General features: G+C 41.4%; 1 protein-coding gene across 2 annotated transcripts; it reads left to right on the top strand.

Moving 5' to 3' along the window:
- Positions 1–66,471: 66,471 nt before the first annotated feature.
- smarca2 (SWI/SNF related, matrix associated, actin dependent regulator of chromatin, subfamily a, member 2) lies at positions 66,472–141,321 on the top strand (the record flags this gene model as incomplete). Of its 2 annotated transcripts, none has more annotated exon segments than XM_042345447.1 (31): positions 66,472–66,564; positions 76,082–76,338; positions 79,691–79,820; positions 80,927–81,256; positions 89,860–89,943; positions 90,696–90,942; positions 97,027–97,153; positions 98,266–98,439; positions 99,716–99,889; positions 100,148–100,318; positions 101,559–101,612; positions 102,580–102,710; positions 104,336–104,393; positions 107,596–107,696; positions 108,951–109,098; positions 109,569–109,732; positions 112,943–113,009; positions 114,027–114,137; positions 115,001–115,243; positions 117,048–117,161; positions 117,562–117,669; positions 118,478–118,564; positions 122,355–122,401; positions 123,582–123,748; positions 125,020–125,183; positions 126,088–126,315; positions 129,262–129,297; positions 132,787–132,864; positions 133,703–133,921; positions 138,924–139,141; positions 141,216–141,321. In XM_042345447.1, coding segments are annotated over 30 exon segments (4,308 nt in total), but the record flags the coding sequence as incomplete, so codon positions are not given.
- Between the last annotated feature and the right edge of the window lie 2,858 nt (positions 141,322–144,179).

Here is a 144,179-nt window from a genome sequence, read left to right as displayed (position 1 = left end):
CCTAGGAATTCCTATGCTTAGCATTCTAGAAAGAAGGGCACAATGTGGGGAGAAACTGGTATTAGCAGGAAGGAAACACTATAACAGAGTCAGCAACAAAATACCATGATGAAAACTGACATACACAAACAAGGAGAAGATACCATGGTTACAGAGCAGGGAACTAGTTACTAAAATTCCATTGTTGGAGGCAGCATCAACTGTTGCAAACTCCACCTCACCAAGTCAGTTAGGAACCTGGGCATCTTGTTCAACCCTCAACTGTCCTTTCTCCCCTATGTCCATGCCATGACTGGTTCTGCCTTTCCCCATCTCCGCAACATTGCCCGACTCTGCAACTGCCTCACCCCTCAGGCTGCTGAAACCCTCATACACGCATTTGTCACCTCAAGGCTTGACTACAGAAAATCCCTCCTTGTCGGCTTCCTCAACTCTTCCCTCCACAAGCTGCAGATCATCCAGAACTCTGCAGCTCGTGTCCTCTCCCGCACAGGACTCCGTGACCCCATTACCCCCACCCTCGTCCGGCTCCACTGGCTTCCCATTCCCCTTGAGTATAGAATTCAAAATCCTCGTCCTCACTTTCAAGGCCCTCCATGGCCTTGCCCCCACCTACATCTCTGACCTGCTGACCCCCTATCAACCGCTCCGCTCCGTCCGCTCAGCAGGCTCTGGCCTGCTCCAGGTCTCCCACCCGACCTGCCCTACCATCAGCAGCCGGGCTTTCAGCCTCTCTGCTCCCACTCTTTGGAACTCCATCCCACAATCCCTTTGCCTTGCTCCCTCTCTTGCCTCCTTCAAGGCACGACTCAAGACCCTCCTTTTTGATCGTGATTTCAGCCGCCCTCCTACCCCCTCTGCCCTCCCTTATCCCAACCCTGCCCCCCACGCTCGGGTCCTGATCCCTGACTGTTCAGCTCCTTGGGACAACCTCCCAGCATGAAAGGCGCTTTACAAATGTAATTTTGTTGTTGTTGTTGTGCCTCCTTTCAGTTGAGTTATTAAACTGAGGTCCAACCTGCCTGTTCAGGTTCAATGGCACTATTCAAAAACAGAAGAGAGTTTCTTGCCTTGTCCAGGCAACAATTCCTCAAATAAAAGGAAAAAATTGCTCTTTCACGGTTGTTTGTGGGACATTTCTGTGTGCAAATTGGCTGCCGTGTTCATTTACAAATGCACAGTCGCTGCACTTGATTGTAAATCCTGTGAAGTGCTTCCTCCCGATGTGAAAGATGTTATATCAAATGTAAGGATTATTATTATATATCCGATTCAGAAAATACTGTTGGATCAGTATTTAGAAAAAAAGGTTCATCACATTATTAAACACACCGAGCAGTTGACCCTCTCTGCACTCCTATAACAGAAGCATGCCTCACCTTGTAATGTCATAAACATGTCCGTTCTTGCATTGACCGTATGCAGGAAAATACATAAAAAGTAAGCTGAATACACAAATGTAGGTGTGATAGAGGTTATAAGCAATGAACTCATGAGCGAGTTATGCAGGTTTCCTTCACAAGTGGGTACACATCACATTCAAGAACTTTAAATGCAGTATTCTGTTTTAATGTCCAAACATGACTTCCATGTTCTATAAATTAAAAATTAAAAGAACATTTCTGTGATGTAAGCAAAGTTGCGGTTACTGCTTTTTTCATTGTTTTGTGATGTGTACGAGTAACTGAAAATACTCAGGGCTTCATAATAGTGTTGGCACGTCTCCAGTTACCACTTGGAGTTAGAAGAAGAGTCTGTGGAGGAGTATGCATCCACATATGCATGTATGCCAGCAAATACATACATGTGTGTATGTGCACGTGTGTGCCCTGGCCAATAATCTCCAGATAAAAATCAGGCATTCACCTCATGGCACCTTACCATGCACAACATTGGTGCTACCCTCACATTAAAGACAGTCACCACGCATGACGATGATCACTATAAGGTTCTATGCGATGTTTTTAAGCGATAAAGCACTTCGCCTGCGAGTGGCTGTATCCACACGAGTGCTCATGTGCAGTTGCATGGTCACAAGGATGTGACCTTTACAGGATGGTGTGAAGCTCCCTGATGCCTCAATGAGTAAATGTACTAAATGATCCACAAATTCCATGAAGGTCCGATTTTAATTCCTTGTCTGAGCCAAATGAACAAATTTCAGCCATGAGCAGTTTCATGATTACTACAACAACAATTTGCATTTATAAAGCGCCCCTCACACAGGGTAGCATCCCAGAGCGCTTATATCTAAACATGAGAGCAGGCTGCTGGTCTGAACATTTGGACTGTAGCTATGGGTAAAGATTTGTTTCAACATACATTAGGACATTGCATCTGAACCTAATAGATGCATTGGCTTTGAACGTTAGAATGGATCTGACACATGACTCCACTGATGGACCACAACCTTGGATAGTCTCAGTGGAGATGGAAAAGATGAATCAGAGTAACATTTATCAGCTCCATACTGCAATTTCAAACCCAAATCATTTTATTTAGGTATACACTTTCCTTAATTTTTTTATTTTATATCATAAAAATAATCCATGCATTGCGTATTGTGCCTTTCACACTGCGATGACATCTCAAATCGCTTCACAGGAATTACTATAGTGTAGTGACTGTATTTTGTAGGCTAACATGTGGGACAATTTGCACAGAGCAATGTTCCACAAACAGCCATGACATGAATGACCCATATTATTTGAGGAATTGTTGACCACGATACTAGAGAAACTTCCTTCTCTTTTCGAATAGTACCACAGGAATTTTAACAAACACTTGAACAAGCAGATGGGAACTTGGTTTAATGTCTTAACTGAAAACCTTCAACAATGCAGCACTCCTCAGCATTGCATTGGACTGTCAGCCTTTAGTACAAAGTCCCGAAGGGGGTCTTGAACACATAATGTTCTGAGTCGAGAGTGCTACAAGCTGAGGTAGGCAATTACTTCAACACATGAATAGCAAAATGTAATCAATGATAAAAATTGCTCAAAGGTTTATCCTGACTGTTTTAGCATAATATTCTCTCTACTTTAACCTGCAAAATTGCTATACTTTTTCCACCGTGTTTAGGCTAGATTCATTCATTTTAAAAATAGTAACTGGAAAAAATTGCTGAGAAGTGCTTTCATAAAGTATAAAGTGAAAACGCAGAAGCCTTTGGTTAATAATCACTGCTTCTTTCCTGTCTACAATTGATGTGACAGTTTAAAACAAAAATCCAGTAAGTTTGTCAGGCATGACTTAATGTCCCTAAATCTGAACTGCCTCTCATTACAGTGTTCCAATTACATCAATGCCCTTGAATCACATGTCATATGATAGTTTCCAATGCAGCACTTTATCTACTCTGATTTACCTGAAGCTTCCAGAAACTCTCTGCTATTTTCATTCATTATCAGCCTGGCTAAGTTGGTAGTACTCTCACCTCTGAGTCAGAAGATTTGCGGTCCAAGCCCCAAGTTGGTACTTTGAACTTACAATCTAGGCTGACACTATAATCCAGTGCTTAGGGATGTTCTCCAAAGTCGAGTATCCTGTTTAGGTGACGTTAACAACAACAACAACAAGATTCCATTTATAGAGCGCCTTTCACGTCGGGAGGACATCCCAAGGCGCTGTACAGTTGGGTCAGGACCCGAGCAAGGGGGAAATGGTCAGGGTGAGGGAAGGGAGGGAGCGAGGAGGGGGTAGAGAGTCGAAAGATCCATAGCTTTGAGCTTTATCTTGTGCTTTTAATGTGGAAGGGAGCGGGGGGTGTAGTAAGAATACTGCATGTGATATTATCACCGTGAACACCAATATTCTTTAAATCGGTCCCTCAATATTTAATAATAATAATCCTTGCATTTGATGTAGTGCCTTATCACGTCGACGACATGATTTCTATTTACAAAGAACTAAAATTTTGCAGATATTGCAGATTTCGATTCAGCACCTTGGTGGTAATCTTACCCCGGTAATAAAGGTTTACTGTCAATGGAGTCCAGCATGTAGCAGTTTCTGACAGGATCCTTTATTAAGGAAATCTGAAATAAGTTCTTGCTGACACATTCTACTTTTGGAATGACATTGCCACGAATTTGGATGCTGTGCATGATATAAGGAATCACCACTTGAATTCTTTATAAAGAAGTCCCATTGGGAAATTAGAATATGCAATTCAATACAATTTATGTATATATATATATATAGGGCCTTTCACCTCGAGAGTACGTCTCAAAGAATTTGATACTCTTGGATGGGCACTTGGCGGGATCCAAGGGGATGGAGAGGGGAAAGATAACTAAAATTGTGGTAAACAGGTACATCTTGAGGTGGACCTTAAACTACGGGCGGAAGGAAGTGAGTCAGAGGGATGGAGATCCAGGGGACTGGGAAAGATCTGAAAGCCCACCCGCTGATGGTGGGGCAGGTAGGGCGGGGGCATGAAGCCGGCCAATGCTTCCTGAGCGAAGAAAGCGGTCAGGTCGGTAGGGTTGAAGGAGGTCACACAGGTAGGGTGGGGAGAGATCGTGGAAGGATTCAAAGGTGATATTCACAGCTATTGGCAGGATATATTTACAGCTTCATAATATGGACAAATCTGCATGGCGCATTCCTGATCTAACCTCTAGACAGTCGATTGGACTGAGTCATTGCTTTGGTCACTAAGCGATTTCCTTACAGTTAAATCTCAAAATCTGGTTAGCTCTTAGCATTGAGCGATTTGCAAATAAAACATCAAGGGTCTGTGTGTCGGATTGTAAATGTTTAATTCAAAGGTATAATGGACTTTATTTTCACAGAAATACAATCTTTTTCGTGTCGCCTTTCAACCCTTCAAACTTATTCAACATGCCAGTATCGAGGAAATGAAGCAATGCCCGGAACAAAGAGTCAGCTACCATAAATTTTATTTTACAGTGACAATAAGCGCCTATTATTTAGCCTAACCTTACTTGTCCTGAGGAAAAAGGAGGGCAGAGCTATCATTCGCATTCAGTTTAGATATTTATCACCAACTGGGTCTTTGCCTTCAAGTATTTTCTGGCATTCTGCTTTGTAACTGACCTGGATCAAGCTAATATACAGCCCTGTAACTCATTGAAAAGTGCCTGCTCCCATTAGACCACTCTGAGTGACTAAACCCTAGACGGTGCTGTGTTGAAAAACTGAAGAATCTAGGCCTGAAAGTTGGTGCGAAGGTTATTCTTACCTATCACAACAATAATATATGCCTTGCCCTTAGAGAGCAAACTTTAACAAGTACTCATAGCCTAAACGTGGCAGAGAGTGCAAATCCAGGTCACAAATGTGAGCTAAGATGACGGGTGTGATTAGTTTGACCAAGTTTGGACTCAATCCAAGTTTTGCTTAAATTCAAGTTGATCAAACAGATTTTTTTTAAATGGAGGTTTGTTTTTGACATAAGGACTTTTTCTTAATCTGAAAGATGTCAAAACAATCACTTGAAGGGTATGCTTTAATCAAGGCCATGAGTTAGAGTCTGCAAAATTAGAATTCCCAAGTGCAAAATTCATTCTTTATTATCAATTATTTCAGAAGAAACAACTTCTCCACTTTTCTTTCGTAATCCATTAAATTATTTTCCTCCTCGCAGAAATAATGTTTTGTCCAGCGGTGCTTCAGACTAATCATTTCTATTTGGAATCTGCACTTGAAGTTCCGGGGTGGGGTGCGGGGTTGTGGTCATCTTATTAAAAGAGTCAGCACAAACACGATGAGCCGAATGGCCTCCTGCTGTGCTGTATAATTCTATGATTCACTTTTATACTTGGTTTGCAGTTCTCCAGTCCACAAAGCAACAACAGCTGTACGGTTATTTAACAAACCTCACATTTTATATGGCCCCTCATCACATTGTTGAGACGTCTCAAAGTGCTTCACAAGATGTAAAATATAGTGACTACGTATTTTATAAGTGAACACAGCAGCGAAAGTTGGGCATAGCCATATCCTACAAACAGCCATGGAGTGAATGAACAATTTATGTCTGGAGGATTGTTGGCCAGGACACGGTAAGGTGAGTTGTCGGTTTAGCATCTCATCTGAAAGGCAGCATCTCTGACTATTATTATAAGTATTCAATCAAAAAAAAAAGTGAAAAAACACTGCTAATCGAACATGGACTTGCTCGATACAGACGAATGTTTGGAGGGTAGGGTAACACTTCTTGAATGCCCCGCAGGCCACTTCCGGCTCATGGGTCACAGGTTGGCAACCATTGTTCTGGAGTATGTGCTCAAAGTCCCGATGTGGGGCTTGGACCCACAGCCTTCTGTTTCAGAGGTGAGAGTGCTCCAAAGTGAGCTAGACTGACATGTGATGATGATTTACAAGCATTGTCAGTAGAGGCACTGCAGAGGGGCCTGGTACCAATTTTACCAATGAGAATAATAGAGCTGGAATGAGTGCTAATCTTCACTTCACGTGTTGTTTGCATTGTATAGAAATAATTTCATTATAGATTGCACTAATCCATAGAATAACAGAGAAAATGAAAAGAGAAAAAGAAAATGTAGTTGTCCCTAAAATAGCAGCAAGTTTGCCCCTCTCTTTCATTTTTCTCTTTCAATACTGAGTACAACAGGTCTGCTATGTGAGAATGTGTTAACCGTATGTAATTTCATATGTACAGAAGAAATTAGAAGTATCCTAAATTAAGGTCACCTGCAATTCTATCTCCACACATGCATTTGTACACTGGTACACGTGCACACTAGTAACAGACATTAATATTGGCTACAATACCACATGAAGGACCTACTGAATGGATAGATCCTAATAACATAAGATCACAAGAGAGGTTCAGGTGAAGTCCCTTTAGCCCATTTAATCAAAATGTTCCAGTATACCTGCCTGACTGTCTTCCCATCGCCGCAATCAAGCTGTTTTTTTTAATGAATCCAGTGACCTGGGATCAACAGCCCTTCCTGATAATATATTTCAGTCATGAATTTATAGCATGTCCTGTGAAGCATTTTGAGACATCTTCCTGAAGTGAAAGTATGTCAAGTGTAAGCATTATTATTATTATTACATGTGCTTCCTATTCTTATTTCCTATTCTCACATTTCCTTGTCTCAATCCCTTTGTCTCGACCCCTCTTTGTCCATCTTCAAATCACAGCTGAAGACTTTCCTCTTTCCCCTTGCCTTCGGTCACCTTCCTCCCTTTCCATCTCGGAGTCAAACCACATTGTTGTTAAGCACTCAGATATGAAAGACACTGTATAAATACCTATTCTCGTTACTTCCTTTATGCAGTACCTAGCATTTATCTGTTTTGAATTACATTTGCCAGTCATCAGCCCATGTGCAAACTCTATCAAGCTCTCTTTTTCTTTCATTGTTGGACAGTTCTCATTGTAAAACAACTCTTTCAGGCCTTTCTGTACTTTCTGTATTCCTGCTCTGCAACTAGCTGCAAGGAGCTGCTCTCAGGTTGGCTTATTTTGTTTCTCTCCCTCTCCTCTTCTGACGAACATTTCACGTACAATCTGCTACCAAACATTCCTGCCTGGCTCCGAGTAATCAACCATCTGGAAGTCCCTATACAAATGTAATCTTGTTGTTGTTGTTTACTTGTTTTCTTCACAATGGGAACTTGACCACAATTGAAAATCGAAATGTGCTGCGGTTTTCTCTCTGGCTATAAATCATTGCAGACATTGAAAATGCCCTTTAAGACAATCAAATATGCTTGCGGTACGAGTAATTTATATTAGATTTACATAGAGGCCTGAGGATATCAAGAGGAATTATCAGCCAGGTCTTCAAGGCTTACCAATTTTCTCTTACAAGGAGATAAGTTCAGCATACATGACAGATTTGATTAACATTCACATTGACAACCCATATGTAACTTCACAAGCCAGTCTCCACAAATCTGATTACTATTCAACATATTTGCCAGGACAAAATGAGAGAAAATGTAGGAATTCTGACATAATCCTCAGAAATTGGACTAAATTATTTGTGAGAACGGGATCTAATTTGTGACGAATTTGCAATGCGAGTAATTATTGCAGACTCCAGGTCTGAAATACCATCTAGCTTTAGTCTGTCAGACCATTCTTTCCTTTAAATTTAAGATTGAACAGAATTATGGGGCATGTTTTTAATTCGGCCACAAAATATACAATTAATTCACTTTACAGTATATTTTGTGAAGCACTTTGAGATGTTTGAGAACTCCATTATCTACTCCAAGTCATGTAGAAGTGGGATCCTGAGAGCCAAGGTAAAGCACTTCTAGTTTCTTGCCCTATTTAGGGCTCAGCAGGTATAACGTTTCGAATGATTTTTGCTCACATGACCATTTTGGTCTTAAATTTTAAAGATCAGGCAAAACTGAGCATTTTTCAATTCAGTCATAATTTGGGAAGCGGTTTTCTGTAGTCTTTAAAACGAAACGGCTCTCGAATTAAGACTGAATTAATAATAATAATCCTTGCATTTGATATAGCGCCTTATCACATTGTTGAGACGTCTCAAAACGCTTCACAAAATATACTGTAAATTGAATTGTGTATTTTGTGGATGAATTAAAAAAATCTTCTGCAATTCTGTTCAATCTTAAATTTAAAAGAAAGAATGGTCTGACAGGCTAAGGCTAGATGATAGTTCGGACCTGGAGTCTATAATAATGATATGAAAGGTGCTGTTGTTGTAAAGTATTGAGTAGGAATTATCCAGACGTGCAGGAGGTAGATTGCTACCCCCATGTCAATGTCCATCAAGCTGGGTTCCCTCATTCCACCTCCAGTTCAGCATTGTGCCTTTCGGCCACTGTTAACGAGGTTGTAATTTTTCCTTAACCAAAAATCTCAGAGCAAGACGCATTCCTGCAACTGGCATTGAATGTGGGACTCGCCTTGAGATTCTATACATTGGTATTGAGAACTCTGCCTGGGAAGGGAGGACCTGCCATCCTATTCCAATACAGTAATTCATATTTGATTCTTTAGAAATTTTTATGGCCTCATGTGGTGTTGACGATTAAAAATGAGGCCATTCTCTTCTGGGTTGTGGAGCTGCCACTTCCCTCCCCCAGGAAAAGGAGATTGCTGTGAAGGTAACGGAACACCAAGGAGATATCGGGGGTGAGTAATCTGAAATTTTAATGTTTTCAAAATTACATGTTAAATTTTAATGATTTGCAATAAAATAGTATCGAGCAAGATTGGTGCCCTTTCTGAAATAGCATTCAGTGCTGATAATGGTACCTCAGGCCTTGAATTATGACTGGCTTCCCCCCCCACTCCCGCATGACTATACATCAGCGTTATCTCATCGCTTAATCGAGGTGCATCATTTGCACGTGGGGAATTGAGTTTTCTCTGCGCAATGTGATTCAGACCCAATTTCACACTGCCCCAAGGGTTGGATACAGCATATTACTTTTGATAATAAAAAATAAGCTAACGTATGAATTCTAGGAACAAAATTTAGTCTTTGATTTCCAGCACTTCAAGAGAAAAAAATCTTACCATCCTTATGTCAATGTCATCATCAGATCAATAATGAATGGCCAGCGACCAAAGCAGAAGTGAAGAGAAATGATAATGATCCAGTTCAGGGTTCACTGAAGATAAAGACTTTTAAATAATTTAGTCAATCTATTCTTCTCCTCAAAATGGCAGGAGAGCTCCATCCATTAGACACTTAATGCAAAGAATTTGAGTCGTAAGATGGTACTATATGCTTCTTTTACCTGAAAGGTGGTATTTAAATACAAATTGTTATTGTACTGGGCAGAAATTTTGTGTTCCCTGCCTCAGCTAAACAACTAAAGAACATAGGAAAGCATGCAATCAGAAAAGGCCTTCAAGTCCATTCACTTTCCATGACTGCTCTATAATATCCGTTCCCCCCACACACACATACTATATTGCTGCAAGTAAAGTTGCTTTACTTTCAGTAGACCACAGTGGCGGACTGGCTCCCCGAAAGGGCTCGGGATTGTCGAGTAAAATGGGGTCGCCAATTCATGAATGGGGTGCTATGGGGTGGTAAGCATTGGGAGCTATTCATGGGGCCACACAGGAAATGTCCTGAATTTTCATATACTCAATCCAGCCCTAGTAGAGGAGCCATATTTTGAACATGATCCTCTTCACAGATACAACACCGTATTATTACGGTGTAAAAACTATTATAAAAACTAGTATAATTAAACTAGTATAATAGTATAACTATTATAAAAACTAGTATAAAAACTATTACGCCATTGGGGTCGAAAGATCGCTTGAGTCGAATAAATGCTACAAAATTCACTTCACAAAGTAAACTATGGAATGCAGGAAGAAGAGGAACAGGAAGATGCCATTCAGACCATTCAGCCTGTTTCACCAGTTTTTAAATCTTGGCAGATCTTTTAATCTTAATGCCCTGCCCTTTTGCCATATGCTTTAACACCTCCATAACCCAAGTATCAGTCAATTTCTGTTTTGAAGTTCGTGATTGATGCCACCTATACAGCATTCTGGGGCAGAACATTTTACATCATCACAACCCTCCGTTCCTGACTTCAGTTCTAACGATCTTAGTTCTTATTTTAATGTACTTGTAATAGATCTCTTTATCAGAGGGAAGAGTCACTCACTATCTAGCCTATCAATTCATTTCATTTGAAATACTTAAATCAAATTGCCCTTTAACCTCTTCCACTCGAATGAGTATAACCCAAGACCTGCCAGGCTCTCATCATAGCTAAACATCTTCAGCCCAGGTATTAATCAGGTGAGCTGTCACTGGACACGCTGCAGAGCTAGTATATTCTTCCTAAGATTGAATGCCCAGAACTGAATATAATCCAAATAAGCTCTGACCAGTGCTCTTCATAACTGGAGGAGCACCTTCTTACTTTATTCCTTTGCTAACTATCTCAACTTGATGCCCTCCAGTGGCTGACTCAATAACCAGTGGAAATGATTTCTCCCTATCAACTCTATAAAAGAACACTCATCATTCTGAAGACATGTATCTGGTCTCCCCTTAAACTCTCTGTTCTAGTGAAAAGAAGCTCAGTTCCTCGAGTTTCTGCTCATAGGTGAAATCAATCAGTTCTTCTGAAAATGCATATTGCACCACGTCCACAGCATTACCTCTATCTATTCTCTTGGTAATTTCATTAAAGAACTCTATTAGATTTGTCAAGCAAGACCTGCCTTTAACAAACCTATGTGGGCTTTCTTTAAGCAACCATATCTTTCTAAGTGGGTATTAATATTATTGCATACTATGGCCTCTAAACATTTGCCTACTGTGGATGTTAGGTTGTTGGATCTGCAGTTAATGACTTATCATATTGTACCTTTTTGAACAAAGTGATATCTGGGCCCAAAAAAGCATGGCTGTGATGTTTAATCCCACCACAGAAATGTCACATTAATTTCCGAGAGAATGGCAGTATGTTGAGGTGTAGCTGAAATGAAGGTGCAATTGTACTCTTGGTAATCCATAAAACATTAAGCCTACTTCAATTCTTTTCCCTCCACTTCAAATCCCAAGTGAGTACTATTAAGCTAGTCTTTTCCACATGGCCTTTGTGTTACTGTTACTTTGTGTGCTGGGAACACACCAAGGAGCAATGTAAAAACTGTCTTGGGCAGTGTCCAACTGGAGCCATTTCCCTGCTGCATCTGCAGTAATAGTTGGAGTGATACAGGGACCGAGTGTTTCAGCTGCAGTGACAAGCAAAGACAATTTGCAGTTTAAATCCATTTTTTGGTTTAGCAAAGTGATTTTAACTCTGGATACAGCCAAGTAAGCCCAGTCATACTTCTTCCAAGAAATACCAATTCCCTAGCTAGTGAAGGCCAAGCATGCTGTTGAGAATCTCTAATGCTCCTGGTAAGCCATTGCATAGTTTGCATTCATAGCACTCAGAGATTTCACTGCTGTCTCCTTATTTACTGTAATAACCTGCCTGCTCACTGTGCAGGAATGAAAAAGCCCCATCTCAATATTGCTGCTCAGGACCAATAAACCTTCATCCAAAAAATATAATATTCACCTTTTTGCTTTCAAACTAATTGAATCCCAGCGGAGCCCTGCATTGTCGGTAGTGCTGACTTTTACATCAGGCGTTATACCAATATCCTACCTGCCTGGTTAGGTGGAAAGTTAAAGGTCCCAGGACAATATTTAAAAAAGAGAAGGGAGTTTTTCCTGGTGCCTTAGACAAAAGTCCTCCTGGTAAATTGTTCATTCCCCTTAGGACTGTTCGCAAATTGGATGTGCAGTTTGCCTACAAAATACACAATCAATACATTTCACTACCTGTGACGTGCTCTAACCAATATGCTGCAAAGCCCTCCATGGTCTCGTCCCACTCTACCTCTGCGACCTCTTAACCCCCTACCAACCCGCCTGATCCCTCTGCTCAGCCGGCTCTGGCTTGCTCCACGTCCCTCGACCCACCCGCCCCACCATTGGCGGGAGAGCCTTCAGCCACTCTGCCCCCAACCTCTGGAATTCCAACCCCCAATCACTCTGCCTCGCCCCCTCCTTAGACTCCTTCAAGTCCCGCCTCAAGACCCTCCTCTTCGACTATGCCATCGGCCACCCCCCTTCCTCTCCTCTCCCTTCTCCCCCCCTGACCCCAGCTCGGGTCTGAAATGCTGTACACTGTCCAGCACCTTGGGACATCCTCCCAACGTGAAAGGTGCTATACAAATATAATCTTGTTGTTGTTGCTGCAGGTTAAATAGCAGCTTTACTCTGTGTTTCTTTAATAAAGCCGCGAACTAGCAGTCGAATGCCTGGATCCCGGCTTCATGGATCTCTCTATTTCATACTCAGGGAATAGTGAATATAAAAAAAAATTGATCCTAATAGCACTGACTCATTCTGTAGGGACGCTTAAATAATAATAATAATAATCCTTGCATTTGATATAGCGCTTTTCACGTCGGGAGGACGTCCCAAAGTGCTTCACAGAACACACTGTAAAGTGAATTGATTGTATATTTATGGGCGAACGCAGCAGCCAATTGCGCACAGCAATGTCCCACAAACAGTCGTAGATTGAAGATAACCAATTTATTATTGTTTTTGGTTTTGGAGGGATTATTATTAGGCGTGTGGAGTAAGGAAACTTGCCCAAGGTTTCGTCCTCTGCCTGGAATTGAACTCAGGTCTCTCGCTTGCAAAGCGAGTGCTCCAACCATTTAGCTACAGGACTCCACAGAAGTCATATGGCAGAACCTGCATCTAATTCGGAACCTCCAGTACCTAAAAACAATTCCAACCTGGTAATTCCTCACACTGCTTACGGTCTGTTGACAACTTTCATTGGCTTTTACATTGACTCTATGCATCAGCCATTTTTGGAGCAATGAGTTCCTATCACTGGTCTCAGAATCACACTGTACATAAGAAAGAAAGTTAAAAGATGTCAATGTGATATTGTCGTAATGCAAAATGGTTATGAACCTAAAATGGTCTCTCTCTCTCTCCCTCTCTCTCCATTTCTTTCGAGGCAAAATGTAATCTCGCTCGCCAATTAAAAGTATGAATTGAATGCGACCATACATTCAGAGGGACACCTATATCAGCAATTATGTTCAATATTAGACATTGCTTAAGTATATTAATGCATCATTAGACAGTTATTAAAGCACTATTGTATAAAAAGCATCTCACTAAAAGCAGGTTGAAAGGTTGGCTTATGTTGAACATAATCTAATAAGATTTCTTGCATAACCATTGATCATTTGCAAACGTCCCTCAACAAGCAACAAACAGGACTTAATTTTAGAGCAATAATAATGAAAAGCTTTGAGCTCTGTGGGTTTTAGTGCTGCCTTTCAGGTGATGAATGAGTGATATTGTATCGGGTGGGGGGGTGTGAGTTCTATTCAGATTCATGGGGAAGGAAAGCTCCAATTGGCCTTTGGGTCTTGTCTATTTTTTGGTGGTTTAAATCTTTGTTCTGTAATCATTTACAACAACTTGCATTTATATAGCACGTAGGGTAGAGTCTTGGAGTACTTAACAGTGGCAGAGCCTGATGATGATCCAGGAAGAGAAGGGAGGTGACTGTGAAGACAGTTGAAGAGGAAGAATCAGGCATGATCTGAAAAAGAGGAAGGATGGGGCAAGACAGAAGGATTGAGGGAGACTGCTCTAGACATTTGGTGAGAAAACTGCTGAAAGCATGGCCACTAGTGGTGACACAGAGAGGGCGAGGAACAAGCACTGCAGATGCTGGAATCTGAAACAAAAACAGAGAGAGCTGGGAACACTCAGCAGGTCAGGCAGCACCTATGGAGAAAGGAAAGTGAGTCAAAGTTTCAGGTCCATGACCCTTTGTCAGAATACTAATCCTTGCATTTGATATAGCGCCTCATCATATCTTTGAGATGTCTCAAAGCGATTCACAGAATATACCATAAAATGAATTGACTGTGGAGTAAGGAACCTTGCCCAACATTTCGCCAGTAAGTGGGTGCTCTAACCACTGAGCTACAGGACTCCACATTGTACACCAAGAAGACTAAAAGTTGCTCAGTGGCACAACTCAGGACAGTAAAGACGAAAGGAGTGTGGCAGATGGAGCAGGGTTGGTCAGCCCTTCTGGTTCCACATGAGCCAAGACCAGAGCTGGTTTCATCTTTATCTGTGGGAATTTTCCTACACTTGCAAAGTGGGTAAGAGCATCACAGAGTGTTTGTGATGTTATCCTCACTGTGGGGTAACATTCCACCTCTGCACACAGGCAGTAGCCCCTAAAGCATGGTGCTCAATAAGGAGACAAAGTCTCAGAGTAAGCAAATTTGTTTTTTTTAAAAAAAAGAGGAAAACAAATGTTGTTACTCTTGTATCAAGCAACGTATCCCTGTTCTTGCTCCAACCCAAATTGTGTGGGCAGAAGGAAAATAATGTGATCAGGCCCAAATGTCAGCTAATATCATGTGAAAAATGACAGTGAAATTCAGGGCATCTGAGGCAGTGATTCATCCACAGCACAGAAACATGTCAGAAAACTCCTCCAATCTGCAGAGGCTCCAGCTTTTAACTCTGCTTCATCTGTAATTAATACCCGGAAGAGCCATCCATACCACAATCAATTCTAAATGTCTGTGGAGAGCTTCAGAGGAACACCGGCGAAATAAATAAATACTGCAGAATGGAAATAAACAAGACACTTATTTACATCATAAATCTTTACACACTAATGTGGCCTCCATCACCCAATGGACGACGAATATTTTACATATTTTCTGACAGCGCTGAGGTGTCTCAGAGAACCTAGCTGCACACTAGAGATTGAGGAGTGGGTTTAGGAATGATGTGGCTGAAATCTCTTATATTGTAGTCTGAGCTTCATTTTCTTAATATTCAAGACATTACAGAATATTGAAATTCAGTCCTAATTTGGAATCCAGTTCATTTTAAAAACTGTAGAAGCCTGTTTTCAAATTAAGGCAGAATTTAAGAACTGTGCAAAAATTGTGTATAATCTTAAATGTTAAGGTTATGATTTGAAGGCTTAGATCATGAGACATTTCAGACCTGGGCTAATAAAAGGATCAGGCTGGACTATTAATTCTTCCCCCTCATCCCATGCTCAACTTGCCCAACCACATTGTCTTATAGATCAGGAGTGATCTTTCCCTTTTGTATTGGGATCCAAGTTAGAGATATGATCTGAAAGTTACAGCTGAAATGGTTAGGAGATGGTTGTGTGAATGCGTACACACTGACTCAGAAAGCCCAGAAAGCTATCTGTTCCCTAATGCAAACTCTCTGGATTGTGGTGTCCTGTAGCTCAGTGGTTAGAGCACTCGCCTTACAAACTAGAGACCCGGGTTCAATTCCCGGTAGGCTGAAACTTTGGCCAAATTTCCTTACTCCACATACCTGATAATAATCCCTCAAAAAAAACAAAATAAAATTGGCTACTTCAATCCACAGCTGTTTGTGGGACACTGCTGTGAGCAATCGGCAGCCGCGTTTCACCCACAAATATACAGTCAATATATGCACTTTACAGTATATTCTGTGAAGCGCTTTGAGACGTCTAGAAGACGTGAAAAGCGCAATATCAAATGCAAGGATTATTATTATTATTACTGTGAAAGAGAGATCATGAGTGTTCACGTGGAGGATGGACAGATGAAGCTAGCTGACACTGTTAATTGAACAACCATATGGGTTTTGTTGTGTGCTTAAGTAAGTGGTTCACATCCTGAAGGATGATTGATTGCGCCCGGAATCTGTAATAGGACCAGGGCAGAAGCACATCTGAGAATGTTTTATGACTTTTAAGGTATTGTACTAGAGTGATGGCCTATTGATTTTACCTCTTAACCCCACTCATTATCATAAAAGAAACAAGTATTAGCATACTTTGTTGTCAAAACACGACTGACACAGGTGACGTGTGAGTTCTCTGATAATAATAATCATTATTAGTTAGTGCAGTCCTCTGAAACCTGGTTACTACCATTATTGTGTCTAGGTTAGTAGTTTACTACTCTGTACAACTATTGACTGCTGAACTGTAATAAAGGAAACAATTGTTTAACATCTAAATTATGTGCACACTACTTCATCATTAAATAAAATTAAAGTTTCCTTACACCCAGCACTGCCTTGGAGTGCCCATCTGGATTATATGGATTCTGGAATTCCTTGTGACTTTTATTTAGAAGCTAGTACCTTTTAGAGAAGGCTAATGAACGAGGAGTCCCATAGAGAGCCCCATTCTAAGTCAGAGATTATCTTTCAGTGCAGTACGCTTAGGGGATGGGAAATTTTAAAGAAAGGAAGAATGTACCAAAGATAATGATAAAAATAAAAGACAAATATATAGTTCCAAACTTACCAATTGTTGTGTACAGACAGGGCATAGACAAATCTGCAGGTGTGATGCATTTGAAGTAGAATAAGGAATGTGTGGTTTATCTGAAGAAGGTACTAAGCAGGAAAATATTAAATGTCCAGTCGAGTTAACAACAGGAAAGGGAATCATATTTGAATTGCATACAAAGGAAATGGACGATATTGTGTCAATATCACAGAAAAACATTATATCTATCAAGAGTTGACATGTTCCATCAGTGATCCAATCTTTTGCAAACCCCAAAACATATGATACAGGTGGGCAGGTATCAAATGGCACCAGTAACATTCTTTATGGAAATACAAAATTTGCAAGCTAAAATGCCAGATATCAAAATCAATAAATATTTACCAAATTTTACAATTCCAATCAGACCCCTGACTTTGAATTTGATTAACTTAATGAAACCCAAAGATGTGCATTTGATGAAAAATTCCAATAATATAGATCAGATTCAAAGCAGAATTAAAGAATTGCTCTCTGCTAATGGCTATCAACTGTTTATGGAGGGGTCATTTGGGGAATTAATCTTTAAAATCCTTATAATAGCACAACTTATGCTAGTTATGATTTTGTTTATGATGATTTGTTGTGAATGTCGGATCCTGATGATTTGTTGCAGATGTTGGATTATAAGTCGCATAAAAAGGAGATTTAAGATGATGTAAAACATGAACACTTTTATGAACAATTAGGAATGATAAAAATGTTAAAGTAAGCTAGAGATCGAATGTGAGGCTAGAGATGGAGGAGAATTATACTGATTTTAATTAATTACAGAAATGATAGTGGGCCTACGTTTGTGACCTCGTTCCACTAGAAGAGGGACTGTAAGGATTAATTAATGTGTTAACTATTATCTGATATTATCAAGGCTGAAAAACACACAGGATGTAGAACAACTCCCTAAAAGGGTCTATCAGTTATTTTCCCCTGGGAAAATAGTCTGCTCAAGACCACTGACTGCTTAATGCTACAGTCCATTTTCTCAGAGGGAAAACTAGAGATGAAGGAACCATCTTGCAAAAGGTGAATTAGATGAAACTGGGTAAAGAGAGATTGATTCAGGAAGAAAATCGGAAAAGACAAGGAGTTGTCGGTGCATTGTTGGAGTTGTCGTCCTTCAGATGAGATGTTAAACTGATGTCCCGTTTGCTTTTATAGGTGGACGTTAAAGATTCCATGGCACTATTCGAAAATAGAGTTTATCTCGGTGTCCTGGCCAACAATCCTCCAAATAAAATTGGTCGCTCACTCCATGCTGTTTGCTGTGTGCAATTGGCCATGTTTCACCCACAAAATACAAACATTATTTATTCTTATTAGTCCTCTTTGGCAGAAATGCCATTGAGTTCAATGTTATGGAAGAATTAGAAACACAAAATAACTTATAGGATTTAGTTTGAGGACAGTTACATTGCTATAAGTAGTTATTAAATACATATTTAAATTTTGTCATAGCTGATTAGTTGGCAATAGATTCATATGCATGAAAGAAAAAAGGATATGTGTATGCTTAAACAGCAACTGTGCTAATGGACAAAATAGGAGAACCCCAACGTTTATAGACCTGCTTATTTGTATCAATCCACCAATATTAGAATCTAGTGGAATCAAAGCTCTTCAGTTAATGAAAAAATAGCCATTATTTAACTGGGTCTCAGACATTTGCTTCTAATAAGTCACACTACACATCAAAACACTCAGGGAAACAAATACAACAACAACTTGCATTTATATAGCGGCCTTCGGAGTCCTGTAGCTCAGTGGTTAGAGCACTCGCTTTGCAAGTGAGAGACCTGAGTTCAATTCCAGGCAGAGGGCGAAACCTTGGGCAAGTTTCCTTACTCCATACGCCTAATAATAATCCCTCCAAAACCCAAAACAATAATAAATTGGTCATTTTCAATCTACGACTGTTTGTGGGACATTGCTGTGCGCAATTGGCTGCCGCGTTCGCCCACAAATATATAGTCAATTCACTTTACAGTGTGTTCTGTGAAGCACTTTGGGACGTCCTCCCGACGTGAAAAGCGCTATATCAAATGCAAGGATTATTATTTATTATTATTTACATGGGCTCGCATCTCGGAGCACTTGGTAATAAAGCACTTAATACATGGAGAGTTCATTGAATAACATGAATCTTTCATTGTTTAAGTGACATAACTGCAGCGAATGTCATCTTATCTTATTTGAACACAAAAACTACTTATACAAAGCCTACTTTCAGACAAGTATTAGAGCAACATTGTATTTATGTATTCAGTTTTGAGAACCAGATACCACTCCATTGATTAGGAATTACATATTGTTATCTGGAGGACATGGTTGCCTATTACTTTGAAGTACATGATCAGACCTACAACAACAACAACTTGCACTTGTATAGCACCTTCCACGCAGGGTAACATACCAAAGCGCTTAACAGTGGCAGAGCCTGACTCCGAGCCAGATATGGGAGTGGGGAGGGGGAGGTGGCCATAAGTATGGTTGAAGAGGAAGGTTGTCAGGCGGGACTTGAAAAAAGGGGAGAGGGGGCAAGGCGGAGGGATTGAGGGAGAGCGTTCCAGAATTTCAGGGGGTAATGGCTGATAGCACGAGCTCCGATGGTGGGGTGGACGGTGCGAGGAATGAACAGGAGGCCGGTACCAGTCAACCGGAGGCCCCGGGTGGTGGACTGGGGATTGAGGAGGTCGGAGAGGTAGGGAGATGCCAGGGAATGAAGGGATTTGACAACAAGTGTGAGGATCTTGAAGTTGATCCGTTCGATGATGGGAAGCCAGTGGAGCCTGGCCAGAACTGATGAGACGTGGGTACAGAGTTTGGTCTGGGTAAGTATGCGGGCGGCAGAGTTCTGAATGAATTGGATCTTTTGAATAGTGGAGCTGGGGAGACGGGTGAGGAGTGCGTTTGAGTAATCCAAGGTGACAAATGCATGCACGTGGGTTTTGGCTGCATTTGGACCTAACTGATAGTCTCCAATCTCAAATTCATCTTTGCATTATAGAATCTTCTTAAGCCATTTCTCATTTCACACAAATATGCTTTAACTTCATAACCAGTACCATCTTAGCTAGAAAATCAAAAATGCTATCTTCAAAACATGGTACTTGACCAGCTTGGGATTCAGTACCCCATCAGAGCTTTGACTCACAGTGTTGAGGATCTGTATTTATCTTGAATTCTCAATGATGAGCCAGACATGTTGGTCACCCATTGATAGTACATTGGATTACCACAGACCTACCTGGATTTTCCAAGTGTCTCTCCTCTGAACTAGTTCATTCCTAGAGAAATATTTCTTATCATCTTCCCGCGTACACAGAATAGAGTCAAGGAGGAAAAAGCTCTTCAGTGCGTTGATCTTTTCCACCACCAAAGCACCTACCCTTTAGTTTTCCCAATCCAAAGTCAAGTGGTTTCTTAAAGAACTCAAGTATTAAAATCATCTGGAGTCTTATGGCTGTCTGTAGGAGGGCGTGGGTCACCCCCAAAAAACAAAACTTGCACAATAGTTTTAACACACAAAGGTTTATTTTAACAAAGGAGCTCTACCTCTGTACATCCATCTTCTCAAGACTTTTCTTTCACACGCCAAAGCCCCAAGTTTTATATTGGTGCTCAATTATCACAAACTCCAATCAAAGCTGATTGTAGTGCAGCCCCTTTGTTGCTCCCTTTAACAGCATCCATGCCATGACCTGCTTTACCTTCCCCCACCTACGCAACATTGCCCGTCTCTGCCAATGCCTCACCCCTCAGGCCGCCACAACCCTCATACACGCATTCGTCAACACAAGGCTCAACTACGGAAACTCCTTGTTGGCCTCCCCAACTCTTCCCTCCACAAGCTGCAGATCATCCAGAACTCTGCAGCTCGTGTCCTCTCCCGCACCAGGCTCTGTGACCCCATCACTCCCACCCTCACCCGGCTCCACTGGCTCCCTCAGAGGATAGAATTCAAAATCCTCATCCTCACTTTCAAGGCCCTCCATGGCCTTGCCCCTCCTACATCTCTGACCTGCTGACCCCGCTCCCTCCGCTCAGCAGGCTCTGGCCTGCTCCAGGTCTTCCGCCCAACCCGCCCTACCATCGGCAACCGGGCTTTCAGCCTCTCTGTCCCCACTCTTTGGAACTCCATCCCACAATCCCTTTGCCTTGCTCCCTCTCTTGCCTCCTTCAAGGCATGACTCAAGACTCTCCCTGCTTTTTGACTGTGCCTTCAGCCTCCCTCCTACCCCCTCTGCCTTCCCTCATCCCTACGCTGCCCCCCTCCCATGCTGTCACTCCAATGCAGTGCTGGGGGTATGCCACATTGTCAGAGGTGCCGCTCTTCGGATGAGACATTAAATTGAGATCGTGTCTGCCTATCCAGTTGGACGTTAAATATCCCATGGCACTATTCAAAAAGAGAAGGGAGTTTCTCAAAGTGTCCTGGCCAACAATCCTCAAAAATAAAATTAATTATTCACTCAACAGCTGTTTGTAGGATATTGCTGTGTGCAAAATTAGCTGCTAGGCTTGCCCACAAAATAAATTAGTCCCATAATTTTACAGTATATCCTGTGAAGCATTTTGAGATATCTCACCAACAAAATTAGGTGCTGTATCAAATGCAAGGATTATCATTATTAATATTATTATTGATGGAATGCAGACAACTAAAACCATGCAGTAAAGATTATAACGCTTCCACTGTTTTTCCAAACTACCCTACCCATGAGAGCATTGCTTGCATGGTCAACAACAACAAAAAGATTACAATAACAACAACAACAAGATTACATTTATAGAGCGCCTTTCACGTCGGGAGGACGTCCCAAGGCGCTGTACAGTTGGGTCAGGACCCGAGCAGGGGGGAAATGGTCAGGGTGAAGGGAGGGAAGGGAGGGAGCGAAGAGGGGGTAGAGAGTCGAGAGGGGAACTGAAGAGAAAGGTCTTGAGATCGGCCTTGAAGGAGGAAAGGGAGGAGGCGGCGAAGGCACTGGGGGATAGAGTTCCAGAGCCTCGGGGCTGAGAGGCTGAAGGCCCGGCCATCGATGATAGGGCGGTTGGGGCGGGGGATGTGGAGCAGACCGGAGCCAGAGGAACGGAGGGTACGGGCAGGTAGGTAGGGGGACAGTAGGTCGGAGAGGTAGGAGGGAGCAAGGCCATGAATGGCCTTGTAGGTGAGGATGAGGATCTTGAATTCGATCCTCTGGGGGATGGGGAGCCAGTGGAGGCGAGCGAGGGTGGGAGTGATGTGGTCCCGAAGCCTGGTGCGGGACAGTACACGAGCTGCAGAGTTCTGAATGACCTGCAGCTTGTGGAGGGAGGTGCCGGGAAGGCCGGCGAGGAGAGAGTTCCCATAGTCCAGCCTTGAGGTGATAAAGGCGTGGACCAGAGTTTCAGCAGCGTGAGGAGTGAGGTAGTGCCGTAGTCTGGCGATGTTCCAGAGGTGATGGAAGGCAGTGCCAGTTGTGGTGCGGATATGAGGGAGAAAGGACAGCTCAGGGTCGAACAAAACGCCGAGGTTCCTGACCGGCTTTGAGAGGTGGAGAGTGCAGCCTTGGATGCTGATGCTGTCAGTGCCTGAGGTGCGGAGGCGCTGACGCGAGCCAATCAGGAGGGCCTCAGTTTTACGCACGTTGAGCTGAAGAAAGTTGTCTCTCGTCCAGGACTCGATGTCGGACAGGCAGCAGTCAGGACATCGGTAGTCATGAAGTTGAGGGTAGAGGAGGAAAGGTAGAGTTGGGTGTCATCCGCATACATGTGGAAGTTAACCCCATGTCTGCGGATGATGTCACCGAGGGGGAGCATATAGAGGGTGAAGAGGAGGGGACCGAGGACAGAGCCCTGAGGGACACCGCACGAGACAGTGCGGGGACTGGAGGAAAAGCCGTTTGTGGAAACAAAATGAAGGCGGTGGGAGAGGTACGGCCTGAACCACTCAAGGACAGGGCCTTGAAGGTTGAGGTGGGAGGACAAGCGGTGGAGGAGGATAGCATGGTCGACCGTATCGAATGCTGCCGATAGGTCGTGGAGGACGAGGAGGCAGAGGGAGCCCTGGTCACAGATGGTCAGGATGTCATTGGTGACCTTGACCAGGGCAGTTTCTGTACTATGGGCAGCACGGAAATCCGACTGAAGGGGTTCGAATAATGAATGGGTGGAGAGGAAAGAGCGCTGCTGGGAGGCGACAACTCTTTCAAGGACCTTGGACAGGAAGGGTAGGTTGTAGATGGACCAGTAGCTTGATAGCTGCAACGCATCAAGGGAGGGTTTTTTCAAAGTGGGAGTGATGGTGGCAGTTTTTAGGGGAATGGGAACAGAGCCAGAGGAGAGGGACAGGTTGATGATGTCTGTGATATGTGGGGCGAGGAGGTGGAGCTGAGAGATAAGGAGTGGAGTGGGGATGGGGTCAAGGGAGCAGGTGGTGGGTTTCAGGGATAGGATGAGTTTGGTGACAGAGGGTGGGGAAACGGGTACGAAGATGTGTAGGGGAGGATGGGTAGGAGTCGGAGAGTGGGACGGAGGGGGTGCGGGGTGGGTGGATGTTGGAGGGGAAGTGACCGCGGAGTGAATTCCCTTGCTTTTGGATTCAAGGAAATCCAGCATCTCCTCGTAGTGAAGGTTGGAGGAGATGACCTGTGCGGAGTGGTGGGGGGGACGGAGGAGTCGGGATGTGGTAGAAAACAGAAGCCTGGTGTTGTTCTTCGCCTCCAGGATTATCCTGGAGTAGAAGGATGACTTGGCCGAGGCTAGAGTGGAGCGGTAGGTTTTGAGGAGGTCCAGCCAGATTTGTCGGTGGACCGTTAGGCCAGATTTGAGGCAGATGCGTTCAGCGGCCCGCACCCGCACCTGGCTCTTCGGTGAGCGGAGGTGGGTGGTGAACCAGGGGGAGGAGCGAGAGTAGGAGACAGTACCGGAGGTGATGGGGGCAAGAGTGTCGAGTGTGGAGGAGAGGGTGTTGTGGAGGAGGGTGAGAGGAGAAGAGGGTCAGTGAGGGTTGAAGGCCAGAGGGAGAGGAGTTCAGAGGACTCCAAGGCAGCGGTTAGGGATTGTGGGGGTAACTTCTTCCAGGGGCGGTAGAAGATGGTGATGGGTCTGGTGGAGGTGGGGAGGGGGGTGGAGGTGGTGAAGAAGATGAAGTGGTGATCGGAGACGGCCTTGTCGATGATAGTGACATCTGAGACACTGAGGCCCCGGGTGATCACCAAGTCGAGTGGGTGGCTGTGACTGTGAGTGGGGGAGTTGATGTGGAGGGAGAGGTTGAGCGAGGAGAGCAGGGAAGAGAAGTCCGAGGAGATGGAGCTGGAGGGGGTGAAGTGCAGGTTGAAGTCGCCCAGGATGATGAGGCGATCACAGCAGAGGCAGAGAGATGTAAGTAGTGTCGAAATATCGGAGATGAAGGTGGGAGAGGTTTTAGGGGGCCGGTAGAGGAGGAGGATTTTGAGTGAGAGGAAGGAGGGTGGGAGAGGGTGAGGTGCTCAAAAGAAGGGAAAGAGCCAGAGGAGTAGGGGCATAGGGCATGTGGTGTCCTTGAGATAAGGGCTACACCACCGCCACGGCGGTTGGGGCGAGGGATGTGGTGGGAGGTGTAGCCGGGTGGTGTGGCCTCTGTGAGGGGAAGGTGTCGCCTGGAGTGAGCCAGGTTTCTGTTAAGGCCATGATGTCAACGCTCTCATCAAGGATGAGATCGTTGATGACCAGGGTCTTGTTACAGAGGGAGCGGACGTTTTGTAGTCCGATGTGGATGGAGTGGTTGACAGAAGGGTGTGTGGGAGGGGAGGGGGGGTCCAGGTTGTGAGGCAGGGGTGGGGGGAATGGGGATGAGGGAGGAGAAATTGGCTCCCCAGGTCTGTGTCCGGGGTGGCTCCGAGTGTGGTGGGGAATGGGGCAGTCGGTGTGGCTGCTGCTGGACGGCCAACGCCGAGTGCCACGGTGAGCCTGGCGGAGGATTCCCAGGCTGGAACAGAGGGAGGTTGTGGGAGGGTTAAGTGGGAATAGAAGGCGAGAGGGACAGAGAGAGAGGAGGACAGAGCGGGAGAGATGCAGAGGGTGAAGGGTCTGGGGGAGAGAGGAGGGGGGAGGGAGGGAGGGAGGGGCTGAGGGGGCTCGGGTCAAAGCGGCAGCCATAGTGTGCACGCTATTACATTTGTACTGCGCCTTTCACGTCAGGAGGACGTCCCAAGGACATTTATTTAACAGGAGTTGAAAGGGGAGAATCCCTGCTGCCAGTGGCTATTCTGCTCCTCAGGTTCTGTTAACAAGACAGGCTGGGCTCTCTGTCATCAACAGTGCCTTGGTGTTCTTTGACTCAGAAACCTAACCACTGAGACCCACCACAGAGGATTGATTTGATTCTTATATTCCATTGCCAGGTACATCTCCTTGGAACCAACCCAGTGCCAAATAATAATCTTTATGTTTTGCATTTGCTATAGCACCTTTCATGTGGAGAGGACCTCTCAAAGGCACTTAACAAGATATTCTATAAAGTGTCGTGATTATGTATTTTGTATACCTTATCTTCTCCTACCTTATGAAGGTTCAGCGGAAGATTACATAACTTGCCATACCAGAGCTGAACCCAGAAGCTTTGCCTTTGCAATGCTGGCTTGGCTATAGCTGGATTTCATTTCTAAATTGTGAACTCACATATCTGCCATTAGTTGGGGGTGCCTGCATTTCTTTTAAGATTTAGCACCATACAAAGGCGCTGGTTTTATTCAGCTGAAGCAATTTTAAAACATATACAAGTGCTGTATGTTTAGGCCCTCTATTGTTTGTTATCTGCTTCCCTTATCGATATTGTTAGAGCTATCCCTGATTGTGAGGTTATTTGTTTAATATTTTAAAGGTAATATTATTTTAATGATAATAACCCTTGCTTTGAATTTAATATAGTGCCTTTCATGTCAAGAGAATGTTTCATAGTACTTCATAGTGAGGTGACCGTGCAGTGGTAGACAAACCTGGCAGACAATTTGTGCACAGCGATGTTCTACAGTAATGTACAGCAATGTGTTGGTGTACCAGCAGAATAAACTGGTTATTGGCTGCAACTTTGCAGCCCCATTCACGGTTCATTTTCAATCATCACCAGACCTCAGAAAATTAGGAGGGAGGGAGATTGGAGAGCGAGTGATATGAACCTCCTAGTTTCTCTTTGCAAAACTGCAAAGTTTATCTGCTCCCAAGCTTAGGACTGGGCTTCCCCACCTCCGCAATATTGCTAAACCCGTGGACTGCCTGACGAACCCAAGAAAGAGTAGAACAAGAAAAGGCCATTCAGTCCATCAAGCCCATTTCTTTCACAGATAATGGAGAACCAATCTTTGAGTGGAATGTACATCAGGGTGGGGGAATGTTCTGCACACATATGCTCTGATTCCAAAGACAAATAAGCAAAAACTAAAGAATATTCATGGTATCCCCACATCACAATATTAAACTCTGACCTCCTTTCCTCCACAAAACCCTAACTTTCCCCCATTGTGTTTCTTGAATTTGTAAAGTAAGTGATAGAATGGGTAGATTAAATAACAACAACAATAAATTGCATTTATATGGCTCCTTTCATGTCGGGAGGACATCCCAAGATGCTGGATAATTGAGGGTTTGCACCCAAACTGAGAGTTGGATGCAAGAGGAGTGGGGACCAAGAGGAAAGGGGTGGGGGTGAGAAGATGACCAAAGGCGTGGTCAAACAGGAAGGTCTTGAAATGGACCACAAAGGAGATGAGGGAAGGGGCAATCTGAAGGAATTCAAGGATGGAATTCCAGAGGAAGAAAAAGGAAATATTGCAAAGGTGGGGATCAGCTGAACATGACAAGGCATAATAGAGGAAAAAAGTTAAAAGCAAAAGATTTCTTGAAAACATCTTATTTTATAATAGTGTAGTTATCTTCTGATTAACCTGTCCCTAATTTGATTGATCTGAAGGCACAATATAAATATAATATATTGCAATGTATTCCTCAATTACAGTACATTTATTTTCACTGTTCAGGACATTCTACACTATACTTTCCACAAAAAGGTCAGGTCCTTAAATAACTGCAATCTCCAAGAAATAAAAACTGTGGTTACTACCCAATGGAGATGGTGTGTGATTTGTTTCTGATTAATAATGCTATCTCAACTCCTGTATAGTACAACAGCACTACACATACTGGAGTAAGAATGTAGACTTACCAGAAGGCTGTGGATTTCAGGCCCAAAAGGCTGTGAAGGCCTGAAAACGTTCCTGTTCGACGGTGCTTGTGGCCACTTCCCTTCTCCCCTCAGGCTCTGCCACTGTTAGGCGCTCTGAGACGCTACACTGCATGGGGAGAGCTATATAAGAGCAAGTTGTTGTTGTTGTTGGATCTGATCTTCCTATTTTCATAAAACGTAAAGCAAATTTACAAAAAAGGAACAAAGTATTAATAAAATCTGAAGAGTTCCAGCATTCCAGGAAGACGACTCTCAGCCTAAGTATCAGCCAATAATGCAGCAATGAGCATTTACGGCTCCTTGGGATGTCCTCCCGACGTGATAGGTGCTATACGAATGTAATTTGTTATTGTATTCATATATTAAAACAACCAGGTCACTGGGCTTCTTTACAATTCACAGCCTCTGCAAGTTAATCTGTGGAGTGTAAAATTCCGAATGGAAATGCCCTGAAGACAACATGAAACATGTTTTCTAGATGAGACAATGTAAGTTTTGTGGACAAGTACTGTGGAATCACAATGCTACAACACAGAAATAGGCCATTTGGTCAGTGCGGATGTTTATCTCCACATGAAGTATTTCGCCCCGCAATATATACAGCCAATTCACTGTCAATTTTAGAATTGCTGTTGTAAGCTGACTTATTTGGCTGTTTTGCAGTTTTGCACTGGATACATTTTGCAGGGGCCGCTATCGTCTGAGAATAGAGGTCTGGCTGCTGTGGTTTAACGCAAGGATTCTCAGTTTACAATCAACTTTATGGTGCATTCATTCTAATCCCTCCTGAAGTATGGAACCCAGAAGTGTAACTACAGTAGTCACAATTCTTCGTGGTCAACTGAATTGCAATCCTGGCCTCTTCTCCCCTCTCTCTCTTCTGCACACTTCCGCACCCACACCCCCCCACACACACACCCACCTCTTCTCAACTAGCAGACAGGCAATGTGGAGAGAATAGGTTGGGTGGGTAAGCAAGCGCTTTGGGTGGCATTCATTCCTCATACATTATGTTTACTCTATTTTAGTAGCTATTTGAGGGTATTTCGTGGTAGGAAAAAAAAGAAAATTTTAATTCTCAGAATACCTCTGCAGTATTATTATCGCATTGGCAAAGTATATTACTACAGATTGTTACATACCAAGATATACACTTTTACAGGGGGTGTTTTTTCAGTATTCAGTTGTGCACAATATCTGAAAGCAAATCCCTTTTGAGGTAGAATTCCTGTGTTGACTTTGAACTTTGTCAGGAGCGAATAATAATAATAACCATTGCATTTAATATAGTGCCTTATCACGTCATCGAGATTTCTCAAAGCGCTTCACAGGATATGCTCTAAAGTGTAGTGACTGAGTATTTTGTCTAAAAGTACCTCTCATAACAGAGGCACAATTTTTATTGCAATTAGTTACTGCTTATGAGTTTGAAATTCTTGTTGACATGCACCAGCAATTGTAGAGTTGCAGCAGGACACCTGGGTTCAATTCCAGGCAGGGCGAAACCTTGAGCAAGTTTCCTTATTCCACACGCCTAATAATAATCCCTCCAAAACAAAACAATAATAAATTGGTCATTTTCAATCTACGACTGTTTATGGGACACTGCTGTGCGCAATTGGCTGTCATGTTTTGCCCACAAATATACAGTCAATTCACTTTACAGCATATTCTGTGAAGCGCTTTGAGACGTCGAGAAGACGTGAAAAGCGCTATATCAAATGCAAGGATTATTATTATAGAGTTAGGATTGTAAAACTACCCAGCCAAATGCTTGTCAGTGTTGGTCAATATATAGAAGCTGAAATGACAAGCGGTTGACAATCTAATGCATGCATGCATCAGTGTGCCTTATTAAAATGATGGCAAACTGGAATTGATAACACGTCTTACCATCCTTTCAAAGTACTTTTGGAGTGATTCTCTGATCAAAGGTAGATTTACTAGGAGTGCACCTTGCTCTCTGCCGGTCAGTAAATCACTCACTCTGCAAGGTCGGTAAATTAACTAAACATGGAAAAGCCTAGCCTCTTATACCCAATGAATTATCTTAGAATATTATATGTTTTTAGCTCACAAGAGGCCATTTGGCCCATTGTGTCTGTGCTAGCTCTCTGTAGGAACTATCCATTATGAGGCACTATATCAAATGTAAGGATTATTATTATTATTCTTGATTAGGCCCACATCCCTGCCATCTCCCCATGTTTTTTAAATATGTTTTCTTTCCCGAAATGTATCCCATTTCCCTTCTAAGCAGTTATAGATTCTGATTCAAGCACTAGTTTTGATAGAGCATTCCTGAGATGAGGTAAAATCCCACCTCAGTGTAGATTCACTCCATTAATACAACATTTCAGAGCATCTGCCACATGCCAAATTCTTAAATCCAGTCTTTAATTCTGAACCCTTTTTTCTGTCAGTTTATTTCAAGAACCAGGAAAATTGAGCATCAAAGTTAAACCTGAATTCAACAATTTGTCAAATTCTGCACATTCTGAAACATTACGTTAAATAGAGCAAATCTAGATCCAAGTTGAATTTTACCACTTTAATGTCCTAATTACTGCTCTGTGTAATTTCTTTCCCTAATCTCCCCCTTTGTGGTTTGTTAATGACCTTAAATTTATGGCTTCCTCTTTGCTGACTCACCAGTCCATGGGAATAGTTTCTCCCTATTTACCTTGTCAAAATCCCATCAGAATTCTGAACACCACTATCAGGTCTCCTGTCAACCTTCTCTGTCGAGGTGAAGAAAGCCTGTTTCCCTAGTCTCTCCTCACAAGTAAAGCCTCTTATCCCTAGTATCATCCGAGTAAATCTCTTCTGTAACCTCTCTGTGGCCTTCATATCTCCCTCACAATAAGCTGTGATTTCCCTTTCTTTTTCTCAGTTCTCCTGTACCACAGATGTTAGTCCTTATTAATGCTGATCCAGGGCTGGCTGCATTCAAGTGATTTAGTCAGAAATTGGCACCGAACATAAAATCAAAATACATAAATAAGAAAATGGCAGTAGCTGCCTCTATGTTCAGTACAATATCATGTCCTTCAATCAAACTTCCATTTCCACCGAACATCTGGTGCATCTACATTGCACAATATTTTTACTGATACATTTTGCATTATTGGTCGTTCACAATAGAACATATCTTGGCGCAGTACAAAAGGCTGCTCAGCTCCCAAGGGCAGAGCTCTATTAAGAATGCAGCTTATTTGTATTTTCCTGCAGACAAAATAATTATTGCCTCGTGATGATTTTCTGTGACTGGTTACCATGGTTACATTTTTCTCCCTCCCCCCCCAATAGATCCACTCTCTTAGATCATTTTGTACATTGTATTGCTGTCGAGCAACAAGTCGATTAGCATTAAGGCTGAAATCTACAGAAATTAATCAGAATGTGCTGAAGGAACTGAAAGACAAGTTGTGGACATAAAGTCCTAAATCTATATTCTTTTAATGAAAAAGTATAATAATGTCAAAGTTCATACACAGAAAATTTGAAACCATGGAATATGTCTTTTTAGAGTAGATTTATATTTCTACTTTTCCCATTATTTAACATGACTCATTTTAGAGGACAAGCTATTTTCCACTGAAATATGTTTCTTATTACAAGATGACACAAACAGCGTGGACATAAAGATACAGAGCAACTGTAGATGTGGATTGCCATTGGTTCATGGACTGGTGCAATGATTGAAATGTTAATCGTGCAGGCAGAAACTCATTCCATGCACTATTACCAAACCTGCATCAGCTACACAACAGGGATATAAGCATTCAGGTGAAACTGGAGTTCAGGCTTTCGACAATCCAGAATCTAAATCATCTAAATCTACCAATCCAAATTTTCTACCTTTTAGTGAATAGTAATAATAATAATGCTTGCATTTGATACAGCGCTTTTCACATCTTCTAGACATCTCAAAGCGCTTCACAGAATATACTGTAAAGTGAATTGACTGTATATTTGTGGGTGAAACGCGGCAGCCAATTGCACACAGCAGTGTCCCACAAACAGTCGTGGATTGAAGTGACCAATTTATTATGGTTTTTTTTCTTGAGGGATTATTATCAGGTATGTGGAGTAAGGAAATTTGCCCAAGGTTTTTCCCTGCTGGGAATCAAATGCAGGTTTCTCGCTTGCGAGGTGGGTGCTCGAACCACTGAGCTACAGGACTCCATAGTCCATGTTCCATCTGTTCTTTCTGAATAATACTAACGATGATTCTCAATGATGATGTAGAGACATTGTAACTGGCACTAAGCCTCCGTTTGTTACCATAGATTGTGTTAATTGTCCCATCTTTCATAAATGTGGCCAGCTTGGTCGTCTGATAACTAAAATTGGTCAGCCCTCCAGCCTGAGTCCATCCTAGTGGCTGGGCCATATGCTCAAACATTAAACATCCACCCCATGGGTCAATAGTTGGTGGGTTACTAGCTTAAAAGTTGAGTTAGTGTGTTGAACAGGTATCTTGCAAACCAGCTACTGGATTCAGTTGTTGACTGGCCTCCTTGGGTGCATTTATCAGAAATGTGATAATTATCACCAATGAAATTAAGACATCACAGGTCACAATTTTCACCCAATAGCTGGAGAGAGTAAAAATACTCTGGATATGGTGGCTGGCACAAAGCCTCCATTCAAACCCCAACGATTACCAAAGTACATTTCCACCATTGCGCAAAACACTTCATCCAAATATCGGTTGTTGCTTGTGAACCCCTTTCCCTGAAATGCTCTGGCTCCCCCTAGTGAAGCTGAGCTCTATGGCAGTAGGTGTGTAAAGACTCCACATAAATTCTGAACATGGAAATAGTGCTTTCAGTATATTTATTGAGCACTGTAATTTCAAAAGTAGAGTGGAAAAGCAATAACATTTGATTTGCAAATAAGACCAGGTGCAAAATACAGTAACAGATGGGACCGAGTTAGATCACGCATTGTGAGTTTTATATTCGTAAACTGTGATTTGAATTGAAAATTTTCATAATTATGAAAAGCATTTGTAACAGCGCCACTTTTCCATACAGATGATGGATTGCAGTCAGCTAAACAAAGGGTTCTTTCATTAAATCCATTTATGGGAGCAAAGTTCAGTCTTTTAAACTGCTGTGTTTGCTTATTCCACAAACGAGTACCAAATCATTTATTTTATCCTGACTCTCAAAACAATATCCCAACGGCAATTTATTATTCTTGTAATTGAAACTATGTTTTTTTGCTGTTGGTAAGCCTTGTACTGTGGACCTCATTTAGTCGCAAGCTACAATGCTAGCAGGGAGAAATTTCACCTGGATCTAAATTTACTCTATTTATTTCACTGTGTCTGGGATTTGGAAAATTCTTAAAGACATTCTTAGTTTTTAAGCTTTTTCTCTGTAAATTCTTGAAGAATTAGAGGAAAATGACTTTAAAGTTCAACAATTTGCCAAATTCTGGACACTCTAAAATGATAGATTAACAGAGCAAATTTAGAGCCAGGTGGACTTTCTCCTCTATTCATGTTTCACTGACAGTGAAGTCGGAACCATCAAATCTCTGGGGGAAGATTGTGCTACATTTAAGCTATTTTCAAGGAACGGCCAAGTAATGATGAATCTGACTTGAGTCAGTGTCGAGGAAACATAAATGTATTACATTAATATTATTATGGTAATATTAATTCCTTAATATTAACAAATTTTAAATCTGGCAGCAAGGGTAAAAAGTGCCATTCAAAATGGATTATCTTTACGAGTGCAATGACAAATGTAATATCTCATAATAGATATGATCCTTCTAAATCTCTTATCGAATTTACCAAGAAACATTGCTTTTTCCACTCCAATGTACCTTGAGTGCAACAGCTCAGACATTTATTTATTTCTTATGTGACCTTTTTGACTAGCTAAAGGCAAGCGAGAAGCAGAAAGGAATTTCACGACTTTGATTTTAACACAAACAATTAGAAGACTGAATCAGAAATTAATATTTGGAGCCCATATAATAGAACTTAAGAAAGCATAAATAAATGAACCGGTAACCACTCAGCTTAGAACAATATGAAATGACCTATAAAATTGAATCAATTAAAGACTCCGCCGCCCGGATACTAACCGGCACAAAACTCTGACACCAGCCCTTGCCAGGCTCCTCTGGCTCCCAATTACCAAACTAATCAATTTCAAGATCCTCTCACTCATTTTCAAATCCCTTCATGCCCTCGCACCTCCCTACCTATCCGACCTGCTTACCTCCCACTCTACCACCCGCTTCCCCACTTGGCTGGCTTCAGCCTCCTTTTCGTCCCTCATCCCCTCCACTCCATCATCAGTGGCCGTACCTTCAGCCACTACGCCCCAAAACTCGGGACCTCTCTCCCTCAAACCCTCCACCTTGCTCACTCCCTCCCCACTTTCAAATTCAGCCTAAGCCCCTTTCTTTTTGATCAAGCTTACTGTCACCTCCCCCTTCCCTTTCCCCCTGGCTCTGGGTCAGACTCCACCACTGTCAAGCGCTCCGGGATGCTACCCCTGGTGAAGGACACTATATAAATGCAAGTTGTTGTTGTTGTCTTTCTGCTTTTCTCCTGAAGGCACTGATTCATGCTGGAGTTTGTTTCTAAAGGCCCCTTCCAGCTTCATACTTAGAATCATGGAATCATAGAATCATAGAATCGTACAGCACAAAAAGAGGGCATTTGGCCCTCGAGTCTGTGCCAGCTCTTTCAAAAGAGCAGTGTAATGTCAATCCCACTCCCCAGCCCTTTCCCCATAACCCTGCAAACCCGTCCTCCTCAAATACCCGTCCACCGCATTTTTAAAAGTAGTTATCAAATCGGCCTCCACCCCCCTTTCATTACATTACAGATTCGAACAACTTGCTGCGTAAAAACATTTCTTCTCACCTCCCCTCTGCTTCTTTTAGAGACTATTTTGAATCTGTGACCTTGAGTCCACCAGTGGAAACAGTTTTTCCCTTTCTAACCTATCAAATCCCCTCATGGTTTTGAAGACCTCTATTAGGTCTCCTCGTAACCTTCTCTGCTCCAATGAGAATAATTCCATCCTCTCTAACCTTTCCCCATAATCAAGGTCCCTCATTCCTGGTACCATTCTTGTAAATCTCCTCTGCACCCTTTCCAATGCCTTAACATCCTTCCTATAGTGTGGTGCCCAGAACTGGGCGCAGTATTCTAACTGAGGCATAACCAGTGCTTTATATAAGTTAATCATAACCTCCTGACTCTTGTACTCTATGCCCCTAATTATAAAGCCTTACTTGCATGGCTATTCTCCATGTGTGAGTGTGGATGGTAAACACAGAAGATATTTGACTATGAAAGTTAACAGAACCAATCTTTACACATTAGGGACAAATTCGCCCACAAAATATATGGTCAATTCACTTTACAGTATGTCCTGTGAAACGCTTTGAGATGTCTCAGCGACGTGAAAAGGCGCTGTATCAAATGCAAGGATTATTATTATTATTATTATTCCACCTGAGTGAATTCTATTGATGCAGCATTTTTACAGCATCCAGATTTTGTCAAATTGTTGTCAAATTTTTCAATGCTGGGTTTCTTTATTATAAATAATGATGATAAATCCTTGTACTTGATATAGCACCTTATCACATTGAGAACGTTTGAAGCTCTTCAGAGTTCAAAGTGTATTTTGTAGACAAATATGACAGTCAATTTTGCACACAGCAATGATTTCTCTATTTAAGTAGTGCCATGGCATCTGACGTCCACCTGAACATCCCTGTATCTCTTTCAGCTTCCCCCTTGGCATGTTCAATCGCATCCTTGGAGTACTGTGTTTCCTATTCTTGGATCCTATGTATTTATCAGTATTAAACTTAATTTCCCAGTTATCAGCCCATGTGTATACCCCATCAAGTTCTCTTTGTGGGACCTTTGCTGCCTCCTCTGATTCCACTAATTTGCAAATTTTAATATCTTAAACTGGGTCTGCAAATCCAGGTTATTAATATATGCAAGGGACAGAAGGGTCCCAGTACAGATCCCTGAGGCACGCCACTTAATACCTCTCTCCATGTTGACCTCATTCCCCTAACAAAGATCCTCTACTTCCTTCCCTTCAGCCAATTGTGAATCCACGTCCATGTCTTGTTCTTGATACCAAAGACCATGGATGAATCTTGGTCTTCTTTTGTCTAGCAATTCGTATGTTTTTATGTTCTCATGATTACAGTTTCTGAAGGAGTCTTTCATAAGGTATTTTGCCTTTTGGAGGCCAACAAGTCCAAAAAGACTTTTGGAAGTCTAGATACACTGCACCAAATGGTTTCCCACAATCAATTGTTGCTGTCACCTTCTTGAAAGAAAAGTCTACGAGATTGATCAGACAGGACCTACCCTTTCTGAACAGGTGTTGACTGTCAATTATTAGATTATTTTTATATTGGCAATCTTCCACTTCCTTTCTGGTGAATAACTCCATACATTTTCCTATTACAGGCTAATGGGTATGTAGTTGCTAGGTTTAGTATAATTGCCCTTCTTGAAAATGGGAACACGGTTTGCTTGCTTCCAATACGTTGGAACCTCCCCAGCTCTGATCGACTTCCTCATAATGTCTATCAATCTCCTGCCTTGCGCCAGCGCCCCCCCCCCCCCCCCCACCACCCACCTCCCCACCTCTCCCAGATACCCCAGGGTACAGTCCATCCACTCGGGGCTTTGTTAGTTTTAAGACTCTTGAGCCTATCCAGAATATCAGCCTCACTTATATTAAAGTCCTGGAGCTCAGTGTTTGCTTGCTGTTGGGTCCATGTATTTAGTATCTTTAAAATGTGGGAACATCTTAAATTGAATTGTAATCTGGAAGCTTGGTGTCTTTAATAACTGTGAGAAAACCAGCTTTCAGAATTAGACATAATTTAACAATTTTCCACAATTCTGTGCAATGTTAAACTTTAAAACAAAACAGTCTTGCAGGCTAAGGCTAGGTGGAATGTATGACCCTCTAAATCATTAACTTGCTTCTGCCATGCAAATGATAATTTATATTCATATCACGTATTCCCCAGAGAAAGGTCTAAGGTTCAGTCCACAACATATTTAAAATCTCCCTCCCAAATAATTGATGACTTCAATGCATTAATTTCTCCAAAAATATTGGTCTTGGTTTGAATCATTCAGATTTGCTCAAATTATTTCTTGTCATCCCAACAATCTTTTCACAATAATGTATCTAACTTCAGCATCAATAATTGCTCCTGAGGGGAAAGAAAATTATAGATTTTTGGGGGAAGTAAGGTTTTGCCTTTTATTTTTAATGAACATGAACCATTAAAAAAAAACTACTTATCCTAATTTAATACTTTTTGACATTTATTTCTGTAAATTCTGCAATTTTTTTCTCAAACAGATGCCTGAAATGTTCATCCATTTTAATTAAAGTTTTTATTCCTTGGAATTTCCTCAAGGACCACTTTTATTCTTTAAACGTCGGAATTAGATCATCTATTTTATCTAGTCAGCACTCTTGCCTCTGAGTCAGAAGGTTGTGGGTTTAAGTCCCATGTCAGGGGTGCTGGGAGTGCATTGTCAGAGGGGCTGTCCTTCAGATGAGATGTTAAACTGAGGTCCCATCTGTCTGTTCAGGTGGATGTTAAAGATCCCATGGCAATATTCGAAAATAGAAAGAGCTTTTCCCGGTGTCCTTCCCAACAATCCCTCAAATAAAATTGGTCATTTACTTCACAGTTATGTGTGGGACATTGTTATGTACAAACTGGCTGACACATTTCGCCTACAAAATACATAGCCGAATCGCTTTACAGTGTATCCTGCAAAGTACTTTTATATGTCTTGATGACGTGAGAATTCACTATATCAAATGCAAGGATTATTATCTTCCTGGGTATTGCATTCACCTTTACAAAGGACCTGAAATTCCAACTAGTCTTAGCTTGTGAAAGTTATTTTAGCTTAAATTTTAAGATTGCACAAAATTGTTGGAAAATCAGTGTGTTAATTTGAAAGATCATTCTATTTAAGAAACTGTAGAAAACATGTTTACCCATTAATACTGAATTTAAGAATTTTCCACAGTTCTGCATGATCTTAAAAATTCAATTAAATTATATACATATATCAACAGTTTTGCTTAAAATTACTTTTTACAAATTGGTTAAAAAAAGCGAACAATTATTACAATTACAATTATTAATTTATTGAGTGAAATATTACTAAAATATTAGTAATCCTTGCATTTGATACAGTGTCCATAATATCAAAACATTTTAAAGTGCTTCACAGATAATTTGGTAAAGTGTAGTGACTGTGTATTTGAAGTCAAACGCAGCTGCGAATTTGCACACAGCAATATCCCACAAACAGCCATGAAGTCAATATATCATCAGCAGTATAAATATTTAGTTGTGTTTTATGTTTCTCTCATTGAGATCTCTTGTGTTTCTCTCATTCTCCTCTCCTGTCTCATACTCATTTTGCCCACAAATATACAGTCAATTCACTTTACAGTCTATTCTTTGAGATGTCTAGAAGATGTGAAAAGCACTATATCAAATGCAAGGATTGTTGTTATTATTATTTTACAGCATACCTCTTGGTCCCTATCTGTTGCCTTGCACTTTAGCAATGCACTCTTGTTCAAGTACCATACAACAACAACAACAAAATTCCATTTGTAGAGCACCTTTCACGTCGGGAGGACGTCCAAAAGTGCTAAACAGTCAGGTGTCGGGGCCTGAACATGGGGGAGGGGTGGTTTAGGGGTGAGGGCTTCGGCAGCCTGAGGGGTGAGGCAGTGGCGGAGTCTGGCAATGTTGCGGAGAAAGGACAGTTCAGGGTCAAACAAGACACCCAGGATCCTGACTGGCTTAGCGAGGTTGAATGTGCAGGCGTGGAGGCTGATTCTGCCAGCGCCCGAGGTGTGGAGGCGCTTGGGCGAGCCAATCAGGAGGGCCTCGTCTTGCTGACGTTCAGTTGGAGAGAGTTGTCCCTCATCCAGGACTTGATGTCGGACAGGCAGTCGGTCAGGACGTCAGTAGTCCTGGAGTTGCGGGTGGAGGCAGAGAGGTAGAGTTGGGTGTCACCCGCATAAATGTGGAAATTTACCTCATATCTGCGGATGATGTCACCAAGGGGGAACATGTAGAGGGTGAAGAGGAGGGGACCGAGAACAGAGCCCTGAAGGACACCGTACGAGACGGTGCGGGGGCTGGAGGAGAAGCTGTTTACCTTTGGAGGTTGTGCATTTACATCAGAATAATGGGGCGAAATTGCATCACATGATTATCAATGCCAAAAACTGGGGGTTGAACCAGTTAATAACTAAAGATTCCGCCCCCCCCCCCCCCCCCCACAACATTGGCGCAGCGTTTGTGCCTGTTTGAAATAATGACTGCAGAGATTAGCCTTTGATTGATGCTTTACGGGATATCAGTGCAGCTCGTTCACGTGATTTGAACACAGTTTATTCCTATTCTCTACTTTCTGTCTCTCAGCTAGCCCTCCATCCATGCTGCCACTTTGCCTTCACTATGATGTGCTTTAATCTTCACAACATGTCTCTTGTGTGGCACATTATCAAGAGCCTTTACAAAATCCATTTACTGTGCATCCATTGTGTTCCGCCATTGATATGCGTAGTCAAGCACCGTATGTCCTTTATAAATCCGTGTTAACTGCCTGTACCTTCTAAGTGTGAATAATGTTATACTCATTGTGGTCTCTAATGATTTGCCTGCTACCGAGGTGAGACTGACAAAACTATAGTTATTTAAGATAAAGCAACAATCGTACGTAAAACCTCAACGAACATAGAATGTAACAGCATAGAAGCACGTCATTTACATGATGAAATCTGCGCTAGTGGTTTTATCCTTATGAGACAACTAATTTAATTCCACTCTCCTGCACTCTCCCCACACCTTTTAACATTTCTCGTAAAATCAGATTCTGTAAAATATTCTTTTCCCCTCCAAAGAATAATTGAGCAAAATCTCCAGGACATTAATCCAACATTGCAATCTACATTATTGAACCACTGCCAATTCTATTCCACAGATGGCTCATAACATAGCACTGAGGGTATGATTGAAGAATAGATAATGAGGCATTTAGGATTATTTTCTCTGTGGATAATGGAAAAGGAAATACATAGTGGAATGTGAAATTGCAGGTGAAAAAATTGCAATGGCTGCAAATTACATGACGGATTTGGGATTTTGATTTTGATTCGGCAAGTCCTGTGGCAAGGTCAGAGATTTATGGTGTGTCAGCCTGGCTCAGTTGTTAGCACACATGCCTCTGAGTCCGGCGGTTGTGGGTTCAAGCTTCACATAGTCTATTCTAGCTGGGAATACACTGTATTGCTGTAGTTTCTGTCTCTCGGATGAAACCTTAAACCAAGGTCCCATCTGCCTGTTCAGGTGGATGTTAAAGATCCCTTGGCACTATTAAAAAAATGAAGGGAATCTTTCATAGCATCCTGGCCAACAATCCTAATAAAAATAGTCATTCACTTCATCTGTGTGTGTGAGACATTGCCTTGTGCAAATTGGCTGTTGAGTTAGCCTACAAATTACAGATGCTAGTAGTATATTCTATGAAACACTTTGAGACATTGTCCTGATGTGAAAGATGCAATATATAATAACATAATAATAATCCTTGCATTTGATATAGTGCCTTATCGCATCTTTGATATGTCTCAAAGTGCTTCACAGAATATATTGTAAAGTGAATTGACTGTATATTTTGGGGGCAAAACGCGGCAGTCAATCACCCACAGCAGCGTCCCACAAATAGTCGTGGATTGAAGTGACCAATTTATTATTATTATTTTTGAAGGAATTATTACCTCTTAAAAAGCGATCCACCAATCAACTAACAACTAGGTTGTTACTTACTTCTAGGTAAACAGAATTCGTCCTGCCAGGAATCAAGCCCAGATCCCTCGCTTGCGAGGTGAGTGCTCTAACCACTGAGCTGCAGGACTCTATATTTAAGGATTATTATTATTGATTGGAGGAGTAGGAAGCAGATCAATGAGTATCAGACATTGTGAATACTCTCTCTGATGTTCAGAGTCCCAGTTAGGACATCCAGAAGAAGGAGCATGACTTGAAGAAAAACATTTAACATTCGTAAAAATTAAAAATGAGTGAAAAGTGATATTAACACATTAATACATATACTGATGTAGGTGAACAAACTCATTAAGATACTTGATCAAGAGCATTAGGATGGCACAAGCAACAGTCAGAGACAAAAAGGAATGCTGTGAAAACAGGGCCACAGGATACATATAGGCAAGTGTTACTTCCCTGTACAAAAAGGGGCAGAAGGATAAACCTGGGAACTACAAGCCAGGGAGCCTAACATCAGTAGTCGGGAACTATAATTCGGGACAAAATAAATTTTCACTTAGAAAAATATGGGTTAATAAAGAACAGCCAACACAGATTTGTTAAAGGCAAATCATGTCTAACAAACCTGATGGAGTTTTTTGATGTAGCAATGGAGAGGGTGGATTTAGGTAGTGCCGTTGATGTACTTTTTATGGATTTTCAAAAGGCATTTGATAAAGTGCCACGTAAGAAACTTGTAAGCAAAATAGAAGCACACGGTATTAAAGGGTAGTGGCAGCATGGATAGAGAACTTGCTGGGAGACAGAATAACTTTTGTTCTCTGTTTTTGATCTATATAAATTCTCTGTTTTTGATTTATATAAATGACCTGGACTTGGGTATAGGGAGTACAATTTCCAAGTTTGCAGATAATACTAAGCTAGGAAAAGTAGAAAACAGTGAGGAGGATAGTAGCAGACTGCAAATGGTTATAGACAGACTGGTAAAATGGGCAGACACGTGGTAAATGAAGTTTAATTTCAAGATCCTCACCCTTGTATTGAAGTCCCTGCAGTCCTCTGCAACCCCCTACCTCTCTGACCTCCTCTCTCCTCAAAACAATACCCATTACCTTCGTTCCTCCGGGTCTGGCCTCCTCCTCGTCCCCCGAGTTCTCCACTCCACCCTCGGCGGCCGTGCCTTCAGCCACTATGCCCGAGGCATGGAACTGCCTTGCTCACTCCCTTCGCCTCGCTCCCTCCCTTCCTATTTTCAGGTCTCTGCTGAAGACCTTTCTTTTCGACCGCGCCTTTGGTCACCTTCCTCCCCCTCCCCCTGGCTCGGTCCCGGGATCCGTTACTGTGAAGCGCTCTGAGACGCCGTCCGGCGTGAAGGGCGCTATATAAATCCAAGTTGTTGTTGTTGTTGTAATGTGGAGAAATGTAAAGTGATGCATTTTGGGAGGAAGAATGAGGAGAGGAACATAAGCTGATGGTAGAATCTTAAAGGGAGTGAAGGAACAGAGAGACCTGGGGTTCATATAAGTAAATCTTTGAAGGTGTCAGGACAGGAAGATAAAGCTGTTAAAAAAGCATACGGGATACTAGGCTTTATAAATATGGGTATAGAATACAAAAGTCAGGAAGTTATGATGAGCCTTTATAAAATACTGGTTAGGCCTCAGGTAGAGACTGTGTTCAGTTCTGGGCACCGCATTTTAGGAAGGATGCCAAGGCATTGGAGAGGCTGCAAAGGAGATTTACCAGGATGGCACCAGGAATGGGGGACTTCAGTTATCAGGAGAGGCTAGAGAAACCAGGATTATTCTCCTTGGAGCAGAGAAGGTTAAGTGGAGTCTTAATAGAAGTTTTCAAAATTATGAGGGGATTCAATAGGGTGAACAAAGAGAAACTATTTCCACTGGCGGGTGGGTCAGTAACCTGAAGACACTGATTTAAAATAGTTGTTAAAAGAAACAGAGGGGAGGTGAGGAGAAGAAGGAGAACAGCTCATAGTGAGCTGTTCGGATCTGGAATTCATTGCCCGAAAGGGAGGTGGAAGCTAATTTGATAACAACTTTTAAGAGAAGTAAATAATTATTTGGGGAGAACAAGTTTGCAGGGCTATGGGGAGAGAGTGGAGAAGTGGGATTGAATTGGATAGTTCTCTTCACAGAGCTGGTACAGACACAATAGGCCAAGTGGCCTCATTCTGTGCTGTATAATTCTATGATTTTATGATAAGACCATACGATGCATATCAAAAGTAAAATCAGAAGATTTAGAAAGTAGAACAACAGGATATATATATAGAAACCAAGTTTGTAAAATATGTATAGAAAGTAGAATCACAAGTTACATATAGAAAGTAGGATAACAAGATACTTATAGAAAGTAGGACCACAAGACATGACTGTGACACAAGTTCAGTTCATGGCAACTCAGGCTTCTTTCTTTACCAAATGAGTGCAACCTGGCAAGATGTTTCCAGCTCCCCATTAATAATAATAATCATTTATATGCATTTGATATAGTGCCTTATCACATCGTTAAGATGTCTCAAAGCGCTTCACAGGATATACTGTAAAGTGTAGTCACTGTGTATTTTGCGGACGAAACCTTAGTCACACTGCCAGAGAACTAATGTCTATGCTGTACAAATAGGCAAGCTGTTCAGGAGCAGAGCACATTGGCATTTCTTTTGCTGGGCTCCATAATTTTCTTTGACACAATGAACAAACATGCCAGTTGTGCCAGTACCACTTGAGGATCTGTATCAGTGTAGCACAAGGACAGAAAAATTAAAACAAAATCAATATGTGTATTCTTGCATAAAACGGGAGTTCTGCATGCCATCACTTTTGCTGTCCTTTAGAGGGAAAACAACATGGACGGACATTCCTAAATATAGAAAATGCTGGAGATATGCAGCAGGTTCCTCAGCATAGGAAAGAGACATGTCAAATAGTTTGAGTGTGTTCTCTGTGTAAGAATCACCTTTTGTTCCATTAATGTCTTTGACTTGGGATGTGTGCTCTATTTCTCTGCAGATCCTATTTTACAACATTACGCTGCATGGCCTTTACATTAACATATGTTAAAAAGTGTCATCAAGTGCTGCAGGGGGAACTGCAGTGTTTACACCTCAGTGCAAGCACAGTGCATTTGCATTCTGTTTGGATCACGTTTGCCGTTCATTTCTTGGAAGGGAAATATTCACTAACAGGGTCAGAGAAAGAATTTGTTTTCACAAGATTCTCTCGAGGGGAGTCTTTTAAGAGTCCTTGATAGACAGATAAGCTTAAAGCACTCTAATTCAAATGATCACTTTATCTTGTGTTCTCTGAGCAACCCTTGAACATAAGCTTTGTACAGATCACTTATTATAATAATTCTTGCATTTGGTATCATGCCTTCGGGTGGATGTATGAAGTGCTTCACAGGATATACTGTATAAAGTGTAGTGACTTTACTATATTAGATTGCAATTGTGTTGCAGTTTTGTGAGCTCAGTTGCATCTGTCCAAACGTCGATTTGTCTGGTGTGTTGCTTGGATCTGCTTTGTATCATCTATTTACATGTGCAGATGGCAAATCTCTGTTCAAATTTTAAATGCTTGAGAAAGTATTGTGTTTTGGCACATGAACACGATTCTGTACTGTTGGCAAGACTGGTTTTGGGGGTGCATTGTCAGAGGTGCCATCCTTCGGATGAATTATTAAACTAAATTCCTTTTCAGGTGGACATTAAAGATCCCATGGCACCATTCAAAAACAAAAGAGAATTTCTCCTGGTGTCCTGTCCTGTCCAACAACAACAAATTGCATTTATATAGTACCTTTCACATCAGAAGGACATCACAAGACACTGGACAATGAAAGGTTTGCACTGGAGATTGGAGTCAAGAGGGCTGGAGGGCAGGGAGGATGGAAGTGGGAAGACAACTGAACACACAGTCAAACTCGATCTTACACTCGATCCTCTGAGGATGGGGAACCAGTCAAGCTGGGCGAGGTTGGAGTTGATTAGCTCATGGAGTTTAGTGCAGGAGAGGGCACAAACTGCAGAGTTCTAATCCCCCAAATAAAAATGAATATTCACTTCATCGAGGCAATCATACAGCGGATTGGGTTGTACAGCGGATTCCGAATGTAATTTGTTGTTGTTGCTGTTTTGGGGACATTGTTGCATGTAAATTTGCTACTGCGTTTGCCTACAAAATACACAGTGATTACATTTTACAGTATATCCCGTGGAGCACTTTGAGACGTCCTCCTGAAGAGAAAGTGTTTCAAGACATTACCCTATGTGAAGAACGCTATATAAACAAAGTTTTTGTTGTTTATCAAAATTCAGGCTTATTATTACTAAAAATATGGCCATCACATGGCCTGAAAACAAGGCAATAGCTATTTAGTGGCTTAAGGTAAAGATTGGATCTTGGATTGTGGCTTTTCAAGGTTAGTTTACAGCTTAACTAAAATAGTGACTTAATTATAAAGTGCGACGAGATTGTCTGCTTCAGCTACGAAAGCAGTGGCCTCACTGAGCAGTAATCCAAGGCACTGGCTACAAACTTTTACAGTCAGGTTTTAGAACTACCGTTAAACAGAAGGTGATGGGGGAGGGGAGAGGGTGTAATTCAAAACCCATTTGAACCTTGCGAGGATTGGAATGTGTTTAGGAATACCACAATTTTGGCTCCTATAGTATCAATGTCAGACAAGGGCTCACCATCAGTCAATCTATCCTACCCATGTAATGTAGAATGTATGGAAGAGCCTTTTGCTTACCCCAGAGATGTTTCTCTTTTCTCTCTCTGTTTTGAACATATGCTGTACTGACTGGTGAAAGGCATACAAAATAAATTGTATGGAAATACTGGGAAAGCAACCCAAATGTAATTTCTAGTGAAACACTGGCAATGCATCCAACGGACTTCATGTAAAAATAGTGGCAAGGCATCTGAAGGAGATTTCGCATAACAAAAAAAAACTGGCAAAACATCTAAAGGCATCTAAAGGCGTTTTTACTGAAATGCTGGCAAAGCCTTCAAATTTCTGCAGATTTATAAGTACGCCTTTTGATTTACTTTTGACCGGCTTAGCAATCTTTCATTTGTGAATACAATGGTTACCCATCTGCAGAGTAGCTAAAATATCTGAGCTATTTTGTTAGCTTCACACACAGACTTTGTTTCTGTGTTGCTCTTCTAGAGCTTGTTGGCATTTATATTTCATACAAAGAAACTGGAATTTTTTATCATAAATGATATACGATGCGAGAAGCTCTTTTCATCATTTCCGTATCACTTGGAGGAGAATAGAGAAATATTATTTGAAAAATTGCAGAGATTTCCATTTGATGTATGGTGCTCAAATCTGACTGCTGATGAAGGTTGTAAGAATAAACTAGTGCTCCAAGGCGAACATAGAATTACACAGCGTGTACAGCACTGAAACAGGTCATTCAGCCCAACTCATCCATGCCACTGTTTAGCCTCCCCCCTTTAGCCCTCTATTGCCTTCTTCCAAACATATTAACAAATATGTTAATGCTTTCTGCTTCAACCACGGTTCAGACAGTGAGTTATACATTCTCACTGCCCTCTGTATAAACAAGTTCCTCCTGAACTCTCTTCTAATTCTGTTGGTGACTATTTTATATTTATGACCCATTGTTATGGACTCAGTAACAAGTAGAAAATGTCGATTTATTTTTAGCTTATCAAACCCCTTCATAATACAGTCACTAACCAACCTTTACAACTTTGGCATGTCCTCCCGAAGTGAAAGGTGCTGTACCAATTATAATAATAAAAATCCTTGCATTTGATATAGCGCCTTGTTATTAATATAATGCTAAACAAAATTAACATTAACATGCCACATAGAGACCAATGGATACCAGGGAATAAGGCCTATGAAGAGATTCAGATGGGATCATATTGTATTCTTGATTTTCAGAAGATTATTTAATAAAGTCCACATGTGATTTTTTTACAAGAAACCGTAGAATTAATGGGAAATTTCACGAGCGGCTTTGGAAATTACCTTGTTACCACATTGCACAAGGTGGGAAAATAAATAGGAAATTACTTTGTCTGGGAGAGCAGGTACAATTCATGTGGATCTATTCTGATTTCCCTCCTGTCCACATTTAGTCATGGGTGCTAAATAAAAGCCAAGCAACATCAGGGGGCTTATCATGGAGAGAACTAATGGCACACAAAGAAATCTGCACAGGTTAGATGGAGGCACAGAGGAACGGCAGATGGATCTTAAAGTGGATAGATACAAGATGCAAACCACGTAAGAAATGAAGAGGTCATGTTTTATAGTTTCTTATCAAATTGGAAAGCACTTTACAATAATAGCTGTTTGTAGGCAATTATTTTGGCACAGCAAGATTCCACAAACAGCCACAAAGTGAATGCCGAATTCATCCGGAGGACTGTTGCAGGACATCAGAAAAACTTTCTTCTCTAACAGAACATCACTATAGGATCTTCACAACCACATGTCAAATAGAACCTTGGTTTTAATATCGCATCTGAAGGAAAACACCTCAGACAATGCAGAACTCCCTCTACCTTCCATACGCACTGGAGAGTCAACCCAGAATCTGAACTAAAGTCGAGATGCAGCCCTTCCCAGAGGATATTTTGTGCCATTGTTTTATAAACCTTGAAAATAGGGAAACCAGGAATACATTATCACTGGTGACTTGTGGTGCAATCTACTTTCAGAGCAGAGTTTCCGTGAGGTGGCATGATGCATGTAATGTCCACTCAGTGCCTTTTATTAAGAAATCCCACTAAAAGTGACCAGATATGAAACCACACACTCACGAAAATGTCTCTTTAAACTCCACAAGGAAGTTTGCAAATATGTTTGTCAAACCTCCGAGATCATTTCCATGTAAATCTGAGGCTATTTTCAAAAAGAAATTTCACAGAGACAGCACAGAGCAAGGTACACCCACCATCCTGTCAGTTTCATACCTTCTGACATGTAAATATGTGAATGGTGCTTCAGAAGATTTGAAATACTGTAATCCCAGCTCACGACATCCAATATCTGTTCTGAAATCTCCTTAATGCTGTTATTGTTATCTTATTAACATTGTTCCAATTTTATTCACCGTTACCTGGAGCTGGCATATGTTACATATGTGACAGCAGCAGGATTAACAGTGAGCTATCAATGATAATTGTGAGCCTGGAAGACACCACTAATAGCCTTTAAGCAAGATGTGAAACAATCTGACCATAAGACATTTCACCTGAAATCTTGCTTGATGAGACCTGTTTGTTTTATGTCTGCAGGAAAGAGAGCTTGCATTAACATAAGATGATCCCGCGATGCTTATTTCAAGATAACATCACTTAACAGGCAGCGCTCAAAATATAATCTCCTGGTAAAGTTGCAGTATCTAACAACAATTATTAATCCGTCAGCGTGAATGTCATTTTGTATCAAGGACGCATAGCCATCTGGCAATCAGCAACCACACTGACAGCTGCTGTCAAGGTAAAGCTGGATCCAAGATAGGGGGTGGTGGGAGGTGGGGGAAACACAGCCCATAAAATCTGCAACACGTATTATGGAAAGGAGATTCAAGCATTCTGGTATAAAAATACCTGCAATACTTCCTCTCCCACATCCCTTGTCACAACCCACCTATAGAGCAGCACTTTGGCCAACCTTCACTCACTGCCTCTTCCTGAAGCATTGCTGTGATGAAAACTCACCATATGGGGGTTTGAGTTGAAGCCCAACTCCACTCTGCTGCTCACACCTTTCCTTAAGGAGGAAGATATCACTCAATCCAAACCACTCAAACTGGGTAACAGTTGTGATTTTTTGTTTAAGATCGATATCAATCCATTTCAATTCCTTCGCTGTCCCTCATCAGGCCAGATACTCATGGTCACTTAACCCTTTCAGTGCCATGGGTGAATTTGTTTGATCAGGTGCTGCCAAGTTAGTAGAGCCATCACTGAGTCCACTCATCAGTGTCATTCGCTTCCTGGGATTTGATGTGATTTTTTGTTGACCAAATATTGACCTTGCTTTTGTGCCTATGAATTGACACAGTTTTGTGAAAACTAAGTGTTTTTTTCATTCGAGTTCTTTGTCGGACACTGAAATAACAGTTTGGAAATATATCTGCAAGTTTCTTTAAAGACAAACCTAGGTGGAATTTTGCTTTCCTTATCAGTATGGAAAAGAAAGAGGGAACTTGCATTTTTATAACACTTCGTCAGGTGGAAATGTTTCAAAATGCTTCCTAAGTAATTGTTGTCTAGTGACTGTTTTCACAGCTTAAATGAGGCAACCATATGCATTACCAATATCCCACAACATCCATGAGATGAACACCAAGAGGAAAACGTTAGCAAAACGAGCTGGAGTATGTAGAATACGTTGAAAAGAGCCAACATAAAACAAGATTTATAGTTTGAATTTTTGTTTAGAGTTTTGTTCTTTATATATTATTCATTCCATGGTTAATACTACTGTAGAAGGGAGTTTCTCCCTGTGTCCCCCAAATAAAATTAATCATTCACTTTCTGACTGCATGTGAAGCATTGAGGTGAGCACATCGGTTGATGCATTCACCTACAAATACATAGTCACTACACTTTAAAGAAAAAAACTGTGTGAAATGAATGTGATGTTGTAGGCAAATGAAAGTATTATTGAAATAAGTAGCGTTTCCTTCAGTGTGTGTATGAGCTCAAAACTCAGAGAACTGGTTAGCCCCAGATTGCCTGCAAATTTGCCAGGAGTCTGAGGGTTAATGATTCCCATGGCAAAATCGTTATTTTTGCACACACACAAAGTACATCCCAGTTTAGAAAATGTCATTATGCAATGATGTTCCTGCTGAGAAGCAGTCAGTGGTGCAATATCTGAGATGGTGGTAGACAGATTGAGTCCGCTGTGATTTTTATATTAAACATAGTTTCAGACAATTTCAATAGTGAGATCTTCATATAAATGTGCTTTTATGAAAATCTTGCTCTTGACGCAGCCTCGAACCAATATAAAAAATATAAAAACTGCAGGTGATTCGATTTTTTTCTAGTGCCATTGTTGATATTACGCTCTGCCTGCTTTAGCTGATAAAATGAAATTTGATGATAAGATGCCTTTGAAATATCGCCCAAAAGTAGAAAAGGGTATTCTGAGGATGCAGCCATTCTAGCACAACACAATGGCATTGCAGCCACTTCTGTTTCTGGGCTCCATTCAAGGCATCCCAGTCTCCTCACTCCTTTTTTTAGCCGCATTTCTACAGAAGAAAGGAAACACGAGTCACCCAACATTCAGTGTACCTTAATTGCACTAAAAAAAAGCTTAGTGAAAAATTGAGGTTTGGGAATTTACCTGAGACTTAAATTCAACTTGAAAAGGTCTAAAGTTCAGGTATTCATGAAAAATAATTGGAATCCGATACTCAAATGTTAAAACCACTGAAAGCAACTTAGAACTCATTAATATTTCCCTGTAAATGCTCTGCAGTAAAGCTGAAAACAACTTGCATTTATATAGAGCCCTTCTTACGGGTAGCATACTAAGAGCACTGTATACAATATATTCTTTGAAGGATTTCAACTACTGTATTGGTTAGAAACCATCATGATGTTAAAAGTTGTCTTGTGCCCAAGAAGGCATTTAATCTCCTTCAGTCCTCTCTCTCTCTGACACCTTTTAAGGGAAAGAGACAATGCCAAACTTGATATGCTCCAAATAGGACAAAATTCAAACCTTAACGAAGAAACCTGAAACTCCTGCTCTAGATTTTCATTTCATACCAGGGTGCAAATCTTACCATTTCCCTGGTGTTCTCATTTTCATTGTTTAAAACTCATGTTTGGTATAATCACCTCTCCATGTGAATTTCCTGTCAATTCAATCCTCAGTAAACCACCTTGAGCTACACTATATCAAGCGTGCTGAAAAGTACAATTATATTTTTACCTTTGTATGAGTTTTTTTTATCCCAAATCTGTCTCCCACATTCTCTCCTACACTCTGCTGCACATGTAAGCTCATCACCTTATCCTGGACTGGCTCCCTATACCCCAAAGGATTGACTTTAAGATCCTTGTCCTTGCTTTTCTTACCTTATCTCCATTGCTTTGTCTATCACTGAGATCTCCTGTGCTTCTATTCCCTCACCCACCCCCTCCACTAACCTTGGCCTGCTTCATGTCTTCTCCTCTCTCCAACCCAACATCAGTGGTTGCACTTTCAGACACTTTAGCCCCTATTCTGTGGAACTCTCTGCTGAAATCCCTCCACCTGGCTTTCTCCTTCTCTGCCTTCAATATTCATCCAGAAACCTATTTCTAATTACACCTTTGGCCATCTCCCCTTATCTCCCTCCCAGCTTCATTTGTCCCTTCATCTTTGTAAAGTACTTATAAACATTCTCTAAAAAGTACCGTATATGTACAAATTGTTCTTACTGTTGAAATACAGTAGAGTTTACAATATTTATTACATTATCAATTCATTTTCTGCATCTACATTTTATTTCTCATTTATTAATTACAATGCATATTGTTTGATATGAAAAACTGTTTCCCACAAAGTGACTTGTGGTTGTGGGAGGGGCTGCCAATTGGCCTTATTGTCCCTAAACTGTGCATTTGCCCACAAAACACCCAGTCACAACACCACACACTAAATCCTGTGAAGCACTTTGGGATGTACTGATTGTTACTATTATTAAAGGGGAAAACCAAGTCAGGGTTTCCACTGGTGTGTTCATTAACCAATGAATCTAGTTGGACAGTGTATGCACCCGAACACAGGCGAGCAGGATCACTTCTGACATCCTACAGTTGAACAGTCTTTCAATGCTGTCCCTGTTAGCATGTCAAGGTAGGTGACAACAGATGGCTGCTGTCAACTGTGGATCCATTGAAATATATCAGTTTCAGGAAAGGAGGAGTTATAATTAGAAAAGATAGGTTCTGCTTTGGTTATTTTTATGAATGGCTGCCAAAATCAAATTAAAAGTCCTGAAACTCTCTTCTCCATATTTATTTCTGTCCACCTAGCGAGGGCTCAACCCATGCTTTTCTGATGTCGAATGACCAAACAGTGGCTATTGGGGCTAAGCTGGCTCCAAAATGAATTGCTTGTTAAGAGGATATCAAAATCAAGTCAACCCTCTGTGGTCTCTAATCCAGTTCCTGAGATAGGATGGTCTGCCATAATACAATGCACAGCTGATGATGGAGCATCCAGTCTTGCTCATTGGCAGGACTTGGAGAAACAAACTAATCACTCTGGACAGGGATCCTTCCCACTCAGCTCATGATACCCTGCAAGTTAAAGCCTTAATTAGATAGGGTGATCGTAGCTGGAAAAGCAGTATGAAGCTTGCCAGACAGTGTTCACAATGACAAGCAATGTGGTTTTAGTTGGTTAAAGTCCAGTAATACCCCCAAAACACACAATTTGGAATCTCCAAACCATGCCTAACATATTCTGAAATTAGGGTAAGCAGGATGCGTCATTCCAGAGAGAGTGTACATTCCATTCCAGACACAAGGTATCTTAGATATATCTATCAATAAAGATGGGGCAGATTAGAGCTTTTCACTCTGGAGAAGAGACAATGGAGAGGGGACCTGATGAGAGATGTTTAAAATTCTGAAAGGGTTTGATAAGGTAGACATAAATATATTGTTTCTACATGTTGGTGAGTCCAAACCGAGAGGGCATAAATATACGATAGCCACTAGCAAATCTAAAAGAGAGATTAGGAGGACCTTCTTCAGGCAGAGGTTGGCGAGACTGTGGAATTCATTGCTGAAAGCTGTGTTCGGGGCATAAAGCATCAATGTATTTAAGGAGAAACTTGATGCCCACATGAGGGAGAAGAGAATAGAGGAGTATTGAGAGTGGAATAGAAGGGTTGAAGGCTCATGTGGAGTATAAACAGTGGCATGAAGCAGTTGGGCTGAATAGCATGTTTTGGTGCTGTAATTCTGTGAAATTTGTTATCAGCATGCATGTGCAGAACTTTCAGTCTAGTTTGGATATTCTTAAGCATGATAATAGGTTTCCATGTGTGTCAGACATCTGGCTGGCGAAAAAAGTGACTTATTTCTAGGTCATCTGCCATTTTCCAAGTTCAAATCCCGATAAGTAATACAACTAGATAGAAGTAGGACAGACTGAGATCCTGGCTTAAGTAATAAGGTCTGATACTATTCATAGTCTTTGCCATAGGAGAAATTGCAACAAAACAACACACTCTTAGCTTCCAAATTACGGCTGAATTCAAGATTTTTCCAACAATCTTAAATGTTAATACAATGGTTTTAGGACTAAGACTAATCGTGAATCGTTGGGCTTCCAGGGGATTTTCTTTGTTGCTGATGAAATGCAAATATGAGCCAACTTCACTGAAAAACTCCCCAATATTATTAAGTATAAGGGCCCCCAGATCATAAGCAACAGAAAGAGAGAAAAAAAAATTTACTTGAATTTTAAAAAAGCAGACTTTTGGTGTCTGGTTTCATGTAAAGGTTCCCGGGCAGCCCTCTCATAAATCAAACAGTGGAGTTCAAACCCAGGCAGCTGCCAGTGCTGTTCATTTCCTAAAGCTCTTTAGACATACATCAGCTCGGAATCCCTATCCATCATTCACTTACGCAGTCAATTCCTGCCTGTTTCACATTTTAGGAAATGTTATTCCAAAATTTATACTTTCAAAGCGTGACCTGAACAAGTCCAATAATAAACACATCTAAATTAGCAGCTCTTTGAAGCCCTGTAAAAAGTCATAGAAATCTCACTTAAGATTCCTTGGATTTTGATTCTATTTCAAACAGAAATGTCAACCAATTTTTTTTGCTTTGGGTGGGAGCTCTGTAATTTTGTGCTTATGAAGATAATAATAATAATAAACGTTGCATTTGATATAACGCCTTATCATGTCTTCTAAATGACTCAAAGCGCTTCACAGAATATACTGTAAAGTGAATTGGCTGTATATTTTATGGGCGAAATGATGCAAAACAAGATGATGAGTGACAATACCCTATGGGGGTTATCTGTATCAAATACCATAGCAAATGTATTCAGCTCTTAAAATGGGAAATTAAAATGTGTTCCTGCTGGTGAAGAGTGCACGATAACCCCTTATAAATGTGAAGAGTATAAAAAAGGTAATATTATAAACTGCTGTAGAAACGAAGCAAAGCATTTCAAAATGACAGCAAAGTAAATCAAGTTTAATCTCTGGAAAGGGGAACTAAATAGGCCATTTACCAAGGAAGGAAGATCCAGGAAATAAAGTATAAATTAACTCATTTAATGTAACTTTGAGCACAGCGTGTGGTCCACTACATTGATTGTGGATACCTGCTTTACATATCTCAGCTAACTGGTTTAGTTTTATCCAACTGTGTCCACTGCTATCTCTGGAACGATTAACGAATAAAGATGGGAATAGTCTCAGGGTCTGTGATTAATGTCTATTGAAAGAATCGCTTCAGCTTAATGTGGGTCTGCAATATCCTGAGTTGGCAGTCCAGTCAAAGCATGTTAAACTACAGAGGTAACAAGGTCAATGACAAACCTAGGTGAATCACCTTTGTTTGGTATTCTGTTGGTTCCATTTATATTTGGTGTCAGCCTGGCTGAGGTGTTAGCACTCTAATCGTTGAGTCAGAAAGGTTGTGGGTTAAACCTCCACACCAGGACTTTGAACTCATATCTAGGTTGAAAGTCTAGTAGAGTGCTGGAGGGTTCAGCATTATTGGAGGTGCTATCCTTTGGATAAGATTTTACACTGAGTCTGGTCAGGTGAACATTAAAGATCTTGTGCCACTATTCGAAAAGAGAAGGGAGTTTTTCCTGGTGTCCTGGCCAACAATTCCCCAAATAAAATTATTCATTCATTTTATGGCTGTTTGTGAGACATGACTCTGGGCAAATCAGATGCCATATTCACCTACATGGGTGGACATTGCTCTTAACATTAACAGCATATATTGTGAAGCACTTTGAGACTTCTTGATGACGTGACAACTTGAATTTGGTGGTGGACAGAGCTTGGTACTGCCACTGATTGCAAGGGTATAACTCACGACAACCATGGTGGCAAAGTGCCTTAGCAGCAGCAAAAGGTGGATAACATGCTCCCTCTTGGCAATGTCATCCGGAGACACTTCCACGTGGATGCGGATGACACACAAATCTAATTTACCTCCTCCAGTATCGACTCCAGGTCCGCCAATGTTCTATCAGTTTGTTTAACAACATCAGGGCCTGAATGAGTGCAAACTTCCTGCAGCTGAATGTGGAGAAGACGGAATCCTTGACTCTCATCAACGTTTTCACTCCTGCAAATCTTAACTTCTTAAATAATGCACTTCTCAACCTTCCTGGGCTCTCCTCAGACTCACCGAACCAGTGCACAATCTAGACATCCAGTTCAACCCCCAGATGTTCTTCCTCCCCCACATCCGGTCCCTGACCTAGACCACCTTCCTCCACCTCCGCCATATTGCCCGCCTCAGACCGTACCTTGCCCCAAATGCAGCCGAAACCTTCTTGCGTGTGTTTGTCACCTCTTGCCTGAATTACTCTAACACACTCCTCACTGATCTCCCCAACTCCACTATTCAAAAGATCCGGCTCATTCGGAACTCTGCTGCCCGCATACTTACCCAGATCAAATTCCGTACCCACATCTCACCAGCTCTGGCCAGGCTCTACTGGGTCCCCATCACCGAAAGGATCGACTTCATGATCCTCACAATCCTGTTCAAATTGCTTCAGTCCCTGGCAAGTCCCTACCTCTCCAACCTCCTCACTCCCCTCGTCACCTGATATCTCCGCTTGAATGGCACTTGCCTCCTGCTTGTCCCTTGCTCCCTCCGCTGCATCATTGGAGGTCGCGTTTTTAGCCACTACACAACAAGAAAATTACATTTGTTTAGTGGCTTTCACATTGGGAGGACATCCCAAGGCTCTGGACAATCAATGTTTCGGACCCAAGCTGGAGGTCGGGATTCAGGAGGGTAGAGGGCAGGTGGAGAAGGAGGGTGATCGAAAGCACGGTCAAAGAGGAGGGTTTTGAGATGGGTCTTGAAGGAGGGGCAAGGTGGAGGGACTGCGGGATGGAATCCCAGAGGGTGGGGGCAGTGTGGCAGAAGGCCCGCCCACCAATGGTGGGATGTGTGAGGCGGGGGATGTGTAGCAGGCTGGAACCTGCTGAGTGGAGGTAGCGGGCAGGATGGTAAGGAGTTAGGAGGTCGCAGATGTAGAGGGAACGAGGCCATGGAAGACTTTGAAGGTGAAGACCAGGATCTTGAACTATATGATGGGAAGCCAGTGGAGTCAGACAAGGATGGGGGTGATAGGGTCACAGAGCCTGGTGTGGCAGAGAATACGGGCTGCAGAGTTCCACCTATGGAGGGGGGAGTTGGGGAGGCTGACAAGCAAGCAGTTTGCGTAGTCAAGCCTGGATTTTATGAATGCGTGTATGAGGATTTCGGCAGCCGGAGGTGTGAGACAGTGGCAGAGCCAGATGATTATGCGGAGGTGGGGGAAGACAGAATAGTTCATGGCATGGATGTGGGGTAGAAAGGATAGTTGAGAGTCAAACAAGACACCAAGGTTCCGGACTGGCTCAGTGAGGTGGAGTGTGCATACATCGATGGTGATGCTCTCAGCGCTTGAGGGGTGGAAGCGCTGACCGGAGCCAATCAGGAGAGTCTCAGACTTGTTGACATTCAACTGACGAAAGTTAGCTCTCATCCAGGACTTGATGTCTGACAGACATTCAGTCAGTACAGTAGTGGTCCTGGAGTCGAGGGTGAAGGCAGAGAGGTAGAGTTGGGTGTCATCCGCATACATGTGGAAGTTGATCCCATGTCTGCAGATGATGTCACCACTACGCCCCAAAACTCTGGAACATTCTCCCTCAATCCCTCCTCCTTGCCCTCTCTCTCTCCCTTTTCAAGTCCCACCTGAAAACCTTCCTTTTCGACGGTGCTTATGGTCACCTAACCCCCTCCCCACCACTGGCTCTGAGTCAGGCCCTGCCACTGTTAAGCGCTCTGAGATGCTACCCTGCGTTAAGGGCACTATATAAGTGCAAGTTGTTGTTGTTATTGGCTGCCTCATTTACTTTATAAAGTATGGCTTGAGCCCTACTTGACTAACGGCCAATAATACATCTCGGCAAACGATTTCTCCCCCAGCCACCAGGTGGTCATCTGTAGAGGACTCCAAGTCTCCATTCTTGGTCATCTTCTTTTCCTTTTCTACACACTCGGCCTCAGCGAAGTCATCCACAAACATGGGGTCAACTTCCACATGTATGCGGATGACATCCAACTGTATCTCTCTGCCTCCAGCCTTGACTCCAGGACCACTGCTGTCCTGACTGAATGTCTGTCAGACATCAAGTCCTGGATGAGAGCTAACTTTCGTCAGTTGAACGTCAACAAGTCCGAATCCACTGATGGCCTGTCAGCTTGTTTGATGGACATTAAGGCCTGGATGAGTGCAAATTTCCTGCAGCTGAATGCCGGCAAAACGAAAGCCATATTCATTGGCTCCTATCAACTTTTTCTCTCCTGTGGGTCTGACTCATCAACCTCCCTGGGCTCTCCCTCAGACTCTGCGAACCCATGCACAACTTAGGCGTCAGGTTCGATCCGTAGCATTCCTTTCTACCTCAAATCTATTCCCTGACAAGAACTGCCTTTTTCCACCTCCATCACATTGCCCGCCTCCGTCCGAACCTCACAACAAAAGCAGCCAAAACCCTCGTCTAGGCCTTTGTCACTTCCAGGCTGGACTATTCCAATGCCCTCCTCGCTGGTCTCTCCAGCTCCACAATGCACAAAATACAACCAATTCAGAACTCCGCCGCCCAGATTCTCATCCGCACAAAACTCCGTACCCCATCACAGCAGTCCTTGCCAGGCTCCTCTGGCTTCCACTTACTGAATGAATCGATTTCAAGATCCTCTCACTCATTTTCAAATCCATTTATGCCCTCACATCTCCATACCTATCCGATTTTCTTGCCCCCCACTCGCTACCTCCGTTCGGCTGGTTTCAGTCTCCTGTTTGTTCCTCGTCCCCTTCGCTCCATCATCAGTGGCCGAGCCTCAGCCACTAAGTCCCGAAATTCTGGAACTCTCTCCCTCAATCCCTCCACCTTGCCCCCTCCCTCTCCAGCTTCAAATCCCGCCTAAAACACCTTCCCGACGTGAAAGGCGCTACACAAATGTAATCTTGTTGTTGTAATAATAATAATAATCCTTGCATTTGATATAGCGCTTTTCACGTCGGGAGGACGTCCCAAAGCGTTTCACAGAACACACTGTAAAGTGAACTGACTGTATATTTGTGGGCGAACGCGGCAGCCAATTGCGCACAGCAATGTCCCACAAACAGTCGTAGATTGAAAATGACCAATTTATTATTGTTTTTGGTTTTTGGAGGGATTATTATTAGGCGTGTGGGGAAGGAAGGAGGTGACCATAAGCATGGTCGAAGAGGAAGATCTTCAGTAGTAATCTAAAAGAGGGAAGGAGGGGGGGCAAGGTGGAGGGATTGGGGGAGAAAATTCCAAAGCTTTGGGGCGTAGTGTCTGAAAATCTACTATTGGCAGAGTGAGGTTTAAAGAACTGGTGACAATTAATTTGATTTTAAAGCTGTATTGTCATTCTGGACTCTTGGAAATGTTACGTAAATCTAGACTCAGGTGGAATTTCTCCCCTTTGTTACAATGAAATACATCTTAATCTGCTCCATTCAGTTCTTTTGATGCATCCCTTACTGTGCCTTTATAAATAAATACATGTAATGAAATTTTAAATGTATGCTAGTGATTTTATATTTATAATTGTAATACCTTTTTATATGTTATTCTGGCACATTCTGTGTAGCAAAATTGTTGCAGATTTGTTAATTCTTATCTTGCGCCATTCAACAAATGTCATGAATTTGTCTCTTTATACTTTAAATGAACTGTTGAGAAGTTTGAAAAGTACGTTTAATTTTAAAAATGTAGTGTTATTTCAGTAATTTATAAGTGTACAGAGCAAAAAAAATCATAGATGACATGCATGGATACTAATCCCCAGAGTGAAAGTGATCCGACTGTTCAGAAGTTGATCATGCCATGCTAACTTACTTTGTCACCCTGAGTGCCTTTTTCCACTAATGCATTAATGAGTCTGTCCTTGGTCCAAAGAGCTTCGACGTCTCTGGTGCTCAACTTTGTTTCAGGGTAAAAATACACTACCAGAGACATCAGGGTAATACTGAATCAATTTTTGCAACTTATTCAGTAAGACATTGGTAGCATCAGGATAAATTTTCACTGCAATATGTAAAGGTCACTGAAGCATGTATTTACATATTTAAACATTTTTTGCAATCACAAGAGGAATCTTTATTTAAAGCTTTGCAATACCATAGTGATTTGGGGCAGGACGGCAGGTGGTAAATCTGATACCATTAAACCTGAGGTTAAATTGTACGTCTTAAATGCAACCCCAGAGGAGCACTCCTGGTTGTGAAATCATGTCACTCCAATTTCCTACACCGCCCAACCTTTTGACCTTTCTAAGTGAGAAGAAAGCCAGTTCTGTCGTGGCAAATTTGGCCAATTTTGTGCTCTGGGCTTCAATCCACAGGGAACTGTGTTTATACCACACTCCTTTCAGCTAAGACCCTGAAAGGCCTTTGTGTCATCTCTTTGTGCCCTTTGCCTGCCCTGTTAGTCACATTAATGTCTGTTCTGGACTCCTGCTACGTCAACACGATTAGTACGCAACATCAAAAATAATGGTGGGTGGATTGAGTCTATGCTGAGTTTATGATGAACTGTTTGGAATTAGATATTGAGAAAATTTGCACCAGATGATCAGTCTTGTTAAGATCCTGCTATCGGTCCCTTCACAATTTATTTATTGTGAAAATGCAATGGGCTCAATCTGGCTGCTGCCATCTTCAATATTACTAAACAAGTTACTATAACAGGAGCTGGAAGCTGACAGGCTGCTGGTTTACTGACATCTATTTTCTTACTGGCAAATGGGGGCAGGGGAATTAAACAGTCAGTGGAGAGATGAGATGTTTAGCCCATCTGTCTAGTCTTAATTCAAAGCTCAGTGGCAGAGATGAAAGGAGTAAGGGTAGTATTTCATCTTGTTCTGCATCTCAGACTTTTACAATTAATTTTTTGAAATGAACAATAACTGGATTGACTGCAGGATCGCTGTTGTTTCATGTGTATGAGTATTAAAAATGATTATTTGCATGTGTGAAATTTTATTCAGCAGCAGAAGGTTTCCCAGAAGGTTCTACAAGATCCACAAACCTTTGTGATAAATTGAAATTAGCAATGGATTTATGAGGGATTTTATTTCCCCACAAGTAAATTCAAGAGCAAATCACCATTACGTAATATTTCATCCATTGTGAAGTAGAGCAAATTAAGTAAACACAATGTCGCATCATTAAAGCTTTAACAGCCCATTAAAAAAGTGAAGATGGGTAGAAAATATTTAAGTAAATAGTATTCTACCTGAGCCATGAAGTGTACTGAGTAGCTAAATATACTTTATTAATGACCTGAATAAACAGATCAAATGACAATGTGTATCTAGCCCAGTGAGACAATTAAGAGTAATAATAATCCTTGCAGTTGATATAGCGCCTTATCACGTCTTTGATATGTCTCAAAGCACTTCACAGAATATACTGTAAAGTGAATTGACTGTATATTTTGTGGCAAAACGAGTATAAGAGAAGATCTGAGAAACAAGGGGTAGCAGCACAAATCAAGATCCATAAACCTGCCTGGAGACAACACCACCATCAGCAATAGAAATGGTCAAGTTCCAAGATCTGTTCCCAGGTCCCAGGAACAGCAATCAAAGCATGCGTGGGAGAGAGGTAGAGGTGCTGGTGGAAAAAGAAGAATTGATGAGCCTTGGCACAGTGGATGTGCCTGAGGATTTCTACGTGCTGAGGCTGTCTAGCAACTGGAATGGGTTCATGGGAAGGGTGATTGAGGCCAGGTTGCTGGATATATTAATAAAAAAAGAAATTAATGCTGTGATGGGAGTAATCTGCCATACTTTAAAAATGGTTTGAAATCTGAGGCATTTCATAATGTGTTCCATGTGATCATATCATATGCATTATAACATGCTTCAAATTTCACCTCAATAATAAATAAATCGGTCAACGCAGACACTGAAAGTTTTATCAGTCCTCCCCAGAATTCTAAATGAATGAGATCTCTGTACAATCAGAAATGCTTGAGATCACAACAATCATTTAACATTTATGTGGTGCCTTCCACATTGGGAGGACGTGTCAAAGTGCTTTGCAGAGCTGGTTAGGAGCCTGAGCTGGCATGCCGGGAGCTGAGAAAGAAGGGGGGAGAATTTGAAAAGAAAGGTCATAAGATGGGCTTTAAAGGTTGGGAAGGAGGGGACTCTGGGGTGGAATTCCAGAGAGCGGGTGCAGTACGGCTGAAAGCTTGGCCACCGATGGTGGGAAGGGTCAGGCGGGGAACATGACCAGTCAGGCAGCAGCAGACCACTGTTTGCTGAACGGCTGGGTCTGTGGATTGATAGAGAGTTGCAAGAGGATGGTACAAGAAAAGTTTTTTCCAAGGCAGATTGGAAACAGCAACAGTGCTTGTAACAGTCGTGTCATTTGATTTCATTATTTTCTCTGAGCAGCAAACCATACCCTCCCTCACCGACCCCCTCCACACATACACACACATACATACAAACCCCCTCCAGATATCTACTCAGTAGATTTTACAGATGGAGGTGGTTATCCTCTTAAAAAACAGGTATATAGATGAGTCTCTCCACTTGAAGTAAGCAGTTTCTTTTATTAAGTCATCTGGTTTGTTTTCAACCAACAGGAGAATGAAAATTCCATCTAGTGTTAGGCTTCCTTCAAGACTATTTTACTTTAAAATCTAAGATTGTTCAGAATTATGGAATACTCTTAAAGTGAGCCTAAAATTGGAGCTGGTTTCTTTTTAAGAAATGTGAAATAGCAGCATCCAAATGAAGGCTGAATTTAAGAATTTTCCAGTTTTAGGTGATCTTAAATTTTAGGACAAAATGGTCTTATAGGCTGAGACTAGTTGGAATATCTGGCTTTAGCTGGAATATCTGGTATTAAATAGTCAATTATCTTCATCCACTCTCACTAAGGATATGCCTTGATCATTGTGTGGGCATAGAGACATCCAGAGTAATGCTCAAGTGATTCTCAAGTGGAAATGCATGTTCATTATGTATGATTGTTTTAGATTGGACCATCTCTAGGACAATATAAAAAAAATACATAACGAACATACATTTCCATTTGAATATCACTATTATAAGCACGCAATACAACACAAGTTTATATTTAGATAGTACCTTTCACTTTGGGAGGACGTCTCAAAGTGCTTAACAGTACTGGGTGGGAGTCAAGGGAGGTGGGGAGGGGAAAGGTGATCGTAAACTTGGTAAAAGAGGTTGGTCTTGAGATGGGCCTATAATGAAGTGATTGAGGGAATGAGTCAGAATGACTCTTGGAATGGAGCTCCAGAGAATGGGATCAAAAAAGCTGAAAACGCATCCACCAAAGGTCCGGTAGATGGGATGGGGAACATGAAGCAAGTCAGTGCCCACTGAGTGAAGGTAATGGCCAGGTCGATAGGGTTTGAGGAGGTCACAGAGGTAGTATTGGGTAAGACCGTGGAGGATTTAAAGGTGAAAACAAAGATCTTGAACTCGAACACGTGGTAACAAAGTCAATAACATTGCCAACCAACAAAATTTCATATTTCATTAGTAGTATAAAAACAATCCGTAGCTCAGGCAACAAAAGCAAGGATAGATATCTCAAGAATTTCACCCTGAATGTCCTGGATAGACAGGAAACGTTGGAGAATTTGCACTAAATACCAAAAGATATTTAGTCATAGATTTACCTGGTTCAGCTAGTGATGTTTGTCTGCATCTGAATTTTTGCACATAAGGGGTAGTGGGACAAAAAGTGCAATATATCATCACAAATTCAATGGGATACTAATTTCCTGCTCTTTGGAGCTCGCTCCCAAAATGTATCTTTCTGTCTCCCTCTTTTTAAAACTTTTCTAAAAGAAAATGAACTCTTCCATGTTCCTCCTACCCATCCCTTTTGTTCCACTTGGCTTGGTTGTTCCACATTGTCCTGTAAAGTACTTTGAGTCAATCTCCTATGTGAAAGGCACCAGATAGGTGTGAGTTGTTGTTTATGATACATTAAATATACAGTAAACTCACGATAACTCATCACTCCAAGGGAAAAAGGCTCAGCAACTAGGTATCCAGAATGGTTAGCTAGGTATTGGTCCTCCTGGGCCACACAAGGGGATGCTTTGACTGGTGTAAGCACTTGACAGAGATCGAGTGTGCACAGGATGTGGGGTGGCCCTCCAATAGAACAGAGGCCTCTGCAATATATCCGAGCATGTGTGCCCAACCTTTGCTGAGCACCCGCACTAGTCACAGGATAGGGCAGGAGGTCTTTGCAATGCAAAACACATCTTACAGAACTAGTTATCCAATCAAGTTTACAATTTAAGTACTTGCAAGAATTTCTAGAATGCTAAGCAGAGTGACAAGTAAAGCAGTTACTTATTTACATTTTGCATCAGAATGCAGCCTGGATATTAACAGCCTGGCAACTTAAATGATCATGACTAGTTAAACCAGTATCTTGTTATCAGGAGTTCATTGTGTTTGAAACACCACATTTTGTGTCATTTTGTTCCAGGCAACAAAATTGTATGGGAGAAAAATGCACAAGTAAAGGAAATGTATGGAGTGTCACTCCTGGCAATGTGTATGGATATTTCCAGCCTCAGCAGCTCTGTGTTACAACTATAAACATGGAGATCTGGCACACACAGACTGGTAATTGTTGTGTGGTGCTGTACTGAACTGAAGGCTTACCATATCTCATCAATGTTGTAAACGAAAACTTTAGCAGTGGAATAAGACAACCTTGTCAAGTCCAATGGATTGCAAGGCCTTAGACTGAAATGATGCCAAGAGCAAAATATATCTATTCTTTGCAGTTTGTTAAATAAAGTTTAAAATATTCATACTCTGTGTGTGTGTGTAGACTTTATACTGGGTATCGACAAAATTCGCTTACCCCCTGTTACAAAGCAGCGATATGAGAATACGGAGGAGCTGAAACAAACTGTCAGAGATGCATTTTGCCTCGTCACTCCATCATGTTACGGAAGATGTTACACTGAACACGGCGACGGATCATTATCTGCCATGAAACTGATGACGCCTCACACACAACGATCCTCTGGACATCTATACACCAAAATAGAGTTAAACACTTGTAATGAATACAATTAACTATTTTTAAATATAATTATTATCATTCAACAACAATAAGATTGCATTTATAGCATTCTTTCAATTGTTGGTCAGTGTATTGAAGAAAAAAACATTGGGGTAACAGGACTTTGTGGAGACCCTGCGGTATACTAAAGTAGGGCTGATGTTTCTTAAGCAAATCCCTCTTCTACCAGTATTTCTGAATATGTTTGTTACTTGTTTGCCTCAGTTTGGTTCAAATGTCATGACCAAGACAAGGACCTGAATTATCTGCAATGAAGAGACTTTGGATCCTTTAATTAGTTGGTCTTACCTTCCCTGCTTACTGGAACATTTACGCTTTTTGGTTTACAGTACAGCACAAAAAAATCAAGCCAAAAAATGTTTTCCTGCTTGGAAGGAATATTGGAGTTACAGTTCTTATGATATGATTTGGTTGGATTTAGCTCAGATAAATCTACCTGATAAATGGGATTCCATACAGAATAGGAGCTCCCTGCCTGAGACTATTTAAGTTATTTGGCTGCTACTGAACCTTATGCTTAGTTTTCCTTTCAATACGCTAATGAGAGACTATTTGAATGAATGCAGACCGATTTGTGGTCAAATGCGCAAACTGGTGCTTTGTTGAGAGCTTTCAGATGACTTGGAAAGTTAGTCAATACTAGATCATTACCTCCAGTTGGAGTGTCAACCTGACTGGATGAGATCATTAACAACTACAAAGGAGAGTGCTGCATAGCCGTGGTGGTCTGGTTTTTGTTTCCAAGATGTTTCCTCATTGTGATAATTGAAGTCAAGCTAATTCTGTTTGTCGTATTTCACGGGGAGCTGAAATGATGGAATCAGCAGCAGATGCTGTAATCAAAATGCCCTGCCTTTTCTTCAGAAATATTTATCTTCCAATAATTTTGAATTCATTCCAAATCTTGCCTGCTGCAGGTTGCCAGCAATTGCTCATAATATAGAACCTGGCACCATCTGTCCCACGGTCGTGCTGAAAGAGATCACAGCTATAACAACAACAACTTGCACTTATATAGTGCCCTCCACGCAGCGTAGCTGGATGGGGTTGGGGGAGGTGGCCGTAAGCACGGTCGAAGAAGAAGGTTTTCAGACGGGACTTGATAAAGGGGAGAGAGGGGGCAAGGGGGAGGGATTGATTGAGTGTTCCAGAGTTTTGGGGCACAGTGGCTGAAAGTGTGACCTCTGATGGTGGGGTGGAGGGTGCGAGGCATGAGCAGGAGGCCGGTGCCAGTCGAGCAGAGGCACCGGGTGATAGATTGGGGAGTGAAGAGGTTGGAGAGGTAGGGAGATACCAGGGTGTGAGGATCTTGAAATCGATCTGTTTAGTGATGGGGAGCCAGTGGAGCCTGGCCAGAACTGATGAGATGTGGGTACTACGTTTGGTCCATGTCAGTATGCAGGCGGCATGGTTCTGAATGAGCTGGATTTTTGAATAGTGGAGCTGGGGAGACCAGCGAGGAGTAGGTTTAAGTAATCCAGGCAGGAGGTGACAAACATATGCACAATGTTTTCAGCTGCATTTGGGGTAAGGTAGTCGGAGGCATGCAATGTGGCGGAGGTGGAAGAAGGCGGTCCTGGTCAGGGAGCGAATGTGGGGAGGAAGGACAGTGGGGAGGAGGGAGGTCAAACCGGGCAGCTAGATTGCACACTGGTTCAGTGAGTCTGAGGGAGAGCCCAGGGAGGTTGAGGAGTTTAGATCTGCAAGAAAAAAAAAGGAGCTATGGATGTATATGGACTTATTTACCACTTATTCCACTAAGAATGATTCACAAATAACTAGTACGTCAATATTGCCAGCACTGTAATAACACAGCAAGAGATTATAGGTTGGCTTGAAAGCAATGACAGTTTGCCAAACATAAAGCAAAGAAATGGATCAATTTATGTGAACATCCGGTTTACCAATAGTCATAGACATTTATTTCTGAGACCAAATCCTAAATGTCCAGAAAGCATACGATCAATTCGCTTTACAATATATTCTGTGAAGCACTTTGAGATGTCTCGATGACATGATAAGGTGCTATATCAAAATGCAAGGATTATTATTATTATTATGAATTTGTAGTGAATTTGGGCTGTTCTTTCCATGCAAAACAGCATCTGGGACTCGAATTTGGAAATCCAGGACAAAGTTCTAAAGAGTAGCCATAAATGAGTCCTACACCAGAAAGATGCTTCTCGACATCAGTCATTGTTTTCACACTAGTATATGCATCCTGGTTTCTCAACACTGAAGATTAGTTTCTGTCAGTTTCTATACTGCCGAGTGGAAGGGTAGACTTGAGCAGCCAGAATAAAAATGTCTTCAAACTACTGGAAAATTTGACAGGCATGAATTGAACACAGTTCTAGGATGACCTATTCTAAACCAATGGGGTAGATACATAGTCCAAGAGGATTTAACTATTATGATACTCAACCAGTATGCAGGCGGCATGGTTCTGGATGAGCTGGATGTTTTGAATAATAACCATTATTAATAACAACAAATTACATTTGAATAGCGCCTTTCACATTGGGAGTATGCCCCCAAGGCGTTGGACAGTCAGGGAATTTGGACCCGAGCTGGGGGTTGGAATCAGGAGGGTGGAGGGCAGGTAGAGTAGGGGTAACCGAACGCGTGATCGCAGAGGAAGGTCTTGAGACGTGCCTTGAAGGAGGCAAAGGGAGCCCTCTCTGCCAAGTACTTTGGCGAGTTCCCCGAGGTGAAAGATGGGGCGTTGAGAGTGCAATCTGATACCGTACCGAGGAGTTACAAGAGGGAATGTGGTATCAGAGTAAAAAAAAAACCCCCCAAGGAAGGCGGCAGAAGAAATAAATACATGACATCTTTTTTTTAAAAAAATGTAGGGAGGGTTTTTTAAAAAAAAAAGCACAGATAATTTTCAGCTCTCAGTGGGTGAGAGTGAGTGTGAGAGTGAGGTGGGCGTTAGTGTGTGTGGTGTGTGTGCGGATGGTTACAGTAGCCAATGAGCAGAGGAGGGAGGGAGGGATTTCCTGGCGGCTGTGACCGCTGTGGGTGGGGGAGGAAGAGGCGGTCTGAGCCGAGCGCTGCTCAGTCAGTCACACAGACAGACAGACAGACAGAGGAGGAGAGGGGCAGCTCCTGGGCGGAAAGAACAGGTTAGACATCGGACAGGAGCTGCTGCAGGAGGAGCCGCGGCCCCGGGGCCGGGTCACAGCCAGACCGGGGTATGTGGTGAGCGCTGTGGCCGCTCTGTCTGGGGGGGGCCCGGGGGGGGGGGGGGCGGCAAGTGTGTAGCCCAATGTATGGGGGGGGTGCAAAATGCATGTGGATTGTGCAAGTTGTGTGTGAATCGAGTCAGAGTGCAAATTGTTTCAGTGTGTGTGTGTGTGTGTGTGTGTGTTGTATCTGTGTGCACTGTGTGGAAATTGTCTGAGTGTGTGAGTGTGTGAGTGTGTGTCGGGGGGAGGGAGGAGGGGAGGGGGTATTTCCGTTATTCTGGGCGCCGTGTTGCGGGGCGCGGGGGGAGACTGTAGTTACTGTGGACACACACCACCCTCACTGTTGTTATAATACCACACTGTTGTATGTATCCCCGGCGCCTGTGAGTGAAACCCAGTCTTTCGTGTCGCACACTGTACTTTATTACCGTGTACGTTTGCACAGAGTTTACACCGCACAAACACTGTGTAGGACACAGTAGTGTGTAAGTAAACTCTGTACACTGTGTAGTGTCCACGCACTTGGGCTGTGTGCACTGTATAGTGTACATTGCACTTGCACTGTGTACACTGTACAGATTGTTCTATGTACATTTCATATTTGCACACTGCATCCCCTGCATGTGGTTTACATTAACTTTGTACACTCAATAGATTGTGCTGCACACACTTCATTGCATGCACACTGCATACCTTGTACATTTAACTTTGTATGTGCGGTGTGTACATTATATTCAGCAAGTTGTACAATGGTGTACATTTCACATCGTGTACATTATACGCCGGCGATGGTGAATTTACATTATTAAATTGTGTAGCATACATTTCGTGCAATATGTAGATTGTAAATGAGATTTTTGTTTGTGCTGTACTGTGTACATTGCACACCACACAGTATACGATACACTATATATCAGCCTTATACATTGCATTCCATACATTGCCCAGCACAGTATATAAGTCTAAATCAGCATTGCACGAGGTACATTATGCCCTGTACATTACATACCGTAATGCTGTATATTACAGTCTGTTCTGTGCTCTTGACTGTGCAGAGTAATCTCCATAGACACCATTATATAGTGTGTGTGTATAGAGCCACAACTTTATATATAGCTTTTAATGTGTAGCTGCACGTCAGATTACTTGATACAATTATGTTACTCTATTAGACATTTGCAGTGCATTACGGTTCCAGGGGCTCTGTACACACTGCTGGATTTTGCCGGATTGCACATTATACAACACAGTATATAAGTGTACGTGTGTAAGGCGAGAGAAAGAGTAATATTTTCCAAGATAACATTGCATTTGAAGTCCATTCACACTATGTGACATCCAATGTGTGTGTGTGTGTATATATCTATATGATTTATAATACACCACATATTAGATACATGCACACGATGACAGTCGGTGTATATGTATATGTATAACGTTATATATACTACGTGACAGACATTATGTGAAGTGCATTAATTCTGTGTGACAGTCACAGTGGGCGATGTTACTGTGTCACATGAAACATGTACAGTATCGCGGGCCTCAGGCTCCCCCCCAGATGCCGCGCGGGCCCGGGCTCAGACTTTTGCACAACAAATTAATAACAGTGATAATAATATTAATAATGATGATGACAGTGGGGAGTGAGAGTGTGTGTTGAACGTGTGTGTGTGGGTGTGTGTGTGTGTGGGGGCGGCGCTGGGGGTAAACTTTCAGTCGGTTTCCCTCCCTGTCGGTTGGGGCCTATTTTAATGTCTGGTTATGTTCAGTTTAACAGCATTTCCTCCTCCGCCGCCGCGTGTTTAACGGTGTGTTTGGCCGTTGATTGCCCTGTTATTGGGGGCCACAGGTGGGCGCGGGGCTGCGGTCAGTGTTTAAACTGTGACCCCCTCCCCCGAGAGAGAGGGTGAGGGCCCCGGACACCCCCACACCCCCACCCGCTGTGTATGCACAGGTGTGTGTTTAAGGGCGGGAGGAAAACCTCTATGTTAGGCCGTGTTTTTGTGCCAATCCCTCTCCCTCTCCCCCTCTCCCTCTCTCCCTCTCCCTCTCCCTCTCTCTGCCCGGGTTTGGGGCCTCGTGGGGACGAGAGACCGAGAGGAAACCTTCACCACCAGCGCTGCTCTGCTTCCTCTATTACTGACTCCAAAGTTAGTCTGAGCCACACACACGGTCTCCCCCTCTCTATACCCCTCTCCCTCTCCCTCTCTATACCCCCCTCCCTCCCTCTCTATACCCCCCTCCCTCTCCCTCTCTATACCCCCCTCCCTCTCCCTCTCTCTCTATACCCCCCTCCCTCTCCCTCTCTATACCCCCCTCCCTCTCCCTCTCTATACCCCCCCCTCCCTCTCCCTCTCTATACCCCCCTCCCTCTCCTCTCTATACCCCCCCTCCCTCTCCCTCTCTATACCCCCTCCTCTCTCTCTCTATACCCCCCTCCCCTCCCTCTCTATACCCCCTCCCTCTCCCTCCTATACCCCTCCCTCCCTCCCTCCCTCTCCCTCCCCCTCCCTCCCTCCCTCCCTCTCTATACCCCCCTCCCTCCCTCCCTCTCCTATACCCCCCTCCCTCTCTCCCTCTCTATACCCCCCTCCCCCTCTCTACCCCCCCCCCCCTCCCTCCCTCCCTCCCTCCCTCCTCTCTATACCCCCTCCCTCCCTCCTCTCTAACCCTCCCCTCCCTCCCCTCCCCTCCCTCTCTATACCCCCTCCCTCCCTCCCTCTCTATACCCCCTCCCTCCCTCCCTCTCTATACCCCCTCCCTCCCTCCCTCTCTATACCCCCTCCCTCCCTCTCTCTCTATACCCCCCTCCCTCCCTCCTCTCTATACCCCCCTCCCTCCCTCCCTCTCTATACCCCCCTCCCTCCCTCCTCTCTATACCCCCCTCCCTCCCTCTCTCTCTATACCCCCCTCCCTCCCTCTCTCTCTATACCCCCCTCCCTCCCTCCCTCCCTCTCTATACCCCCCTCCCTCCTTCTCTCTCTATACCCCCCTCCCCTCCCTCTCTCTATACCCCCCTCCCTCCTTCTCTCTCTATACCCCCTCCCTCCCTCTCTCCCCTCCCTCCTTCTCTCTCTATACCCCCCTCCCCTCTCTCTCCTCTATACCCCTCCCTTCCCTCCCTCCCTCTCTATACCCCCCTCCCTCCTTCTCTCTCTATACCCCCCTCCCTCCCTCTCTCCCTCCTTCTCTATACCCCCCTCCCTCCTTCTCTCTCTATACCCCCCTCCCTCTCTCCCTCCTTCTCTCTCTATACCCCCCTCCCTCTCTATACCCCCCTCCCTCTCCTTCTCTCTCTATACCCCTCTCCCTCTCTCTCTATACCCCCCTCCCCCTCTCTATACCTCCCTCCCTCCTTCTCTCTCTATACCCCTCTCCCTCTCTCTATACCCCCCTCCCTCTCTATACCCCCCTCCCTCCTTCTCTCTCTATACCCCCCTCCCTCTCTCCCTCCCTCCTTCTCTCTCTATACCCCCCTCCCTCCCTCTCTCCCTCCCTCTCTCTCTATACCTCTCTCCCTCCCTCCCTCTTTATACCCCCTCCCTCCCTCCCTCTTTATACCCCCTCCCTTCCTCCCTCTTTATACGCCCCTCCCTCCCTCTTTATACCCCCCTCCCTCCCTCTTTATACCCCCTCCCTCTTTATATCCCCCTCCCTCCCTCTTTATACCCCCCTCCCTCTCTCTTTATACCCCCCTTCCCTCCCTCTTTATATCTCCCTCTCTCTCCCTCCCTCCCCCTCTCTTTATACCCCTCTCTCTCCCTTTCTTCTCCCCTTCTCTCTTTCTCTCTCTCTAATTCCCCCCCCTTTTCTCCTGTGTTCTCTCTCTCACTGACTTCTCCCCTTTTTTCACTCTCCCCCCCCCCCCCCCTTCACCCTCTCCCTCTCTCAATTGCCCTCTCTGTTTCTCCCCTTCTCTCTCCTTTTTTCCCCCTTTCTCTCTTCTTCCTCTCTCTGTCTTCTCTCTCCCTTTCTTCATCTTTTCTCTTCTCTCCCTCTGGCTTTTCCCCTTTTTTCTCCCTTTCTTTCCCTTTTCCCTATCCCTGTTGTTTCCCCTTCTCTCTCTCCCCCTCCTATCTCTCCCTTATCTTCTCTCCCTTTAGGTGCAACACGATTGCTTTGCAGAGTTCAGCCTGGGCTTTCTTGTCTTAACAAAAAAATAGTTCTCATGTTTCAAGATCTAGTTTTAAAATAATGACCACCAGAGGTTTGATTGTAATTGCTTGCACTAGTCTGTTATATTGCGCCCCCCCAAAAAAAACTCCATGTACAATGCTATTTGAACAGTAATTACTATAATGGTAGTTTCAGAAACTGCAAAAGCTTTTTTTTGGCAGTGCTAAAGTGGCAGTCTTTTCTCAGAAAGTGCTGCAGTCAAAGAAAAGGTCATTGGTAAAGGTGTTGAGATCATGATGTGCTGCAGCATGCAGTGCAGTTTGTTTACAGGTAATGTGCTGCTGCCAACAAATAATAAATTGTAATGCAGTCTTGTGATGTTGGAGCTGAAGATATTCTGGTTTATAACTTTACCCTGTACATCACTGTCATCTTTATTATTGTTTCAGCAGCGCTCCAATCCCATCTTTACTGTGCTCCATGAATCTGCTGCATAATGGAGTAACAGTCAAAATGAAATTTTTTGTTGTTGTGGGGTGGCAGGGAAAAAATTGTATGTTCTCTGCGACAGAAGTCTAGCGCTGAGTTTATAATTCAGTCTCTGGGTATACATGGTGTTTATAGACCCTTGTGATTTACTATATGATTTGCTGCCAGCCTTCTGTTGTAACATGTATACTGCTAATGGATAAATGATGGAAAGCAAAATAAAATTATCCTGCCTGATAAAACGCCACATCAACATATTTTTTAAAAAAAATGTTTTAATTTTTTTGTTGTTGATTCCCTAGCAGGAGGTCCAATTAAGTTGGCAGAATTGTTTTGTTTCCACTCCCCTGACATTTTCTTTCCCAAGTGAACTGCGATGCCTGGCTAAATTATTGTCTTTGTAGTAATTTATTTTATTCAGCTTGTATTACGCTTAAGGATTCCAGAAGCATTCCTGCACTGCCATTTTGTGTTTATTCAGAGGAGACCATATTATTAAGAAATTCTGTTACAGTTCTTTGCATTCTGCATTCCAATTTATAATGAGCATTGGAAGTTCATAGAGGCTTTTTTTTCAGATAATGTTACGGTTGTGATGAAAAAGATGTAGATTAAAAATCTGTAAAAACTTGACATTCAGCACGAGAAGGGTTATCTCATCCAGCAGATTTTTGATCAATCGCAGACCAAGCCTCATTGCAGTAAAAATTTAATATGGCGGACCCATTATAAACCTGCATTTGTTTTTTATTAGCCCTTACTAGTTGAGAATGGATCTTTTGCTACGCCCCTTGCTGAATACACAATATACTATTCCTTTTCAGAAAACGTATTGTGGCAATTTACCAATGAGTTGAGGTTAAATCCTCATGACGAACAAACATATTTACTTTTTTTGACATTGGTGGGATCTTATAAGAAATAAGTGCAAAAAGTGTTTGACAATCAAATAGTGATGTTTTTTGTTGCTGAGTGTCCAGTGTCTCATTGTTTCGGTTTCTGATCAGTTGTGAAACTGACTTGACTGTTTTTGCTTTGGTGGGCAGTATTCATTTTGACTGTCCTATAATCTTTGTGGAGCAGTATTAATTCTGATGTCACTGAAACTTTTGTAAGTTTGCAGGGATAGCTTTATCCCAGGAATTACTGCCATATTTATAGATTGGGAACAAAGCCTGTTTTTTTTACAGTGGGGGAAATTGGTTTCAAACTGTGCTTTTATGCCCAAAAGAATGCTGAAGTTTACCTGTTGTTCAGAACACTTAAAGCACAAGTTGTTCAATATGGGTGGGAACCATTGAAATCTTATACCCTGAAACCATAGCACCTTAGCAGTTCGATGTTGATTCGTATTTGTTAATATAATCTCTAGGAATTTCAGTGGTAGTTGCTGTCTGGTGACCTATTTCTAACAAGGGGTTATAAGGGTGGCTGCTAAATCCATGCAAGTTGTCAGGGCTTAAAAAGAAGAGGAGCCTAACGGCTAAATGCTTTTCACTCAGAAGCAATTGCTTTTATAATCTTGTCCATTGTAGAGCATAGCACTGGCTGAAAATCACATTTTGAGAATATTAATGCAGATTTTCTCTTCAAAACATGACTTGTTAAGCTTTTGATTGCATCTAACCTTTGCTTTTAGTGTACCATCTAGCTGAGGAAACTTGGGAGCTAAGCATGTTGCTTGTTTTACAAACCTTTGTGGCCTCTTATGTTAACACTTTTATGCTAGTGATTGGGAGCGGGAAGGGAGAAAAAGAAGCCTAGGTTCTTAATCAATCTTCCATCATTATTAATAGTTTGCAATATCCTCTCCAGCACGCTGCTCCCTCTAGCCATAAGCACAGATGACAGTTGTCAGTGTGTCTGTATGATCAACCAGCAAGAGACATGACTTGAGTCAGGATTGCCTGTTTTCTTCCTATTCCTCCCCACATTATTCTCTGTAGTAATCTGACAAAAACATCAAATTCAAGTTGAGTGAATTAAATTTTTTAAAAAACTTTTATTCTGGTACTAGCTTACACAATCTTGATTCAAATGTCCAAGTACACACGCACAAATTTCGTAAAAATCTCTATTCATACAACTCGTTTTCAGTACGAAGCCTCTCACAGCTGTTATATGTTTTGTATGCTTGTTTATTTTGGGTGGGGGATTTTGCTGTTTGGGTAGTGGTTAGGGTGAAAAGAGAGATGAGAGGTATTATCTTTCAAGAAGTATGGTAGGATTTTTGAATAGGTACAGAGAATAAACCAATAAATTGATAGATCTGCTTTAGAGTGAGTAGTGTATAGTGAGTTATAGTGAGTTAGTTGGCATGACATAGGGTAGATAGTGTGAGACAGTTTCCCATGGTTGGAGAATCTAAAACTAGGGATCATAGTCTCAGGATTAAAGGTCAGTCCTTTAGAACTGAGTTGAGAAAACATTTCTTCACTCGGAGGGTAGTGAAGTTATGGAATTCTCTACCCCAGAAGGCTGTGGATGCTCAGTCATTGAACATATTCAAGACTGAGATCGATAGATTTTTAAAAACTAAAGGGATTAAGGGATATGGGGATAGGGCGGGTAAATGGAATTAGGTTAGTAGATCAGCCATGATCTTATTAAAAGGCGGGGCAGGCTCGAGGGGCTAAATGGCCTACTCCTGCTCCTATTTCTTATGTTCTTATGACATGACTTAGTCAAGTTATAGCATGAAAGGTTGGATTTTTGGGAGTATGGTAGCACTGGTCCTGCCACTTAACACTTCTCAACCAAATGGATCAAAGTGTTGTGCTTATCGGTCATGCAGCAGTTCAAGTGTTTGTCTCCTTTGCCTCCCTTAAGAAATGAGGGAAATGAAATTTGTGAAAGTCAGACTTTTGAGAAGGTGAATTTAGTTAATTTAGAATGTCTGGACACTTGTTTACCTGAGAAAACAGATGCATTTTTCTTCAAACAGTAATTTTGATTGTCTCGATCAGTGTTGTCTTCCTGGGACAGGCAGTTAATGCCGTTGCTTAGCCCAACTGTGCTGTGGATTTAAGTCTTATTGGTAACTGACACTCCAACACCAACTATGGTATGTGTGTAATTTCTCAATGGGCAGCTGGTAATGGAAGGCGGAGACCCTGAGGGTAAAATAGACTGGCACATCAATGATTGTGCTACAGGAAATATGCAACCTGTCATATTGGAGCACAAATGTGTCCATTCCCCTGATACTCATTGTGCTATCCTGGCATTTTATCTGTTATATATTTTAACATATGGGTATATAAGTGTGTATAATACATCTCATTTGATGCATCCATTTTCAATTGGAGCGGGAATGAAATAGGGATCGTGATTGTTAAATTGAGGAATAAACCATTTTTAACTTTACAGTGACCACACCATGCAATCTGGGTTGCGCACCAAATAATACTTGTATTGATAATGGACAGTACAGGGTGACCAAAAAGTTGTGATAACTACCCTATTATCTAAAAAGCTCATTTTTTCAGACTTATTAGATATTATAATGGTATCACAACTTTTTGGTTACCCTGTACTTGCTCTTTGTTTCCAGTAGGACCTTTAGGCTTTGTCACAAAGTGAGATTTCTGATCTATGCCAAGAGTTCATGCACTTCAGAAGTAAATGAAGATTACCAAGCTAGTTTCATTTGAGACTTTTGTGTTGAAGGGAATTCATAATTCATTTGTTTTTTCTTGATTGAAGTTAAATCTAGTGGATAGGCTGAGAAATGTCGTGGTATTTCCTTGAAGGTCACGGTTTCCCTTGCTTCTCGCTCCCCTCACGTAGCGTACCAAATTAACAGACATATTGCTGATCCTTTGTTAGCTCGAATCTTTGAAGAAGATAACTAAACAGAAACAAACTGATGTTGGCAGAACACATTCTCCCTGCCTTTTGTGCTTAATATGACTGTGTGCTAAATATGGTATTTGTCAGTTAATAGCTGTTAGCTGGCAGACTGCAGCTGTCCAAAAGAAAGATGTGGCCTCAGTAAATGAAGCAAATGCAGTGTGCTTTAACCAGATTTCGGGCAGTTTAATCCATGACTTGCTTGCTAGTTTTTTTTTGGTCAATGCCTCTCTGCTCATTGTAGAGCATGCCCAATTCAAATTATAATGCAGGAAATTCTTAGTTATCAGTACCATCAAATGAAAGATGGGGGTCTTAGAGCCCCCAGTACTAATCAAGAATGCAGTCGACTAAGATAATTTCCAGATCTACTGCAGACCTTACCATAGGCAAAAGATTTCCAGAATGACAGGCCTGATGTTTTATGCATATAATATTTGTCAGCACTGGTGTTTTTTTGTTTCAAAATCTCAAATTGTGCGCAGTCTTGTATGAAAGCACAGATGTTGGTATGCATAATGTATGTAAACTGCTATCTCCTTCCACAATTCATGCCATTGTGTGAAATTCTGGACTAAAAATAAGTCTGGGCAATGCATTTGTGAAAGGAGTAAATGTGAAAGGCAGAATGTTGAGTATTAAAACCATGCGATGAATCGGACATATTAGGTAAGCCTTATTTATGATTGTATTTTCTAGTACAAAATGGCAGAGGAAATGTTGGTTTTATTACTTTTTCAAAATCAGCACAATGCGAATGAGCCAGTGCTTCCTTGATTCAATTAGGTACAAGCATTGAAGGAATATTTAATTCAGGCTGTTAGTGGAAACAAAATTCATGAACTTCTGCTTCATTAGTGGAAACGGAATTCATGGACTTAATTGGTTTCCCTACTTCCCTTCTCTACATATTAACTATTTGTTGGAGAGATGCGTAAAATGTTTTACTCCCGTTCATCATTATATTCTTTGAAACTTTGCCTTTTGAAGCTTTGCGCGTTTGACTTTGGGTGGTGAGCTGTCATTGTACTTGATTATTTCATGTGCCAATTTTCTTTTGCAGAATTTCTTCAGGATTAAATAGTGAGGCTGGTCTAGATGTCGACTCCTACAGATTCCTCTGGTGGGATGCCTCACCCTGGACCATCTCCAGGACCATCTCCTGGACCCATTCTAGGCCCGAGCCCAGGACCAGGCCCCTCACCAGGTTCAGTACACAGTATGATGGGTCCGAGTCCTGGGCCTTCAAATGTAACGCATGCAATGACACCTCAGGGCCAAAGTGACTACCAGCAGGACAGCATGCACCAGATGCACAAGGTAATACTTTCAAAGAATTGTTGAGAAGTATAATTACGTGTGTTGAAACAAAGGCTGTATTGTTTAATATTGAATAGACTAAATGTTTGTGTGTTTTTTCATGCGGTCAATGCTAGACCTCCAAACTTGGTATTTCTATAATGTTGAAGTAACAAGTTCTTTTCTGCTCAAGTTTACCACTCGGAATGCTAACTTTTCAAGATAGCACATTGTTTTGTGTGGGTAGTAATCCATCCATCCAGAAACCTAGGGAGGAGTCATCAACTGCTGGTATTCACTTCAGAGTGCAGCTAAGAGTTTGATTTGAAACCACTATCTTATCAAAAGTGATCTGGAACTGGTGACTGGATGGGTAAAGTTTCTAAAGGGAATGGCTCCTACTGCAACCAGTGATAGATCAATTGTAGTAACTAGCGATTTGATAGATTGTTGACACTGGGTGAATCTAATAATAATCCTTGTATTTGATATAGTGCTTTTCACGTCTTCTAGACGTCTTAAAGCGCTTCACAGAATATGCTGTAAAGTGAATTTACTGTATATTTGTGGGCAAAACGCGGCAGCACAGCAATGTCCCACAAACAGTCGTGGATTGAAAATGACCAATTTATTGTTTTGTTTTTTGGAGGGATGATTATAGTCATCCAGGAAAAAATCCCAGATTTCTCAGTGGAAAAGAACAAACTAACACTTGTTACCAGTGAAGATGGCTACATCTTTTCTGTATTGTCTCCCAGTTGCAGTTAATAGCAAGAGATTGTTGTTCCAATCTATTTCCTTTCCCTTAAAAAAAGTTTTGTGAGAGGGAAAAGGAATAAAGAGAACTTAGTTTATTTTAGTTTCATGCAGGTTTCATACTCTGCATTTTGCTCAGTCTGGAGTAGAAGCCACTTTGTCTTCCTCCCGATCTGAAAGGCGCTTTATAAATGTAATTTTGTTGTTGTTGTTGTTGTCTTCTCTTTACCCACTCCTTTCCTGCCTTTTCTTTCTTTTTCTCTCCCCCCACCCCCCCCAACTCTCCCTGGTAGTTTTCCAGTCATAGTGACTGCTGTATATGAAATTTTACATAAAAGGAAAAGAGGAATACTTTTTGTCCAATTTGAAGGCGCATTGTGACATAGCGCCATATCCATTACCTGTAGCCCAAAGTAGCCAGCAAGGTTGTCTGCTATGAAATTACTGCAATTAAAGAGCAATTGCAATGTTTTTTAAAAAAAAGTAGCCTGAAGGTGACTTGCCATTAGACTTATCCTTTTTTCCCATGGAAGCATTTAACCTTCCCTGGGTATCACTCTATAGCACCAGACTGAATTTGGGAATTTGGCTCTGGGGAAATTGCAACTGCAAACACAAGTTATATCGTTCCATATTGCCATACCTTGTTGCTGAACCACTGTGAGTCTATGTAATATATTTATTCCACTGCAGCCTGATATTTGCCTCCAGAATGAATGCTTGGCACAAAGGATTGCCTTGTGATTATGTGTCTGTCCAGTTAACTGAAGGTTGCTGATAACACCTAATTGAGAGAGTGCTAAACCTTATACAATATTCAGAAACCAGAAGGGGTTGGAGGTGAGGACATTGTATGTCTAATTACAGCACCTCAACTGAATGAGATAATATTCCCCGAATTGTATTTTTAATTGCTATTTTTTCCAAGTTGCATTTCTTCCCATGAACCTATGTGCAAATTTGAGACTGTGATTCTTTTGAAAATTCTAGAGAATAGTTTCTAAAAAGATTTGTTTCACAGGGCATACGAATTTTCAACACAATTAAGGGGCTGATTTTTTTTGTTTGTACGGAAATTTTCTGAGTGCTTGTGTAGCAATCACTATATTGTAATGTCACTTAAGCATACAAGTATCACCACAAGAATTAAATGTGTTTTGGGACTATATATTTTATTTGAGATGAAGACTTGTAGCCTTGAGTTTTTTTTAAATTATGATGATTTCTGTTTAAATTACTCTGCAAGAGTTATGTATTCAGACTAGGGAATGAGGTAGTTCCTAATTCAAGCACATCATCCTCTTCTCGTTCTTCACTCCCCACCCTCCATTGAGTTTAAGGGCAGATTGGAATTTTGCAGATCTTGCTCTATAACCTTACTGGTTCAGTATACTCCAGCTTTTGAGAGGCAATGGTGGTGATCTTAAACATTGTGCAATGCAGTACAGTATTCATATTTCACCAATGTTTGCTACATGGAGTCCTGTAGCTCAGTGGTTAGAGCACTCGCCTTGCAAGCGAGACATCTGGGTTCAATTCCAGGCAGGGCAAAACCTTGGGCAAGTTTCCTTACTCCACACGCCTGATAATAATCTCTCCAAAAAACAAAAACAGAACAAAAAAAATAAGAAATTGGTCATTTTCAATCCACGACTGTTTGTGGGACATTGTTGTGCGCATTTGGCTGCCGCGTTTTGCCCACAAATATACAGTCAATTCACTTTACAGCATATTCTGTGAAGCACTTTGAGATGTCGAGAAGACGTGAAAAGCGCTACATTTAAATGCAAGGATTATTATTATCACTGGGGTGGGAGAAGTATTGTTATCAGCTCAAGTATTTCACGATAGATTTATAGTTTTTCATTATCCACAGTTTAGTGTCACAGGCAAATAAGAATTGATATCATTTATTTGAGCACAGCACTATGATAGGGCTGTGGCTATGCATCTATAACTTTCCAGTTAGTGGGTTCCCAATCTCAACCTCACAATTGTACAGGTGCAGGGTAGATGGTAAGTGCCTCATCCAAAGGATGTGATAACTAGAGGAAGCTATCCTGGATTATTCTTGTACAACTGTTGCTATCTGTCAATATTGAGGAGACTTAGGAGCAATTGCGCTGCATTCCTTCTTGGTCTTAATATGGATTAAAAGGGAAATCCTGTACAAAATGATAGATTTTAATGGGAGCTTGCATTTTTATAGCATCAAATGAATCACTTCAGTGTCTCAAAGTGCTTTGCAGTAATTATTAAGTGTAGTGACTGTTGGTGGGGGTTGGGTCTTTCATTCGGCTTATGTAGCACAGTTCAAGTTCCTATCTTTGTGAAAGAAAGGGTTGTGGAATCAGCACAAGTATCAAGTCTTCATGTGATGCAATTATCTGGGACTTGTTCACAAGAATATTCACTGTTTTTAGTAAAGTGAAGCCATTAGCTGACTCGCTTTGTTTTATCATTATTCAGTTAGCTATAACTGCAGTTCAAAACTTTTCCAGTGAGTGAGTTTGCCTGTATTTGATGCTGTTTAAACGAATTCTCATCCCAACCTGTAAGTATATTATTTATGTTCCAAAACATAATCACTGCGTTCTCTTGGTTTGGTTCTTCATAGCCTATGGATGCAATGCATGACAAGGGCATGGCTGAAGAAATGCATTACGGTCAGATGAAAGGCATGGGCATGAGGCCTGCTCATGCTGGAATGGGCCCACCTCAGAGTCCTATGGACCAGCATTCTCAAGGTATGTTGAATAGTTTGCATTGCATTCATTTTTATGCATTGAGTGTATTTGTATCTACTGCTAATCTTTTATTTTCCATAATTTCTTTGTTAACAGTTCCCTTTACAGCCATAACAATCACTACAATGTTAGTAGAAACAATGGCTTCTATAATATTTTCATTATTAATGCTAGTTTCGCAGTCTAGAACAATGTAGCATATTACAATCTACAATAGAGAGATACTTATTTGCATTAATTTTGTCAAACCCCATTGTGGATCAGCAAATAGTGCAGATAGTCATCGCAAAAAATACGAATTGGCTGCACTGGGCATTGGGGACTGACGTTTCAAGCTTATCCAGAAAACCCAGTTGCAAATCCCAGATATTTTAACTTCCATTTGCCTTAATAAGTGGGTTTACACTGAATTAAAGAGTTAATTTTAAAACAAAATGAGGAACCTATATTAATTTAGATTTAGAGTGGACATGATTCAGATCTTAATTGGTGAGCAAAATGAATAATTTAGTTAAATAGACCATCTAATTTGAAACTGTTAGCATACAAAGTACAGTGATATGATATTCAATATAGACTAGACTTTTGTCCTCTGTAGATCAACTATCTATGAAATTACTCTGCAAAAGTAGTTCATGCTATATTGGTTATGCCTATATATATATTTTTTAAAAAGGCTGTAAACATAGTGACCACAAATGAATCACTTGTGCAGTGTAACTGGTTAGGGTTGAATAGGGGAAGTTGTGAGACTTGATTAATATTCTTTACTTTTGCTCAGTATTCCTTGGAGATCCATGAAAATTTCATAAAGCTTTAGTTTAAATATTTACCCACAGTTTGAAATGTCCCTAGGGAGTCTGAGTGCATTGGGTATCCACGCAGTTGATGCACTGGTCTTGTTCCTTCCCTTGATTTCTTATGAGTACAGCAGTACGGGTCTGGGAAGGCAACAGAAGATGGAAAGTACAGTACTTAGTTTAGAAGCTGTGAAGAGAATTCAGCGCTGAAGGGAAAGGTAACTTGTTGTTATTTAAGCACGCAGTACACTTGTTTAAGTAATTTATGTGCTTTTGAATCTGGCAAAATAATTCTAATCTGCACAGGATATATGTCTCCTCATCCATCTCCGATGAGTGTACCAGAACATGTGCCTAGTCCGCTTTCAGCGGGTGGCCCCACTCCTCCTCAGATTCCACCAACTCAGACTGTTCCGATGATGCAAGGAGACCCTCAAGCTATGCCTCAGCAGAACAGAGGCACTTCACCCTTCAATCCAGTTCAGCTTCACCAACTGAGAGCTCAGATTCTAGCATACAAAATGCTTGCAAGAGGTCAACCTTTGCCTGATAACCTACAGCTTGCTGTTCAGGGAAAGCGGTCACTACCCAGTATGCCACAACAGGCAGCCCCAGTTGCCTACAACAGACCACCCAGTAAGTACACATTTTAAGTTTCCTTTCTTTTCAGACTCAGAAGTAATTCATTAAGAGGTTTTTATATTGCAAAGTTATTTTCAATTATTGAAGATTGCAATTGATCTTAAAAAAAATTGCAGTTTAATTGTTTTCATTCTTAAGCACCTTTAATGAGATTCCATCATAACTCTACAGTAGATTTATATAGCCAATTAGTCTGTATTTCCAATGACTGTTGAAATATTTGTAGAATGTAATAGATTCAATAATGTTATTCTGGTGGGTTTATATGGCTATCTTAAGATATTATAGCAGAATTCCATAGCTCTATCTTGTTGCTAATTTGTGGCTATTCATTGATTTAAGGATTAAGCTTAGTAAAGTTCATGCTAATGAAATTCTATATGTTCCTTTGGAAGGAATGGCTAGATTGGTTGGCTGAGTGAATTCTCACATTCTTATCCCAGATTTAAATCTTCTCTGGTTTAATGTGTTTAGCCTAAATACAGTACCCTTTCATATGTAATTTTGTTTCTGTCATACATTTTAAACTCTTTCGCCCGCTTCCCGAAGACACTGCCTTAGGCTGAGGCACAGGTCCCAAGCATCGGTTACCCTCCTGTGTATCAATAAGAAACTAATTTTCATGCGTTAGCCCAAATGTTGGCAGACTATTTGGCCAAAGAGTTATTAAAGCTGAGCCTAATCCTGATGTTGATGCATGACTTTGTTTCGGCAGGGGTTCACTGAATAGTGATTAGAATTGGGAGCTCTGATTGATTTTTCTACTCGCAGAGCTGCAATCGGGCTACTTAGCACAGACCAGGGATTGCTTTACTAACTAGCAATGGGGAGGTTGCTTTTTTGTTTTTAAAAAATCAGATTAATGGATTTTATATATGGTAAATATACTCCTGAATTCAGAAAACATTAATTCACCCAAAGGATGAGAGAATGTGGAATTTACTGCTCCAGAATCAATGCAGATGCAAAATTAATCAATGCTAACCTTCAAAATATGCACAGTCCACTTGACAGTAAAATCCAGTGAAACGCTTTAAGATGTCCCCCTGATGTAAAAGGCACTTTATCAAAAGCAAGAATTGTTGTGATATATTTAAGAGGAAAATAACTATAGGTATTGTGTGGAGGATATGAAGATGAGGTACGCAAACGCAGTTGGAACGATAAAGAGCTACCGTAAATTTATTGAAACGGCGCAGTAGTTCGCTGAACTAAATTGCCAACTCCCAATCCTATTGTAAGGCAGAATTGAAAGATTAGATATTATCCTATTATATAGCAATTCTGTTCTGGGAAGAGCTGATCTCTTCAATGAGTGGAATTGAATGTGATTGTTTTCTAAGTCTGATAGTATAAACGACTATTGTACATATTATGCAAATGATGTAATGAAGTCCATTTGCACACATGAGCATTTTGATAGCTAACCACAAAATATATTTCAGGATGAGTTTATGATTTTGATGTGGATTATTTCTAAAGGTAGCACATTTTGAATGGTTATTGATATCAATAGCAGTGAATCCTTAGTATGTAGAGTTGAAGTTTTCAGCATCCATTTTATAATGTAGAAGTACATTTCCACTTGCTATGATTGATGGCATTTTCAACATTTATGATAATGGCAGCAACAGACAGGAAAGAACGTCTCAGCTACCTCAAATTACAATTGAAATTAGACGAATTTAGATCAAATGTTTTGGAAAGTCTGGATGACTGTTGTTCATTAGTAGTCAATTTTATTTTAAGTGCTTTGAGAGTATTTTACATGAAAGGCACTACTTAAATACAAATTGTTAATGCATTTCTCCATTTATGCTTTCTACTTTTTTTTAAAAATCTGCCCATTTTAAATTATTCTTCATCGAATGGCTAAACTATGAAGTGCCCGGAAGATCGGTTCCTAATTGTGGGAAGGAAATGGACTGGCCCTTAACATTATACAGAAGATCCTTGTGATGCATGGTCTAGTAATTGTTGATATGCGTTCAATTGAGTTACAACTGAATTGGAGTCTGCAATTTATTTTTAATGCTTTGGCTGCATTGTCCACAATGAATTTCATTGTGCGTATTGACAAAACGGGGAGCGAGGTAGGAAAGATTGCCATCTTACAACTATCATTTTTTTGGGGTTACTTTTTTTTAATAGTGAGAACCTAAATTATGCTATTTTTAAAAACCTGGATATCTGAGAAGCTATTTATCAAGCACAAGTACTGTACATATTTTCATGCCGCATTGCATGTACACCATGGAGTTTCCGTTGTAAGTCTGCTGCCATGTAATTAAGGGCATGCTGTACACAGGTTTCAGGTGGGTCAGATCCTAATTATCCAAATTAACTAGTTATTGAATGTTATCTAAGCCTCAGAGGCACATTTGAATATTTTCCACAATAAGTGTATCAACTCCCTACGGTAACCTGGTGTTCATTCTGTATGAGTGGCTTTTGGCAACTTGCCAGCAGCGCTATAAATACAGCTGAGCAATATCTCTGATCCTTTGTCAAAATGCTCATGATCGGTACTTCTTGGTGCATTTTAAAGGGATTTAGTTTGTAAAATATCCGTTAACTTTCTAAATCTATAACTTTCAGCACATTCTAATGACATAGATTCAATGCATTTTCCCACCGAGAAGTTATGCCTGTATAATGATTGGACATTTAGAAGTAATATAAATCCTATGTGGGGTTTAGAACCATTTTGCCCATACTTGGAAATCTTCCACCATTCACCTCGGTTAAATTTATTCTTTTATGCAGTTATGCCAAAGTGCCTTTGTGTATAAACTCTCCTGTCCTACTTATACATAGGACTGAATACAATTTCGTAGCAAGCATTTTTTACTTTGTATGTTATTAGTGCTCGTTATACAACGGTGACCATAAATATCTGGGTATTGAAACCGAGATCAGCATTTGTTTTAGGATTATGCAAATGAGATAATCTAACTAATTTGTTTTTATAAAAAAGTTACCTAAATGCGCTTTATATATAAAAATATGTTTACAAAGAGCTAATAAATTTTCAGAATCATTAGATGTTTCAAATATCAAGTTCCAGTATTTTGCAGGCAGCATCCTTATTGAGCTGACTAAGAAGATTTTGACTGATAAATTTAGGTCCAGATTTGTGCAGAATAAAAAGAAATCTCCATTTTGTTTGATGTGTTCACCATAAATACTAAAAGGAGTCCTTGTAAAATGGTTTCCAGTTTTTAAAATCTATAAATCATTTATGCCATGTTTATTGCTGTCTCCACTTGATTCATGTAGTTTTTTTTGTTTCAGTGCTTTCTGTACTTTGTTTTGATTATTATTGTCATGCTTCTGATCTCTCCCTAATACAACAACAACAACAAGATTCCATTTATAGAGCGCCTTTCACGTCGGGAGGACGTCCCAAGGCGCTGTACAGTTGGGTCAGGACCCGAGCAGGGGGGAAATGGTCAGGGTGAGGGGAGGGAAGGGAGGGAGCGAGGAGGGGGTAGAGAGTCGAGAGGGGAGCTGAAGGCACGGTCAAAGAGAAAGGTCTTGAGACCGGCCTTGAAGGAGGAAAGGGAGGAGGCGGCGAAGGCACTGGGGGATAGAGTTCCAGAGCCTCGGGGCTGAGAGGCTAAAGGCCCGACCACCGATGGTAGGGCGGTTGGGGCGGGGAATGTGGAGCAGACCGGAGCCAGAGGAACGGAGGGTACGGGCAGATAAGTAGGGGGATAGTAGGTCAGAAAGGTAGGAGGGAGCAAGGCCGTGGATGGCCTTGTAGGTGAGGATAAGGATCTTGAATTCGTAGCCTTGGCTATGAAACCCGTATGTTGCTGGGTTAGAAAATCAGCAGTGAAATTGAGTTGTATTTTTCTCACTCACCTGGGTTACCAGATGTGCATTTAATAAAACTAAACAAAACCCATTTTAGTCTCCTTTACCCAATTAACCCACATATCTGACAGGATATGAGGATATTATCTTGGCAGTCCACTGCTTTCGGAAATTCTCACTCTTGCACTTTTGGTCCTGTAATATTTCTTTACATTATAAGCCCATTCTCTCTTGAACCAAAGTGCACTTTTTGCAAACTGGGATTGAATTTGCTTAGTGGTCTGTTCTTCTAGAGGGTTCCAGGGAAGGGATTTCTCCCCAACCATAACCTTTCCTTGAGTGTTCTGGTGAATTCCATAGTCCTTCTGAGTACAACCTCGTTTCATCCACAAAATACACAACCCAAACCACCTTACAGTATATCCTGTGAAACACTTTGGGACATCTCGACTGTGGTAAGGTGTTAAATCAAATGCAAGGATTATTATTATGGATAATTTAATATTACCACAGGGATAAAGATGAAGGTCCTTTGTTCATTCAGCCTCATCCTTCCAGAATGCCCACTTTATCCTTTTCAGCATTCTTAAGAGTCCGGCATTCTGGACTCTAGTAACCTTTCTGATAACCTGTTCTGGCTGCTGAATACACTTTGTAAATAAACCGTTCCTGTGTCTGTCTTAAAATAATCTTTCATAACCTTGAACCTCTGCCCTGTTGTCCTGCCACCTCATTATAACTGAAAGTATTGTTCTGGGCTTACTTTCTCTATTCCATTCAGCATTCAGTCTTCATCCATAAGACCTCTCTGCGAAGTCTCCGTTTTCTTGAGGCTGAAGAGTCCAGTCTTATATAGTCATTCCTCAGTTTATTCATGTGAGCATAGGTGATCAGTGACATTGTTCTCTGCACTGTCTCTGGAACTTGGGTGCTCTCTATATTGAGAACATAGGATTGTATGCAACCCAGAACTGTATGCAGTACTTCAGCTGGAGTGTAAATACAGTAAGAGCATTTCTTTTGGAGACTTGAATTAATGTACAATTCATTATGCTGTTTATGTTCTTTATTGCTGCATCACTGTACATGGTGAGTGAAGAATCCATTAACAACCTAGTTATATATATATATCCTCCCATGAATTTCTAGATAAATGCAGTACCTTGTGTCTGGATTGAACTTAATTTTCCAGTGATCAGACCAGGTGTATACTTTATTGAATTCTTGTAAAATCTTGGCTGCCTCCTCTGATTTCACAGTCCTCCCTGGATTGGTGTCACCTACAAATTTAACAAACTGTCAGCAATTCAATGTTTACGTTCACAAGGTAAAGAGGGTTCCCAACCGACCGTTCAACACCTCTCCCCTTTTTGGCATAGCTACTTTTTCCCTTTAGTCATATATATATATATATATATACATATTTTACCCTTGATAGTCAGTTACATATGTTTGTAAAGGAGTTTCTTGGGTGGTACTTTGTTAAAACTTTGTGGAATGCTAGATTCATATGGCTTCCTAATGTCAGGTTGAGTATGGTCCTTATTTGACCTCATCCTTTCAGAATGCCAATCCTAAAGTCTTTCCATTACACCATCAAGCTGTTTAAGAGCTTGATAGGGAATGATCTCAACCACCCTTTGCGGTAAACTGTTCTAGTTGTTTGTTCTCCATGAAGGAATACTTCCCAGTGTTTTGTCCTCAACTATCTAATCACAACCCTGAACCTTGGAGTATCCGTGTACATGAACAAAATAAAACGTACTGAGTTTAGTCTGTTCCGAAATAAATTAAAAAGTGCAAACTCCCAACGCTGCTGCTTTGAGTCAGTCCAGTGTAGAGAGTTAGTACCCCCAAAAAATAATTCTTGGTGAGTGGTTGCTGAGATATTCCTGCAGAAGTCAAAACCCTAAGTAGCTCGTCTTGATACCTGTCAATATCCTGTATTTTGTTTGTTTACACAATGCCTCTCAAAAGCAGGATCCTTCACAAGGAAAGTAAATCCTTCTCATGAATATTGGTTGACCCCACAATGTGTTTTTGGGTACTACTGAAGCCTAACCAGCTAAACTGCGCAACCTGCCATTGTGAAGATTATCTGGAAAGCTTACTGCAACTTGTTTAACTAGACCCCCTACCATGGGTAGGGTTTTACAGGAGCCAAATAAGAATAAACTCACAAGCGATAGGACCTTCAGTTGGAAGTATGTTGTTTTAGTATCACCTGTCTGTGCACATGTCCTAGATTTCACATAATGCATTTAATCAGCTGTCGTTCAAGCCTGTTTCTTTATTAACTGTTTATGGACAACTACCTTGAGCATGGTGGAAGGACCAATATAGGGCACCTTGATGTTTTAGAGGTGCAAGTCCAATGCCATATACCAAGGTTACGTAACACCAACTGTTTGAATCAGGTGCTTTTGAGCAAAGTTTTGGCAAAGAGATGTGCCTGACAGGTCATTGTAGGCTGGAGCCCTCCTTTGCTGTAGCCATTCTCCTTTGTTTTTAACCACAAATGCACCTCACTGATTAGTCCAGGACTTTGTAATTGGGCCAAAGAAACCCTTCTGTTCCATGCCCAGCAGCTCAAAGCCATGAAGGAGAACCTGTTTGGAAATGTATCTTATACCCCGTAAACCTTAGCCTGCATTGGACTCGGTGATCGTTGAAGAGATTATTGATTGGAATGCCCAGAGTGTCCTTTGTTCCTTCTCGGTGTGGTCCAGAACAACTATGTCCAAACAAAAATTAGTGTCCAACACAATCCCCAGATAGTGATACAAATCAGTTGGGATAGATGTTCCTCCTTGTGTTTTCCAATTGATACCTTCTGATCTGATTGGAATTTTCGACTTTCTCAGAATTTGTGAACCTGTGGATTTGTCTGATCTTTGTTGCTCTTAAAACTTTCATTTCAGCAGCTTTTTATTTTATCTTGGTCCAAATTTAAAGTTCATCATAACTTCCTGACTTTTCTATTCTATGCCCCTATTTATAAAGCCTAGTATCCCGTATGCTTTTTTAACAGCTTTATCTTCCTGTCCTGACACCTTCAAAGATTTACTTATATGATCCCCAGGTCTCTGTTCCTTCACTCCCTTTAAGATTATACCATCAGTTTATACTCCTCTCCTCATTCTTCCTCCCAAAATGCATCACTTCGCATTTCTCCACATTAAATTTCATCTGCCACGTGTCTGCCCACTTTACCAGTCTGTCTATGACCATTTGCAGTCTGCTACTATTCTCCTCACTGTTCACTACTTTTCCTAGTTCAGTAGCATCTGCAAACTTGGAAATTGTACTCCCTATACCCAAGTCCAGGTCATTTATATAGATCAAAAATAGCAGTGGTCCGAATACCAACCCCTGGGGGACACCACTGCGCACTTCCCTCCAGTTCACCGCCACTATCTGCTTTCTGTCTCCCAGTCAGGTCTGTATCCATGCTGCCTCTGTATCTTTAGTACCGTGGGCTTCTATTTTGCTTACAAGTCTCTTACGTGGCTCTTTTGAAAATCCGTATAAATTACATCAACTGCACTATGTTCATCCACCCTTTCCGTTACTTCATCAAAAAAAGTTGCAGAACTTACTACTACAACAACTTCCATTTACAGTGTCTCAAGGCACTTAAAGGTAGGTGTCGAAGGCTCAGGCACCAATTTTTTTGTGCGTGTGGAGGGTGGGGGGCGTGGGGAGGACAGGGGGTCGTAAGTGGATTGGGTGTAGCCAAACCCAAGCTGGCTGAGTGGAGGGAACAACCAGTAGGTGTAAAATGGGGGTAGAGGCAAAGATGAATAAGAAGGTGGAAAAGAGCCAAGGATCAAACCGAACCTGAAGAGTACATACTGGCCAAATCATACTAAAGTCTTAAGTATGGTTGGAAGAAAATAAGAATCACTTGTTTCATATGTACTGTTGTTTCTACTGAGTACTTGCCAATCTAGGAAACTGTTTGCATTTAATACATAAACAAAACCTTGGGTAAACTCATTACTGAGCAGAGATTGATAAATAGATGCATTGTACATCTATTTCATATTCCCTGACAGAAGAAAGCCAATTAAAAGAAATGGAAAGCTTGTGCTATGACCCAACATGTGAGGGTTTCTCTTCACACTATCTGCAGTCCACCTATCCAGAGCAATTTGCATCATGATCTCATCATTCAATTTAAGCATTTTGTTCATACTGCAGTGCTCTTGAATTACCCTGAACCTGGAATTCAAGTTGTGCAGACTGTTTCTGCACTAATTTGCTATACTCCTATTAGGATGAATGAAGAAGAAACCTATTGTATCTTTCACAGATGCAGTCTCTGTTCTTTCAAACAGCTCTGACTTCCACCTCCTCATGCAAACCTCCCACTCAGCCTACTTCTTTTGAGCTGCATGAGATTATGCTTTTTCTTGAGTTACTAAGATTAATCTGTATTAGTTGAACCCATTGAGTTTGGGTCTTTGCTGTTACTACTTGTTAAAGGTTTAAGACAAGATCTTGTATTCAGTAAAGTGGGAAAGATCACCTGGTGAGGAAGGACAGTACCTCTAAGTTGTGGTGCCCTGTAGATGTTGCCAAATCGTATTCATCAAAGAGAAAAGTGCAATATTTAGTTTTATGTAATCTACAACGCTGGTAAAAGCACGTAAGGTAATGGGCAAAAGAAAATATAATAATGCTGGGCTAGAAACTGAATAAGTACTGGAGAAACGTGATTTAATAAAGTTGTTTTGGCTCCTGATTAAGATGGTTCAATCTTCTATAAATTCTAGGTATGGGCATGCACTCAATGGCTGGGCAGTCTGCAGGACCTTCACAAGGAATGCCAGGACATGTTCCTAAGCCCTGGACAGAAGGTAATAAATCTTCAAGACAAAGTAATATTTTTGCAAGATATACTTGCTGTGATTTCTGTGCAACACTGAAAAAAGCTGATGGTTAATCTCACAGAATTTCTGGAATTGTTGGGTTTAACCACCGACTAGATGAAGTGTTGAAATGTTCTTTTGTGATGGTAATGTTGAAGATAATCAAAGTAAATCAGCTCGTTTGTTACCAGTGATCTTCCTAATCACTGGTATGCTATATTTAAATTAGATGGTAAGATAACTTTAGTCACATTATAATTATTTGACGTTTTTGTTTCTAAATGTCTTTACACTGCTCTCCTCCATGACGAGCACAAATCTGGGACATCCGTCAGTCTCTGAAAGTAATTCCAGCTAATTTCATTGCATGTTATAAAATGCAACGAGGGGGAAAATATATATATGGATCAAGTTAGTGCTTCACAAAAGTGCTGGTCTTGATAGGAATATGGTCATAAACCTGTCCAGCCATCGTTGGTGGAGACAAGAAGTCTGTAAAATACGCATTTGAATGTTCAAAGGCTCTCTTTATTCATCCTTGCAATTCCATACACTCCTTTCTCTCTCTTTCTGACAGTGAACCAGTTGACCCTGGATTTTAAATGTCTGCATTATTGATGCTTAACTGAACTAATTGATTTAACAACCATAACCTCGTCCCAATTGATATGGATTCCCCGTGATTACTCTGCTGTATTTTCAACTGTGACAATCCTTTCTGACTTTTGTTGTAAATTCAGGGCAAGCTAATGAGATGGGTGTTCCTAATACTCCTCAAAAGATGCCACCTCAGGCTATGTGTGGAAGACCTTCTCCTGCACCAGCTGTGCAATCAGCTGTGTCTGGCCCTGGAGCTTCACTTCCACAACAGCCAGTTGTCCAGCCTTCACCTGCTATACAACTTCAACAGAAGCAAAATCGTATAACGCCAATCCAGAAACCACAGGGCTTGGATCCTGTTGAAATTCTTCAGGAACGTGAATACAGGTGAGTTGAATTGTTACCTTCCTCTGGATCGCTGAGGTGCTCCATACTATATTCTGCATGTTAACGAATCATAAACATTTCAGCACAGGGGTCATTTAGTTCATTGTGCCTCCACTGGACTTATCCATTCTAATCTTATGTGGATCTGGTAGCAAAAATCGTTATCAGGATTGTCTTATCTAAAGATAAGGCCTATAAATACAACAACAACAGCTTAGATTTATATAGCATCCTCCATGCCAAACGGCATCTCAGAGCGCTATAGAGTAATGGATCCTGGGACCAAGCCAGGGGGAGGGGGAGGAAGGTGACCAAAGGCACGGTCGAAAAGAAAGGTCTTCAGCAGAGACCTGAAAATGGAAAGGGAGGGAGCGAGGCGAAGGGAGTGAGGAAGGCAGTTCCAGAGCCTCGGGGCATAGTGGCTCAAGGCACGGCCGCCGAGGGTGGAGCGGAGGACTCGGGGGACGAGGAGGAGGCCAGACCAGGAGGAACGAAGACAACGGGTGCTGTTTTGAGGAGAGGAGGTCAGAGAGGTAGGGGGGTGCAGAGGAGTGCAGGGACTTGAATACAAGGGTGAGGATCTTGAAATCGATCCTCTCTGGGATAGGCAGCCAGTGCAGTTTGGCAAGGACTGGGGTGATTGGGGAGCGGAGTTTCGGGCGGGTGAGAATGCAGGCGGCAGAGTTTTGAATGATTTGGATTTTATGGATGGTAGTGGATGGAAGACCGGTGAGGAGGGCATTGGAGTAGTCCAGCCGAGAGGTGACAAAGACATGGACCAGGGTTTCAGAGGCTTTTGGGGAGAGGCATTGGCGGAGACGGGCGATGTGTCGGAGGTGGTAGAAGGCAGTGCTGGTGAGGGTCCAGATGTGGGGGAGGAAGGATAATTGGGGATTGAACCTGACGCCAAGGTTGCGTACAGGTTCGGAGAGTTTTAGGGGGAGGTTGGATAGGTGGAGGAGGTGAAAGCCGTGAGATTTTAGACGTTGACGAGAGCCAAAGAGTATGGCTTCCGTCTTGTCAACGTTCAGCTGAAGGAAGTTTGCGCTCATCCAACCCCTGAGATCTGACGGGCAGGCTGACAGAACATCAGGGGACTGGGGGTCGCAAAGAGAGGTGGAAAAATAGAGTTGGGTGTCATCTGCATACATGTGGAAATGTACCCCATGTCTGCGGATGATATCCCCAAGAGGGAGCATGTAGATCAGAAAGAGTAGGGGGCCAAGGATGGATCCTTGGGGTACCCCGCAGGTGACCGGGTGAGAGCAGGAGGCGAAGCCATTTGTGCAGATGTACTGCTGGCGATTTGTGAGGTAGGACTTGAACCAGGCGAGTGCGGTCCCACTGACGTGTATGACAGAGGAAAGGCAGTGGAGGAGGATGGCGTGATCGACTGTCGAACGGAGCGGAGAGGTCCAGGTGGACAAGGAGGCAGAGGGAGCCCTGGTCACAGATGGAGAGGATGTCGTTTGTGACTTTCACAAGCGCAGTCTCTGTACTGGGGGCAGTGCGGAAACCGGACTGGAGGGCTTCGAAGAGGGAGTGGGAGGAGAGGTCTGTGCGAAGTTGGTTTGACAACGACGTGTTCTAGAACTTTTGAGAGGAAGGGCAGGTTAGAAATAGGGCAGTAGTGGCCGGGGTTTGAGGGATCTAGGGAGGGTTTTTTCAGGAGGGGAGTGATGACAGCAGTTTTCAGGGAGGCAGGGACTGAACCGGAGGAGAGGGATTGGTTGATGATGTCAGCAGTAGTGGGCAGAGGAGGGGGAGCTGGGTGACCAGTGAGTTGGTGGGGAGACGATTGAGGCAGCAGGTGGTGGGTTTCGTGGAGGTGATGGTGGGTGAGAGGGAGGAGGGAGAGATGGGGAGGAAAGAATGTAGAATGGGGGTGGTGGTAGGAGCAGATGATGAGGAAGGTGAGGTGGACAATGAGGGCGTGGTGGTGGGTGACAGGTGTAGGTGGATGAGGCTGCCTGGCGAATGTTAAGTATTTTAGAAGAAAAGAAGTCCATGACCTCCTCGCACTTGGCATTTGATACGAAGATTGAGGAGACCTGAGGGGGGGCAGGGAGGAAGTAGTGGGTGGTGGAAAAAAGGATTTTTGGGTTGTGTTTAGCCTCCAAGATGATGTTGGAGTAGAAGGTCGTTTTAGCATTAGTCAAAGAACGGCAGTAGCTGTGGAGATGCTCGAGCCACAGTTGGTGGTGAACTGTCAGGCCAGTTTTCCACCATCTGCGCTCGAGCAGCTGGGTTTGGGTTTTTTGGCGGCGGAGATTGTTGTTGTACCAGGGGGATCGGGTGGGTTTGGAGGTGGTCCTGGATTTCAGGGGCATGAGGGCGTTGAAGGTGGAGGAGAGGCGATCATGGAGCAGCTTCAGGATCTCCGCAGGTGGAGGGCCAGAAGGATAGGATGTTTGATGACGAGAGGGCCTTTGTGAGGGTCTCGGGGTAGCCTTTTCCAAGGGCGGTAGAGGATAGTTGAGGGCTTGGTGGAGGAGAGAGGGATGTGAGAAGAGAAGGAGATAGAAAAGTGGTCTGAGATGGCCTTGTCCACTATGCTGAGGTTGGAAATGTCAAGGCTATGGGTGATGACGATGCCAAGTGCATGACCATGGTTGTGGGTGGGTGAATTTATATGGAGGGTATGGTTTAGGGAGGAGAGGAGGGCAGTGAAATCGGCAGAATTAGTGCAAGGGGAGTTTAGGTGGAGATTGAAATCGCCCATTATGAGTAAGCGCTCGGAGCAAAGGGACAGGAAAGAGAGGAGATGTCTGTGTGGAAGGAGCCGGGGGGCTTGGGGGGGGCGGTAGACCAGGAGGATTTTCAAAGGGAGAGAGGGGTGGAAGAGGGTGAAGTGATCGAAGGAGGGGAAGCAGCCCGAGGAGCAGGGGGTGAGACCAAGGGAGGCTTTGGAATGAGGGCCACCCTGCCACCATGTTGGTTTGGATGGGGGGTGTGGTGGAAGGTGAAGCTGGAGGGGAGGCTTCCACTAGGGGTATGGGCTCATTGGGGGAGAGCCAGGTTTTGGTGAGCCCAAGAATGTCAAGGTGCTCGTCCAGGATGAGGTTGTGGATGGTGAGGGCTTTATTTGAGAGGGAACGGATATTTTGGAGGGAAATGCGGATGGGTTTAGTGGAGGGAGGAGAGAGTGGTGCGGAGAGGATTTTGGGTTGTGCAGGAGAGATGGTTGTGGAAAGTGGTGTGAGTGGAGAGTTGGGGAGGGAAGTGGTGATGGGGTCGAGGAGAGAGAGAAGGCGGGTAGGGCGGTGGGAGAGAAGGACAGAGGGGGGTGAGAGGAGAGACATAGAGGGGCGTGGGAGGAGAGACATTTAAGGGGAGGCCCGGGTCGGGGCGGCAGCCAAAATGCGCATGCAGAGACCGGGAGCAAGCGACCAGCAGGACGGCATCAGCCCTCAGGCTTAGCCTCCCAGGTCATGGCCGAGGGGCAGTGGCTGCCAGGCTGTTGTTGTTGTTGTTGCTGGGTTTTTATATAAAAAAAACATTGACTGTGATGTCACGCTGACGTAACTTTGTGAAAGGCCCCCCCGCCCCCCCTCACTTACCTCAGCTCCTACCTCCGCTCTCGACTGAGCGGCTCCTCACCTGACTGTGCTTTATATACACGGCTAGGCCTCGGCTCCGCCTGCGCTCTCCCTCTCCTACCTCCACTCCCGACTGTCACTGCCACAGTCACTGCACGTGGAGTCCTGTAGCTCAGTGGTTAGAGCACTCGCTTTGCAAGTGAGAGACCTGAGTTCAATTCCAGGCAGAGGGCGAAACCTTGGGCAAGTTTCCTTACTCCACACAGAGCCTAATAATAATCCCTCCAAAACCCAAAACAATAATAAATTGGTCATTTTCAATCTACAGCTGTTTGTGGGACATTGCTGTGCGCAATTGGCTGCCGCGTTCGCCCACAAATATACAGTCAATTCACTTTACAGTGTGTTCTGTGAAGCGCTTTGGGATGTCCTCCCGACGTGAAAAGCGCTATATCAAATGCAAGGATTATTATTATTATTATTATTATTTGCAGTATATCCTGTGAATCACTTTGAGGCATCCTCCTGATATATGCCCGTACCACCATTACACCAGTTCTTCCCAGGCTCCACTGGCTCCCAATTACTGAACAAATCGATTTCAAGATCCTCTCACTTGTTTTCAAATGCCTACCTATCCGATTTGCTTGCCTGCGCCCCCCCACCCCACCCGTTGCCTCCACTCGGCTGGCTATGGCCTCCTGTTCGTCCCTTATCCCCTCCACTCCACCATTGGTGGCCATCTCTTCAGCCTCTACGCCCTGGAACTCAAACTCTCTCCCTTTATTCCTCCGCCTTCCCCCCTCCATCCCAACTTTCAAATCAACAACAAAATTACATTTGTATAGCGCCTTTCACATCGGGAAGACATCCGAAGGCGCTGAATAGTCAGTGTTTCGGACCCGAGCTTAAGGTCGGGATTGGGGAAGGTGAAGGGCATGGGGTGGAGGGCAGTGGGGGGGAAACCAGAATGATCGAAAGCACAGTTGAAGTAGAGGCTCTTGAGATGGGTCTTGATGGAGGCAAGGGAGGGGGTGAGGCGGAGGCACTACGGGAAGGAGTTCCAGAGGGTAGGGGCAGAGTGGCAGAAGGCCCATCCGCCAGGGCGGGGTGGGCGAAGCAGGGGATGTGAAGCAGGCTAGAGCCCGCTGAGCGGAAGGATCGGGCAGAATGGTACGGGTTAGGAGGTCGCAGAAGTAGGGGGAGCAAAGCAATGGAGGGCTTTGAAGGTGAGGACCAGAATCTTGAGGGAGGAGTTGGGGAGGCCAACAAGCAGGGAGTTTGCATAATCAAGCCTTGGTGTTATGAGTGCATGTATGAGGGTTTCGGTGGCCTGCGGTGTGAGACAGTGGCGGAGTCGGGCGACGTTGCGGAGGTGGAGGAAGGTAGAGCCAGTCATGGCGCAGATGTGAGGTAGAAAGAATAGTTGAGGTTCAAACAAGACGCCAAGTTTCCAGACTGGCTTTGTAAGATGGAGTGTGCATCCACGGATGGTGTTACTGTCAGCGCCTGAGGTGGGAGGTGCTGATGGGTGCCAATCAGGAGAGCCTCTGTCTTGTTGATGAAGCCCTGGTTGGAGATGGGCAGAATGTCATTTGTCACTTTGACCAGGGCTGTTTTTGTGCTGTGGGCGGCACGGAAACCCAATTTGGCGTGGTTCACGAAGGGAGTGTCGGGAGAGAAAGGAACAAAGCTGGGAAGCAACAACTCATTCCAGGACCTAGGAAAGGAAAGAAAGGTTGGAGATGGGGCAGTAGTTTGAGAGCAGGAATGGGTCCAGGGAGAGTTTTTTAAGGATGGGAGTGATGACGGCTGTTTTTAAAGGAGTCCCTCATAAAGACCCCGCCCCTGTCAAGCGCTCCAGGACGCTATCCCGCATGAAGGCTGCTTTATCAAAGCAAGTTGTTGTTTATCACTATGAGAATTCAGATTTTGGCAATTTTGAAAATGAACTATTAAGATGTATTGTCCCCAAGAATCAAGTGCTTCCTGCTTTGACTGTAATGCTTTCTTGGAAAATAAATGATAAAACTGAAGCCTCAAACCTTTGTAACAGAGCATCACACTTTACTTTTTTTAAATTAAGCCAAATGCTAGTGGTTCCCTTTGGAGGAAGGACCCCCCCTCCTCGTGCACCCCTGATCAGTGTGAATTAACTGTGTTGATGTATTGAAATGTTCAGAATGCTGAAACATATTTGGGTTTGTATCTAGTTTTTCCAATGTTACTCCCAATTTGCGTGGTGTTTAATGCTTGCAAGTCTATCACCCTACCCCCACCATCCCATCATTCTTCACTGTGTAGGAAATAATGTTAACTGCGATGGACTTCAAAACCAACCAATCCTAAATAAGGTCATTTTAAAAATAGATGAAAGAATGACTGATGAAATTGTCTCTGCATTTGAGGTCGCTTTCATGATTTAAAGATTTTTTTTATTCTAAAAAACCTTTTGTGTTGCGATCTGTGCCACTTAAAACTTGTGACACAATTAATTCTTGCAGTTTCATTGTTGAATTTTAATCAAAACTTTTTCTCCACAAAGGCTTCAGGCTCGAATTGCTCATCGAATTCAAGAACTTGAAAACCTACCTGGATCTTTGCCACCGGATTTGCGCAATAAAGCTACTGTTGAATTGAAGGCTCTTCGTCTACTGAACTTCCAGCGGCAGGTATGGATTCGTAAAAATGATAGATTGGGAAATGGGACTATCTTGATTTTATGGTTTTTTTTATTTGTTTATTGGCTTATAGTAGTTAACAGTTAACAGTCCAATCACACCACTGCACTACATGATTTTAGTGTAGCAACCCAGGCATGTCAGTAACGTCCACAACACGATAGTATACAGACCAGGAACACCACTAACCCCATTACACCACTATGACTTTGACTGACGTGGCACAGGTTATCCAGACAGCTTGTTTTCCTACTTTCTGGACATTGAATTTGATGGCAGCAAACAACTTGACCTTCAGCCCACTTAAGACTTTTAAACCCATAAGGTTCATCCAGATTGGGTCATGTTGACCTTGTTTCTTCTGCCCACCCCACCGGGTTTATAGTTTGGACTTTGTCCACTGCATTCAGTTCATAAATCAGGGGGAATGTCTTAAATGAGGTTTCCTACCTGATGCGCACAGTTCTTAATTTACAGTTTCAATTCGCAGGAGATTTGCATCAGGCAGTCTTGCTAGCTTGATGCAAACCACTTGCTTTGCAACTCCAAACAGAAGCAAGGTGAAGGAGATGGGCTGCAGTTTTGGACTGAAATCTTGACTGCAATAAATTGCTACTGCTCTTCTTGAATATTCACAGCACAGGCATAACATGGGTAAATACATTTCTTGAGTTAAATGTTGAACCAACTGCACATTCTCTGTAGAGACTTTTTTTTGAATGTCCCTGTGACTTTGACAGTAAATTGGCTTCTATAGTTTGGTCTGCCCTGCCTGATACACAAGTGATCTGTTGATGCAGTGGACATGATTCTGCCACAAATAGACGAGATACAAACCCTTTTTTTTATCAACAAACAAACGCATCTAGTGTATATTTTCCAAAGTTTGACATTTCTTCCTGTAGTGCTAATACATTTTCGCTACATTTGTAGTCAAACTCTTCAAATGTATAAACCACAATGTTATGGTATCCAGAGGCTATTGATAATAAGCTAGCAATGTGGAAGGTACAAATAATGTGGTTAGATTTTAATTGATTCTGTAACGCTGCATTACAAATGATTTGTGTTTGAATAATAGATCTTGTTTTTCAAAATAACAGTTGAGGCAAGAGGTGGTAGCCTGCATGCGCCGTGACACGACTCTGGAAACGGCACTTAATGTAAAGGCATACAAACGCAGCAAGCGCCAGTCACTGCGGGAGGCTCGTATCACAGAAAAGCTGGAGAAGCAGCAAAAGATCGAACAAGAGCGTAAGCGCAGGCAGAAACATCAGGTATGTTTGACCTTCCTTTCAGGTTAGGACTGAGTTGTAGTTTTGGCTCCCACAGTTAAATGAATTCATGCAGTTGAATCTACTGAAGATGTGGCCATCAAATGGGCTGTAAACTATTTTTCTTTTTTTCGGAATGTTTTTCAATCTTCATCTTATAAATGTTTTCATTAAAATCTGAAAAAATTAAAATCCTTGCAAAACTGTTTTTAATTTAGCTTTTTAATATATATATTTTAAAAAACCTGGAGTAGTGATTTTGTGACTTTGGTAAAGGAGTAAAAAGTGATGGTGATGATGGATCCCAAAGGTTTGGATAATGTTACTATTGCACCTGGTCTTTATCTGTGGGGAAAAAAAAGCAATGGGAAATGCATACTATATATAACATGGTAGTTTATTCTTGAGTGCAATAGTCAAATATCAGAAGTGGAGTTTGATCCACTGACTGCAAAGTTTCATAATGAGAGCACGTAAATCACTTTAGTCCAGATTTGGGTCTAAATTTCAATGTATTGCAGGCTGACCCTTTTAGACCTCCACTCAGATGCCAAATTCAGTTTTGGCTTGCTTGCAGTCAATGTAAAGTGGAGTTGCGGAGGGTCAAACGCAGAAAGCGCCAGTCACTGTGACTCATCCTTTTACAATTTCACAGTTTGGGTACATTTATCTAATTGGGGTATCCACGGCAACTATTGTGGAATTTGTCAAGCAAAATAAGGTGCTAAAGACATGGAGCTTTTAGACTTGCACACTTGAGTTAACAGGCCTGGCATAATATTATGTTTTTACATTTTCTATTGGTGGAAGGAAGAATGACTGAATGCAGTATTGTAGACAAACCATGTACTATTGTTGTATTGATGTATTGGAAACAGTAGTGTCATTTTGAATTTTGTGGTACCTTTGCATGCTTGGGTACTTACCGGCTTGTAGAAACTGAAATTACTGGAAACAATTCAAAATTTAAATTGTTTTCATCTTCTTTGTTCATGAAGAAACGTTATTTCATCTTTCTAATAATGGCTCAGTCATTGTGTATTCCTTAAATACACAAAATAACTTTTGGCAAATCTGTTCGCATTAAAATGTTCTCAGTTTTATTCTGATGTTTATTTGATTTGTTTTTCCATTAAGGGAGCATTTTTTTCTTCAGTAATCGTAACAATTTTAAACAGCTTTTATTCTAATTCTTAACAAATTATGCTCTAATAATTCAGCATTGCTTGTAGTGTACATTGGTCTGGCAAATCAACTGCAAGTACTATCTGTATTTTAGGAATATCTCAACAGCATTCTGCAACATGCAAAGGACTTCAAAGAGTATCACCGTTCAGTTACTGGAAAAATACAAAAGCTCTCCAGAGCCATTGGCACTTGGCATGCCAACACTGAACGTGAGCAGAAGAAAGAAACTGAGAGGATTGAGAAAGAAAGAATGAGGAGGCTGATGGTAAGGAAAAATATTTGTCACTTGAGAAGCTCTTTTGAGGTCCACTTTTGACTAGTCTCTAATGGCCATGAGAGAAAGCTCTGATTGTCCGTACCCCATAACAAGAAATCATTACAAATCCGAACTTCAATTCGTGGAGTTTCTTTGCAGTCTCTCGAAAATGGAGATGAGTTTTTGTTTCAATTTTGCTGTAAGACTAAAGCTAGAGACCCGTTCAATACTAATCGAACCTGTCTTAAAAAAAAATTATGTTAACAGGCAGAAGATGAAGAAGGCTACCGCAAGCTGATTGATCAGAAAAAGGATAAGCGTCTGGCATACCTACTTCAACAAACTGACGAGTATGTTGCAAGCCTCACGAAACTGGTCTACGAGCACAAGGCTGCCCAGGCAGCTAAAGAGAAGAAAAAGAAGAAGAAGAAAAAGAGGGTTTGTATCTCCCATTTAAAACATGTCATGCATGTACAATTCAGGGGTATTTTAACTTTATCCCTGATCTCTTGTAGTCGGCTCCTCTAAATTGTAGTTTGGTAGCAATTTGGGTAGTTTCTAGTCCAAAGCTTGTTTCTCTTCCAATAGAAATTGCTAAAACGTAGACTCTTGAACAGTATATTTCCTAGAGAGTTTTATTAAATCTAATGCACGTTTCATTTGTGCCCATTATTTTGTTGCATTTTCACTCTTTGCTCTACCTTCTTAATTTTTCTTGTTTTTTTNATTCCTCTTGGCTCAAAGATTCCTCTTGGCGCACAGTGTCTCTGCCAAATGGCCTGAGCAGGAATAGGTGGCAGCCTATATCACTATAATGTCATTGTGCTTAAACCCTCACTCAGCAAACACTTGCAGGCAATTTCTGTAGCTCTGTGGAAGTCCTGTAGCTCAGTGGTTAAAGAACTTGCCTCGCAAGTGAGAGACCTGGGTTCAATTTCCGGCAGGGCGAAATCTTGGGCAAGTTTCCTTACTCCACACACCTGATAATAATCCCTCAAGAAAAAAGAACAATAATAAATTGGTCACTTCAATCCACGACTGTTTGTGGGACACTGCTGTGCGCAAATAGCTGCCACGTTTCGCCCACAAATATACAGACAATACACTTCATAGTATATTCTGTGAAGCGCTTTGAGACGCCTAGAAGACGTGAAAAGCGCTATATCAAATGCAAGGTTTATTATAATTTCGGCAGGTGTTGCTTAGAGAGTGATCAAGAGAATGTGAAATTCCTTTGTTGTAGGTTTTTTTCACTTGTTTCTCTCCCAGAAGGTCCTCCCCAAGTTCTAATTCAGTAGTCCCATTTGCTGCACCAGCTGAAATGGGGAACTTAGTGAGGCTAGTGACTGAGACTCAGAATCTCCGCATTCTATATGACTCAATAGTGCTGTCCACTGTTATGCGTTTTACGCACTCAGCTGAATGAAGAGATTATTTTCGATTTTTTTTTAAGTAAACCTTTTTCTTGCGAAATCAACCAACCTTGTACTTTTTTTTGCCATCAGGGAAAGAATGACAAACACTTTACCCTTCTGCAATACTTCACTTGCTTCTGTAATTGCCTTCTTGGTGTATTTTTAATCAACCTTGTGGCAAAGAATGAGATTCAATAAGTGTGTGTGTGTTTGTTGTTTGTATAGATACTTATAATATCTTTGTATTCTTCTGAAACCAGCAGAAAACTGAGGAACCTGGAGAAGGAATGAGCTCCAGCCTTGGTCCTGATGGAGAGGTGAGCTGTTTCCAAAAATTGCTTTGTAGATAATTTACTTCATATGCATATTCTGTAATACTTCATAGTTTAAAAAAAACAGTCCCTGTAGAACAACCATGAAAAAGGTCAAAAGCAGTTGAGTCAAGAGTAGTTTAATTCATTGCAGTAACAGGAGTGTGAGTTATCAAGTGAATTTGATTTGATTTCATCGGACACTGAGCAGGACAGAGGGAAGGGGTAAGTGACCAAAGACACAGTTAAAGAGGTATATTTTAAGGTGAGATTTGAAGACAGATGGAGTGAGACAAGGGATTTCAGAGCTTAGAGGTATAGTAGCTGAAAGGTCGGCCTCTGGAGCCGGCAGAAGATGCACAGCAAACCTGAATTAGCTGACTGGAGGAGGAGTGAGGAAGATCACCAAAATTAGCAATTATTATTGCATTATAGCTGATTTATAAGTAGGGTTGAGGACCTTGAAATCAATCGGTTTGGAGACAGCGGACCCTGCTGAGGACTCGGTGATGGACTTGCGGAGTTTGGTGCAGGTGAGAAAGAAGGCGGTAGGGTTTTGGATAAGCTAGAGTTTATGAGTGGTGGAGCAAGGGAGACCGGCAAGCATTTGATAAGTCGAGTTGAGAAGTAACAAAGGCGTGAATATGATATGCACACTTTTACATATTTATATGTATTTATAATTTATATAAATATATGAAGTTTCCTTCTTTGGGGTAATGAAGCCAGTTGCTGTGCGGCGAGCCTAGGTGAGATCGGGGATCAAACCTGTAGTTTCTTTGGTTCAGATGCTCGTTGGATAGATTGAGCCATGATAGGCATGCTTGGGCATATTTTTAAACTGAATTAAGTAGTAATTTGCCTAAAGGCTATTCTAATAATATTGATTTGTTTTAGGATACTTTTTTTTTGATATTCTGGTGTGACTCATCTGTGAATTCTGCTTTGTAACTCTAATGCTTTATCTTTTAAGCTTTTGGATGAAAGTAGTCAGATGAGTGATTTGCCAGTCAAGGTTATTCACGCTGAAACTGGTAAAGTTCTCCAGGGTCCAGAGGCTCCGAAAGCTGCCCAATTGGATACCTGGCTTGAAATGAATCCAGGGTAAGTCAGTTATTTGCTATGTATCTGGTGAAATAGTAATAAGAAGAACAAACCCTATCCCGCAGAGCTCTGAAAGAATGTTTGAGAGCTTTGCAATCTGGTCTGGGTTAGGACTGATGACACAATGTAAAGCAATACCTTGTAATGCAGTATTGTTTGCATAATCGTGGTGGGGAGGAGAAACGAGAAAGCCCAGATCATGACCACTCTATCCTCCTCCATCGCCCCTCCTCTCACCTCAATCTTCATGGTTCTGTTCTTGAGTGGTTCCGATCGTACTTCTCACACTGTTTCCACTTTATCTCTACAAACAGCTTCTTCTCTAGCCCCGCACCATTTTGTGTGGCGTTCTTCAGGCCTCTGTCCTTGGTTCTCTCCTCTTCAACCTGTAAATGCTTTCTCTTGGTAACATCATCTGCAGACTTCCACATGTGTGCGGATGATACCCAACTCTATTTCTTTGCCTGTAACCTGAATTCCAGGATCACTACTGTCCTGACAGAATGTCTGTCAGACATCAAGTCCTGGATGAGAGCTAACTTCCTATGTTGAACATCAACAAGACCAAGGCCCTCACGATTGGCTCCTGTCAGTGCCTCCACACCTCAGGTGCTGACAGCATCACCATCTAGGGATGCACACTCCACCTTACTAAGCCAGTCCGGAACCTTGACATCTTGTTCAACCCTCAACTGTTCTTTCACCCTACATTCATGCCATGATCCGCGCTGCCTTCCCCCACCTCCGAACAATGCCTGGCTCCGCCATTACCTCACCCCTCAGGCCGCCGAAACCCTCATGCACGCATTTATCACAACTAGACTCGGCTATGCCAACTCCCTGCCTGTCAGCCTTCCCAACTCTCCTCCACAAGCTGCAGATCATCCAGAACTCTGCAGCTCGTGTACTCGCCTTCAAGGCCCTCCACGACCTTGCTCCTTCCTACCTCTAACCCCATATCAACCTGTCATCTCCCTCCGCTCAGCAGGCCATGGTCTGCTTCACGTCTCCTGCCCAGCCCGCCCCATCATCGGCAGTCGGGCCTTCAGCCTTTCTGCCACCACCTTTTGGAACTCCATCCCGCAATCCTTTCGTCTCGCTGCCTCCCATGGCTCCTTCAAGTCACATCTCAAAACCCTCCTCTTCGACCGAGCCTCCCGCGCCCTTCCTACCCTCCCTGCTCTCCACCCAAACCGATCCTGAACCCCAGCTCGGGTCCAAATCTCTGACTGTCCAGTGCCTTCGGGTGTCCTCCCGACGTGAAAGGTGCTATACAAATGTAATTTTGTATTGTATTTGTACTGGGCAGCACAAGTTTAGTACTAGTTATTTTGGTACTACAAATTCAGATACTTGAACCCTGAAGACCATATTCAGGATTTGTAGTGGAAATGAAATACAATACAATTTACATTTATATAGCACATTTCACATCAGGAGGATGTGTCTTGAATCACTTACAAAAACTGATCAGTTTGGAATCCCCATAATTATCTCCCATTGGTGCAATCTTGTAACTGATATTGCAGTTTTCATAAGAAATGTCTTGTCTATTTTTTACCATCTGCAATCCATCAATTTTAGAGCTATTCACTTGGTTGGCTTTCTCTATTGTCTACTTTCAGGTACGAAGTAGCCCCTCGATCAGACAGTGAGGCGAGTGGGTCAGAATATGAAGAGGAAGTAAGTGCTCCCTTGTTTAAAATTTTGTTATGTGTACTGTTTCTGAAGCTGCAGTATTAAGTTTAACAAATGTATTGCCTTTTTGCTACTTCCTCCATCACAGCTAATTCCTTACGAGGTATAGTTTCTCTGGAGAAAGATGCATGGAGTGTGCAGTTCTTTCTCCTCCCCACTCCATCTCTCTATACAGTCTCTCCTCCTTCTCCATCCCCCCTTCCACCCCCGTGTAAAGGCTCATCCATCGACTACTACAGCAGATATTTAACTTCTTTAAGCTTTGTTTGGGGGAACTGAGATTATAGTTATTGCATTTAATTGTTCTACATTATAAACCTTGCATTTGATATAATGCTTTATCACATTGCAACATAGCAAAGTGTAGTAATTCTGTTTGTGGACGAATGCAGGTGCCAGTTTTTGCACAAATAGCTATGAAGTGAATGATCATTTTTTTGTTTGTTTGGGAGGGATGGAAATGGAAACAAAATCCCATGGAATCTTTAACATCATGTGTCAGCCTGGCTCAGTGGTAGCACTCTTGCCTCTGAGTTAGAAGGTAGTGGGGACTTGGAATCACAGTCTAAGATGACAGTCCAGTGCGTTGCTGAGGGTGTATTGCCGTCTTTCAGATAAGACATTAAACTGAGGTCCTGTCTAGCTCCTCAGGTGGACGTTAAGGATCCCATGGCACTGTTTGAAAGAGAAGGGAGTTTCTCCTGGTGTCCTGGCCAACCATCCCCCAAATAAAATTGGTCAAACACTCCATGGCGGTTTGTGGGACACTGCTGCCCGCAAATTCTCTGCCGCGTTTTGCCCACAAAATACATAGTCAATCCACTTCACAGTATATCCTGGGAAGCGCTTTGACGTCTCGCCAACGTGATAAGGCTCTGTATCAAATGTAAGGATTATTATTTGATCTAACCGAACAGGCAGATGGGTCTTTGATTTAAGGTATTTCTCTCTCATATCCTTTATATCATATCTCATATCATTCCATTAAGCGCAGAATATAAATAATAAACCGATAAGATCCTAAGAAAATATGATCACATTTGGACTGGCTGAACAGTGGCTTCCTGGAAGTTCATTCATTAGTCATGGATGACAGTCCTCAAGTTGTCACTGACCACCATTTACTGCCAAAGTACATTTAAGCTAATATAATTGCTGCATGTTTTCAGGGCAATGTTTGACACCCAAGTATTGTGTGTGAACGTCATCTTAATTTACTAATATTGCTATGCCAATTTGCTATTGAATAGCCAGGCAGAAAGATGAGAGTGGACCAATTCAGTGGGTATTAAAACTGTATTGCAATGTGAATGACCTGCTTCAGAAAATTACTTTTCCTTTAAATTAAAATATTTTTCTTAACTCCCATTATAATGTGAAAAATGATACACCATTTCATGGCCAAGAATGCTGAAAGAGCCCTGCTTTCAGGCCTCCAGAAATGGAATTCTTTGTGTGTGATCTCCTTATCTTTGCAAAAAACGTTTACCGTTTGGCTCCTTGCAAATTACACAAGAATTGTAGAGCAGAATCAGCATCCGAGCTGACCCTCGTTTGGGACGTACACCCCCTAGACCACCATCAAAATTTCCACTTAAAAAAAANTCGGCTGTAAATCCATTTCAGCTAAAGTAATTTCTGCAAAATTGTTTCAAACCAAATCGCCTGAGGTTCTTTATGCTTCAGTGTTGTTGCTAGGATTTTTGGTGAGGCATCATGATTGATATGTGGCGTTTGAATTACTTGCTTATTTCTTTTCTTGTCTTCCTTGCTTGGTTTCTTACCTGTCGTGTCTTGTGATACCTCTACAGACAGAGAGTTCAGATCATACTAATCGAAGCAGAGCTTACTTATACGACTTGTCAAGCGTGAAACCGCTCTAAGCTTTAGTGATTTGTGGAGCTTTTATTTTTTTTAAATCCAAAGCAATTTATATATCAATTTAGATTTTTTTGAGGCCGATTGCATGAAGCTGACTCTCAACTTTCAGTGAAAAAGGGCAGATAATAGTATATTGAGCCATATGTGATGCTGACTCCTAATGCTCCAGACTTAAATGAGTTTTTGATTCTGCCATCCATGGTTGACGTTCACCTTACACATTTATTGCTGGGAATGGCAGCTTTAATGTAACTGCTTTGAGTTGCTGTTTTGTGTTCCTTTTTAATGTATACAATGCAATCAAAAAGTACAAAAGCTACTGATCGAGTAAAGTACATTTCCCCTAGTCTTTTAATGGTGTTTAAAACCAAGTCTAATTCCTTGACATTAACCATATTGCCCATTTTTTGTTGTTATTGGAAACCCCCTGCTCATGCTTTATTGCTTTGTGGTGTACAAGATGCAATCTGGGTTGACTGGCTCTCTTGCTTTCTTTCTTTTCCCACCCCTCTTCCAATCAAGAACTTGGTTATGGGTATTCACGTCTTATTTTTCAGCATATTGTCAGAGTTCCAGTAAGCTTTCTTCTGTGGTGCCTAATATCTATGTAACATGTTTCCAATAGTGTAGTAATGTGGAGACTTCATCCATAATCTGTGAAGTGAGTGCTTATTATAATAATCCTTACGTTCGATATAGTGCCTTAATTTAATTTAGTAAATCTTAATTTACTAATATTACTCTGCCAATTTATTATTGAATAGCTGGGCAGAAAGATACGAGTGGACCAGTTTAGTTGGTGTCAAAGCGCTTCACAGGAACTTCCTTCACAAGAACTACAAAGAACGTACAGCATGGAAACAGGCCACTCGGCCCAACTAGTCTATGCCAGTGTTTGCACCCTACACGAGTCTTTGACCCGTTTCTTACTCTTTTCCATACCCTTCTTTTTCACTCCCTCAACATGCATACTATACTATCTGATTCAACCACTGCTTCAGGCAGTGAATAATAATCAAGTAAAGTATTGAATGTGCAGTGAGTTCATAAGTGCATGTGCATTTTTTTAGTTTTTATTTTAATAAATCTTTGCATCCCTTTTCTATTCCATCCCCTTCAAACTGAATTCATCATCCCAGTCGCTTGTAGATGTCCAGATTGCCATGTTATGGGTCATATTAATGGGATGCGATTCTTCCAGTGCATACTTTTTAAAAAATAAGTTTGTTATATCTACACTTAATCAAAACCCGTCAGTACAAATGGCGTTTGCCTATCCTAAGTAAAGTTTGTATTTTGTTTAAAGGAGGAGGATGAAGAAGCCCTACTTGCGCCTGGCACTGAAAAAAAGATCATTGGCCCGAACATTGAAGACGTATCAGACTTTTTCGCCAAACAGATAATTGAGTACGTATCAGCACTTCATTGCAGTTGGTTTATAACAACAACAAATTACATCTGTACAGAGCCTTTCATGTCAGGAGGACATCCCAAGGCAGTGGACAGTCAGGGATTGGGACCCGACCAGGGGGTTGGGATTAGGGAGGGGTGGCGGGCAGGGATGGTAGGGGTAGGAGGGTGACCGAAGGCGCACTTGAAGAGGAGGGTCTTGAGACCTGACTTGAAGGAGGCAGGGGAGGGAGCAAGGTAAAAGGACTGTGGGATGGATTTCCAAAGGATGGGGGAAGAGGCTGAAGGCCCGACCGACTATGGTGGCGTGGGCTGGGCAAGGAACATGGAGAAGGCCGGAGCCTGATGAGCGGATAGGTCAGTATGACAGCAGTGGTCCTGGAGTCAAGGGTAGAGGCCGAAAGATAGAATTGGGTGTCATCTACGTACATGTGGAAGTTTATCTCCAGCATTTTCCCTTTAGATAATTAATCTTGGAACATTTTATTGCATTGTAAACCGCAGATGGTAACTTTTTCGTAGGGTGGGTGCTCTCGTGTTGGAAGAGACTACAAGCATTTCTGTCTTTATGGAAAGAAATGTGTTGTAAGGTTTTTGCTTTTCTCCCTTTACTTCCCTTTAACCAGCTCTAGTGTAACTTAGTGTAAACTGCACTTGAGTTTCAAGTCAAAATCTTAAAAGGATAGTGTAAAGATGTGTACATCAGTCTAATTTATGATCTTTATGTTCCTCAAAAAATATAATGCTAAGAATTAGTTTTCATATCACCCGCCCCCCCACCCCCGTGGTATTTAGTTAATTGAATGATATTCATAGGGTATAAATGGAGCAGTTTTCTGAGGAAAATTGGAACCATCTGAGGCTATGGCTGTGTTGATCCATAGTCGTCCAAACCAGATAAAGTATGAACCAAGGTCAGTCAAATTGCCTTCCTTACATGCCTTTAGCTTTATACTGGCATTTTATAGTAGTCAGGCCTGCGGAGGCTTCTCAAATGGGCATCCGGCCCTCGGCACCCAAAAGGTTGGACCATCCTGATGCAATTAATTGCACCGTACTATGACAGGTAAGAGATTATCTCACAGGGGATTCTGCAGAGGTGTAATTTGTTGCATTTTACTTGAATGAAACTGGTTCTATGTGTGCCTGATATGGAATGATAATATTCCTGGTCTATAGTTTCTTGTATGATTTCTTTTTACAATAGATAAGAACCCTCTTGAACGCTTTACTTTTTTTAAAAAAATCTAGATGTGCTAAACAAGATGTTGACGATGAATATAGCATGAGAGCAGGGATGAAGGGTTCCCAGTCATATTATGCAGTGGCTCACGCAGTGACTGAGCGGATAGAGAAACAATCCAGTCTCCTTATCAATGGAATGCTGAAGCAGTATCAGGTAAGAAGATGGATTTGTAGTCTAAGCTGCAACCAAAATAATCGCAAGGGGCAAGGAAATCAAAATCCCCAAACTTCAACCAGATTGTTAGAAAATTCTTAAATTCAGTCTTAATTTGAAGCAGATTTTCTGCAGTACTTGAAAGGCCTGTGAAAAAGCTGCTTCACATTAAGAGTGAACTTAAGAAATCTCCAAATTGTGCATGATCTTAAATGTTAAGACTGAAGAATTTCTGGCCTCAGGCATGAACTATAGTTATGGAACAATGTGCTGGATGATACATTGTGCAATCGTTATACACCTTAATTTCAACACATAAGTAGATGATATTTTGCTTTTAAAGCAGCTTCTGGAAGCAGCCGTGAAATATAGCTCAAAATGCAAAAAGAAATTCTGATATAGAGGAACAGTTGCTTGCTAAGTATCATAAATGGTGTTTTTTNCCCTCCCACCCCTTTCCTGATGTTTAGCTTCAAGGACTGGAATGGCTGGTTTCTCTGTACAACAACAATCTGAATGGCATTCTGGCAGATGAAATGGGCCTGGGAAAGACTATCCAGACTATAGGACTAATCGCTTACCTGATGGAGCACAAGAGACTTAACGGACCTTATCTCATCATTGTACCTCTCTCGTAAGGCTAATTCATTGTGCTTTGGAACTTTTGTGGGAGGAAGTACTTCACAGGATTTGTATATTTTTTTTATAAGTGAACATGGCAGTCAATTTGGGCACAGCAAAGTCACACAAACAGCTGTGGGTTGATTGTTAGCCACCAATTAACTGTATGAGGCTCCTGAGAATCTTAAAGGAGCACTTGCCTCTGCTTTGCACCAAGATTTGTGTACAAAAAATTTGTATACAAAAGTAATTAGTCAGAAAAAGTGCCGTCATTTTCATGGTTTATTTAAAGCATCTTATTTTTGTTTCCCAAAAGCAGGCTAGGAATTAGTTAGTTTAAAGTGCAAGTTTGATATTCATAATTTTTTTAAAATAGTGTAGTTTCATGCCTAACTTGAAGTTTGGAAAAAACAGCAGTATGACAAGTTTTTATTCGATCTTTGAAATATTTCTGCATCATGTAAAGAGGCTGCTAATTTTGCAGATTTCTGCTTATCCTCTGTCCATTTGTACCCACCATTCATTTTCCAGTTACATTCTGAATATTTTGCCCTCTTTCAATGACTTGAGCTGTTCTTAAAGAGTTCTAGGAAAGTAAATCCTGCAACATCTTTATCTGTATTAAATCAGCTTTTAAGCTCTTTTTAAAAAATATATATACATGTCCATGTTGATAAACAGATGTGTTTGCTGTAATTATTCAATAGCTGTCCCACATAGCATACAGAGTTTTCTTTGATATTTGGTCAATTTACCAGTTGGTTAAATATCATATTCAACTGATCCCTTAAGTGTATCCCTCTGCTTAGTAATGCCCTGAGCATTTACACTTCACTAAATATAAGGAGATGTGTAGATTATACCACAATATTCAACCACTATGGTTTCAACGGTTTTGTGTTCTTTGGGAAATTTCTATGAAAGATTTGTTTGGAGATTGGGGGTGAAGGAGAAGAAAAGACAATCCCATAATACTTGAGTGTTTTTGACAACAATGTTTCTAATTGTTTATAGACCAAGTATAAATGGGCAGCATTTCTACCTGGGATGTTGGGATATGCAAATGAAATGAAGATTAAAATTCCCTTTTTTAAAAAAATTATAGCTATGAAACTTCAGTGTAACATTTCGACTGTCAAGATTTTGGAAATGCACTAAAAGCTCAGAGCTGGGGGGGTGGGGGTGGCGGAGATCCAGTCTTGAATTTCCTGCTAAGTGTAAATACCATGCCAATACTGGGATTTTTTCAATGAATAAGCAATCTTCTGCTCGCGGGATTGAAACTGAGTAAAGTCGATATCTCTAGCCACTGAAGGCCTGTAAGCAGTGAGGCAGGGACATGCTAAGAGAGTGGGTCAGAGGGAGTCTGCATATAGCCCGCGGAAATTTTAAAAAATCAATTTCGGGCCCAGTCTGGTTGTGTTCAAAATCCAGATCCTTATTAGGATTACTGCTGGCAAGTGAAGGGAGTTTCTCCTGGTGTCCAGGCCAATAATCCCCAAATAACATTGGTATTTCACTTCATGACTGTTTGTGGGACATTGCTTGTGTGCAATTTGGGTTGTCTCATTTGCATGCAAATACTGTCACTAACACAGTAAAATCCTGGGAAGTACTTTGATTTGTCCTTCTGACGTAAATGGTGTTCTTCCAAATTCGAGGATTCTTACTTATACATAACTAAAAACATGAACAAATATTGAAGGTAAACATCGTATAATTCATGCTACACAACGTAAATATTTTGGGAGGGAATTGTCAAATTCAACTCATTCATATCATTAAGCATGAAGACTGATTTAAAAGATGTTCTGAACACTTTTTACCATTTTTTAAAAGTGGTTTTAGAGTTGCCCTTTGTGAATGTGGCCCTGCAAATAATTTTTAGGACTAATTATTTTCCTTGCAAATTTGACAAAAAGAAATTGATATTTGCTACATGAATTCCTGGGGCTTCTTTGACTTTGATGGAACAATACACCAGATCTGTCCAAAGTAAATGAGTCAGCGTTCCTCAAGGCAACTCAATCAAGAAATTGATTTTTGTAGACTAAGGGAGGGGTGGGGGGTTTGAAGGAGAGTGCAGCAGTTAGCTGGTGGCTTACTTGGTTGATCTCTCCTCTGACATAAAGCTCCCTATTGTATTAAACATACAGCTATATTTTTCATGAATTTTGACCTCTGTATATTTTATAGACCATTTTTATCGATGTTTGCAACAAAGCATTTTCTGTAAGACTCCAAGCACCTTATTTTTAAACTCCTGTGATTACTCATCCCGATGTACTAACATGCCTCAATGCTTAGACTCCAGTGTATGTTCTGTTCCAATTTAGCTTCCAAATTTGTATCGACTCTCACAAATGCAAGCTGAATATTTTGCGGTTTGTGACTAGTTAACTATTTGATGGCTTCAAGTCATTAATCAGGTACACAAACATAAAATGAAGCCCTGTAGCTCAGTGGTTAGACCACTCACCTCACTAGACCTGGGTTTGATTCCGGCAGGGCAAAATGTTGGGCAGGTTTCCTTACTTCACACACCTCTGTTTCCCTTGCAGTTAAGTAGGACCTGGTTGTTAGTCGATTGGCAAATTGCTTTTCCAGGGGTACTAATGCCTTGATGAATAAATAATAATAATAATTTGATCACTCAATCCACAACTGTTTGTGGGGCACTGCTGTGTGCAATTGGTTGCCGCATTTTGCCCACAAAATATACAGTCAATTCACTTTACACTATATCCTGTGAAGTGGTTTGAGACATCACTACATCAATTGCAAGGATTATTATAATCCTGTCGTAGTTTTGCAAAACCACCTAATTGCCTGAAATGTTAATTGCCTCTTCAGACAGGAGGTTGTGGGATTGAGCCCCACATTGAGGCTTGTAACCCACATAGTCTAAGATGACAGTCCAATGCAGTGCTGGGAAAGTGCTACATTGTTGGAGGCACCGTCCTTTGTATGAGAATTTAATCGATTCCACTGCCTGTCCAGGTGGGCATTAAAAATCCCATGGGGTTATTGGAAAAGAGGAGAGAATTTATCCCTGTGTCCTGGCCAACAATCCCCGAAATAAAATTGATCACTCACTCCATGGTGTTAAGATGTAGTTGCAAATGTTAAAGTAGTGGTGTGTGTATGTGTATTAAACATTACAAAATAAGCAGTTTTGTTTGAAACTAATTTAAAAGCCTTTTTATCTTTTCTCTCCATTTAGAACTTTGTCCAACTGGGTTTATGAATTTGATAAGTGGGCACCATCAGTTGTGAAGATTTCGTACAAGGTCAGTTTGTGTTCAGTTTAAACCATTGCAAAATGCTATGGATCCAGTTGGAATGAAGGCATTGATTTGATGTTAGCTATTTCTTATTTAAACAATTTAATTCCTGCTGCTATTTTGTTTTAAGTTCACTTTCTCAGGTCTTGGTTTAATGGAGTTTGTGCAGAATTGCACAGTGCAATTAGATGTCTGTATTGAAGTACTTCAAGTTCTGTAACTATTGGATGGTATTTCTCATTGTTAAGGATTTACTTTTCTTTGGTTAATTGAACTGACAAGCACGGTCATTGATCGGTTGTTGCAGTCTGTAGTAGCTTGGGTGAGCAGTGATTATTGAAGATTTGATTTGGGCTTCAGCTCCTCTGATGGGAAGCAGTGATTATTATTATTATTAAGGAGTGGAGCGATTTGAATGGAATGTGTTCTCAGAAGGGGACCCACACCTCTTTGCGGTTGCACAGCTCAGGGTCAGGCTGCGCATTACTTGTTTTGATTTCAGATGTCTCCCAGGTGCTTGCTCCACATGTTTTGCTGTGGGCATTGTTGGGTTGTGCCATTATCTGTGCGATGCTTGTATTTTTGAGACTTATAGGAATTGGGCTGTATATTTTTGCTAAAATATACAGATGGAAATATGCACATTTAATTAAAACTTATAAAATTGACATAGGATCTATTTGTACCACATTGTATTGTAAATCTTATTATAATGTGCTTAATTTGTAGTTGTGCTGATAAGCAGTATGAGCCAGGAACTGCACGGGACTGCTGCTGACAGTGCTGGGAATCTAAATTCCCATAATCTAAATAAATAATTATAACAGTATTGTTTAAGTAGAAAGATGCATCTGTAGGTTTCTTTACTTGTTGTAAATTAAAAAGTCAACGTAGTCTGATATTTCTCCAGCTTGCAATGCGTCCAGCTTTGTGCCTTCCTGCCTATTCTAAATTGAATTTACAATATTGGTTAAATCGCTCTTGGCCATTATTGTTAACATTACTCTTATATGTTTTGTTTAGGGAACTCCAGCTCTGCGACGGTCATTTGTTCCAACGCTACGCAATGGAAAATTCAATGTTCTTCTAACCACATATGAATACATCATTAAGGATAAACATGTCCTTGCCAAGGTACAGCACGACTTGGGCATTTTTTGACCTAACTAACACAGAATGTTTATGTGTAATTTGGTTATCTTTAGACACAAGATCATAGATAAACTCAAGCTTCCAGCATTTGCTTCTTTTAAGTTGCTGATATTAGGTTGCCACTGCTGGAGCTTGTCACAAGTTCCCCGACAGGAGAATTAACCTCAAAGCTGAAAAAAATATAAGGGAATTTCATAGCGTGTTCGACTGAGTTCATTATAACTGGGTTAGTGCCATTTATATTGCCATTCGGTATAGCGCTGCTTCATCTTCCAGTGCAAAAGAAAATAGCCAATTTGTAATTTGTCTTGCTGCTGACAATTTCTATGTCTTGTACATATGTGCAGCAGGAAGTGTTGCTAATGTGACTTAGCACAGAAAGTGATATGAATATCAGATGCAGTGTGCAGGAAGTGATGTCAGCAGTGCCCAGTTCACCTAAAAATGGATCAGTGTTTCATTTAACGCCGTCATTGAACTGTTGGACTCTGTCGAACATGCAATGAGATTCCCCTGTGCTTTTTTTTAAAGCTTTAAGGTTAATTCTCTTTACATGTTGGAGAGCTTGTAACAACCCCCTAAATGTGCTAATATCAGTAACTTGAAAGACGCAAATGCAAGAGGCTTGAGTTTTAAATCTAGAAATGATGAGTATCCTTGTGGAGAATGGCACATTACCAAATGGCCATTTGGTTGAGGTGTGTGGAAGGGTGCAAAGAGCATGCTCCAGTTGAAGGAGTCCCAACACTTTCAGGAGGGAAGGAAATCTGGCAGATATCAGGAGGGAAATGAAGCCTCTATGCTGACGACATTTTCATTCCAAATCTTTTTCCTCTTGCATTCAGCTTCGATGGAAATACATGATCGTAGATGAGGGTCATCGTATGAAGAATCACCACTGCAAGCTGACGCAGGTGTTGAACACACATTATGTTGCACCTCGTAGGGTTCTCTTGACTGGAACTCCATTGCAGAACAAACTGCCAGAACTCTGGGCCCTTCTAAACTTTCTGCTGCCGACCATCTTTAAAAGCTGCAACACCTTTGAACAATGGTTCAATGCTCCATTTGCCATGACTGGAGAAAGGGTAAACATCTTGTTTGTTGTGTGGTACAGTTCGCCTTTGTCCTTTCTGGCCTCGATTTCTCTAACGCTCTCCTCACCAGTCTTCTGCGCTCAACCATCCGTAAGCTTCACCTCCTCAATTTCACGGCTGATACCCTCTCCCATGCCAATCATCTTCATCCTTGCTGGGTTTCATTGGTTTCCTGTTCCCCCAACAGATTGATTCTAAGATTCTCACCTCGTTCTTGCTTTCAAATACCTCATTCCCTGCACCCAATTTACCTCTAATTTCCTCCAGTCCCACTCTTTCACCAGCTCGCACTGCTCAATAAACTGCTGCACATCCTTTGCTCTCTCTGAACTACTATTAGCGGCTGAGCTTTTAACCACTGTGCCCCACTCTCTGGAGGACATTCCCTAAATTCTTCCAACTTTGTTTTTAAAACTGTTCTGCAAACCTACCTCTTTGGTCCCTCCTCTTTCTCCCTTTTCTTCCCCCCCAAAGAAACAACATTGCTTGGGGTTCCACTCTGCCTCTGTTAATTGCTTTGTGACATAATCCTGCATGAAACGTGCCACGTAAAGCCAAAGTGTGATCAAATCATAAATGACTGTGCCAAGTGTTCACCTCCTCTTTCTCCCTACCTTGGCCTCAAGAGACGTTACCCTGCTTGAAGGGTAAATGCTTGTTGTTGTGGTTGTTATTGTTTTATTGTGTGAAATCAAAAAATGATAGTAACTTGAAAAGTAAAATAATTGTCAGAGACAGGTTGTGAGTGTTTGAGTAATTGGACTGAATCTTTTTTGCTATTTGTTTACACTTGTGTTTTGAAATACTTTAACTTGAGGTTTTCATGAATGCAGTTCTCTGGCAAACCGTAGTGCTCTAATTGGCACTCGGGAATGATGGAATGAATTTTTATGGCCACAATTGTTACCTTGAGTTTTGCATCTCAGCCAAGGAGGAACGATTCCATTAGAGGTAGCCAGGACTACTTTTGAGGAAACATTTACATAATGGTGCTAGGGGAAAATTCCCTACCAAGCATCTCATGGGTATGGAAGGAAACATTTTTAGCAACCAAAAACATAAAGGTCTCTGGAGACTAGTGTTCGGATTTCAATTGAAATCAAACAGTCTAATAACAATTCACATTTTAAACCAAATGCACACCTATGAGAGTACACCTTACATGGGAGGCTCAAACCTTTTTTNAAACATCAAATTAGCAAACCTAATTTTGTAGGATCGTGTGTGACTTTTTGAATGGTTTTGTTTGACTTTGGGTAGATTCTGGCACCTGTGGATAAAGATATGTAACCAAAAGATATGTAATCTGGAAATTTTAAATGAGACACAGTAATACTGGAAATCCACAGCAGGCCCATCACCATCTGAAAGAGAATGTTGGGTTAATGTTTGCTGCCTGAGCCACCTTTCTCTTTCAGGCATTTTTTGGTTGTCTGTTCATTGTCAGCATTTCTTTTGTTTCAAGTATTTGTGTAAACTACGTGAGAGATTTCATTTTATAAATATTAATGTGTTCTGCAGGCAATTCTCAAGGACTTATTAAAAACTCTTACAAAGAATTGAAAACTTAAATTAATACATTTAAACCAGGTCTGTTATATAACGTGTGATATGAATACAGAGGGAAATGTGTGGAAACCAATGAAAGGGATTGGGTAATTGTATAATTATTACATAGATTACATAATGAAGGGTATCTGTGACTCCCTGTGTAAATGTAGCTTACATATAGCAAACAGTCCACCTTTGTGTAAGAATTTTTATTAAAATCCGCTTTCCTGCTTTTGCTTTGCAGGTAGACTTGAATGAGGAGGAAACTATCCTCATTATCAGACGTCTCCACAAAGTGCTGCGTCCTTTTCTACTGAGGAGGCTGAAAAAAGAAGTGGAATCCCAATTACCAGAAAAGGTTGTTGCTGCTCACATGTTTCTAGGTTATGTTAAATGTAACTCGCTAACGGACATGTATAAGTAACTTTGTACAGCTGTATTTTTTGAAAAAAACAGAAATAGGGTGCTGTTGAGAGGTAACTAATGAGGGCAGAGATCTCACAGGGTTTAGTGTACTCTGGTGGTTGCTGACACTTAAATGCACCATTGTCTGCCTTTTTGATGGTTACAATCTCACTGGAATTGTGGGAAACTCACCCGTTCGCAAACCCACATTCAATATGCATATTAATTTCATGAAGCTGTTACTCAGACCAGATTTGTTTGAAACAAATTTGTAGATCTTCCTATCCATCAATATTCATGCTAGATTATTTTCTATGTTTTCATATGTTAACCCATCTCAATTTGATTTTTAGGTTGAATATGTCATCAAATGTGACATGTCTTCTCTACAGAAGGTTCTGTATCGTCACATGCAAGCTAAGGGAATTCTTCTAACTGACGGTTCTGAGAAGGATAAAAAGGTACACTCGATGTTAGTGGTACAAGTATTGAGTGATGTATCTTCTATGGCTTGAATATCTTTCATTTTATATTTAGGCTTTCACTTCATCCTCCAGAGTATTATTTTTAAAGAAAGCATCTTAGGAAATTCAGACCAAAAAGGCAGATTTCAAAGCATCAAAAATGTTTTGTGTCCATAAAAGGTGGCCGTGTCCCCAGAAGGCTGCTGCAGTCTTTGAGGTGACTTGTTCAATTGTGAGGAATGGAATTTTTTTGTAGCTTTAATAGTCAAGATTTTATTCATACTTTGGAGCAATTATAACCTCAACCAGCATAACATTTGTTTCTTACAGTTGACAAACCAGGGTATTTTGTCTGTGTTTCAACACAGATCCTAGACGTGAAAAGTTTGGGCCACAGTGTCAAGGTTGACATTTAATTAAGTTGCATATTCCTGGCTGTGTTGTCGGGTATTACAGTGCAATATATAATTTCATCCCAATAGTACAGCCAAGTGCATTTGCTCAGACTTGAATCCTAGTTGCATCCTAGTTTCAACAACTAAGAAGAACAGTATTTTGATCTTATAAATTGTACAGGAAAATAGTGGGTAGAAATTCCGTCTGGGTTTCAATTTCCTATACTAACATAGCACTTCAGAATTTGGCTAATTGTTGAATTCAGTTCTTTAGAGAAACCTATAGAAAAACTGCTTCAAAATAAATTTCCAATGTAGAATTATTGGGTTTATGTTTAAAGGTCATTTGGTGGTGATCCCTGCACACCTCTTAAATTGTGTATAGAGTTCCTACTATTTTTTGTCTTCAGGGTAAAGGTGGTGCTAAGACCCTCATGAATACCATAATGCAGCTGAGAAAGATATGCAATCATCCCTTCATGTTCCAGCACATAGAGGTAAGTACATCATTTTGTTCATTGTTTAGTTCCTAATATCAATTGAAGTTGGAGTTACTGGTTAGACCATAGCTGCAGTACAGCCTAGTTAGGTCGCAGCTGGAGTACTTAGATCAATTTTGGGCACCTCATAGCAGGAAAGGTGATGAGGACTTGGAGAGAGTGCAGTGAAGATTTAAAAGATTTATACCAGGAATGAGGGGCTTTAGTTGTGAGAAGAAATTGGGACAGTTGGGACTATTCATTGGAGTAGAAAAGTTGTTCTGTGACAGTCAAGACTAAAACAAAATCTGAATTACTAATTTGTTCAGGTTAAAGGAATATATAATTGGTTTTGAAAATAATGAAGGAAGAAGAGCAGACTTCTGAGGCTGAACGGTTGGGTTGAATGAAGTTGGATGCTACACTGGAAGCAAGCAGCTATCTGAATTGATTGGGACAGTGTATAGTTGTCGTTTGAACTTTCTGGTGATCAGGCCAAGGCGTTGTCAGAGGTTGAATGTATTGGCAACCAGGCACGATCACTACAGTGCAATAGTAGGAGAGTAGTGTTGTTGAACCGCTTGTTGGGACATCCTCCCGACGTGAAATGTGCTATACAAATGTAATTTGTTGTTGTCCTGTCTGCCTGTTGATGAACAGGCAGAGAGAACTCTTCTTAAATAAAATCTGCCCTTGATTCCTCCAATCTCACAAACTTCAGACCCATCTCAAACCTGCCCTTCCTGGCCAAAGTTTTGGAACATGTCATTAGCAAGTCAATTTCACTCATATCTCTCCCTGCACTCCCAACAACAATTTGGATTTATATAGCGCCCTCCACCCTGGACGGTGTCTCAGAGCGCTTCACAGTAACGGATCCCGGGGCCGAGCCAGAGGGAGGGGAAGAAGCTGACCAAAGGCACGGTTGAAAAGAAAGGTCTTCAGCCGATACCTGAAAATAGGAAGAGAGGAGGCGAAGGGAGTGAGGAAGGGAGTTCCGGAGCCTCGGGGCTGAAGACACGGCCGCCGACTCCATACTCTTAAACCCCTCCAGTCCGGTTTTCACCCTTCCCACAGCATAGAGACAGTGCTCGTTAAAGTAACAAATGACATCCTCTTTCTCTGATCAGGGCTCCCCCTGCCCTCCTCATTCTCTTGGACCTCTCTGCCTCCTTCAACAGTCGATCACGCCACCTTTATGCACTCCCTCTCCTCCCTCATCCACCTTAGTGGCACTGCAATTGCATGGTTCGAGTCCTACTTAACAAACAGGCAACAGTACATCTCGACAAGTGTTTCCCCCCCGAGGCTCACTTGGCCCTCTTTTTCTCATCTACATGCTCCCTCCCTCTCGGCGATGCGATCTGCAGACATGGGGTCAACTTCCACATGTATGCGGATGACACACAAATCTACTTTTTCCTCCAGCTGCGACTCGCAGTCCACTGATGTCCTGTCAGCTTGTTTGACAGACATCAAGACCTGGATGAGCACAAATTTCTTGCAGCTGAATGTTGGCAAGATGGAAACCATAACCTTTGGCTCCTATCAATGTTTTCGTTACTGAGAGTCTGGTCTTATCACCCACCCCAGGCTCTTCCTCAGACTCTCCAAACCCATGCACAACTTAGGTGTCGGGTTCAATCCCCAGCTCTCCTTTCTCCCCCATATCTGCTCCTTGACCAGGGATGCTTTTCCCCACTTCCATCACATTGCCCACCTCCGTCCGTACCTCACAACCAATGCAGCCGAAAACCTCGTCCACGCCTTCATCACACCCCGGCTGGACTATTCAAATGCCCTCCAACTGGTCTCCCCAGCTCCACCATGCACAAAATCCAATTAGTTCAAAACTCCTCGCACTTTCCTACCTATCTGATCTGCTTACTCCCCCACCTGCTGCCTCCACTCAGCTGGCTCTGGCCTCCTGTTTGTCCTTCGTGCCCTCTGCTCCACCATTGGTGGCCATGCCTTCATTGCCCCGAATTGCTGCAATTCTCTCCCTCAATCCCTCCATCTTGGCTTCTCCCTCCGCATCTTAAAATGCACCTAAAGTACCTTCCTTTTTTGATCGTGCTTACAGTCATTTCCCCACTCCCTCTGGCTCGTTGTCAGGCTGTGCGTGAAGGGCTCTATGTAAATGCAAGTTGTTGTGGATGTTAAAAATCCCATGATGTTTTTTGAAAAGAGAAGGTAGTTTCTCCTGATGCACTGACCTACAATCCTCTAAATAAAATTGGTCATCATTCTACAGTCGTTTCTGGAACCTTGCTACATTGAAATTAGCTGCCACATTCACCTATAAATAAACCTCTGAAGGGCTTTGGGAGGTTTTAATGCAATAATATCAAATGCAGAGGATTATTCTAAATAGGCTGACTTCAGTCATAAGAAATGCTGGACAAAAAAAAACAAGGTTCGCCATCCTGGTGATCGCATGCACATATGTCCTGAACTATCTATGTTCAATATGTACAGTCTATAGGCTTTCAGATAGATGTGGTGAATTATTTGAAAGGAATTATTTCATTGTTTTTAATAAAGCAAAATATTCCAAAAACTGTAAATGACACAAAGTGTTACACTCCAGGGGACAAGATGGGAAAAACAAGACATCAAATCAGGTTTATTTGTTTGCTTGCCTTAGGATAATCAGTAACCCAAGTATGTAAATGTACAAAACTTGCAAAACTGAATCAAAACACTAAAACTCAAAACGCTCAATCAAGATGACTCAAAAGTCTGAATATGATTTCTAAAATTGTAATGTGTAAAATCATAAAGTGAAGTGATTCCTGGGGTTATTTAGAATTAAATATTTTAAGTGGGGAGGAGTTGTGTGCCGTTATTACAAACCTAGGCTGAAACAAATTGCAGTGACTTGCATTTATATTGCATATATAATTTCAAAGCTGTTGGCAATGAGGAACTGAATTATTTTATTGGACAGTAAAGTCTTTCTCTTTGAAAGTAGATAATTTAGATCCTGGGTCTAAATTCAAAGCTATTTAGAGCAGCTGAAGGCAGCCATATGATCGACAAGTATCTTGTTTTTAAAAAAAAACTTTGTCTCAATCTCTTAACCAGAGAGATGCACCATTGTCTGATTGCAAATGAGCTAAAACACAACCACCTTTGTGCTGTTGCAATCTTCTATATTCTTCTAAATCAAAGACAATTAAATTTATGGCTGACCAACCACAGTGACGTTACCTGGATTGCTTATCAAACGGAGGCAGCCAGCTAATTTGTTCAGCCGCATGAAAAATCCTGCGGGAAAAATGCTTTGGCTTATTTACACTCTTGAGGCCTTATTCTCATTGCATTGCCTCTCAAGATTCCACAATGTTTTGAGGCTGGTGTGGAATCGGATGTGTTCTCAATGTCTTGACTGTCCACTTTTCCCTCAAGTCAGAACTTAGTTCCTGATCTGTCCATGGCTGGACATCTGATGGCTGATGAGAAGTGCTTCAATGGCCTCTTGCTTAACTTCTTCCTTCAGTGTTAATGTCCAGTTTCAACTGTTGGGTGTGACATGACCTAGATTTCAGCTGTTAAGCAGTTTAGATTGGGAAGCTGGATTTCTAACCGCCTGCTTCCGGCCCATTCAATCTCACTGTAAGTGGGAAGACCGGTTCGGCGCACTTGCCTAAGTAAGCACAGGTGCAGATTGTCATTAAATAATGTTAAAAGTGCTTGTTGATTGAATTTCATTAATGCTGTTGGTGTTTCTAATTTTATTTGTGTTTTTTAAAAAAACTGCTTATTGTTGTCCACTACTGCAAAAACAATTGTTATCTTGTCACAGGAATCATTTGCTGAACATTTGGGTTACAGTGGAGGAATCATCACTGGGTAAGTGACAATATAACTTTTTAATAATCTGAATAAAATGTTATTTGGTGTTTTATACTGTATGCACCATACTAACAAGAAATGACATGGGAAGAGAAGGAGTTGAAAGTAAAAATAATATTGCTTTCCCTTTTCATCCATCAGGACTTTGTAGAAAGAATTACAAAGCTGCTTGCTTTGAATTAGAATAGTCTCTTCTTTGCATCCTCCGCAAATCTGTTAGTAATTGTGCTTATGATCAAAATGCAGCCAAGAAATTTGTTTCCATACTCTACAGCTTTCACCCGCTATTAAAACCTGTCCCCTTTTACTCAATTTGCACATGTTATAGTTTCCAGGGCTATGGGGAGAGAGCAGGGGAGTGGGATTGATTTGGATAGCTCTTTTCAAAGAGCCAGCACAGACGCGATGGGCCAAATGGCTTCCTTCTGTGTTGTATAATTCTGTGGTTCTACTTTGGGAGAGGAAAGTATTAATTGCTGAGGGTGATCTGAAATCTGCACCTGAGAAGCTTCAAGAGAAAAGGAAGCGCTCAACACAAAAGAAACCTTATATTCTCAGATGACACATTATATTGCAGAGCAAGGGAACTACATACATATCCAATATCCTTCTGCAAGGTGTGAGAGGAGGAAATATATTCTTTTAAACTTGTATTAAGTAGATATTTTTTAAATGAGAGAGGGGGTGAGATTGAAATGAGGTGGTTATAAATTTAGGTTTGATTCTACATTACAATTTAATTAAATAGGCAAAGAGTTTATTTCATATCCAGAATTTCTGGTCTTTAATAAAAGCAATACAATGGAATGGAAAATATGCTTCTTTAGAAATTTGGAGCTAACTGGCGCAGAATCCTCCATTTGAAGTTCAAGGCAACCCTCTATAATGTGCTTCTTTGCAGTGTAGATTTGGTACTGGCACAGCTACACTTTGGACCCCTTTGAATGCAGTAGTACGGGTAGCAATGATACACATATGATGGGCTGAATCGACTCTTTCTGAACTTAAAATGTCTATGTTTCAGTGTATTGTATTAGCTAGAAAGAGAAGCTGATTTGGTAGCTGTACATTTGTCTTGATGTTGCTTGGCAAGATGTTTCATTGTGGATTAAATAATCAGAGTAATGCTGAGATTTAACCTGCCTAACCAGGCTCTAATGCATTGTTTCCAAAATAGTCCTGACCTTTATCGAGCTTCAGGAAAGTTTGAGCTATTGGATCGTATTTTACCAAAACTACGAGTTACGGGTCACAGAGTACTGCTGTTCTGCCAGATGACTTCGCTGATGACCATCATGGAAGACTATTTTGCTTACAGGAGCTTCCTGTACTTGCGCCTCGATGGTATGTTTTCCTTTTAGCTGGCGCTTATCTATTTTGATAAGACCGCAGTTTTTTAAGATCTTATCTGTTAGGAAAAGGATAGTACAGGAATGATAGCGATGCATCATTGTGGTAGTATTTGAATTTGTATAAATCTAATATTTGCACAGAAACCTGGTCAACCCAGCCGCATTTTTAAAAATAAAACATTTATTGCAATAAACAATGCTTTTCTATATTTAAAAAATACGTAATTTAACTTTTTTTTAATGTAAGTTGTGACCTGGATAAACATGAGGCAAATCACTTCCTATTCTGTATTACATAGACCTTTTGATCTGTGTAGGAAGTATGCATCAATTATGCATGATCATTGCTTAGCATACAGAATATAGTCAGTTGTTTGCACATTCATTTTCCATGCCCGAATAGCTTGGTGTAAAAGCCATTTTGGATAATGTTCCAATTTTCATCAAGTTGCATCATGTGTGAACTTATGTGGGTTGAAATACAAATAATGTGGTACAATTTGGTTCTGAGCAGCTAATTTACATTTTGATCTCAGTATAACCAATGTTTGTAAAACTGTTCTGCAGTTTATCAGGATTCTGCATATTACATCTGGTCTGTCAAATGTATTTATTGTTGAATGCATTTGTTCAATACAAACTAAATCAATACAGGTTGGCCAGATGCAGTGGGTCCTGCTGGATAGAGTAGCAAATATTTTACATAAATAAATAGCTAAAGATGCTTCCTCAGTTGTATTTTTATATTTTGCCTCTAGGCGTATATGTTTTTTTTTAGTCATATTCAGTCATGACCTGGTTTCGTACAAATCTGCAGAGATGTTGTACTTGATGAAATTTCTCTGAGATGTTTTTCTAATATGTGTGCGCTTTGGCTTCAAAACAATTCTATTGCATGCTGTCAATAATAAGCATGTTGAAGCATTGAAATGCAGGCTCATTTATCAAGCAGAATCAATTTTATGAACCCTTTCCTTTATCGAATGTTTATAATTGAGTAACTTTAAAATTTAGAAACATTTTATTCATCCTGTGGCACGTTGTTTATCCAAATGCTTTGGAGTCCATTCTCTGAATTGCTGCAGACATTTTGTATACTTTACCAATGTGCTCATTATATTCTGTAGAAATTCTGCACGCACAAATTTTCCATAATTTCTTTTCAGGACTGACTGGGCATTTTTGTATTTCCGGAGAAGCAAAGTTGTGGTATGAAAAATGGCTTTTAAATGTTTTTTTTTCTCTCTTTTCCCCCTTTCTCAGGTACAACTAAGGCAGAGGACCGTGGTGCTTTGCTAAAGATGTTCAACGAGCCAGGCTCAAAGTATTTCATTTTCTTGTTGAGTACCCGAGCTGGTGGCCTGGGCCTGAACCTCCAGGCTGCGGATACGGTCGTTATCTTTGACAGTGACTGGAACCCACACCAGGTGTGTGTTTTATTTGACTACTCAAGAGTAATGCGCTTTGTAAGATGCACAACGTAACCACATGAGAAGCTTATGAAAATAAAATGTCCGTGCCAGTATGTGCTATAAAAATCCAGAAAAATAGTAGAGAGCTTGATATCTGCACTAATTGGGGCAGGCTATATTTGTTTTTCATGTGTAATGTGTACCCTGTACTTACTTGCCTGAATAAGATAGCTCTCTCTCCATGATTGTGAGAGTGTGTGCCCTGTTTCAAACTTTTTATGTACAATGCAATATGGGTCTGAGTACAGTGGACTTCTTGTACTATTGCTACAGAACTTCCTGCCCCCCCCGCCTTCTGTAGTATTTTCTCTTCAAGCTATATCTATATAGTATGTAGGAGAGGGAGTACGAGCAACCTACTCATTGCCACCGTCTGCTAGATGTGTGATAAATGCAGGATCACAGACATGACCATGATATGCTGCCACTTCATGCCACAGAAATGTAATCATCTCTGCTATCTTTGATTCTTTCTGGTAATGCTCATCCGTGTTCTTACTAAACTGCTCAGGAACCAGGTTTCAGGCTTCTCTTAATGATGTGTTGATCTAGTTTCTTCACCTTGTTTTAGAATATTTAAGCTTGCGCAAGAGTTAGATTTCTTTCTTTCCTTGTGTCTTGACAGCCTATTGTGGAGAAGTTTAAAGACGCAAACTATTCTTTCTCACATTAGAGCGTGCTGGACTGCAAGGAGAGAAAAATGGGAAATAAATACAAGGCAACTTTGGTAACTTGGTCAAAAAGCTGCAATATAGTGGGGCATTGATCACGTCAAGAAGTTGAATTCAAAAGGCTGTTAGGTAATTTTGGCTTAAGATCCAGCAAAACCTTGTTTCTTTTTCTCTTTTTATTCTTCCAGGATTTGCAAGCCCAAGATCGAGCTCATCGTATTGGACAGCAAAATGAAGTCCGTGTTCTGCGCCTTTGCACTGTTAACAGTGTAGAGGAGAAGATCCTGGCTGCTGCCAAATACAAACTGAACGTGGATCAGAAAGTTATCCAGGCCGGTATGTTTGATCAAAAATCTTCAAGCCATGAGCGTCGAGCTTTCCTGCAGGCTTTGCTGGAACATGAGGAGCAGAATGAGGTAAGTTACCTTGTACAATGATTGTTTACTGTATTACTACAAGTATTTGCTCTGTAAAATTTAAAATTACACAAACAGAGGCTAAAGTCCTGAAGCTACCCCTCAATCTCTCAACTGAAATTATGTATTAATGCTGCATAATCTGATATATAGCATTAAATGTCTTAACAGGAGTATGCATATAATAAAAAAAAGTTTTTGAATTGGATGTTACAGGTTAAATATTCAACACCAATTCTAAAACTGCAGTGCTATGAAAAAAAATGTCAAATATAAAATGCACAATGTTGATGATTCCCGACTTGAGTTCAGTTGTATCTCTCAACCAGTTTGTGGGAACGGTTCTTGCTCATAAACCCATTTTGCCACATTTGTACAAACGAAAACTTTTACTGAGAATTTTCTGGTGTTTCAATGAGAGCCACTTGCAATCTGCCCAAATACCCCCAGTCAAACCAATTGAGTGTTGTCATTTGAGGACCCATTATATTTTTTTCTTGCTGCCAGCTGTTTGATAGGGAACAACTGGTCTGCTTTGTAATTATTTTAAGGCTTATCTTAATTGTACTTTAAGTCAGCAAAGCGTGTGAAGTTCTGTCATCCTCTGCATCTAAATCCTTATGTGTGTATAAGCCCCATTTTTTTTCAATGAGGCCATATTGATCATAGTTGGAAAATTCTCCTGGTTTAATGGGTGGGCAGGTTGGGAGAGAGAGAGAAGGAGGAGCTCAGCTGGCTCTGGCCTTCTGCACTTCCCTCGTCACCTCCACTCCACCATCGGCGTCTGTGCTTTCAGCCACTATGCTCTGAGTCTCTGGAACTCTCCCTCAATCTCTCCACCTTACCCCTCCTTTCGTAGTCTTCAGATCACAACTGAACGCCTTCCTTTTTGACTGTGCCTATGGTCACCTCTCTTCCTGCACAACATCAAACTCTGCCACTGATAAACACTCCAACATTATATGTGAATGCAAGTTGTGATAGCTGCACACAGCTAGGCATTCTGCAAACAAAACAGATGAATTTAACCTGCCCAACATTAAATTGCATTTTAAAATGAGTCGCATCATGTTTTTATAGTGTCCTAAAAGTTACATGACAATTATGTCATTGAGTATGTTTCAATCAGTTTGATATTTGCCTGGAAAAGCATCCAGTGGTCCATGAAATGAGATCAATTTAGCACAGCACCTGCAGAACTGTTTACAATCTTCTAGAAAATCTCCAACTGAAACAAGTGCTTAGATTTTTCTATATTCATTCCACTAATTTCTATATTCATCAAGGTTTGGGTTTTGAAACCTGAGGATCTAATGTGTTTAAAAAGGATCGTATAGTTTTACTCACCAATAGGTCAATTTAAAAGGAAAAAATCATTAATTTGATTCTCCACTCTCTGTGTGCCATCTCTTCCTCTTCCCCACCATGCTTGGAATATTGGAATATGGATTTGAGTGCGTTACCTCAAGTATTTTAACTAATATTACCATGAGTATGCAAGCTTTATAATGACCATGTATAAGATAAATAGTAACATGAAGGCAAAGGTTTTCATGATTTGCTGCTTATCAAAATCCATTTTCATATTTACTAAAATTTAATTCTGATAAAAGGACGATCTTCAGCAAAGCTACAATGAATGCCATAATATCCTGAAATTGAAATAGCGTTGCAATTAAATGACTATATAGAGTGGAAATTATTGATATGTGCCAGTATCATGAATCTTGAAATGAGCAGTTACCAAAACTACTAATCAGATCTCAATTTTTGTGTTACACAAGATATGTGGATGTATTTGTAAAGTTACAAAAGCACCGGAAGTGGTAGATTATAATCAGAATTTCAGGTATTTAGTCAGTACCAAGGCATGATTGACCCTGAATACTGTTGCAATGAACGCTTTTGCAAAATAGATAACAAAACTTCATCTGTCTCAAGTAGTGTTTGTTACCCTACATTGCATTTCAAATGAGCTACTGTAATAAGTAGATAATTTCCATTTCATTTTGGCTGCTAATTCATTAACAGTGGAAGCATCTTTATTGTGCAGTTAATGTGAGTGGGGATTGAGGAGAAAGGTGCAGTGAAAAGTAACTGTTTCCAGGTTGTGTAATCTGTTCAAGGGATCATGGTTAATACAGATATTATGCAAAGTATTGCAACTAGATTTTGAGTTTTTGCTATTTGTTGAATTTAATTCTAAAGTGTCATTCTTAGTGGGCTAGAAGGAAATCTATCTGTAAATCAGTGTAGTACATGGCCTTGTAGCTAGTTGATTGTGCTGTAAATGTTGATCTGTTGTCAAACACCTATGACTTCAGGTGGGTTTGGGGAGTTATAAAGCATGGTTATGCTCTTAACATTAATCTAATCATTTAATCTTTCAAACTGACTGATGAATTTCAGTACCTTTTAAGAGAGTTGTTATCCCAGGGTTCTGTTACAGTTCCAAAAGAACTGTAATTATAATAAATTGCTTCCAAGACACTAATTATTTAATGAATTGTTTTCATCAGGAAAGTTTGCATCTATGGGAATGGTCCTTTGGTCAAAATTCTTCCCCTTCGGAGGGGGGAAAGGATCAAAGTGGATCAGATTGCTATTCAAACTCATTATTTTTTTAAAAAAACTAAGACTAATAAGAATGGGTGCTGTTTCTGTGTCTGATGTTTAAGCTGAATGAATTTAGCAGAGGTCACGTTGTTCCATTGAAGTCCTCAAACGGTTGATTTTTTTTGGCGAAAAGTTCATTGTTTAAAAGGAATTCAACTCCCCCCTTCAAAATTAAGGAACATTTTGGTTTTCTTGCTAATGCCTTGAAGTACAATCCCAAGGCCTTCCGACGTGAACGGCGCTGTACAAATATAGTTTTGTATTGTTTTGTACAATACTTTGTTGTTGAAAAAAAATCCAACTTGTAACACTGCATTCTTTCACCACCAGGGGGACACGATTTCGTCTTCCTGCAGTGCTACCTGGGTAGGATAACCTCACTGGCCATCTTCTGCTCTATAACTGTGCTCGATAATTTTAAACCAAGTATCTTGCTATAAACTCTTCATTTATATGCTTATAGTCTCAGTCAATTGCCTAACTTTTTTAATATTCACGGCAATTGACTGGTTATAAATCCCAAATCTTGAAAAAACAAGTTATTTATAATCTGTAATAACCTGCTGAGAAATGTCTCTGCTCTTATGGTACTTTGCTGAAAGCAAGCTGCACCATAGTTAGATTAATCCAAAAATTCCTATAACCTATAAGTAAATTTACCTGAACTCCTTTTTGCCATTTGTTTTAATTAATGTTACATTCATATTTCTTAAAGCTTTGGAACCATCCATCCTTGTAATGTTTGTGAATATAAGTTAATCCACGGGTGGACAGTAATGGTGGCAATGTATTTTTTTCCAGAGTGCTACGAGTTAAGAGTATTTAAAGGAAAATAGAACCTAGGAAAAGTAATGAGGCAGTGAAAGGTTAAGAGGGTCAAAATCGAGACAAAAATTAAATTGGATGTTACATAGAGAAATTGAAAAAAAAATCAAAGGGCACCAGCCTTGTGGTCAGATAGCTTTGCTATGCTTTTTTTAGTAAACTAGCTTTTCTAATTCGATTACATTTCTACAAATTCGTACAATATTGGCAATAGTGTTGAGACATTTTAAATGTTTAGAAAACAAAATTACTGTATGCAATGGAGTCATGTCATTTGCTTTTGTATTTTAATTGCACTAAGCACGTCAAGAAAAAACAAGTTGAATCTGCCTTTGTGATCTGTCTACAATGCATTTTGTTGTTTAACAATGATTTCCAGATTTTGCAAATAATGATTGATAGGATTAGCAAATGCTTAAAAGAAGAGTAGGTAATGGGCCAGAATAATCGAGGTTCTGATCTCTATGGGGCACCCATGCTAATGAGGTGCCACTGTGATTAATAAATATCCGCAAGTAAATTTAAAGGGCCTTGCATCTCATGCAGTAACTAAGTTCTAAAGCCTCCACAGATCTTACAATGGATTTTAAGTTGTATACAATTCGATACTATGTGATACCAATCCCCCTTCCCTTTCTGACTTGGCAATGCTTCTGTTCTGTAATGATTTCAAAGTGCATGACTGTGGGGGGAAGGGGGAAATTATGTACCCTGAACATAATGATCCACATTAACAGTCTGAGCATAATGAACAACACCATCCAATTTTGAATGTAAACCTATAATCTGCTGGGTTATTGCTTGCTTACGTGTTCTTTCCTCTTTGAATTGCAAAATAAATGCATGCATCTGTCTGGTGGTATTATTCCAGATATCCTAAATTTAAATTGTTGTAAATTAGATGTTACAAGATGACAACTTTCAGAGCTGCACTTTACCTTTCATGTAAATCTTGAGCTAAAATTAATACAGAATTGATACACATCAAGAACAGAGGACAACAGCAAGCTATTGGCAACCCTTCTGGACTTCTAAATGTTCTCATCTTGTGTTTTTGTTCACTTTTTCTAAGATGGTGAAGCTCTTAAGTTTCCAATTTAAAACTTGTGTTTTTATAGATTTCAGTTTCTTACGTGTCCATCAAGTCTTTGGACCTCAAAGTATATAAGATTGCTGGAAGGTCTGATTGAAGAAGTACCATTGCTGATAAGAATGCTTTTTGCGATTTTGTATGAGGGATAAATCAAAAGACTTAAGGAGTGGGTAAGAGAGCAGGGCAATGTTGAGTAAGTGAAGTGGAACCCCTGATTGGAGGTGGCCACCCCTACACCAGATGATTGAACTTGCCAAGAATGAGATTGAGAGGAGTCTGGTGGAGTGGAAGCTAAGCACTGGGGATATAGTCAATCCTGATGCACTGTATTTGCTCAACAAATTCTAAATTTAAAATTTAGACAATTTGCATTATTCATTTCTTGAAAACTACTGGCAGCAGCCAAACATAACATTCTATAATTTTATCGCTTTAGGTATTGTAGTGACACAGGCTATAATTAGATATTGAGGAATCCTTTTGATAATGACAAGTTATCAAGACGTAATGCAATGTTGTCTTGAAACAGTTGCATATTGAAATGAGAAGTCACAAAAATGGACACCGCTGTCTATTTTTACTGTAATTGTCAGTTACATTTGGAAATTAGAAACATTGATTAAAAGGAACTAGTATTAGTTTGTTTTTCCTGTGTACTGGGCCATTCAGAAAATATATTTTTATAACTCCCATTTTATATTAAAACCACTTCTGCCAGGCAGTATTGTTTCTAAAACCACAGAATCTTAGATTTCACTTCATGTTTTGTATTGACGATTTGCTTTGGTGCTTAAGTGGTGTAGCTGCTAACTCTCTGGCCAGTGTCCCTTCATTTTTAGAAAGAAGAGTCTAACATGTTTTGCCTGTGCATTGAAGAAATTAGGTGGGAATAATTGATTCTGTCTATGGATAATTAGTTGCCATTCAAATAACCTAAATATCTTAAATTGACTTTCTAATCCAAACAAGTAGGGAAGCCAATTTGCTTCTAAGTGGGAAATCAAGATGCCTGCCCATCGTGTTTTATAAATCTCTGATTTTTTTTTCATTTACCAATTTCAACATGCTGACTGATTTATCTTTTCATTGTGCCCACTGGAAATTTGAGTGTTTGTTAAATTCCAGGTATTTGTCTCGCATGTGTTGAATATTAGTATACTCCACCAACTGAATTTTCCATAAATGTATGCCAAATTGAATGTATATCATTGGATTCTTTCAAGCCCAGAATTATCTCCATGAATATAAGAAATGGTTCTTAGACATATTGTGTCTTTAGTCTCACCTCAGTGATTTACAGATCTTGGACAGATTGGCAAGATTTTCAGTGGGTACATGTTATTTTATCCTAGAATTGATACCCTCTTAAAATAACATTCTTTTCACAGTTGCCAAATTTCAATTAATATAAAGCTATTAGTTGAATATATATATATTTTAATTATTTTTTCATTTTGATGGAAAACTGAATAAACTGCGTTAGAAATAAATTTAATGGTTTAATGGTTATCTCCACATGCAGCTCTGCTAACTGCTGATTCCACTATCACTTTCGATTCTCTAGACATCCCTGTCTTAACCTTTCATGCATCACAAGGAATTGAAATATATTTGCATTCTGATATCCAATTGTCTATGTTGCACATTGCTTGTTAGATACACCAGGATTTAAGACTTAGCAAATATCCAATTTGTGTGTATCTTTTAAATCATGACCATTACTTTGTGGACTCATTAGTGTGGAGTGGCCCTTACCGCTTGGTATTTTTTAAAAAATACTTTGATTAATGAATTTGTGAACAATTTTTTAATTTTAAAACAAGTGCAGTTTGGAAGAGAGATTTTAAGTTTAATTACGTCTCAGTAATTGGGAATAGATTAGTTGTTAACTTTACAACTACTACTTGTACATAGCAACTTAATTTTTTAACTTGTAGGAAGAAGATGAGGTTCCTGACGATGAGACCCTGAATCAAATGATTGCAAGGCACGAAGAGGAGTTTGAATTATTCATGGTAAGTACACATAATTGTACGCAGTTAAAAGTCCTATTTTTTTTCCATTGTACCTGTAGAGTCTAAACAAGTAAGGCTGCCACTTGCATATTCACTTATGGTTCAGAGGCATTAAAATTATACTGCAGAACCTTTTGGGGGGCAAAGAAATGGACATTGCCAGCAGGCAATCTTGAGCTTCTTACGTAAGCTACACTTGCAAAGGCTGATTACACCTCCCTATTCAGTGAACAGACACAGTTCATAGGAAGTTGCATTTTGATGTGTTGTATTCTATATTTATGACCAAACAACAATGTACTTCCACATCCACTATTGCAAATATACAAACTAGGTTTATTTACTAAACGCTTGCCTTCAATTATTGGATTTAATTGTATACCCCAGTGCAATGTACATTCGAACATTATTTAATTTACCATCAGAGGAATTGAAAGATTTAAACTTTAGTTGCAGTTTGATATCTCGGGGCTTTTTAATGATTTGCACAACACAAGTTTGTGTTGAATTCTGTGCAGCTTGTGATTTCGGAATTGCTGTTAGAAAACACTAATATCTAATACTCTGTGAATGAAAATGTTGCCTTGGCATAAACAGTGAGAGCAGCAGTCGTGTGTTTATTTGTGACAAAAGATTTTAATTAGTTAACAATAATGCACTTTTGCCATGTACTGCATTTTAAATAGTAGATTATTGATCCTCACTTAAAATTTATTTTCCCTTTCCTTCTATGCCCCCCTTCCCTCCAGGACCTGTTTTGAATTTTTAAACCAACTCACTTGACCAAATAAAAATCATTGCAGTTAACAGTTCTATTTGGATGTTTGACACATTATAGCGCATGGATCTAGAACGGCGGAGAGAAGACGCACGCAATCCTAAACGCAAGCCTAGGCTGATGGAAGAGGATGACCTGCCATCCTGGATCATCAAGGATGATGCAGAAGTTGAACGGTTGACTTGTGAGGAGGAGGAGGAGAAGATGTTCGGACGAGGTTCACGTATGCGCAGGGACGTGGACTACAGTGATGCTCTTACAGAGAAGCAGTGGCTAAGGGTAAGCACTGCAGATAACTAGTACTTGGCTTAATATTTCACCAAAGGAAATTTAATTGATTAAGGCTGTGGTGGCCCACCTTTATGGTCGTCCAACAAAATAAATATTCTTGATTGAATATTTCTTGATTTATAGCATAAATGACGTCAATGACGGTTGGCCACCACTGGGTAAAGGCATTTATTTTCAAGTTGATACTAAACTGAATGCAATACTCCAAATAAATTTGATTTGGCTTTGTGCTTATGCAGCAGTATTTCTTTGTTCTTTTATTCTATTCCATTTATGGTAAATCAGCGCATGTTACGACCGTTTTAGAACGTAGAAATTTTCCGCCCAGAAGAGGGTAATTTGGTCCATCGTGTCTGTGTTGGCTCTTTAAAGAGCAATCCTTTCAGTCCCATTAAGCTGACCTTTCCCTTCACCCCTATATTTACTCCTTAAAGAAACACTGCAATTTAAGATTTTTGATTGCTCTCTGCACTTATGAACTAGTTTTTAATGGCTTATGTGCCTGGGACAACAGCATATGCCATGCTTTGTACCTTCTGATTTATCATGTATTCCCTTCTGCTATTATTTGTCCAAAGTTTGCTGTGAACCCAAGCTCATTTCAAAAGTTTCAGGACACCCAAACGACTCCATCTTGGGATCATTACAGCTAATCAAAAGGATATTGAGTTATCCTTAGTCTAGATTCAACTCCAGTTTCAGAGGTGAACACTCTGAAGATTCTCAACCGTTGCATACCTAATGTGCCTAGATTAAAATTATCAGTTTTGTTATTGTTTGGTTACTATGCCCAAATCAAGACCTGTCTACAGGAGTCTACTCATCCCTACTGAAACAAACCAAGAACATTTTGGTCTGGCATTTTAATTCTTTTTTTCTTCAAAGGTGGGTATGACACGAAAAATAAAGGAAAGGAATATTCAAAGTTATAATTTGAAGTAATCCATTTGGATTTAGTTTGTTCAAAGTTCTTTGCTGGGTTATTTGATCATTTGGACAAAAGCACTATTCCGATGTTGTAGCTCTGTTACAACAGTTCTACAGTATCATTAAAAACAGGCACTTTACGGTAGATCCTGTGAAGTGCTTTGAGATGTCTTGACTATGTGATAAGGGATTGTATCAAATGGAAGGAATATTATGCGATTTGTACAAATGACAGCATTGTGTCTGGATATGTGCGATCTCCCCATTTATTGATAGATTAACTCTACTCAATTAGATGTACTGTATTAGGTGTCTTACCTAATTGTTGTCTATACAGTTGTAGTCTATATACCTGGGTACTGTCAGTGTATCTCTGCAATATGTATCAAATGCCATTTGAGATTGTAGTTCATTAAAATCCAACTGAGCTTATATTTAATTCAGTGCATCAGCTGGCTTCTGCTCTGGGCTCACACAACCCTTTGATACCTGCAAACTAGATTGTTGTAAACTGTGGCTTTAGTCTGTGACCTTTGCCAGACGATTTAACCACAGGGGTATTTACATCTGATCCTGGTCTGTGTGGTGTGCAAGAAACACTTTTCCAGGAGGGTTGAGAGATCATGATCAAGAGTGGGAGCTCTGATTGGTATTCCCCTCCCTAACCTATTCCCCCCACCCCCTCTTTTCCCCCCCAGCTGCTCTGACTGAGATCACGTGACAAAGCCAGGTCCATCCTGTGAACTTCCTGGTCTATAGGGATGAGCTGCTCGCTGAATAAACTTGCTGTGCCATTGGAAGAGTTATTGATTTTGTTTCATTAATTTCCTTAAAATATAATTTAGTATTGATCAACCAACTAGTGCAGCTCATAACATTTTTCTGGTTGTATTCTAATTTGAAAAATATTTTCTTTAACTTGGCTTCTTTGCATGTAAAATTGACTTACTGTAAAAAGAGTTTATTATGCATCAAATGTAAAATACAACAATCTTGACACATAAAAATAAATGTGATGCAGTTTACTGTGATTTTCACAATTAGCTTGCCAGTTTCCAGAATACCAAGTAGGAATGCAGTTCATTATTCAAAGGGAACAGTGGTATTTGGTGTTAATTATGAGCAATATTGAATGATTTGCACATGGTTGCTGAACATTTCAGTAAATGGCAATTTTGCTCAAATCTGAAGAAACCTTCCCTCTTGATAAATATCTCAAAGGGCTGTCACAGGACTGAACTACCCTTCTGGATTTAATTTTTTGTATCAATAGGATGCAGACAATGGGAGACAAATTAGATTCTCGAGTCAACTCATAGATACAAAATCTAATATGCTCCTACCTTAAAATATGTGTGTGTTAGTGTAGTGGGCTTGCAGTTAATCAGATGTTGCAATGTAGCAGTAAATAATAAACAATAATCATTGCATTTGGTATTCATGACTGGGGGTTGTCTCAAAGCACTTCATAGGATTTACTGTAAAGTATGTTACTTTACTTTGCAAACTGTCGGATTTAATATGAATTGGTGAGATTTGCTGTGACTAATTCTATGATTTTAAAATAAGGCTAATGCATCAATGAAGTGCTATATTTTACTGCAATAAAGCACAATCATAGAAATGATTGAATCCCATTAGTCTGCAAGGTCAGGAAAGCAACGGGAAAAAATCTGCAATATAAACTATTCAGAAGACTGTTGCTGCATAATTTCTCAAGGCACAAACTTCTACTTCTGATAATTCGTTGGAACTATGTATGTTAAGTCTCTGACTCTTAGAATTCATACAACCACTCTTATCCTCATCCACCACCTCCTCTCACCTCAACCTCCACGGCGCTGTCCTTGACTGGTTCAGATCATACCTCTCACACCGCCTCCACTTCATCTCCACAAACGACTTCTCCTCTAGCCCCCATGCAGCTCGTGCAGAGTTCCTCGGGGCTCTGTCCTTAGTCCCCTCCACTTGAATATCTATATGCTCCCTCTTGGTAACATCATCCACAGACATGGAGTCAACTTCCACATGTATGCAGATGACACCTAACTGTACCTCTCTGCCTCCACCCTTGACTGCAGGACCACTGCTGTCCTGACAGAATGTCTGTCAGACATCAAGTCTTAGATGAGAGCTAACTTTCTCCGGTTGAAAGTCAACAAGACCGAGGTTGTCCTGATTGGCTCCCGTCAGCGCCTCCTCACCTCAGGCGCTGACAACATCACCATCCATAGTTGCATACTCAACCTTGCTAAGCCAGTCCAGAACCTTGGGGTATTGTTTGACCCTCAACTATCCTTTCTACCCCACATCCATGCAATGACCCGCTCTGCCTTCCCCCACCTCCGCAACATCACCCTGCTCCTCCTGTCTCACACTGCAGGCCACCGAAACCCTCATACATGCTTTCATTACATCGAGGCACGATTATGCAAACTCATTGCTTGTCGGCCTCCCCAACTCCACCCTCCATAGGCTGAGGATCATCGAGAACTCTGCAGGCCGTGTCCTCTCCCGCACCAGGCTCCGCGACCCTATCACCCCCATCTTTGCCCGACTCCACTGGGTTCCCATCACACAGAGGATACAATTCAAGATCCTGGTCCTCGCCTTCAAAGTCTCCACAGTCTTGCTCCCCTCTACCTCTGTGACCTCCTAACCCCCTACCATCCTGTTTGCTCCCTCCGCTCAGCTGGCTCCGACCTGCTTCACGTCCCCCGCCTCACTCGCCCCTCCATTGGTGGGCGGGCCTTCTGCCACTCTGCCCCCACCCTCTGGAACTCCATCCCGCAGTCTCTCAGCCTCACCCCCTCGCTTGCCACCTTCAAGACCCATCTCAAGACCCTCCTCTTCGGTCGTGCTTTCGATCTCCCTGCTTCTCCCTCCACTCTCCCCCACCCCGATCCCCAGCTCGGGTCTGTAACTCTGTCTGTCCAGCGCCATGGGACATCCTGTCGTTGTATGACGACAGAAATGAGTGATTATTTTCACAATTAACATTAAAGCTAGTACGCTATTTTAATCAAACCATTTTGAAAAATAACAATGCAATTTAGGATTCAGTTTTGAGATGAAGTCTGCTCCCTTTGTGCTGAGCTGCTATCCCTTGGTGTCGGCTTTTATGGAAAACCAGCTTGCGGCTTTCAAGATTATACCTCATTTATGTACTCTTAAGCTGTCATCTATCTGTCTACAGCATATCAAAGTTGCAAATTACAGCAAAGTGAGAATGCATGCCTTGTTTTTTTTATTGTAAGTTACTAGGATTCCAAGAAACATGACTCCTTCTTTGAGAGCTACGGGCAACTTCTTTGTGTGTTTGGAAGATTAGGGTGTAGCAGAAAGAGCAGTATGGATGTCAGAGGCATGAGGAGAATGCAGTTCTGCTTGCTGCCTTGCCCCCTCCCTCCTCACTTTCAAATCCCGCCAAAAGACCTTTTTGATGGTGTTTACAGTCACCTCCTCCCCCCACCCCCTCCCCCCGGCTTAGGATCAGACCGCCATTGTCGAGCGGTACGGGACGCTACCCCGGTTGAAGGGCACTACATTAATGCAAGTTGTTGTTGGGTTGAAGGTCAGTAGGATAGAATTCAAAATACTCGTCCTCACTTTCAAGGCCCTCCATGGCCTTGCCCCCATCTACATCTCTGACCTGCTGACCCAATATCAACCTGCCCGCTCCCCCCGCTCAGCAGGCTCCGGCCTGCTCCAGCTCTCCCACCCGACCTGCCCTACCATCGGCGGCCGGGCTTTCAGCCTCTCTGCCCCCACTCTTTGGAACTCCATCCCACAATCCCTTTGCCTTGCTCCCTCTCTTGCCTCCTTCAAGGCACGACTCAAGATCCTCATTTTTGACCGTGACTTCAGGCGCCCTCCTACCCCCTCTGCCCTTCCTCATCCCAACCCTGCCCCCACGCTCGGATCCTGATCCCTGACTGTTCAGCTCCTTGGGACATCGTCCCGGCATGAAAGGCGCTTTACAAATGTAATTTTGTTGTTTAAGATATTCCAATGAAAATGATCGTGCCACAAAAATGCATCCAACTTTTTTTGGGTTAAACAGGCAATTGAAGATGGTAATCTAGAAGAAATGGAAGAGGAAATTCGCCAGAAGAAAGCACGCAAACGCAGAAGAAATGTAGATAAAGATTCATCAAAGGATGAAGGAAAGAAGAAAAAGAAGAGAGGCAGACCTCCAGCCGAAAAACTGTCTCCAAACCCACCAAAGGTCACAAAGCAGATGTCTGTAATTATAGATACAGTTATAAACTACAGAGATGGGTAAGTTTAGTCATTGAATTTAGCATTCTTACCTTCAAACAAAGCTGATATACAAGCATTCTGGGTCATGCTTTGATTCAACTTATTTCCAGGATGAAAATAGCACAAATTAACTTCATTAATTGTTGTCAATGGCATCACCTGTACCTGCAATTTAAAATTAATTCAATTCTTGCTTTACTGGTTAGAAGTCATACAATAGCAATAAAATGTTTTATAGCACAGGATTCCTTGGATCTAAAACCTAATTAGTTTTATTAAAAAAATTTAAAAGGGAAAGAAAGTGTCTGAGCTTTGGGGCTAATGTAAATTTGCATTTTTCTCTAATTTTAGCTCTATTTTAATGAATTGTCCAATAATAAAGACCAACCCTATTGTAACCTGATGGTCTGGGTACAATATCTGAGGCCATGTTCTAGCAAACTTCACAGTTGTCGGGTCATCACTGTCATTGGTTCCTTTGTGAAGTGATATCCGCATATTTCCTACAACCAGCATACATGCACAGCAGCAGAAAATGACAGCAGCAATAGTTTTTGCTTATAGCAAGTAATGTCAACAGCGAGCATCTAGCCCAGCAATCAGAAGCCGAATGGGTGTGCCTCTCTTTCAGTGTAGGACTTCAGCAGAAGTACTTCTGCGCTTCCATAGAAGATCCAGGAAACCAGGCTCAATGTGGCTGCCCTGTAACCTGATTCTCAATGGGCAATTCATAAACATTCACCTGCTTATTATTTGCTGTTTGTAATGTATTTGCTTTCAGGAGCAACAACAACATTACATTGGTATAGTGCCTTTCACGTCCCAAGGTGATGAACAGTGAGAGTTTCGGACCCAAGCTGGGGGTCGGGATTGGGGAGGGTGAAGGACAGGGGGCAGGGTGATCAAAAGCATGGTCCAAGAGGAGGGTCTTGAGATGGGTTCTCACCTTAAATAAAACAATTTCTAATAACATTTATAGTAATGTCTATGGCTCGCCAACTAAATTTGTGAAACAAGCTAGTTTGCATTCATTCCATAATCAGCCTTTGAAGCTTTTTATTCAGAAACCTGATCTCTAAGGAGATCTATTCTTATTTTTAATCAATAAAAAAGAACAGCTGGCCTTGAGAAAGAACAGAATAAATAGACTGTTCGATTTGCTGCTTGGAATACAAAACTAAATTAAATTTCCTTACAAATATATTAGGAACGTTACTCAGAGAGACGATCATAACAAAAATGTGTTTCACAAAATAACTGCTGATTGCTTAGAGTACAGTATGAAATTTGACCCTGGCTTAACTTGTCATTATCATTTAAATCATCATACTGTCAATATCCCAGCCACATTTATTTACGTATTTATACATATGCCCAACTCACCCTCCTGATAACTTGTCATTGAACCCTTTTCACTTGGAATGACACGTTATCAAGCATGTACTGCATTTAACAAAAGCTTGCTCTTGGTTTCCAATGCACAATTTCTAGAATTCTCAATGCTTGCCCCAAACAATCTGGCTTTTCTTAAATGTGAACCATGATAAGAATCCAAAATGACATTGTTCATATCTGGAGTCCACTCTTTATTGTCTCTGGATTAACTGTGTTAGGTTAAGTATACATGGTAGGTGATAGGTTCTCCCTATCATAATTTAGCAGTTTGAAACATTTGTTCTGTTTGAAAGACACTGTATAAGTGCAAGTTAGCAATTCCAGAGTGTGTGAGCTGCATGACCACCTATCTAGTTACTTATCACTGAAGCAACTAGATATGCTATCTGCTTTATGTAAATGGTACAGCTGGCAAAAAAGGACTTTGTGTAGCTATGGAATGTGAGATAAAAATGCAGTAGTTGCAATGCTAGACTATTATCAGTAGGTTGGAGGAGAAGAGACACTCATATCAATCAATCATAAATGGTTCTTTGTACTTTACTGCAATCTCAAAGCAATAATAAGCTTGGATGATATAGAACAGGCTCTAGAATGGAAAGAATCTGAGTTGAAGTCATGTAATTTGTGTTTTATTATTTGACTGATGTGCAATTGCAGAACTGATTTTGCTTTAAACATGTATCCTTTAAAATAGTATGGGTCGACAGTTGAGCGAGGTTTTCATCCAACTACCCTCTCGAAAAGAGCTGCCTGAATACTACGAGCTTATCCGAAAACCTGTGGATTTCAAGAAGATAAAGGTGGGTAAATCACAATCTAGGTCATTTAGAGTTTATCATAAGCATTTGTCAGAAGGTTGTTTTTTTTTTTGCTTCCTTGCCTTCTCTCTTCCTCCATGCCCCCAATTCCAGTGAGACTGGAATGTTTTAATCTGCTTGGAAATGATCTATTTTATACAGCTGATTTAATTCTACATCGTGTTCAGCTGAATATGAAAGGAGTAACTCATGAAATTAACTTTTAGCTTCTGCTTTCATATCTGAAATAATAAACCTTACATTTAATATAGAGTCTTGTCTCATAAATGTCCCAACATTTCGCAGGATTTACTGTGAAGTCTAGTGATAACTAATTTGTACACAGCAATGTCCCAGAAACAACTAGGAGTGAATGAACAATTTTAAGCGGTGGATTGTTGGCTGGGACATTGGGAGAAATTCCCTTCTCTTATTGAGTAGTGCCATGGGAGCTTTAATCTATAAATAGATATATATAATTATTGATATAGTGCTTTTCACGTCTTCTAGACATCTCAAAGTGCTTCACAGAATATACTGTAAAGTGAATTGACTGTATATTTGTAGGTGAAAGCACAAATGAAAGGAACCACAATCTTGCAGGATATTGAACTACTTTGGAGTGTACTTGCTTTCAAAATGCTGTTTTTTGAAGCTTCTCTAATTGAACACTGCAATTGTATAAACATGACACAAAATGGTGCTTATCAGAAGATACATAAGCATCTCTGTTTTCAGGAAAGAAATGGAGAATTGGAATAAAATTGGAAAGTTACTGAACTGAATTGCTGTACTTGTGATTCCACTCTGCCAAATAAACACAAAAGTTTAAAGAATGGAAACCTAAAGGTCATCACTGGCACAAATCAGACATCGAAATGTCCCTTTGAACCTGTTATTTAATCCCATCTTGGCTACACTTTACACCACCCCCCTCCCCAACCAATGTGGCGGTGGACTGGCCCTCATTTTCCAAACTTCACTTGGTCTATCCTCCTATTCCTCTAGCTGTTTCTTCTCCTTTGAGCACCTTACCCTCCACCATCCCTCCTCTCTCTCCCTCAAAATCCTCCTAGTTTACCATCCCCCAATCCTCCTGGCTCCTTCCTCACTGATATCTCCTCTTCTCCCATCCCTGTTCCTCTGCACTGAACACCTGCTCATAATGGGTGATTTCAACCTCCACTTAAACTCTCCACCTCCTCGGATTTCACTGCCCTCCTCTTCTCCCTAAACCTCACACTCCACATTAACTCATCGACTCACAACCGTGGCCACCCCCTCGACCTCGTAATCACATATGACCTTAACATTTCCGACCTCTATCACGGACAAGGCCATCTCGGATCACTTCCTCATCTCCCTCTCTTCCTGCATCCCCCTCCCCTCTTCCAAGCCCGCCACCATTTTTTCCACCCCTGGAAGAAGCTTCCCCCTGAATCCCTCACAAATGCCCTCTCTTCCTTGGAACTCTTCTCTCTCTGGTTCTCCACCCACAGTGATCCTGATGCAGCCTACAAGCTGCTGAATGACCGTCTCTCCATAACCTTCAATTGCCTGGCTCCCCTGAAATCCAGGGTTGTTTCCAAATCAACCCACTCCCCCTGGTACAACAGTCATCTCCGCTCACTCAAAACACAAACCTGGATGCTCGAGCGCAGATGGCAGAAATCCAACCTTAAGATTCACGGCCAGCTGTGGCTCGAGCATCTCCACACCTACCCCTCTCCCTTTCACAGAGCAAAACTGACTTTTACTCCAAAGTCATCCTGTAGACAAACAACAATCCAAACACGCTGTTTCCCACCATCCATCACCTCCTTTAGCACCCCCTCAAGTTCATAAGAACATAAGAATTAGGAGCAGGAGTAGGCCATTCGGCCCTTCGTGCCTGCTCCGCCATTCAATAAGATCATGGCTGATCTTCTCACCTAACTCTGATTACCTACCCTATCCCCATATTCCCTAATCCCTCTATCTTTCAAGAATCTATCAGTCTCAGCCTTGAAATAGTTCAAGGACTGAGCATCTACAGCCTTCTGGGGTAGTGAATTCCATACGTTCACTACCCTCTGAGTGAAGAAATGTTTCCTCAACTCTGTTCTAAGAGGCTGACTCTTAATTTTAAGACTGTGACCCCTGGTTATAGATTCTCCTACCAGGGGAAACAGTCTCTCAGTGCCTACGTTATCCAGCCCTTTAAGAATCAATATGATCCCCCCTAATTCTTCTGTACTCTAGAGAATACAGCCCTAGTTTATTCAACCTATCCTCATAGGTCAGTCCCCTCATCCCAGGAACTAACCAAGTGAATCTACGCTGCACCCCCTCTAGGGCAAGTATGTCCTTTTTTTAAATAAGGAGACCAAAACTGCACACAATACTCTAGGTGCGGTCTCACCAAAGCCCTGTACAGTTGCAGCAAGACTTCCCTACTCTTATATTCTAGACCTTTCGAAATGAACGCTAGAATGCCATTCGCATTCTTAGTTGCTTGATGCACCTGCAAACTAACTTTGTGGGACTGGTGTACAAGGATGCCCAAATCCCTTTGAATACCAACACTATCTAACTTCTCCCCTTCCAGAAAATAATCTGTTCTTTTATTCTTGCTACCTAGGTGAATAATTTCACACTTGCTAACATTGAATTCCATCTGCCACCTACTTGCCCACTCCCCTGGCCTATCTATATCTTGTTGCAATCTTTTTGCATCATCCTGAGAGCTCACTCTGCTACCTAGTTTAGTATCATCCGCGAATTTAGACACATTACATTCAATGTCCTCGTCCAGATCATTGATGTAAATGGTAAGTAGCTGAGGCCTAAGCACTGATCCTTGTGGCACTCCACTAGTTACA

The sequence above is a fragment of the Callorhinchus milii genome, unplaced genomic scaffold (genome assembly GCF_018977255.1).
Source record: "Callorhinchus milii isolate IMCB2004 unplaced genomic scaffold, IMCB_Cmil_1.0 Scaffold48, whole genome shotgun sequence".
Classification (NCBI taxonomy): Eukaryota; Metazoa; Chordata; class Chondrichthyes; order Chimaeriformes; family Callorhinchidae; genus Callorhinchus; species Callorhinchus milii.
Note: the sequence above shows the minus strand (reverse complement) of the source record. Positions and strands in the feature narration are given on the sequence as shown.